The sequence below is a fragment of the Numida meleagris genome, chromosome 2 (assembly GCF_002078875.1).
Source record: "Numida meleagris isolate 19003 breed g44 Domestic line chromosome 2, NumMel1.0, whole genome shotgun sequence".
NCBI classification, from domain to species: domain Eukaryota; kingdom Metazoa; phylum Chordata; class Aves; order Galliformes; family Numididae; genus Numida; species Numida meleagris.
In genome coordinates this window covers 136579857-136714262 of record NC_034410.1, presented here as the reverse complement: position 1 = coordinate 136714262, position 134406 = coordinate 136579857, and the positions used below count along the sequence as shown (strand labels likewise).

At 41.3% G+C, this 134406-nt stretch overlaps 1 protein-coding gene and 1 non-coding gene across 3 annotated transcripts; one reads left to right on the top strand and one right to left on the bottom strand.

Annotated features, from left to right (window-relative positions):
• TRNAS-GCU lies at nt 34199-34280 on the top strand. Its single transcript has one exon. It is a non-coding gene; the product is annotated as a tRNA-Ser (tRNA).
• FER1L6 (fer-1 like family member 6) lies at nt 60378-133860 on the bottom strand. Of its 2 annotated transcripts, none has more exons than XM_021388353.1 (41): nt 133634-133860; nt 125525-125607; nt 122130-122256; nt 121111-121165; nt 120904-121035; nt 120524-120586; nt 116627-116705; nt 115371-115527; nt 114077-114263; nt 110689-110881; nt 109334-109683; nt 106319-106427; nt 103333-103513; nt 99860-99980; nt 99208-99308; nt 98433-98523; nt 97581-97697; nt 96703-96855; nt 95314-95500; nt 94402-94526; nt 92442-92576; nt 91719-91868; nt 88200-88310; nt 86173-86334; nt 84633-84816; nt 84244-84437; nt 82584-82706; nt 82439-82478; nt 79414-79529; nt 78384-78515; nt 77249-77374; nt 76148-76275; nt 74170-74340; nt 73212-73372; nt 71321-71463; nt 70664-70752; nt 68546-68644; nt 65518-65759; nt 65008-65171; nt 63547-63647; nt 60378-60916 (listed from the first exon to the last, which is right to left on the bottom strand). In XM_021388353.1, the coding sequence occupies exons 1-41, from the start codon at nt 133744-133746 to the stop codon at nt 60730-60732; spliced, it is 5682 nt and encodes a 1893-aa protein (XP_021244028.1). In that variant the 5' UTR covers nt 133747-133860; the 3' UTR covers nt 60378-60729. The 2 variants fall into 2 exon arrangements, with proteins under 2 accessions (XP_021244028.1, XP_021244029.1); XM_021388354.1 differs by having other exon boundaries at nt 84244-84425; nt 133634-133859.

Sequence of the window (134406 nt, the reverse complement as noted above, 5' to 3'; positions counted from 1 at the left end):
CCGTTCCAGCACCTCACCTCTCTCTCAGTAAAAAAACCTCCCCCTGACATCTAATCTAAATCTTCCTTCCTTTAGTTTAAAACCATTTCCCCTTGTCCTATCACTATCTATCTGTCTAAAAAAATTGTTTTCCTTTCTGTTTATGAACTTACTTTAAATATTGGAAGGCCATAATGTGGTTTCCCTACATCCTTCGTTTTTCCAGGCTGAACAAGCCCAGTTCCTTCAGCCTGTCTTCATAGGAGAGGTGCTCCAGTCCTTGGATCATCCCTGTGGCCCTCCTCTGGACCCTCTCCAAAGCTCCACATCTTTCCTATGCTGACGGCCCCAGACTTGGATGCAGTACTCCAACTGGAGCCTCACAAGGGCAGAGTAGAGGGGACAATCACCTCCTTCACCCTTCCGGCCATCTCTCTTCTCTTGGATCCCAGGATACCATTGGCCTTCCAGGCTGCAAGCACACACTGCTGGCTCATGCTAAGGTTTTCATCAACCAGGACCCCTAAGTCCTTCTCAGCAAGGCTACTCTCAAGGAGTTCTTCTCCCACTTAGTATACATGTCTGGGATCGCCTTGGCCAAAGTGCAAGACCTTGCACTTTGCTTTGTTGAACCTCATTAGGTTCATAAGGGCACACCTTTCGGGCTTATCAAGGTCCCTCTGGATGGCATCCCTTCCTTCTGCTGTATCAACGGCATGGCTCAGCTTGGTGTCATCAGCAAACTTGCTGAGGGTGCACTCAATCCCATCATTGATTACACTGATAAAGATGTTGAGGAATACTGGATCCAAGACAGACCCCTGTGGGACACCGCTAGTTACCAGCCTCCACCTGGACATAGAGCCATTGACTTAAAAGAGACTCATGGTGCTTGATGGTTCAGTGGGAATACTCATTAAGAACACTTAGGGCTTTTTTAGGACTGAGAGAATATCTTGAGTAATTCATCTTCACAGCTCATCTGAGAAGGTGAGCGATTATTTGCCAATCTGAAAGAAGGAGAAAACAGAGCTGTGCTCATTTAGCTCATAGGTTCAGGTCTCAAGTACAACCGCAGTTTCCCATGCTTTACCCTTAAGGCCATTATTCAGTTACAAGTGGAGTACATTCATTTTGCTAGCCTTCTGAACTATTTTGTTATTTTTTGGCAAATATCTGTCCAGAAACATTTTCCTGGAACAAATGTAAAACTGTGTGGCACCTGGAGCCAAACTCTCTGAACTCCATTTGCAGTACTGGCCTCAGGAATCTGGCAGGGAGTTCAGTGGGAGGAGAATAAAGCCGATATTTCAGTTACCGTAAGTTTGCAATAAATAACTAAAGCATAAAAAAAAAGTGGTTTAAATGCAAATGAAGCTCTGCCTTAATGGAATTATGCAGCTTAAGAAGCCAAACAGCTTTTCTGCTGTAGCCATGAAATAACAATAAATCATCTGCAGAGTTATGTACTTTCCTTGGAGTCCAGAAATACATTTGAAACTCAACCAAGATCTGAAAAGAAACACATATTCCTTCAGAATGCATCCTGAGCCAGAATGAACGTTAGCATCCTGACTACATAAATAGCAATCATTTTATTCAAAAAAAAAATAATAATAATTAAAAAAAAATCAGATCGACATTTTATTAAGCAGTAGTTTTCCTCAAAGCTCCTGACCAAAACCAAGAGTCATCATGCTGCTCAGGTTTTATATACATATACATGAGGTATATTCACTTATCAAGGTAACCATCTCACTTCCCCAAAATCCTTGAGTAGATAGAAATTAGTCAATGTAATAAACATGAATTGGATAGGAATGTAAGTATTGGGTGCTGTTGTTCTGTTTTTGTTTTTTTTTACAGAAATGCATATAGTTCCTTTTTTAAATTCTTTTTTTTTTTTTTGAACAAACTGCTATTGGTTAAAATATACAACATAAGATAGGCTGCTCAGGGAGGTGCTGGAGTCACCATCGTCCCTGGAGGTGTTCAAGAAACGTGGAGAAGTGACAGTTAGTGACATGGTTTAGTGGGCAATATTGGTGGTAGGTGGATGGTTGGACTAGATGATCTTAGAGGTTTTTTCCAACTGTAATGATTTTATGACATTATATAGAAAAACGCCTGTGGTGTTTGTGTATGTTAAATATATCCAAGCACACACTGCAAGTAGAAGGAAACAGACGTTGTTATGAAATGCCCCTTAACTAGGTTCTTTAGGTGCTCTGTTCCTACATATGAATGATCTGTGAGTGATTCTTAGGTGAAGGTCATTACTGATTTAGAGAAAACATGCACAGTTAGACTTTTTATCTATTGAATAAATACATTGTTAAAATAATCAGATCTATTGAAACTGAAGTTGTTCCAAGGAGTACATTGGCCTTGCTAGGTGTTTCAATTTTAAAAGACATAGCAATATTTTGAACATAAAAAGACTATATTTATGGTTCAAAATGGTATTTAATTATTTAAGTTAATATTTTTTACAAATGCAATGTAACATTTTGCCAAAACATTTTCCACTGACATCAGGCTTTTTTACTTCTAGTTTCCTGATCTAGAAACTAGTAAAGCCTCAGAAAGGAAATTACTTTTTTATCCCCAAGATATGAAAGCAATTGGATAATACTTTTATTGATCACAGAAGCAGTGGTTTGGGGAGTTCATCTTCCTGACAGCCCACAAGGCTAAAACATTCTGGGGGCAGTTACATCTGTTATGAACCTTGTCAGCTGTCTGGCATTGGCTGTGGTGTTTGTTCAAAAGTCCCTTGACAACTTGTGTGATCTCAGGTTGTTCAGTATTTTATTATCCTTCCACCTTGTTACTGAAATCCTTTCGATATCATTTAGCCAGGCTACACCGCAAAGTAGGTGTTTCCTAATATCACTTAATGTGCAAAACAAAGCAGCTGAATATTACACAAAGCTGTGTAATGAGCTGGTAAATATTTTCATCAGGTTTTCTCTTAATAGGCAGTGGAAGGCAATTACCTCCAAGGGGAGTATCAACCAATTGTTTCTTGGCAAGACAATTCAGCTCATGAATTGGGGTTGAGACCACCACATGCTATTCATGACCTTATGTAGGCTAATTCCGTCAGCCAGGAGCATCCAGATGATAACCTGTCACAAGTACAAACAGGATTGATTTAAAATTATAATTAGCTTTAAAATGCGCAATAATAGGAACTGGCTGGAGCATCAGGTGAAGCAGGTTAGAGCAAGGTAGAACCAGATTTTGTTTATATTAAAGATTCATGAAAGGATATTGCAGCAACCACAGATTTTTTGGGGGGTGATTCCAAGATGGTGCTGACCAATCTTCACAGCCTTTGTGTCACCCAGACCTTTGTGCTGTTACAGAGCTATCCCACAGATCTGGAGGTAGGAAGTCAGACAAATTCTCCAGAGTGCCCACTTTCATCTGGCCAGGGTGTGATGTTTTGACTGAAGTAGTTGGAAGCTGTTGGAGCCTCAAGCATGAATGAGGCAGCACTGCTGGTTGCCAGTCCTTGGGTCTGAGGAGAAGTGCTTGAGGGCAAGCTTGCAGCAATAGCAGGGGACCCAACTTCAGCTACAAACAACCCTTATTGACACAAGCTGATCTCTTCTTCTTACAATGGGATTGAAGGAACACCTCAGACCTGGGGCAGTCTTGGGAGCTAATGAGGCTGGTGGGGGGTGAAATGAAAGCTTTCCACTCTGAAGGGTGGAGGGAGGGCATCCCATATCGTTATGGAACTGGCTGGTTGATAACTACTTGGTTTCTGATATTTGGCTATTGCTGTTTTTGGCTTTTAATTTACGTGCGTCCTTCCACAGAGTAGAAAGAGAGACTGAATTGTGATTCCCTGTAATAGTTGTGCCTAAACAGGCCACCTTCCTCCCAGAACTTCCTCTTGGTCAAAATATCCTTCATCCATGCCTGGGGCTCTGAAGGAAAGCACTAAGCATCTCTTGTGATTACTTTCCACACTTGGCCTAATTGCACATGCTATGTAGAGATGCATAGGCACTCAGTGTTAATCCTCTGCACCTTAACAGGCCAGTGCAAGCAGAGGCGTGTGGACAGTCCTGCCCTGTTTGGTTGAAGCTCCATGTTCAGCAACATGCTCCTGGTTAGAGACGATCATAACTGTCTTAGTTTAAGCTGGGATGGAATTGCTTTCTTCAGAGTGTCTGGTATAGTTCTAAGTTTTGGTTCTAGGAGAAAAACAATGTTGATAACACACCAATGTTTACAGTTGCTGATAAGCAGTGTTGTACAGAGCAATGCCATTTGCAGTGAAGGGCCCAAGTTGCTGGGAAGGAACAGAATTAGGACAGCTGACTTAAAGTGGCCAGAGGCATATTCCATGCCATATAACATCATGTGGAAGGAGTTTTGAAGGGAATGGGAGTTCTTTTTGCTCTCTTCTGCTGCTTGGGGTTCTAGCTGGGCGTTGGTCAGGGGGTGATGAGCAATTGCTTGTGCATCACTTGCTATATATATTCATATATGTATGTATAAATAGTCATAACTATTATCCTTTTCTTCTTCTCTATCTTAGTAAATAGTTTTATCTCAACCCACGAGTTTTACTTTGTTGTTTTTTTCCCTGATTCTCTCCCCCATCCCACTGGGAGGGAGGTGGGAGTGAATGAATGTCTGTGTGGTGCTCAGCCACCTGCTGGGTTAGACCAAAACAATAACCTTGAGGTCATTCTCCCATATGATACCACTACATTGACAGGTATGCATGTATGTTTGTGGTAAGACAAAATGTATTCCCTGTTGTCTAGAGGGCCGTCTGTTTTTGCTATTAAGGTACTGCATACAGGTTCAGCCATAGCATAGAAATAACTTCAGCTGCCTTTGACCTTCTATAACTTTAGAGCTAGCCAAGGGAGGCAGATAAGCACATCTGGAGGGACCATCATCCCATCTGGCTTATGCACTGCTTTTAGGACAGCATGAATTATCTCCTGACACCTATATTTTCAGGAAAAATGGATCTCATATGCTGACTGAGAAGCCCAAACTTTAGGATGAAATTTTGCCTGTCTTTATTTCCATGATTTCTTGGAAATCTGGCTTCTATTAGAAAGTCTTTATGCAGATATTTGTCTTTATCACTCCTTTCCGTTATACTGGCAGTGGTATCGATACAGTCAATAGTTCAAGAACACTGACCTCAGTGATGCTAATGTAGATGGACTCACACCAGCTGTGCTGCTAGCCCCATATTTTATTGAATATCTGCCATGTTTAAATCTGTGAATATGACTTCCACAGATGGATTTTCCTGTTTTCTTTACATTTGTGCATAACAACTCCAGGATCAAACTTGTTACCTAAACTGCTATATTACAGGAGTCTACAATTGGTGTACCTGAGGTGCCAGCTGTCAAAGTTGCAGGATACAGCAGTATCTCTTTCCAGGAAGACAGGGCAGAACTGGCTGGAAGGAAGTGATAAAAGACATCGGAGAGCCAAGATCTTGTTGATACTCAATTGAATAAAATGACAAATTACCTTCTAAGGCAGGGTCAGGGTTCACTGAATCCATTAATTTTCATGTGTTTCTCACCGCCTTCAAAAAGTCACCTTCTTTCCCCATTCAGATGGCAGATGACTGTGCATTGGCAGGAACAAAAGGAAGTCTGGTGAAATAACTCACTAATTTTAAGAGCACGACCTGGCAGGATCAACAAAGTGAAAACAGAAGACAGCAGCCAAAATGTCTTCCCACATCAATACCTTGTAATCATTTTTGTTGCATAAAACCCTCAGGTTTTTCTGGGAATGTAATCCATCCGAACACATTTCAAATGAATAAATCAGATTTCCCTGATGGCAAGCTAAGTGCAGAGCGGTACTGAAGCATTCAAGGTAGCTATGGTGACAGTATCTTCCCGCTAACTAAAAAAATATGTTGGAATTATAAAAGGACTTGCAACCAACCAATAATTGTGCATCCAGACAAGAGCAGTTTGTATAAGAGAGGGTTGTAAAGTTGCACGTTTTTATAAAACACTATTTGGATGTTGTTGTTATACTTGGAAAGCAGCCCAAAAGATTACATGCCAATTTTTCTGGAGGAGTATAACTTGGCTAAGATGAAAAGTATTTTTGTCATTTTTAAAGGCTGTTATTTATTTGTCTCTGCTCATACAACTTTCAGCTTTTTTGGAAGTATTCTGCTGAACTTTTCACCCAGCTGGTGTCTACTCACAGCCTGGCTGTTTGTGTTCATCCGACAGCTTTGGGGACCTGTCTTACACAGATCTCCAGAGATCTTGGAGAGAATGGACAGTCAAGAGAAGGTAATTATAGCATTGTGGTGGGCAAGCACAGGACTTCTTAGATGAGATCATTGTCTAGTCTATGTATCTCCTCAAAGCAAAGTTCAAATATGAGCTCCATTGCACATCAGGAAATTCATAATTTGCATTGTGTGTTCCCTCACATCACCCAGCCCATCCACACCCATCCCATTAGGAGGTCCAGAAGTTTGCCCACAGACTCGTTGATCTGTGTTGCTATTCAACACAAATATTCAGATACAGTAATGTTTATACTCATATGAACTTACCTGCTTTTTGGTGAGTTATATCAACATTTTGATGTTAACCTCTGTGAATTTAGCAGATACACAACTGTTTGCCTTACCTGGTAGATCAGAGTATCTCAATAAACTATTCTTGCTACACCCACTGACAGCTTCCATAATAAAGTGAGGAAATATATAACCAGAGACATTTGTAGAAAAGCATGAAACTTCAGAGTCTGAAAGTAAGCCAGCGCTAACAAATAATCAAAATTATTCTCAACGTTTCTACGTCTAGGTGGAGACCAGTGGTGAGTAGTGTTCCCCAGAGGTCCATCTTGGGACCAGTGTCCTTCAACATCTTTATCAATTACATGGTGGGATCTAGTGCATGTTCAGCAAGTTTGTGGATGATACCAAGCTGACCAGTGCAGTTGATACAACAGAAAAAGGATGCCAGTACCTTCCTGCAATGTGCAGTTGAACAATGGGACTCTTGCTGCAGGGTATTAAGAATGCTAAGACTTTATATGGGGAAGATTGGGAAAGATTACCTGGGATTTTACATGTACATTTCACATGGTACAAGTGAATTTGTGAAGATAGCCAGCACATCCCACTAGACTTTCTGGAGCAGAAACACCAATCATTTTTTTCTTTATCAGGAGTCTAGTGGGATAAACTGGGAACACTGCTGCAGCAACACAACTTCTCCATCCTGGATACATGGGGAAGCTCTCTGACAATATCATCCATTTTCTCCAGCATCTCAGGAGATCCCTCACCTTGACAGTCTTACTGCAGACCCATCACAGAGTCATAGAATCACAGAGTGGCTTGTGTTGGAAGGGACCTTAAAGACAATCCAGTTCAAACTCCCTTGCTATAGACAGGGTTGCCAATCTCTACATCAGGCATTAGATAAGTTTGCCCAGTGCCCCATCCAACCTGACCTTGGAACATCTCCAGGGATGGGGCATCCATAACCTCCCTGGGCAGCCTGTGCCAGTGCCTCACTGACACCCACTCAGGGAAAAAATTTCCCCTGACACCTAATCTAAATCTCCTCTCTTTTAGTTTAAAACTTTTTCGCCTTGTCCCAGGACGATGGGCTGCCTGTAAAATAGGGGATCAAATACAAAGCACCCCACAGGAAAATGGATGCTGGCAGCTATCTATTGGGAGCGTTTCTCCAATTTATCCTAGGTGAGCACTTTGTTTTGACTGCCTGCTGCTGTCAATATCGAATAGAGTGCTGACCCCTGAATTTGGCTGGGTAGGCTCATTTTTTTTCTAGTCTTCTGGTCCTTATTTTATTGTATTTAGCACTTTCACTCCTTGCCTCGCTAGAAACATTAGATTGTGTGGTTATTATTAGCATGCATTCAGGCTCTTAGCAGTGGTAGGACACAAGCAGCTGCACATGTAAGGACATCTGGTAATGTGACCTTTTGTTTGTGCCAGAGTATGGGCATGAGTGCACAGATACAGAAAGTACTTCAGACCTTTCTTCCCTCTCTTGTTCTATTTACAACCTGAATGTATTTAGGGTATGAGGATAGGAATCAAAGCTGACTTACACTTTAATTAGCACTGTTGTTGCAGCTCTTATTTTGACCTCATCAAGTATTTCCTTGGTAGCTAGGTCTCCTTTGGGTCATTGTTTGATCATTTGACACTAGAAGTATGCAGTCATATTACTGATTTGTTGACTTTTTTTTGCCTCTGCATTTAATTTTTCAAATCAGCAGATAAACACTCTGTATTTCAGGGTGGCTCTTGCAGAGATGTGTGCACCTGGTGTTTCCATGAAATTCTGGGAGTGAATCAGTGAATCTGTAACGTGTGAGCTCAGCTTGCTCATTAAGCATACCATACTTTTAATGTTTTTCTTCCTTAAGTAGGAAATGATGATGTAAAAAATGATCATTCAGGAATGGAAAAGTAAGCAAATCAGTTGTAATAGTTAGTAATTTTATATCATCTTTCACCTCAGGATTTAAATGTGCTTTATCAACTACTAATTAAGACTAAAAATCAGCAGGGTGTTACTTAATGAGTACTGAGACATTCTACTTCATGCTGAGCTGAAAATAATCTTGAGCATACTAACAAATTTCTATTATATACCTCCCTATGGTCAGTATTAACAGGGGCTGAAGTATTATGAACTGGATGCACAGCCAAATATTAATGTCAAAGTAAAAATTGGAATTTAAAAAGGTAACAGCAGTAGCTTATTTTCAAAATGCCTCTGAGAAAAAAAAGATTTTTGCACTATTTCTACTAATACAAATATTTACTTACCTAGCTGGGGAAAGGATTCCCTATTTAAAATTTCAAATGTAAATCAAGTTCCAAATCCCATCATGTTAATGTTGTCAGTGTTCTCTTATACAACCGTGTGGGAGAAGCTATTCTTTAAAGTATAATTTTTCACATTGCCAAGTGATTTCAGAATCTCTTAATACCAAATATTAAGATATATATTATAAAATGGAGAAAGATAGAAAAAAATAGAGTAAAATTATTTATTGAACGCTAAAGCAAGTCTCAGAGTCATAGAATCATAAAGGTTGGAAAAGACCACTAAGATCATCCAGTCCAACCATCAACCATCTTGATCATCTAGTTCAATATTTTCTTCATGGATCAATAAGGATATGCATTGCCATAAAACAACTTGAGTAGAGGGGTAAAAAAGGTGATACTAAATCCTTACCTGTATGGAAGAGCTGATTTCTGCGAGGAATGGGACACAAGTTATGCTGTAAAGAACGAAGGTGTCATAGATATGTTTTAAAGAAAGTTTGTGTTTCTTCTCTTACTGTAAGCAAGTTTTTGGTGTTTCTCAAGTTGCCATAAATATCCTGTCCCTGAGCATTAAACTTCACCACCAACAACCGAAAACATGTATAAGGTCACAAATGATGCTTTTGTAACTATTTGCTGGTAAACAAGGAAGAAGCATGAAACTCATTCAGAAAAAAAAATATTTTAAAAGCCTATAGTAGCCACATGCTGGCAATCTTTAGGAGTTTGCCCAGATTCAAGTAACTGTAACTCACTACTCACTAGTTTCATCAAAAGTTAAACTAGTGATAGCCCACCCAATGTACAATTTCTGTATAAATTATAAATAGATACTAATGATTTCTGTTGATGAGCTTGTTATATAATTATTAGATACTGTCCCCAAAATACAAGGGCTGCTCTGAAAGTAATGCCTCCTGTTTTATTACGTTGGCCCAAAACTTCAGGTGCAGATGTTGGTGGTATGACAACAGAGGCTGAACCTTCCCACCGATATTCCATTACATTTTGTTGCTGTGTGACAGGTGGCATCAGAGGGGCAGTCTGGCAAAATGGCATCTGACATAAAAGTGCATATGAAAGGATGGTGTGTAACAGTTCCTCATTGCGGAAAAAATTTTATGCATTTACATCCATTGACACTTGCTGAACATTTATGGAGACCAAACAGTGGATGTGAACACAGTGAGGTTGTGGGTGGTGCATTTCAACAGTGGCGGCAGTGACATGAATGACAAACCACATCCAGGACAGCCATGCAGATCTTTATGAACACAGCATGCAGGTTCTTGTTCGTTGCTGGCAAAAATGAATATCTAATGGTGGTGACTATGTTGAAAGATAGTGTTTCATAGTTGAGGATTTGTTTTATCAAATAGTGTTAATGTGATCTTTGTATTTGTTGTAGTTTCCAAATAAATAAATGGGAGGCATTACTTTTGGAGCAATCTACTTCCATGATAAATTTTTTATCCACCCACTCAGGCAAGTATACTTTGATTTGGAATTTGATGTATGCAAACTTTGGGCCTTCTACTCAGAAAAGCACTGGAGGTTTCTTCTAGTGAAGGGTGTTTGATTAGCCAGGGTTTATATATTGTTCTGGCTTGGTCTAATCATATTATACTTTTGCCTTCTTGTTTACACTGTGAATAGGTTAAGCTCAAGGAGGGAAGGTTTAGATTGTTTGTCAGAGGGAAGTTCTTTACAGAGAGAGCGGTGAGGTGCTGGAACAGGCTGCCCAGAGAGATTGTGGATGCTCTCTCCCTGGAGGTGTTCAGTGCCAGGTTGGATGGGGCCCTGGGCAGCCTGGTCTAGTATTAGATATGGAGGCTCATGGCCCTGCCTGTGGCAGTGGGGTTGGAACCTGATGATTGTTGAGGTCCCTTCCTACCCAAACCATTCTATGATTCTATGAATGAGTTTTAAAATGTGGAAAAATTTCTGTCTCCTGATGCAACAGCAGAAATAGACAGCTTGAAAAAAAACATACTGATGCCTGCTATTATATTTTCGGCTTTCTGTTCAGCTGGGAACATTTCTCTTCTTTTGTTACTTGGCAATACAAATATGCTCCTCTCAGTACTCAGCATTTGCCTGTTTTGTGTGTGTATAGACAGCTACCTTGGAGTGAACACTTCAGTGTCAGTTTTTTTGGGAAGATGTGACTTGTCCTTGCAAATACTGAGAGCCATTCTCATGAAAACAATTTGTGCTTTCTTTACACTCACTGTCATTTCTGCATATTTTCCTTATGTGGATCCTAACACATTGCTGGGAGAAGACTTGTGCACAAAATCATTGCAAATGTCACATTTAGCCCAGGGCAGCCAGGCATGCAGCACTGACCATAGGGCTCAATGATGAAACGAACAGTTTAAACCTACAGTAAAACATTCTTAGTAATTATTTGTATGTACGCAAGGTGAGATGGGTGATGGACACCTAAGGCACTGCATTCTGCATATCCAGAAATGTATCATTGATGAGAAGGGTTTTGGACCCCTCACTACAAAAAAGATGCTGAGGCCTTCGAGCATGTCCAGAGAAGAGCAATGAAGCTGTGAAGAATCTGGAACACAAGTCTTAGGGGGAGCATCTGAGGGAACTGGGATTGTTCAGTCATAGAAGAGGAGGCTCAGGGGAGACTTTATCACTTTCTACAACTCCCTGAAAGGAGGCTGTGGTGAGGTGGGGGTCAGCCTCTTCTCCCAAGTAACAGTGATAGGACGAGAGGGAATGGTCTCAAGTTGCGCCAAGGGAGGCTCAGATTGGACATTAGGAAAATTTCTTCTCCAAAAGAGTCGTCAGGTGCTGGAACAGGCTGCCCAGGGTGGTGGTGGAGTCACCATCCCTGGAGGTGTTCAAGAACCGTGTAGATGTGGCACTGAGGGACATGGTTCAGTGGGCATCGTGGTGATGAGCTGATGACTGGACTAGATAATCTTAGTGCTCTTTTCCAGCCTTTATGATTTTATGAGTCTATGATCTCGTCTGGAAAGGACAACAGTTATTTCCATGTAAGTATTCTCTCTGAGATTTAGAGGTGATGCAGCCTGGCATACCTAAAGCTAAGGCTCTTCCCTACATATTTGGCTCAGTTTTTCTTTAAATTTACTGCTTCCCAGGAAGGAAAATGAGTTTCCTGCTGGTTCCTTTCATACACAGTAAATACCTTAGACTGCATGAGTCTGAGCCAGCAACTTTAACCTCAGCCGTTTACTGATGTGGTAGTGCTAATCCACTGTAACTATTTTTGCAATGAGTTTTCTTTGGTTAATAAAATTTATTCAGCAACAATATAGGAATCATGGGAGTACTCACATATATCTGTGTGCGTAATAGACATGTTTGTGTTTGTGTTCATGTTTGTGCATATGTATACTAGTAAAGCCTATATTCATGCATGATTTAAATTAAATGTAATATTAAAATAAACATTAAAATAAAGGGTTGTTTTATTTTTCTCATATTCTGATTTATCTTGCTCGGGACATCTATATATGTAATATTCACCTTTATTCTGTCCAGGCATGTTCTCCACTTGCAGCGGCCGGCTCCTTACCTAGGGCTCACCTCACTGCTTGGAGGAGCAAGAATCTGCTCTGAGCATAATAGAGTGCAGGGAGGATCTGAGCAGCTCCTGGTGGGTGAGTTGCAGCTTCAGCAATTGTTGCAGGCTGGATGCTGTTTAATCACTTTTCAGTCAATACTGGCATACATCTAGACATACATCTCAGAAGAGATATACGGAGCCATTATTTTGAAGCCAGTTGGTCACTTTCCCTTGCACAGCCAAAAAAAAAAATTCTTAGCCTCTTTTGGAGATAGGTTTTTGAGGAGTATAACTCAAATGCAGTGGAAACGTAAGGCAATTGGCTGGAAAACAGAGCACCTCTCTCCTGTCTTCAAAATCCCTGCACTTTTAACTCTTCTATTAACTTCTCTGCATCTCCAGCAGATATTGATTCTGTCAATTCTCATTTCAACCAACCTGCGCATGGGAGAAAAGTAAGGTCTGAGCAGATGTCTGACATGAAATGAACCACAAATTATTGCACAACTGTAGGAAATTCGATGCATTCTGCAATGTCATAAGTCAACATTTGTTACAGATGCCAAAGCAACCAGGCTCAAGGTTGAATATGTAGCAAGAGACATAAAATGTACAGCCTGAGGACTGGAATCCTTATTCTTATAAATAAAAATACTTCATCAAGATTTCTTTAGATTGGACTTCTTGATCCCCTTGTGAGAAAGAAATATTGTCAGCATATGTTGAGGGACTATGCAGAAATCTATACTGTACCTGTTCCTACGGCGAAGCTTTTGAACTGTTTTATAGGGACAGCTGAACAGGAGCTAGGACAAGATTAAGCACCTGTCTCAATAACAGGAATATCTGCAGAGTAAACAGAGTAAAAACATTTGTATATTCATGGAAGAGATTATTGCTTGCTTATAGTTTTGGGTCACCAGCTAATTAATACCTGAAAGAGGCTGATGGAAGCCATCTTTACGGGCGATCACTGCATGAGCATCCTGGACAGTTCTTCAACCTCCTGGCTCTTCCAAAGATAGCCTCTCTCAGTGGTGGAAGGCTATGTGAGGTGGGACTGGCCTGGTAGTCTCATGCTTGCCCTACCTAAATGACAGGTCCAATGGAGAACACTCTGGAGGTGTTCAAGGCCAGGTTGGATAGGGCCCCGATCCCTGATCTAGTACTTGATCTAGTGATTGGCAACCCTGCCTGCAGATGGAGTTGGAACTTGATGATTGTTGAGGTTTCAACCCAAGACATTCTATGATTCTATGAAAAAAAAAATCATTAGAAACTGACTTCTCATCAAGAGAAGGTATTGTGGTTGACATCTGCTTCAAGTGGCTACATCCCATCTGTGCAACACCCCTCTGCACTTCTGGGGAGGAAGAGAGAGAAAGACAGAGACAGAGACAACATCTTTTCCTGTGTTATAACTCTATACAACACAGCGCCTGTTTTTGGTGGGGCCTGTAGTCTTGTCTAAGCCAAAATTTGCCTAATGGTTGCTGAGTTTGCAACATACATTGAAAGTAAAAAGGATGGAAAGTACTGAATGGGGACCAACACATAGTTTTAATTAGGAAGTTGCTGGGTGATCTGGCAGTGCAAAGCCTGAATGACAGATTTTCTGGCTCAAAATCTAAAAATCTATCGCTCCTCAGGTCACAGGAAAGGATAATTCAATATTGCAGCCATGGGTATTTTACTAAGGTGGATTAATGGGCTATCCTGAGTCTTTACCTCTTCCCCTCCTAACAATGTGTCAAATAGCACCATTAACCTATAATTGTTAGTACTCTTGGCCTATATTCCTGCTTACTTGTATATCTATATTCTTTAAAACTACATCTTCATTTTTAGTCTGATGAAAGATGCTTCCTGATGCTTTTCATTTGCAGGCAGAGCTGGATCACAGCCTGAGTCATCACACTTTAAACAGAGAATGAAAGCTCCTGAGATGAACACAGAGATTGCCGCCTGATTCCTCCAAACTTTTCTACCCTGGTAGGCACCAAAGCATCCCACAGGTCCACAAAGTAGTCACAGAACTACTAGTAAATTCCCACTTTCATAGCACCCTATAACAGCCCATGCTCTGTAGAAAAAAAAAAGATGGCCAAAATGTACGTATGCCATTTAGAAACAGAGGAAAGGGAAGGTCACCATACTGAGTGCTGATCTTCATGATAATTTACTTTTTCAGACATTGCAGCTTCAAAAAGTGGGGAAAATGGGACAAAATTCTCTGGCTTTTTGACTCTGACCTTATTCTCCTGCTGGAGAGCCTGCAGGGAAGAGTAGGCCTTCAGTAGTGGTTGGGGAGAAGCTGAAGGGAGGGATTTGAGGTACACTAGAGGTTTCAGCAGGAGAAGAATTAGTTTCTTTGTTGGGTTGTTCACTTTGGAAGGGATTTACATTAGCTGTTCTTGTGCTTTAAAGGATTGAACAATTAAATGCATTCTGTGTGATGTTGCAAGGCAATCAGGCTTAATTTTATAAGGAAGGGGATGCATTCCAGCACTCTTACTCCTATGATCACAGGCGTTGTTCAAGTATGCTGCAAACAGGTTGAAGTACTTCATTCAAGACTGTTCTGGGACGCTTCAGAACTGATAACATGAACTCCACTGATAATCACTCAAATGGCTGTAAATAGGAAGATGATTTACTATGAGGCTACAAATAAGAGCTTTGATATAGGTCTTCTACAAATACTGCCATTATCAAAGTCCATGGCTGGAGGTTACAGTTTAGAGCAGCTAAATTTTGACTGTTTGGAAGGAGAATGGGTGAGAACATAGTAAGTGCCAGTAAGTTTCAGAGAGTGGAGAGAAGCCAAGTCAGCCCATATCACCACTGCAGTAAAGATGCCAATGCTAGCTCCTTGGTGACCTGCTGGGTTTGAGCCAGCTTCCAGTGAGAGGGCAGGCACTGGGCAGCATGCATGTACTGTCTGGGACATCATCACTTCTCACGGTCCTGGTTTCCTTGTAGAATTGAGGAATCTAAAAAATGACACTTATGTCTTGCATTCTGGAAGGGAATCGCTGGGTTCAGAGAAGCAAGAGAAACAAGAATTTCCTTGTGCATTTAAGAGGTCATAAAAGTGAGAAGTGATGCGTCAGGTTAATTCCTAGTTATCTGCAACACAGACTGTTCCCAAGCTTTTATTAGCATCATTCTGCTCACAGACTGACTCATAACTTGAACAGCAGCACAATGGAGCTGGACACATGGCCATACTGTGACAGCGCTGCTTGCCTTTGGGCTCAGCATCCCGATTCTTGGAGACCCTGGACAGGTCTTAGCACCTCCTCTGCTCCCTACTCACCTTCTCAGGAGCTTATTATTATTGTTGTTGTTCTGCTTATTGAAAGGCCTCTCTCCACCACAGGGTACTGTGAACCCCAGAAGCTCAGAACCAACAAAAGGCACACCCAGAAGACCATGCAGTGTTACTTAAGTGTCTCCAGACTGGTGCTTGTGTATCTGTTTTGTCCATCTCTGGCGCTGAGCTGTTTGCAGTGTTTCCAGGTCTGCAGGACATATCCATGCAGAGGATTTTGTGTCCTACAGCCACAGTGGTCACCATGTCCTTCAGCTGAGTTTTGTTATGGCAGCCAAGGTGAGGGTTCCAGGAGTTACCTCCTGATGTGGCCTGTTTCAGTGAAGGAGCTCTGTGTCCACTTCTCCCTATGGTCTTCCTCCAGCCCCAGAAGTTTTTCTCCAGTGAATAAGGGGAGGCACAGGACCATCCTCTCTCATTTCCCAGGTCTGGATCAGCAGGGCAGCCTTTTTCTCCCTGTTATTCTCAGCCATACAGGTTCAGAGCCGGAGCTCAGAAGTGGGAGCTGCTCATGCTTTTTCCATACAACAGGGAAATAGCAGCAAACAAAACTCTTCTGTGCCGTTGGGCTTTCTCCCATCTGCTGCAGTTGAGCTCAGCTGCTCTCCCAATTCTTCTGCCTCAGTGTCACCTGGCAGAGTTGCTAAGGGAAAGCACTATTAAAGCAGTGGTGTTGGGCATTGACATAGCATTGTACCCACGAAAGTGGTTGCTATGGGAGGATCCAGGTGTGTTATGCAGATTAAGTATTCTGATTTCACTTGTACATCTTTCCAAAGGTGATTTTAGCAAAGCTGTATTCTCTCCCTGCTCTGATTTTCCAGTATTATCTATCACCCTGCAATTAGGACCCACCATAATTACTCCTGGCTCTATTCCTCTTGCCCAAGGCAGAGATGGAAATAATAACACCAGAGCAGGGAAGCTGAAGTCGGCTGAGGTGCTTACAGGAAAAGAAATTTCCCCTTACCTTCTGCCCTCAGACTGAGGCTGGGTCCTCCCATTGCTCCTTCGGCCCAGTTGGGAGCACGAGGCCAGCATTGCTCCCCACTCCGAGCCTAGCAGGAAACCTGTAGTGAGTCCAGCAGCTCACAGCTGACTTGGGGAGCTGAGAGGAGCTTGGAAAGCAGAGATTAATCCTTGGCAAAAGCTTATTTGATGTTCCAGTGCTATTAAAGCTGCTGGATATAAAAAGCACTGGCCTGTCTGATTATTTTGTGGGTGAGCCCCGCTAGCTGGGTTTCCTCGTTGTGGGAACTGGAATGCTGTTTTCTGATACCATGACACATTGCTTTATAACTGTTTATTTGTCATTCCTTGGCTGATATTCTCACTGCATATTCTTGGGTCTGAGCTGAGTGACGTGAGCTAGAGTTCACACCACATCTGGGTTCCGTCACCAAAAATGAGGATATTTTTAACCTGAGCTGAACTGCTGCTATTCTTAGCTGCTCAGCTGGAGCCTCCTCTGTACTCTCCTATCTTCCCCCCTTCTAGCTCCTGAGGCTTCTTACTTTCTCTCTCTTAAAGCTTGTTAATGAGGATATTGGGAATATATCCCTGCTAGGAGGGGAGGAGATGTCTTGGCATTGCACTGAATGTTAAAAGGCATTAAGAATAAATTATTTTTTTCACACAATGCCTTAGATCACAGATTTTGAATATTCTCAAGACTTTGTGTAGGAAACTATCCACACTAGATTAATGTGGGGGAGGGTGTTTACTTTAAAAATAAATTTGTCCCCAATTTTTTTTGTGGTCTTAATTTGCTTAGCTTAAGAAAAAATCCTTATAGATTCCGGTCTCTTACATTTGATGTTATGCAGAAATTCTTTACTCAGAGGGCAGTGAGGCCCTGGCACACATTGCCCAGAGCAGCTGTGGGTGCCCCATCCCCAGAGGGACTCAGGACTGGGTTAGATGGGGCCCCAGGCAGCCTGAGCTGGTGGGGGGCAGTGAGCCCACAGCAGGTGCTGGGGCTGCGTGGGCTTTGAGGCTCCTTCCAACCCAAGCCATTCTGTGATTCTGTGAATGGTGGAAGATGAAACAAAGGAGACATGAAAGGATGAGCATTCCCTGAAAGCATCAGCAGCACCACCAAACCTAGCTCATTGCAGCTGGGGGGAGGCTGCCTCAGCACCGTGGGTACAGCTGTTCCTGCTGAGAGAAATTCTCTCATTTTCCCCACCTTCTGTACAGAGTCCTGAGAGAGCTGCTGGTTTGAGAGATTGTGCTGCAGGAGGGAAAACTAAGTGAGCTGATAATACCACCTTTTTTTTTTTTCCTTTTTTTTCCCAAGGAAAGATAGTAAATTAATGCCACAAGTTAGCATTTGAAACCTTAATTAATTGTAAGAGGTTGATTTCCCTCATTTAAATAACTTAATGTTCCAGATTTAGGGCAATATACAGGAGAGCTCCTCTTACCACTCTGAATATTATCCATGCCACAAACCTGGGAGAGGAGACAGCTCACTTCACTCTGTGATTATGATGATATGTAACAGCAATGATGGCAATAAGGCACACAGCTCAGGCATTAATAGAACAGGATTTCCTCTGAGACTGAGGTTTCTCTTGAGGTATTGCCACACCATGAAGCTGCCAGCTGCTGGCTGCCCCTGGGGCTTCATGGCAGCCAGGCACCAGCAAGAAAGTTGTGCTGAGGTAATTTTCAATGCAAAGCAAATTATTCCTTTTAGCTGTGCAGCTCAATGACTGTTTCTGACTGTGCTTACTCTGGCTGGAAGGCAAAGAGGAGAGAGCTTAGCAAACTCAAGCTACCTACCCTCCCTCTGCCCACAAGGAACATGGAGATGGGTGCATATTTATGTGTGACCCTGTAAGAAAGGGATGGAGCAGCATGGAAAGAGATGGTGCCAGGAGTCACCAACACTTTTCCCACTTACCTCTTCACCAAGAGCTCTGAGCATCTTCCATTGTCCCTGACAGCACAAGAGGCAGTGGGCACAAAATGGAATGCTAGATTTGTTGCTGCTGGGCCACCTGACATCATCCACCGCCATATCACACTGGTGTATCACCACTTCTCTTACTGGCTTGCAAACTAGGCTTAGCTCTATCCTCCATAGGATAGCTATATAAAAATAGATCATTTCATTTGCATTTTAATGTGCCTAAAATTTTCAGGAGCTGAGCTGCAGAAGGGAGGCTCCAGTTCCCTTTCCTTGTATTGGAGGTGATGAGATTTCTGTGGCTCTGTAGGTTTGCTTCCCACTACAACCCTTCCCATTCTGTGACTCCCTGCATCAGTGATATTATTTTTATGTTTTAAGCTTCATGGAAATGTTTGATTTCCAGCTGAGTTGGTTATCCAGCCACTTAAACTAGAAAGAGGCAGGAGAGATGAAAGAAATGCAAGGACTTTGGGGACTGAACTGTGACATGACAGATTTTGGTCACTTGCGCACATCCTGACGTTAGTCTTGGTTGGATGTGGAATGGGGAGAAGGCTTCTCCTGGGGCTGCAGCAGCAAGATAACAGAGATGGTTTCTGTGTTGTTATTGCTGAGCCAGTGTCCTGGCATACAGTTGGAGAAAGCCGGCCTAATGAGTTCTTTCAAAGACTCTGTTTTGAAAAAAACAATTAACAGAAAAATTACAGCCTGCTATAAAGAGAAAATGCATATTAATACTACTACCACCTAATCCTACTTTGGTCCTGTATAGCTTATTATGAAAGCAGCTGGCATCTGTAACTCCTGACAGCCACCTCAAGAGGCCCCATTTTGAGCTCTGCTGTGATTTGACAACCAAATTAAAAACAAGTGGGGACATACCACACCCTGTTCTTGCTCTGGTCACACAGCAAGCACTGGGTAATTATCTCCTAGAGCAGATTCATCTTTAATTACTGTAACGGAGTCATAGGATCACAGAATGGCTTAGTTTGGAGAGGGCCTCAAAGCCCACCCAGCTCCAACCCCCTGCCAAGGGCAGGGCTTCCCCCTACCAGATCCAACTGCCTAGGGCCCCATCCAGCCTGGCCTTGAGGTCCTCCAGGGATGTGGAGCTTCACAGCTGCTCTGGGCAGCTCCATCCACAGCTGCTCTGGGCAGCCTGTGCCAGAGCCTCACTGCCCTCTGAGTAAAGAATTTCTTCATAACATCTAACTTAAATTTCCCCTCTTTTAGTTTAAAGCCATCCCCCTTTATCTCATCAGTGTCAGACAATGTAAGAAGTTGGTCCCCCTCCTGCTTACAAGCTCCCTTCAACTACTGGAAAGCTGCAATGAGGTCTCTTCTGAGCCTTTTCTTTTCCAGTCCAAACAAGTCCAACTCCCTCAGCCTTTCTTCATAGGAAGGGTGCTGTCATTTATTGTTTTCTCTTTCTGACCTTACCAGCCATACCCAGTGCTTCATACACAGGCCATGCAGCACTGACAAGAACAGCAAATGCAGGTGAGAATTTGAAAAGGAAGAGTTTTGCTTCCAGGAATTTTGGAAGTCTGCAGAACCTGGGAAATATTCAGCAAGAAGTACATAGTTCCTCAGGAAGTTCTGATGAATGATTATTATTCTTAGCTGTGAAATGCCATTTCAGATTTAGAGCTGCAATGGCTGTTACTGTAATCTAAATGTGACATATTAAAAGGTTCATGTAGATATTTCTTCATAGTCAACCTCATTCAGTAACTTCTGAAGCAGCTTCAGGGTGCTGTTGATAATGCTTGAAAACCGTTGCCTCCATTGCAAAGCGAGAAGGGTGAATTACTTGTGGCAGAGCACAAGAAAACACAGATTAGACATTAGAAAAATTTCTTCTCAGAAAGAGTGGTGAGGCATTGGAACAGGCTGCCCAGGGAGGTGGTGGAGTCACCATCCCTGGAAGTGTTCAAGAAACGTGGAGATGCGGCACTGGGGGATGTGGTTCAGTGGGCATGGTGGGGATGGGCTGATGGTTGGACTAGATGATCTTAGTGGTCTTTTCCAACCTTAATGATTCTATGAAAATATGATTCTAAATCTATTTTGGCTATTTCATATGGCTAAATTGTAAGCTTCTATTCTGTAAGAAATTAGGAATTGAAAACGTGCTCAGGAATCTATTCTTTCTGTGCATCTCTTGGATGTAATGACAAAGTCCCTCTTTGCTTTAAAGGCATAAGATCTGCACTTTGTGAAAATATACCAGTTTGGAAAGGATCATTTCCCCTGTCTGGTCACTTGTATAATATTCTTGCTGCTGCTGCATGTTGGTGTCAATCATGTTGGTGAGGTTGGAGGGCAGGTTTAAGGCTTGTCTCTTCTTCCAACAGAAAATTCAGCATTTCAGAGCCAAAAGAGACCTGCCCTAATTAGAAGTTATTTTATGTAACATGGAGAGAGCTCATTCTCCCTTCTTTTTTTTCTAACAGATAAACAAACCTACTTGTAACTTTGTCATACAGTTGTCACTCAAATTGAGATAATTCCTCAGAGGCTGCAAATTCAACACTTTGCCTTCCAGCTCTTTTGTGGTTTTCCCTAGTTCATTTAACCTAACATCAGATGACTCTGGCAGTCCTTTTGTGCCTCTACCTCTTTTTCATTTCAAATTTTGAGTCCTTTTTTTCCACTATTCTCTTGAAATCCAATTTCAAAGTGCCATGGTGCTGCCAGAGCTATCAGTGCAGCAAATAAATACTGAGTGAGGTTTTCTCCAAAAGGACTGACTGGGTACTCATGCATATCTGCAATACATCAATATGTGTAATAGTGTACGTGGCTCAGGTCACCTAATCTCCAGAAAGATACAGTACAACTTGAAACAGAACTGAGGAGGGCAATAAGGATAAGATTTGCTAGCTCTAGTTTGAGTTTAAAAGTGTCCTTGGTCTTGAATGAAAACAGCAGAGAAGGAATGTGACAGAGGTATGAACATCAAGGAGAAGGTGAAAAGAGTGCTCATTGCGATTAACTTAGAAGGTAATGGGTTTAAAACAAAGAGAAGGATGTACAGGCTAATAGCAAATTCAGCTTCGCAGTTGGGATTCTTGCAGGATGTCAAACATAAAAAAAAAAAGGCTCCAAAAAAGGAACAGATATATTCAGGTAGTAATGGGCTATCTGTAGCTATTATCACAGTTATCTGGGTGAAGTTTATGTCCAAAAGATCATCACAGCACTGATTAAAACACATTACAGTTATTTCAGGTGGTTATTAGTACTAACTCACCAGAAGGCTGAACACCCATCAGCATCAGGAACACTTGAGATGCTCTTGGAGCACAACTCACATTTTGTTTCAGCTGGAAGAAGCTCAGATTCTATCCAGCAGCTCACTTGGGGCACAGACTGAAGCACAATAAGTCAAGAGGACTGAGAGATTTATTTCTAAATTGCACTCCTCATCTGAGCTGCAGTGCATTTGAAGGTGTAAGGCCAGGTTGGATGGGGCCCTGTGCATCCTGATCTAGTGCCTGATTTAGTGGTTGGCAACCCTGCCCAGAGGAGGGGGTTGGAACTGGATGATCTTCAAGGTCCCTTGTAACCCAAGCCATTTTGTGATCATATGATTCCATGGTCCACTGTTATCCTGTTAGGAGCAAAAGTGAACCTGACTTCATTAGACTCATTTTCTTTGGAAGGGGGAGGATGGGAGTTAGATTATCCTCTTCTCACTGGTATGCAGATGGGATAGAGGCAGGAAATACATTTGCTGCATCTAACTGTAGGAAATGGCTAAAATACATAGTGAGGCCATGAAGCATCTGTAGAGGTGTGTTAAAGATGACTGTGTGGGAAACGGGCTTTGGGTGGAAAGTAGGCTTGGCTCTCGAGGGCAAAAAATGGATTTACCTCTTATGGCTACAACAATGGTTTGAAATTTTGTTCCTGCAAGGGCTTTTTTTTCACAATATATGCCCTTTCCTCCTGAAGAAATCTTAAGAGTTGTGCATAAGTATTCACTGATTCACATTTACAGAGGATTAGATACGTGTTTTGAATTTCCTTCAAAGCAATGCAGCACACAAAACTCATGCTTTGATATATGAGAGAAGGAGAAAGAAAACAGTGGAATTTGGAAAGATTTCATTCTTTTTGATGCAAAGATATACTGCTGTATTTCACAACTATCTTACTTCTCCTGTTTGAGAAGCGTATAAAAAATAGTTTGAGTTTTTGAATTCAGAATATATGTGTTTTCCTCCACTAACCAGCTCCAAATGCCACAGTGATGTGTAGAACAAAAACTGAATGTTTTTCATATTTTGAGTTCAGCTTTTCAGCTGTGTGCTGCAGAGGTGTGTTAGTGGATGGATGTTTATCTCTTTTCAGCTACCATCCTCTTGTCTGGAAAGGATAAACCTCCTGGTTTGAGATGCAGAGAATCTGCCAAATATCATGGTGTAATGCAGGTCCCAGGTGGTGTTATTTTGGAAATTTATTTCCAGAGACTTTTATATGAACTATGTTTTCACCCTTCTCTCTGTTTTTAACAGTCTCTTTTCCACGATTGCATGACAAATTGAAAACACAACCAAAACAAAATGCTCAAGCAGCAGAAAGCAGAGAAAAAGAAGCTAAAATACTTATTAGAAGCCTTAAAATGATTACATCAGTGGCTGATTATTTTGGACCAAACAAAGACATTTAAAATGCAGCTGTTCACTTCCAGCTCACCTGGGAATGCTTTGTGGCACCATGCATTTCTGCAAAATACAAATTCTCACTGGCAGCTTATTGAATTAGCTGTTAATTAACTGCTCTCTTGACATGAAAATCATACACTAATAGCATGCTAGTATTATTCAGTTGACTACTAGACGTAATTTTTCATTATGCTGATGATTTTCTGAGGTACAACTTAGGAGATAAATACAATGTACAAACAAAAGATCGAAAAATCCAATCTGTTAAGCTTCAGAATTACAATTAAAGAACCTACTTTAGGGTCCTAGAAAGGTAAGGAAAAGCAAATGAGAAACAAACCACAGGGCAGACCTGCAAGATTCGTATCTGCTTCTCAGGTATGTTCTGAGATTCTTATGAATTTGTTTTTACAAGCCTTTACCCAGGAAAGTACTAATATTAATGCCATTTTGCTGGTGGTTCTCTAAGGCATTGGCAGATAGAAGTACTTAACCACACAGGTGGCTACTGTTTTAGCAGACCCATCATTTTTTTCACATACTTGGAGCCTGTGGTAAATGTGATGTAGTTTGATTTTTTTAGATCCTAATTCAGATGCTAACCTGATTTGAACTACTTCACTGGCCTAAGTATCTTGCAAAGATACTTCATTACGCATAATGAAACCGAGGCTTCAGTATCCAGAAGTTCATTTGCTTCTCTAAGGCAGCCATATAGCTCCTTCTATACTCAAGGAAGAAGAAAGGCAACCCAAAGGCTTGTCATACCAAGTCCTCTGTCAAAGCCAAGCAGAGGAATTCTACCTTTGGTGAGATGGATGGATGGATCTCAGTTGACCCATCTGGCCTCTGTGCTGCCCCTCAGCTGCTCATCCATCTTCCCTTGTCATCACACAATCATGCTCCGTGGTTCAGATGAAAAAAATGGTCAGGAAAAGCAGGAGATGATGTTTCAAGGGCTCATTGAATGTCTGATAGAGTGCCTTCATCTCAAGAGTCTGTTCAGAGAAGTGGGTTGTTTTCTGAGTCATAATGTCTGCTGAGGCATACAAAGAGCTTCAAACTATTAACTACTAAAGAATCAACCAATTTAATAACTGAAGCCTTAACGAGACAGACTGAAAGAAAATAATAGGAGGAGCAAAATGCCCTCAGATGGCTCATGTGTTTGAAAGGAAGATGTGAATGGTTTTTATATTAAGAATACTCAGATATTGCAGTCACTTGATTTCATGTCAGATCAGCAGGATCTCTCCAGCTTTGGCAATTTTGTTCTCTTGTCAGTTGTGCAAATACATTCAGTCCTACGAATATACATAGCTTTGCCAAACTAGAGGAAACATGAAGCATGACTGTGTCCTTCTATCATTTTGGCTTCATGTAATTTTCAGCCTCTTGGCATGCTATTGTAATTCACTGTCTGAATAAATATATCCTCTGCTTCATATTCAGTGCTTCTAAGATGGAGCCAAGGAAACTCATTTTTGCGAAGGTTAAAGGATTCTGAGATGCTACTGAGCATCCATTCCTATGGTTACTGCAAAGGTGTTCTAACTTGCCAGGCAGACTGTAAAGAAAGATTTAATGGTTGACTCGCTCAAACAAAATTTTTTGAAGGTCCACAGTAAAATTTAATGGAATTAACATATTTTTTTATATGCAAAAAAGTGACTGTGAAAGACAGCAAAAATGATGCAAATCCAGCAGTCTTCAAAATCTGAATGGAGTTCAACTCATCCACGTAAAACACATGTTAAATATCAGAGATCAATGACCTCGCACTTCTAATCTGAAGCACAGATGTGTTTTTGAGTTCTGATAAGCTTTTTTATGTGTCTAGTTCTGAAATGTAATTTCTAGAAACACTGCAGGGATTGAATCTGGAGGTTCCTGGGATACTTTTGTCTCTCTCAGTAGATTCGTGGGCATCTTAATACCTGTAAATCTCTCACTCATGCTAGAACAGGACAGCCTGAAACTCAGTGTTCCTGCCATAGGGCGTGGAGTTTCATAAATTACTCCTGAACTGAACCAAATAGATTTTTTTTTAAATGAAGAGAGAACGCCATTAAAAACATGACTCCGTATGCCATTTCATAGCAGTTATAAAACACAGTGCCAAAGTTTAAAGATCTGAAAATCTGGGACTTGTTAGACTTCCACATTTCTTCAGTAATGTAAATCATCACCTCCTAGGATGATAAAATTCGAATTCTTGCCCTTGGTAGGTTGTATACTATAAAATCTTTCATTTTGGCAGTCAACAACTGGTTCTTACCAAGATTTAGGCAATATAACTAAAATGCAAAAGAAGGAAAACTAATATTAACATATTTATATGTATTTACCATTTGTTTTCACACATTTTTATATCTAATGAATAGTACCTGATAGCCAAAACCAACATTCTTTCTATATTGTGCTGAGCCTGGAAGAAGTAAATCTCTGCAGGAATTTAAGACATAACAAGTGAAACAGATAAGAGGAGTACTGTTACTCTGGCAGAAGCACAAGGAATATGTGGTAATTGATTGTTAAAGGTATTGAAGTTGTCTTTACATAACTGCAAATGATTGTGATAGCATGAATTTTGAATCACAGCATTACTAATCCCAAATCTCCTTCCAAAGAGGTTTAATCCAATCTGGTTTAAGATTACATTAGGTGATGAGAGTGCATATGGTCAGGTACTGTCACAGCTAAGAGCTGTCACTCACTGGGCAAAACAGCAATATTCATGGCCATTCAACTCAGAGAATCTGTTCCCAAAGAACTGTCTGGCCTCACCCAGAAAGTCTGTAAGCAGAGTTAAGTATGACAGCCTGACCACCTATGCCGCTGCTCAGAGAGGAATGCTTTCCCTTTCATCTCATTCAACAAAGAGGTTAAATATATTAGAAGGCAAAGGAGGACTGTATCTACAATGCTTCAAAATAGTCCATTTGGTTTCAGTTCTTATTTAGAAAGATGTCTGAAAAGATTGACTCTTCCTAACTCTCATTTTCTCCTGGCTCCTTCCACATATTGCTAGTTCCTGAGTTGGGTCATCCTATTTGATGTAGTCTAAGCTCCTAGCACCTACTCCTTGCAGAAAAGCTTGAGGAATAAATTTCATTACTCAAAGAGCAGACAGAAAACAAATAAGAAGGACTTCTTTTTGCATGTCGCTTTTTTCTGTTTCTTGAACTTCTAGGATTAACAGTTTAGAAAGATGCTTCAGAAGAGTTTAGTATGGAAACAGTTCACCTGAGAACCCCTTAACCCTTACCAATTATGAGAAAATGTCATTTCATGGAGCATTCCTCATGCTACCTAGAAAATCACAGCTCTGTAGACCACAGTTGCACAGCTCTGCTAGTAAAGACAAATCCTGTCCTCATGAGAGAAGTTTCATTCTTTCATTTCTAGTTTTGTGGCATCTCTGGGCTGCTCCTGCAGACAGCTCGGTAGGACTATTATTGAAGCTGCAATACACTGTGCAGTCCTGTCCCTGATCCTGTGTTCTGCTGCATCCTGCTGGAGGAGGACTCATAAACAGGGAAATGACAGCAATGCATCAGGGTCTGGGAAGACACTTGTTCTACTTTTTGTAACTCAAGTTTTGGCAGGGGAAGAGCTTTGTGTCAGTTTACAGCCTGGCATGTTTCCCCAGGGAAATCTAAACCCCTTCAAAGCAAAGAAACAAGCTGTTTACGCAAAGGGTGTATGAGATATTTTTGTATAAAGGGTAACTTAGTGAAGTAAGGCATGCACATCAGGAACAGCAGGGTTTGCTTGCAAAGCACCACCTGAGTGATGACAGCAAGGAAGGGATTTGCTCCTGGCACTGGCCCAGCACACGCTCATATGAGCTCAGCTCCTGGGGCAGCACATGGAGGAGCAAAGGTTTGGGGGCAGCTCTCCTTGGGCAGCTTGGAGCAGCACAGCCAATGGAGACATGAGCTTCAGTGGACCATAGAATCATGGAATTGTTTGGGTTGGAAGGGACGTCTATAGATCATCTAGTCCCAAATCTCAGGTCCCAGGCAGGAACTTTTCCCACTAAACTGAGTTACACAAAGTCCCATCCAAAGGGACTTTGGACCAGACAAAATTATCTGTAAGAATTACCCCTCTGCCATCTGCAAACAATAGAGAGGAAAAGCCCTTGGCAACGAATGCTCTGATATACCAAAATGAATGAAAACTATGTTCCACACTAAAGAAACTCTTTAAATAAAAAAAAAATTGAGTTTCTTTCATTGCTAGATATGACCTACTTCAGCATTAGGGGTTTTCACAAAAATACATTATAAAGCCATGAGAGATGATGGCTGCAGGAGACTTAAATGACTGCAAGTTACTTCTAGATTGCTTCTGACTCATTAAGCAGATATTTGCACCTCTTGTTTTGTGCAAGGTTTTCAGTTTTGCTCCTAACTTTTTCATACACATGCCTTCACTGACTTGGATTGCACAACTGGAAGACCAACTATATCCTAAATTAGTGTTATGTACTAACAGGTCAGTGTATCTGCATATTTTCCAACTTACTCATCTTCATTGTTTCCTCTAGTAGGCTGAACACAGGACATCTTGAGCTACTGCATGGTTGACTCTTCTGCATTACCACAGGATCTCCTCCTGCATTACTGATGGATCTTGGACATGGAGCAATGTGCTACATGGTAGACAGATCCTATGTAAAGGGAATGAAAAGCCATTACTGTGCAGGTACTGTGTTGTAAATACTGCCTAATTTACTCTCATTGGGTCAGTGTTGTGCAGTGCAATCATATCTTTGCAAAGAACTCACTTCAGCCAGTACCACATTTAGTTGTTACCTGGTATTTAGTGGTCTGGCGTAGACCACACAAAGTGCATTGTGCCAAATGGTCGCTGATGATTGATTTTTGGCTTACTAATGCCACAAAATGACTCAGTAACTATCTTCTGCTGGTCTATAGTGTGGAAGAATAGGCTGAAGGCATATTCCCATTGGGAAATAAATTCTCATCTCATTATTCTAGTAGATTTTCAAGCTCTCAGTATTCCACAACTTGCAAGGTCATGAATTGCATGTTTTTTCAAATGTGCATATTTGTCTCTGGCCAAGCCACCCCTTAGGGCTCCATGTGATAGCGCAATCAAACAAAGCCTATGCTAGAAGTGGAATTTTAAATGAATCTTTTATGCTAAGTTGTAAATTAATAATAGACTTGCAGTGCTGAAGGAGAAAAATGAGTGTTAGCCTGTTTGGAAATCTATCTTCATTGCAGACTGCCAGATTTTCTGAATGTAGACTAAATAATTTCTGTCTAGATATTTAGAAAAAAGTAACCATATGATCACATGGCAGCTGTGGAAAAAGGCTGGACTTGTCAGAAGCAACTTCAGCTCGGGCAATATCCAAGCAGCTGAGATATCACAAGTCACCTCCGGTCAGCTGAACTGTACTGCCTGCCCGAGTCACCACACTAAGAGGTAATGCCCCAGAGAGGAGATAGATAGTAAGTTAAATTTCAGTGCAAGGAAGTTCAGGCCAACTTTAATAACGAGATATAAAAGCTTAAGTCATGCAACTTTCCAAGAAGGAAGAGCTAATAGCTTGTCCATAGACAGTTATTAATAGCCAATTGTTAAGAATGACTGTTAAAATCATTTAACTTTGCATACCCACAAAACATCCTTGCATCTCAGTCTCTCTTGGTTGACAATGAAGACAAGAGCTTGCAGGGAATGAATCATCCTATCTATTTTAAACACCATCATACAAGAGATGAATGGCATATTAAATCTTTCCAGACCCCTCTGCTGACACCAGTGGTTGCCCATATGAGCAGTTCAGGTGGGGGGATGGGTAATGTAGGTGTCAGTATTTACTCAGAGGAATCCTGGCCATGCTACCTTGGTAAGGCTCCTTAACTACGTAAATATCCAAATCCTCAGTTGCTTTGGAATTTCTGCTTCACATCAGATCAGCTCATCTGCAAAAATAACATTTTGTGTATTTTGCAAAGACCTATCCACAAACTGGAGAGCTGAACATAGGTATGTACCATAACTCACACACCCTCCAAAATGCAAGAGTTAAAATCCATAAAACTAGTAGTACAAGTTCATGCTGATTTACAGCAGTACTGTTTATTAAGTCAAAAGGTATCTAGAGGATAAAAATAATATAGTAGTAATCATGCTCTGAAACAGAATTCAGTTATTCAAGGACTTTAAGAGCTTTTCTTTGAGTTGGATTTTTTTTCCAGATTATGCACATTAGTTTTACTTTCAAAAACTATCACACAGACAAAGCATGCACAATTTTAACCCTGATTCAATTGTACAGCCAAGGCACAGGCATAGGATGTATGTCTCCCTGCAAGTGAGACCTGAACTTCCAACAACTGAGTGAGCATAAAAGCACCTTTGGAGGAGGAGGATCACATTCACAAGTATCTATGAATGTGGCTTGTGTCATAGAATCTTAGAATCTCTATGGTTGAAAAAGGCCACTAAGATCATTAGCCCAACCATCAATCCATTACGCTATGCCCACTGAACCACGTCCCTCAGTGCCACATCCACATGTTTCTCGAACACCTCCACGGTGTTCAAGGACTGTGACTCCACCACTACCCTGGGCAGCCTGTGCCAGTGCCTCAGCACTCTTTCTGAGAACAATTTTTTCCTAATATCCAACCTGAACCTCCTCTGCTGCAACTTGAAGCCATTACCTCTTGTCCTACCTTGTCATTTTTGCACATCTTCCTGTCACTGTCGCCAGGATCCTAGGACTTGCAGGATACAGCTACACCATTGCCTTTCGTAGTAGGAGTTTAAACCAATTTGCGTCAAGTCTCACCCATGATTCATACGTTCTTGGGTCTATCTATCCTTTTGTGTATTGCTAACTGTAAGATATCTGACATCAACCACAACCAAGAATGATAAATAGTCTGCTGTCTCACTCTCCAACTCCTGAATCAGCAGCTGATCTCTCTCTATTTCAACCCAAGATCATCATCTTCTCTTCAGTTAGTTTGAATCTCCAGATCTTTCTGAAGTGTGAAAGATACTATGTAAAAAAAAAAGCCTTTTTCAACAGATTGATCAAATATCATCTTTGCCCTCTCTCTTGCTCTAGCTTGCTGTGTCTTCTGCTTGCTGTATGAATTAGAGCTTTCTCACCTGTATTATTTTAAATGTCTGGTTCATGTGACCCCAGCATTTATTAGAGGAAGTAAAGTGGCAATCAAACAGACTAAATGCTGGCTTTTAGGTTTTGAAGTTATGTTGCGGTAATTCATGTAGTCTGGGAGCACCATAGTGAAAAATCATTACCTTCCACTCACAATCTCTTTACAGAATAGCTAGCAACTTAAAAGGTCTGAGGAAGTGGGTATCATCAAATCATTTGATAGAGAGGATTCCCCCATCCTCCCTTTCCCCAGGATGCCATGTGTGGGATGGAGACCATGACAGCTGGTGAATACAAGTCACATAGTCGCCTGGGCAGCATATCAAAAGGGCTCTAGGTGTTTGCAGACTTGAGGAAGTTTCACCTGTCATGGGAGAAAAGGATCTGAGCACCCCATGATGGACTGCCATAGACCTCATCCCTCCTGGTGCTCCTGTACGGATCTGGCCCATCCATTCTTCTCCATGCTGTGTAAGAAAGCAGTATATGTCTGGGTGTCCTTGAACTATCTTCCAATGCATTGCACAACCATGGTGTTACTGCGAGCCAGGAGGTACATGACCTCTGCACATCTCAGGAAAACATTTCATACTGCCCACACCTCATTGGAATGGATAGCAGCCAAAGAAGACTTCTAGCTCCTCACATGGGAGTAAAGCAGCGAGACGAAGAGCGAAGGAAGGCATGCTGCTTTTCAAGCCTTCTACACCCTCCTTGATTCTGTCTTGAGGGAACTGGATACTAGGGAAAATTTCTTCTCAGAAGAGTGGTCAGGCATTGGAACAGGCTACCCAGGGAGGTGGTGGAGTCACCATCTCTGGAGGTGTTCAAGAAACATTTAGATGTTGTACTAAGGGACAAGGTTTAGTGGTTATGGTGGGGAAGGGCTGATGGTTGGACTAGATGATCTTAGAGATCTCTTCCAACCTTAATGATTCGATGAATCTGTGAACTGTTTAGTATGTAGCGGCCTTCAGGGAAGACCCTGAAGATGAGCTGAGCTAGTCACAGAGGTTGGGCAACCTCCCTCACAGCCTGTGGGCTTCTCACAAGCCAAAGAAAGTCTAAGTTAAAGGTTTATAGAGTAAATACTTGTCTGCTATGGGCTGCCCCAGCTGGAGCACTACTGAGTTCCTGAGGCTGGGCTTGATCTTCCTTGGAGACAAGGATGCCCAATGCCTTTGTGAAGCCAAGATCTCTGTATGCAAACTGGCTGTATTATATCTTTTTTTTTCCAAAATGTACTCTTTGTTTTATAATATGAAAAACATATGCCACATCACAAATGATGGGATAGATTAAACAGGTGGTAAGGAAGTCCCCTCTCAAGAGCTTTTTAAAGAACAGTACTTAAATGGCATAAAAGCCATTGAGTAAAGGCCAACAAAAGACTTTTTGAGATTAAGAGGCTTTATAATCCCCTTTTCACCTACTGCAGGAATTGAGCAGTAGTGAGGAACTGAAAAGTATTTGAATGCTGTAGCGAACATTTATTTCTGTCTTCTGTTGTTTATTACAGATGTTAGGTAGACATATAATCAGATGTAACGATAAGGAAATGTCAGAGTTTGGGGAAATGAAGGATTAGGGCTTGATTTGTCCTGAACTCATGTGAAAAACTCCTTTCAGCACTTATTACTTGTCTTGCAACACCAAGATTAGACTACATTAAGCACTGGAAAAAAGAATTACTACCCCTGCCTGTATGAGGTTCTCATCTGGAGATAACTAAGACAGAGCACAGGTCACATGCAGGCACTCTCACATCTGTTTCCAGAGCTGAGGTTTTGGTCCTGATCTATCTACACTCAGGTGCTGGTATGGATTTTGAGAAACAATTCTCTTGCTCCATTTTATGGCCTCATTCTGAGAACTGGGCCACAGATGTGCACTTGTGGAGGGAGCATTAGAAAGGAAATACAACAAAATCAGGCTTTAAATGTCTTGTAAATACAAAAGAGGTAGTGTTTCATGAGAGATGCATGCACTCATAATAGGTCATTATACACAGTGCCCCCAAACCTCATTAAGCTCCTGGAGCAGTTTTGAGTGCTGTATGATGGAGAACGTGGCAGGGAGGATCCACATCCACACCATCAGAGATCCCATGTCCTGGCTGCTTGTTCATATGCTTATGGATAGTAATTAGAGGGAAGGAAAATGCTTAAAAAATGTTAAGATGAGAAACAAATCAGCTGTTGACATCTGCTAGAAATACTTGTGTGCACTCCTCATTAACGTAGCACCATGAGATGCTGGGTTATGTGTGTGGCATATAGGACTGAGGGTCATGTAAATAAATGAGTGATAGCAATCAAAAAACCTTTTCCCAGTATATTAGGGAAGCATTACTTAAAGAATAAATAACTTCAAAAGCTATCAAAATTTGCAAGCTGATGCATTGAACAGCTATGCTTTTTCCTTAAGTAAGGAATGTAACTTTCTGTAAGTAAGTCAAGGTCAATTACAAACACTTTGGATTGAACTTTCCACAGTAATCAAATATGAAGATCATCTTTAAAGTAAGAACTGAGGTAAGGATTGAGGGAAGAAAAATAGCAAGCAGCAAAATGCAGTGTGCTCTGTAGCCTAGTGACATGCAGGAAGGACCAGGACATATTTCTCCTTTCACTGCCTCATGCCAGCCACTTCCACGCAGCATACATCCCAAGAAAGCAGAGGAACATCCCACCAGAAGTCATAAAATAGCAATAAGGCCGCATCATAGGAGGAAATGTAATCCAGAGTGGGATGGAACCGGAGGGGTGAGAGTAGCAGTGGTAACTCCTCACAGAGGAATTCAGCTGATTTAAAAATAGAAGTTGTCAGATGAGGCAGAAAGTCCTGGAGACAAGCAGGTGGCTGCAGCGGATTCTTGTTTGAAATGTGGAGGCAAATTACCATATTCTTCCATTTTTCTGTTTCCTCAGATTCAGAAGAAGCATGAAAAGCGTATGGAAATCTCTTGTCTTCCCACTGGGTATCCTCTTTCATGGAAAAATGAAGCTGATGTGCAACATGAACTATTGTCTCATCTGTGAGTAGGGTATTGAGCTCTCTTTGCTCCCACAATTCAGGAGGTTCCTCAGAGGCCAGATACTCTTAGAAATGTAATTTGATGCCTATATCAAAGCAGGATGTTCCTTTTAGTTTCTCCAGGGCTCTGAAACATTCCTTCTGCTTCCCCACTAATGCTTGCGGCCAGTTGCATCTGGTAAGGAAGGAAGGGATCAATTCTTAAAGTAACCAGATTATGTCAGAGATGGGAATAGGCAGAAGTAGACAAACAACAGCCAGAATGATCCATCAGTCATTCCCAAGGGGCTCTTCACAAATAGCCTTGATGTACTCTCAGTGCTGAAATTTATGAGCAGTGTTAACAAACAAAGCTCAAGGCATTGCTAGAGGAACAAAGTGATTTCAGTGATTATTTGCCACAGGCAAACCAATAAGCAAGCCATCAAAGTACCTGCTTTTGCACATAATTAGTTTTAAACAAACTGAATGTAGACTTTTGAGTCAAAAGTACTTCTGCTGTCATTTGATAGGGAAAGATTAATCATACCAAAGTTTGGATGGCTGCAGTGCACGTCTCCACCTGAGCGTCTCATCCTAAGCTCCCGGCAGTGTCAATGAAAGAAAAAATGCACAATTTAAAATATGATTTATGTACTGTGCTTTAGATGTAGACTTTAGAGTGAGATAATAACAGACGAGGTGGCCGAGTGGTTAAGGCGATGGACTGCTAATCCATTGTGCTCTGCACGCGTGGGTTCGAATCCCATCCTCGTCGGCAGGCAAATCTTTATGAGACTGAATGCGTACAAGTCTATGGGGCCTGACAACATGCACCCAGCGTCATGAAGGAACTGGCTTGTATGTTGTATGTGGTTGCCAAGACATGCTACATCATGTTTGAAAAGTCATGGCTGTCAGGTGAAATCCCCAATGACTGGAAAAAGGGAAAAGTTACTCCCATTTTTAAGAAGGATAGAAAGGAAGACCTGGGGAAATACAGGCTGATGAACCTCACCTCTGCGTGACAGCATCAGTGGACAAAGGAACAGCAACTGATGTCATCTAGCTGGACTTCTGCAAGGCCTTTGACGTGGTCCCATATAACATTCTTATCTCAAAATTGGAGAGAGATGGATTTGGAGGCTGGACTATTCCATGGAAAAGGAATGGGTTGGATGGTTGCGGCCAGAGAGTTGTGGTCAACAGGTGGGGGCTGGTGACAAGTGGTGCCCCCCAGGGGTCCATTGTGGGAGTAATGCTCTTTAACATCTTTACGAACAACCAAGGCAGTGGGATTGAGGACACCCTCAGCAAGTTTGTGGATGACAACAAGCTGAGTGGTGCAGCTAATACAACAGAAGGAAGAAATGTCATCCAAAGAGACCTGTCATCCAAGTGCAAGGTTTTGCACTTGGGAGGGGACAATCTCAGATATGAGTACAGTCTGGGAGAAGAACACATAGAGAGCAGCCCTGCAGAGAAGGACCTGGGGGGTCCTAGTGGTCAAAAAGTTGGACATGAGACAGTAGCATGCTCTTGCAGCCTGGAAGGCCAACAGTATCCTGGACTGCATCAGAAGGGTCGCAGCAAGGCGAGATCATCCCCCTCTGCCCTGCCCTTGTGAGACCCCACCAGCAATACTGCAGGCCTGGGGCACCCAGGACAAGAAAGGTGTGGAGCTGTTGGAGTGGGTCCAGAGGAGGGACACAAAGATGATCAGGAGAGCTGGAGCTCCTCTCCTATGAAGAAATATTGGTTCAGTTGGGCTTGCTCAGTCTGGAGAAGAGAAGGCTCTGTGGAGATCTCTTATCTGTTTATCTAAAAGGAGCTTAAGAAGATGGAGAACAAAATTTTAATATGGTCTGATAGTGATAGGACAAGAGGAATTGGTTTTAAATTAAAAGAAGAGAAATTTAGATTAGATGTTAGGAAGAAATTCTTTACTCAGAGGGTGATGAGGCACTGGCACAGGCTGTCCACAAAAGCTGTGGATGCCCCATCCCTGGAGGAGCTCAAGGCTGGATTGGATGGGGCCCTGGGCAGCCTGAGCTGGTGGGTGGCAGCCCTGCCCATGGCAGGGGGTGGAACTGGATGGTCTTTAAGGTGCCTTCCAACCGAAGCCATTATATGATTCTGTGATTCTATGATTCTATGATTCTATGATTCTATGATTCTTCTATGATTCCATGACAGTGGACACCCGGGTATGCCTAGTTGTCACTACTATTGAGCTAAGCCAGATGAGTGTCTCTGACATACTCTTCTCTATCTTTGATTACATGAATCCCGACAAAGTAGTAGTTCATCCTAAGAGAACTTGGCCTGTGTGGACTTAGTACTCCTCAGTGACTGTAACCCTCTGCCCCATGTGGGGATGCTGGTTTATTTCAACCTGCAGTGTTTGACAGTCATCTTTAACTATCTCACTGATGTGTCAAACCTGGTAGTGTCTGACCTTTGTCTTGGCAGTCCCAGGCAGAGCAAGGTCTGATTGGAGTTTTATGTCTATTGACAGATCATTTCAGGCAGCACCATTTGAAGCAGGTTTCTGTTTTGGACTTCTGTTCTATATCTTTGTATCTACAGAGATATCTGACATTAATCCTTTCTCTTCCTAGCAGTAATATTTCCTCACTCTGCTGAAACAGATGTTGACAGTAGAGTATCAGCCAATAAAGATCTGAGGCATAGGCAAGGTCCCCCCAAGTCTTTTCATCTTTGGTAATGTGCTTTGGTATACACTGGTATGTAGGTGACTGATTTCCATTTCGCCTCTGTTATAGATGTTTCCCACTCTCCTTGTCTTTCTCCTTAAGCCCCTTCCCGTTTCTTTGTTTTTCTGTTTTCAATTAATTCACTTTGCAAACTTGTAGCTGCTCAAGGGGGCCTGAGAGTTATCCAGTAGCCCTGAAATCAAGGTCTGAGAGGATGCACCCAACTACTTCCATCCTATGACCTCCTCAGGCAGTTTCTATTACTGAGAAAAGCTAACATTTTTGACTTTTCATTGCAAACTGGAAAGAAAAATTATAAATCTGAAATTTTCTGCCAGTGAATTAAGAAGGAAAGTTTGAATTCCAGAAAACATATTTTCAAAGGGAAGTTCCTAGTCTGAATATTTTCAGCCACAACTTAATTAAGTCTATCTCCTTATTCAGTTCTGACTTTCTTCACTGAACTTACTTGAGGGGGTACTGGGATAAGAAGGGCTTATTTTGCCAGCATGTTCTGTAACACTTGCTCATTTTGCTCAAGTAGCTTTCCCCCAGATCGCCCATGGGTAACTGGTATAAACAGTAGGATACATATTGCGACTATCAATTTGGAAGCGAGTGCAAGATTTTTTGCTGTTACGATGTCTGTTTGGCAAATGGTTTCTGGTCATAAACTACGCAGTAAAAGATGGAATCGCCTTCTGTGTTTGTGCAATTAAAAACTAATTATAATTCTTAAAAAGTCATGTTGTAATGCCAGTAATGACCTTCTGTGCATATTCAGGCAATGAGTATTTTCCCTGTATTCCTTTTTATTCTAACAAAATGATTTTGTTCTTCTTAATGTCTTCTCTGTGGCAAAGGTAGGGAATGCTAGATGCATCTCTGGTGTAAACAAATGTATGAAAATAAGGAACAAATTCCTTCCAGTGAATTTGAAGAGCTTTCATCCAGCTAATAGAAAATATGGAGATGAAGCATTAGAAAGAGCACAAGCCGGAAAGGGCTTTTGTTCTATGCATATGTTAAAGAAAGAAATATGAGTGCATATTTCTGCATGCTCAGGAGCAAGAGGGAGGGGATTTTATGTTGTGGGCAATTGAGCTTGAACTTCTTAACTGTTTTCTGTGTCTAAGCTAAAACTAGCTGAGTGCTGCCCTGGGGCTCTGAGTGTGCCAGCCCCATGGAGATAGTACAATCATCACCTTGCTTCACCTTTGTCCTGGCCTTCTAATGTTTCTGAGTGAGCAACAGCTGCATGTCAGAGTAAACTCTGCTCATGCCAAAGCTCGACAGGCATCCTCTTCCCACAGCACCCTATAGAGGGACCTCACTGCCAAAGCACTCCAACCTCCTTTTCTCTTCCCTTCCTTTCTTTCCTAATCTACTGTCTATACCTGCAGTCCTCAGGGTAGACAATTATTGTGACATCCGTAGGCAAAATAAATAGTTATAAGACCTTATAACTTGTATCCTTAATGTTTCTCAAAACATTTCAGCAATGTCTGTAAGTTGGCACCTCATTTTTCTAAAGCAAATGTCTCTGAGGCAGAAAGGGAAAATAAGGACTGTAGGGCAGTATTTGTTCCAGGCTTTAGACGTCTCACTGGGTCTTAACCAGGCTTTAGACATTTAGTCTTAACTGGCTGCATGTGCTTCCCCTGTAGCTATGGGCCACCTCAGAAAGCAACTCTTATTGAAGACTGAAAAAGGAATCATTGCACCCAACTTCATACATCTCCGTTTGGGCTGGTTTCCTTTTGAGTCAGGTTTCCAGGTTTCCTTCTGAGGCAGTAGAGAAAAGTAACATATTATTCATTATGGGATGAGATAGACGGCACCTCTTCCTCTCCTTTGATCATAAAGATTATTCAGTGACAACTGGCTTGGCAGTTGATGACTGTATTTTAAAGCTGATGTTCACTGAGTTGATTTTCATCCAATGTGATAAATGCCACTGTTCTCTAAGATTAGTTTCAATACATCATAGAGCCTGTTTGCTGCCTTGTGATGTACATCATGTTCTGAATCAGCTCCAAGGTACAAAAGAGACTGGTATTTCTTGGTCTGGGATGTAACTTGCAGTTCTTATGGATTCAGCTAACGTTGTAACTTAAAAGCTCTACAAGGTTGTTGACTGTGAAGGCCTTTTGTCATCCAGAACTTGTGTAAGAGGATGAGGAAGCAAGAGGAAAGGACCGTTTTTGTGGTCCTGGCATTCCTCAGCACTATAGTGAGTTTTAGAGCCAATTAGCCTTGATTAAGGAGTGCGAATAATAGGAAAAATTAGCAACTCTACAAGAAATTTCTTTGTAGGCTGTTGTGACACATCTTCCGCCCATCATATTATGGTGTAATCTCTGAAGAGAAACAGGCTTTTCCAACCTTGTGCCATCATCAATCTCAAGTGAAAAGTGAAGCTTCCTCACTATTAGCCACATTACTAGAACCTACCTTCAGTCCTGCTGCCTGTTTTGGAAAACAGCTTTTGTAGGATAGGAGCTCTAGATGGTATGAAAATGACATATTCCTTTTTAATTTATTTTCTATTGTATAACTTTGTATGATAAAATTAAGTGCTTTTCACTTATTACCTTTTCCAGTAAATGAGACCCAACCCACATCTTCTGATTAAGCAGTACAAAGGGTGGCTCATAACTGTGAGACACCTCATCTCAGCACAGCCAGCTATCTGGGGCCAGGATGAATTGTGGGCATCCCAGCCTTGCCCATGTAGCCACTGGGATGCACATCTTCTCAGGACAGTTAATCTCAGATCCCATTTGAGTCCCTCCTGGTAGTACCACTAAAACTATTTAGTCTTGCCTCAAATGGCCATTTTGCTTTAACTAGAGGAAACAAGGAGATAAAATAAGATAACTCCTTCCTGATTAAAAAAAAGACCTCTCTGAAATAATTTTAATGGAATGGAAGGATGAGTATGTTTGAAGAATAATATCCATTTGGTTGAATTAATTATTGAGATAAAAAGTTCTGATATAATCAACAAAGAAAGATGAAATCATATCAAAAAGCAAATGCTGTACTCAGAAATCAAGACATTAAATTATATGCAAGCTGTGAGAGAAAGACAAAGGGCAGACAGCTTCTTGATCCCCATTTCCGTTTTTGACTATGTCTTTCAAAAGGTAAGGACTCAATTTCTTCTGGGCTGTCTTATATAAATGTCAGGTTTACTAATCAGCGCAGCAAAATTAAAAGTAAATTGAAATATAAAGTAGGAATATGTATTTTTACAGCATTCTTATTACTGTTTTATATAATTATTTTCAAAATCCTTGCCTTTTGGCTCTCATTTAGGAACTATTCATTCTTCACTGGCTACTCCTTTTGGAAAACTGGGTGAGCTACTGGTTCCAACAGAATCATAGAATCATAGAATATCCCAGGTTGGAGGGGACTCTGTAAGGATCATCAAGTCCAGCTCCATATGTTTCACAGTGATTTCATTACATTACATAATTTGGTTCCTTTTACAAAAGAAGAACATAAACTTCTCACCTTTTTGAATAAGCCAAAATCCAAAGCCTATTCAGTCTGTGAAAAGATACTCACTGGTTTTGAATTTGGATGAAGCCTTAAACTTAAACTGTATGCAAAACTACTCTGCTACTTTTCCATAGTTAGGAAACTGCCCCTGGGGCTGTTCTCCATCACATGGCTGTTTTCTGCCCTAAATCCCATACAACACTACAGCTAGACTTCTAATATGGTGTCACTCTGGAGGATTCCATAGATCCCTGTGCTTCCTGCCAGCAGAAGTAATGTTCCAGATTTCAACTGTACCACTCTCTTCTATGATATGAGCACATCACAGGTATTAGAACCAATCTGGTTGTTTTATTTACTACAGAAGGAGAAAACCATCCACAGAAAAAGAAGAGAATCCAATACAGAACCATTACAAGTAGGCTTGGAAGAGAGCTCAAGAGGTTACCTGATCCATCCCCTTGCCTCTTCCTGTGTGGGGGCAGCATTAACTTTATCTGAGCTCTCTGTATCAGCTATTTTCAGAAACAGATTTGTGAAAAAATGGACATGTCTTACAGCCCCTGGTATTTAGTCCAATCTCATGGAGTAGTCCTTGGAGAGACACACGTTGACTTCTGTAGCAGATGACTTGTGCTACATTTCCTCAAATAATTCTGATGGAGGATTCTAACTGATTGCTGATGAATTTTATATGTCTGCATTGTAAATGCCAAATTTGTGCACACAGACCACTACCAATGTAAAATACACATGGGCACAGTCCTCCAATGCACTGAAAAATTCACTAGTGTGATCTATAATGGAAAATTTTGTTTTCATCAGTCATTACTCTGTTTGACAGTGCCTCTGAAATACTCTTTGAACCTCATTAGCTATGAAGCGTTGTGCCTTATCTCCTTTCAAAATATCTAGACAGAGCCAGCGCTGAGAATAAAAAGAGGCAGGACAAGATTACTTTATGATGCTCATTTACTTACATAGGTGACTTTACTACTTCATTCAGGTCTGTAATCATTTAAAAATGAACACGATGAGAATATGAAGAAAAGCAGGGCTCTTCTATGCTGGTACATTCAGTCCCTGTGGTCAGCCACCTGGACAAAGCAATAATATGTGTGAGTTCAGTGGTCGGTTCAGCACAGGAGCAGGTGCCCACAGAGATGGAAGAATCTCCATCCTTGGACTTTTCCACAACTCTGCTGCACGAGGCCCTGAACAACTTGATCTAATTTTGATCTTTTTGAACTTTTCTCTAGGCCGGAGGCTGTACTGAAGGACCTCCAGAGGTCACTTCCAACCTGAAAGTACCCAGATCAGAAAACTAGGTGAAGCTGCTGAGATTTTAGAAGCTGCAGGAAGAATAGAAAAAAAACTTGCTACTTGGTGGTCTGAGAAAAAAAGCAGAGAGAAGAAAGGAGAAAGCACCCAACGCTTACAAACCTACAGTTTTCTTGCAAATTTAATTGCCATGGTATCTTATGTCCCTTAACATTAACAGAAAAAAAAAAAACAGTCATCTTTTCTTCTTATACTCTGTCCTACCACTATGATGGAAAACACTGAAAAAAGTTGCTCCTGTTACCACACTCTCCAGTCACTGATTTTCATGGATTTGAATCCTTAGTGCAACACTTCCATAGGGTGACAATTCCTTGCCACCCAAATTCTCAAGGTTATTTGGCATCTACAACCCTGCAGGCAATGCAGGCTGCCATTTAGGTGTTGTCAGCTCTCCCACAGTTTATCTGGTCACCCAGACCTCTCAGACCTTACATTTTTTTTACCACTGAGCATTTCCAAACTCACAGTAACCTGCAGGCTATTGAACCATTGTATAAGGAAAGAGGCAACAAAGCTCTCTTTCCCCAAAGAGCAAAGTATTTGGTTATATGAATGTAGTGAGATGGAGGAATGTGAGGAGAAAGGATGGGAGAAGTGGAGTACTGGATGCAGAAGGGATGCCTAAGTAGGTGGCCTGGAGTGAAGCAGAAGATAAAGTCCTGCCTGGGAACTGTCTGTGGCCCATTTGCCAGATTCATTCACCAACTGCCCTCACTCTAAGGAAAGATTTGAGTTCGAGGCTGAAACTTCCTAGTAGACAATCAGGGTGGCAAAGCTGAGCATAATCCCATTTACATACGTTCAAAGATTTATCATCCTGCCATTTATACACCTTCCAGCTGAACTGTTTCTGACCCAGTGATGGAGAGAACAAGCTCACAGCACGGCATGTCTGTCCATAAAGGCAGCACTGTGCAGCCCTTAGGGACTGCTCGGGACGGAAAGGTGTTGTGAGCGTTATGAGGAGGTGCCAGCAGATGGCACTCGGGAATATCCAGGAATACGTGAGAGCAGGAATTATATTGGATTTTCAAGTGCACAAAGATTTTTATTTCCATTACTTTCATTTTCCATGGAGGAAAGTTAGGAGCAAGGAAGAACAAGTCACAGAGCTCCAAGTGGAATCAGCTTTTGCTGGTGTAAAGGGAGGCAGCTGACTGACATCACCAAAAGACCAATGACACGGCTGGGACTGGGCACTGGTTATGTTCATCTATTGCTAGATCAGTAAAAGCAGAATGACAGAACAAAGTAAAATTTTTTATGCAGGTACTGTCCCTTCTTGCTCAGGTCGTCACTGGCTGAGCCTCCAGCCACAAGACAAGGGTCATTTCTGTCCATGCTTGATGTTCCTCCAGTCTTCAGATCCCAGCCTCTCTTTTTACCATGTTTTCCTTGAAATTTAAAATAATGTTAACATCCAGTTGGTTATATTTAAATGTCTTTATATAGACGAATCCTAAACAAAATTATTTCCCTCTAACTTTTAGGCTCTTTACTGAGAAATTTTGCATCTGTAACATTTTGCCTCTTCTTAGTTGCAGTAACACATTTTTTATTTTGCCTTGTCTCACTTACCTGCTGACTGTATCCCAGCAACAGCAATCAGGGGTCTGACTGAATTTCCATGGTCTTCTATTGGTACGGGGAGAGCAAGGAACAGTGAGACAATGTATTTCCTTGTCATTTAAGCATAATGTAATCTACATATGCAAAATGGCACATTTAAGCAATATGTAAGCCCACAGAAACAGGTTTTTCTTATGAGCCAAATGAAAGATTGCTTTGTAAACTGAGAAACTGAGTAAAAGCAGAAATTTACATTTGACTTTTGACTATGGAAAAGAAAGAAATAGAATTTATATCCATCAGCCTTCCCCAGCTGAAGTGCTGTCACTGTGGCGTTGTTCCATTTAGTGAGTGATGGGACACAAAGTCTTTCACTGTTTTCAGAAGATGACAATAAACTCTAGTCATAACTGAAGTATTAATTCTGGGAAATGATTTATAGATAAAGGTGAATTTAACTTGTCCCTCCTCCCTGTCACATATCCTGGAGTGGCTTAGGGTCTGCACCACTCTTATTTACCACTCTGGCATTTGTGCAATATGATTCATATATCAGACAGAGAATTTAGGTGTTGGGCTCAATACCAGGAATTTGGTGATGGGATAGGTATCTTGACTCATGGTGCTAGGATGCAGCATTCTGATGGTCCCCTTCATGGACCCTGCCCAGCTGCCTTTAAGATGCTGCCATGCTGGGTCATTCCCGGGGCCTGCTTGATACAATATCTCTTATTTCCTTAAAAGTAATAGAATCATAGAATAGTTAGGTTGAAGGGGACCTTACAGATTACCTAGTGTCAACCACCTGCCGTGGGCTGCTTGCCACCCACCAGCTCAGGCTGCCCAGGACCCCATCCAACTTGGCCTTGAACACCTCCAGAGATGGAGCACCCACAGCTCCTCTTGGGCAGCCTGTGCCAGTGCCTCACCACTTGAGTCCTCTATATCTTTCTCTTTTCTACGCTGGTCTATTCCTTTTAATATCTACTTTAAATTTCCTTCTAGAAAACAGAAGATCCATTTTACAGCCAGCACATTCATTCCTTCCAGCCAGCAGAAACCGGCTGCGGTTGCACAATTCATCTCTTCTGGTCTCTGGAATGTTTTCATGATGCGCTGACACAAATAAAGAAACTGCAGTAAACTGTACAAAACTCTTATTAACAAAGGACTAATCTTATTAAACAAAAGAATACATTAGAATAGAAAAAGACTATTTAAAATGCTTCACTAGCTGTGATTAGTCAAAGTGGAATGCCAGTATGGTTCTATTGGCTTTATAGCTGATTTACCTTGGATGGAGCTACATTACAAAAATAAAAAGAAAGGAATGGAATTTTAAATGGATTCAGCAATTTTCTATCCAACAATTTTTGAGTTAGAGTTACTCTTAACTAAGTCCTTCATTTCTTTTCATTTACTGCTCTTTGGATAGCTGAATCATTGCCTTTCATTGCACCAGAAGAGAGATCATAAAATAACAGGAATAATCAATCTGCAGACTATTCTGTCGTGAGTAATCCACTACTGACAGAAGTGGGAGGCTAAGCTTTCTTTGGGGACAGCCTTTGGGGCTTATAGTTACATGGCACATCTTTTGTCTGATTATTGTGATCTGATCTGAGCTCAGTAAAAGACACAGAATATAGATGTCACACAGATGAGCCACATTTTTGCCTTTCGCTTAGTTTTTGAAATGTCCGCGTTCTCTCCAAATCTACACAGAAGCTTTTCTCTGGGTATAATGGGTACTGTGTATAGGGTATAATGGAGTACTGTGTTCATCTGTGAGGCCTAAGGCATAAGAAAGATGTGGACCTGTTAAAGTGTGGCCAGAGGAAGGCCACAAGGATGACCAGAGGGCTGGAGCACATCTTCTGTGAAGGAGGAGGTGGGAGAGAGCTAGGCTTGCTGAGTCTAGAACAGTGAAGACTCTGTGGAGACCTTACTTAGTTACTGAACTTCCAGTACCTAAGGGGGGCCTATGATGAAGATGAGGAAGGACTTTTTACATGGACTGTAGTGATAGGACAAATGGTAATTTGTTTTAAATTAAAAGAGGGGAGATTTAAAATAAATGTAAGGAGGAAATTCTTATTCAGTGGATGGTGAGAAACTGGCATAGGCTGCCCAGAGAAGCTGTGGATGCCCCATCACTGAAGATATTCAAGGTCAGGCTGGATGGGGCCCTGGACAGCTTGATCTAGGCAAGGGGGATTGGAAATAGATGGGCTTTGAGATCTCTTTCAACCCAAGACATTCTATGACTCTATGATTCTATAATGATTCAGTAGAGTTTAAAAAAAGATTTAGATTCAATGTGTTGTGCACAACTCTCTTGTGCCTTCATATTCCCTAGTCACCTTTCAGTTGAAAAGTTTTAAGAGCTTTATAAATGCGCTGAGCTTAATGATAGGGTAAAGAAACAGTTTTCTTTGAACATTTCCATCTTTCTCCAAGGCTGGCTGCAGTATGTGCCTCAGAAAAACAGAAAACAGCAAGCGACTGGATTTGCCTGACTTCCTCACCTCCCAAGTGTTACAGCTTAACCAGTCACACCAGAGAAGTTATTAAAGTGACTTTTGCTATTAACCCACAAGGCCCTGTTCAGTGTGTATGAGATCTCAACTGGGGCACTTGAGTGTGTTCAGAGGCAGTGATGCAGAAAATGGAAAAGGTCTTCAAATACAAGTCAGGTTCCTGCAAGAGAGAATAATCCTCAGGTTGGATATTAGGAAAAATTTCTTCTCAGAATGAGTGGTGAGGTATTGGCACAGGCTGCCCAGGGAGGTGGTGGAGTCACCGTTCCTGGAGGTGTTCAACAAATGTGCAGATGTGGCACTGAGGGACATGGTTTAGTGGGCATGGTGGAGATGGATTAATGGTTGGACTAGATGATCTTAGAGGTCTTTTCCAGACTTAGTGATTCTATGATTCTATGGTTCATTTCCATCCCATAATGGACACGATAAGAAACAATCAAAAATACATAGAAAAATGTGCAGATTGGAGAGCAGGATGCATTTTCAATGAGATCAGCAAATGAAGAATGACCCACTTGCCTGCTTTGAAGGCAGGATTCCTTCCATCCCTAATACATACATTTCCTGTCATCATTTTGCTCAGTTTTTACCATTTGAGCTGAAATTTCCCAGCCTGGGAATTCTCCCTGGACCTGCAGTACAGAAAAACTTCCAGCCCAACCAACAACAAAGTTTCAGTTTCCACCATTTCTCTTTGCTCCATGGCTGATTTGAACTGGAAGGACTGAGTTTGGGAAATCTTCAGTCTCTGCTGTTCTTGATCCCCTGATCTAAATTGAAGGAACTACTTTAAATCAAACAAACAGATTTAAAAAACACTTCTGTACAAGCACAATAGAGAGATTTGTGTTTTGTAGTTGACAAACAGACTGCGTTCAGAGAATCACCCTCAACCCTAATGGCCTTTGAAATAAATGATGTATGCTCAGCCATTGGAGAAGTTCATTTATTGCAACTTTTTGTCAGATGTGAAAGTCTCTCAAAACACCATTAATGTCTTGCACGCAGCTTTCCCCTGGCACCTGAAAAAAGTGAGAAGGTGATGAAAGTGTCATTCATTTCCTCTCCAAGAACTGATACAGAAACCGATCTCTGTCCCTTATCTCTGCTAACTTTAAAGACTCTCATTGAATTTGGAGTCTGGGATGAAGCACAAGCCTTTGATATCTATTCAATCTCAGTGTGCCAATGTCACTATATCAACTGCTTCTGCTGCCATAGCGCAGTACAAAACTCCTACACCTTCTGTATCTTGCTGATATTCAGACACTATTAGATTTTCCAAAAGGGATCTGCTCGCTGCTGCAGTTCTCCTCGACCAGTTTCATTATGAAATGGGCTTTATTTCAGTTAAACACCTATTTGCAGCATGAACTAACTCCTCAGCCAATTAGCTTTAGTAATACTAATTAGCAGATTGGGAGAGGATGCTTGTTTTCTGAAGTTTCTGCAATGATTTTCCTGCTGACTATTTCAAGAACAGCAATGCTCTGAACATCAGGCAGGAATACAAGAAGCTTCTGTATTGGAAGAGTTATCCAAATGCAGCCCCGTCCAGCCTAAATTTAAATTAACATATCCAGGGATGTGGCATCCACCACCTCTGAACAACCTGTTGCAGTTCATCACCACCCTGATTGTAAAAAACTTTCTTCTTATATATAGGGACTCCAAACTTGTTCTTGGTGACAAGTTCCAGTGGTGCTGCCTACATACATCACTAATTTGCTTTGTTACTGATTAAGAGGCTCCTCGCATTCCCTAAGACTTGTAATGTAACAGCAGGCAAAGCAGAGATGGCAACAGGACAGGCTTATTTCAACCAAGCCAAAGGACAGGTATCTGCACTTCAAGCACAGGAAAAGATTGCAGAAGAGTAAAACAGGATAAAGAAAGCCAACCTCAGGCCCTTCCCATCCAGAATTGCTCCTGACATTCACCAAGGAGCATTAAGGAACTTGCAGCAACTGGAGAGCAGAAAGAAAAGTTCAAGCATCACCTCCCTGCATACTGTTAGTCTGTGTCTGACCCTACAGCTCGCCCGAGGTCGCAGCCTTGGCCAGACTTGTTCCCCGTGTTTCCCAGGGCAGCTATGGTCAAGCTCTCTCCTTATCTCTCATCTATATTTGAATTTCACTTGCTGGTTCTTCCCTGTAATAAGAAGGCAGCTTCAGTGAATCAGACTGTTGTTAAATAGGGCCATCTACTCTAACATCTTCCACCGTATGCCTTTTGGAAATAGGTTTGGAGGCATAACATGCAAATGTAAAGGAGCTCCCTTGTCCTCCCAGTTCGTCCTGCAGTTCTAGTGCCTTTTTTGGCTGGGCATTTCTTTTGCTTTACTAAATCACACATTGTAAGATGCATTTATTGTACATACGCTGTAGGCAACCCACTGTCCTACTGAGCTTTATCTCTCCACAGAGACAAAGAGCTACAGCACTCCTGCTGATGATGGAGTGGACCAAACTTTGTTCACTCCCACGACAACCCACACTTGTGTCGCAGAGGGCTCACTGGTGATTTTTATTTATTGACCAGTGGCATGTAGAAAAGCAGCTGAAGGGTTTTCATAACTCTGGTCACAACCTGGGAGCAGGACACTGAGCAGAAAAGCCCTTGGAAAAGGGAAAATCTGCATTATTTTTCTTAATAGAGCATGTGAATTAAGTTTCATATGCTGATTAACTAGTGCCTATGTGGTGGAGTTTACTGTGGAAATTTGGAAAAGCCCATAGTAGTTAAGGACAAAAAAAACAACTCTCAGACTGAGTGGTAGAGGCAGCCATGCTGAGCATCCATTTAGGAGAGGAACATACAGTGATCTTTTCCACTCTTTGAAAGAAAATGTTCTCATTTTTCAGAAATACAGTAGTCTTTGGAGAGATTCACAGCTGCAGTACTTTGGCTGCAGAGCTGTTATTTAAGTGTTCATTAGCAGACATGTCACAGGGAAGGACTTTCAACTAATCGTATATTTCAACTTTCAACTAATTGTATATTTTGAAAAGGGTGCAGCGGTTCCCAATGCCCACAGAATATAGTGGATATAAACACAGGCTGCTTTAAACCTCCCATTGCTTCACTGGGCTTTGGGTGGTCTCAGAACAGAAGGGGCCTTGTAACTGCTTTGGATGGATCAGATGTGGGATTTCTTAGCAAGGAAAGACTGCATGGGTTGGTGCCACTGCAGATATCTCTGACATGAATGATGTATGAAATTCAAGCAGACTGCTCAGTACAGTACAAAAAAGGTTAACTGCTCCTGAGGATGATATTCAGAGAGCATATTAGGGGCACTTAAGCAGCAGGGTAGTCTCAAAGCCACAGAGCACACCTGTCTCTAACTGGGGCAATACAATATGTGCTCATTTTTAGGAATATCATTGAGGGGTGAGCAGGCATACACTTCAGTTGATTGCCACTTCGGCACTGAAGATAAGGACATGCAATCTGGTGCCCCACTGCCTTGCATGGCCATGTCCCACTGTGCTGCCACTGTGCTCAGCTGTGAGTCATATCTGAGTGCCCAACTTCATAGCATTCAGTCTCTCATCACGATGCTGCAAGGCTACACAGATGTTTTCTTCCAGAAACAGAAAGGTAAATCCTGTTTAGCAGCACAATTCTTGCAACTCAAGAAGAAAACAGAGAGAGAAAGAAAAAGGTAAAGAAAAAAAAATGGAAAAGAAAAAGGAAAAAGGAAAAAGCAAAAGCAAACAAAAAAGAAAAAGAAAAGGAAAAATGAAAAAGAAAAAGAAGAAGAAAAGGAAAAAAGAAAAGGAAAAAGAAAAAAGAAAAAGAAAAAGAAAGGGGGAAAAGGAAAAGGAAAGAAAAGGGAAAAGGAAAAAGAAAAGGGAAAAAGAAAAGGAAAAGAAAAGGAAAACAAAAAAGAAAAAGGGAAAAAGAAAGACAAAAAATAAAAAGAAACTTGTCTTCTGACAGAGGCTTTGTCTTTGCTGTTCTTTAGGAAGACAAGTTTGCTCTAAGTGGGACTCAATGCATCTTCACTGCCCCCGAGGATTCAGATGTGTCTGCCCGTGATTCCCATCTTCTACTGTCTGTGCTCAGTGGCTCTCGCACCTCCTCCGGCTGCTCTTTGCCATCTCAGGCTACTTTAAGTACTGTATAACTAGATCTATCTCAGGTTTTCTTTCACTAGAGACCTAGAGGAGAGGCAGGAAGCAGCCTCTGAGTCAGTCCATTTCCATACATATTGGTTGGAGAGGTTTTTATTTATGGGAGGCAGCCTGTCTTAATGGCAGCCTGCAAGAGTTTGAATTAATTCTCCTTTAAAGCTTTCAATTTGTCTATGTTTAATAGAGAATGCATGTCATGTTGAATGAAGACCTGTTCTAAAAACCAATTTCCACCCCATCTAACATTGATTACAGTGAATAAGCAGAACAAATTGGGAAAGCTGAGAGGAGGGATAGAGAGAGAATATAATCGTAGAATCATGGAATCACCAAGGTTGGAAAACTCCTCCAAGATAGTCCAATCCAACCATCCACCTATCACCAATATTTCCCACTAAACCATGTCCCTCAGTACAACATCTAAATGTTTCTTGAGCACCTCCAGGGATGGTGACTCCACCACCTCCCTGGGCAGCCTGTTCCAATGCCTCACCACTCTTTCTGAGAAGAATTTTTTTCTAATAATCGATCTGAATGTCCCCTGGCACAACTTGAGGCCATTCCTTCTAGTCCTATTGCTAGTTACATGAGAGAAGAGGCCCTTCTGAGCCATTAGAAAGGTCTGTCTCATAGCTCAGGTGGAGGTTTCAGATGCCAGACTCTGCTCCCTCCTGCGTTCTTGAGGCTTTCTGGCAGTTGACATTTGATTTTATTTTCTACACTGTAAGAAATGAAAGGGTCAGTGTTAGCACATGGGAAAACTACATCCCTTCAGCAGTACTAGCAGTGGTTGAGCATCTTCCAGGTTTCTGAGTCTCTCTCAACCAGTAAATGTCTCATTTTCCCCTCTTGTAGGCACTAAGAGTAAATTGAAATGACTTTTCCCTGCTGTTTCTTGTTCTCAGTGCTACTTTCTGCTGAACTGTGTTTGTGGTTGTCTTTGTGCACATGCTCAGAAAACACAGGACATCCAACTCCCCCCCGATGCAGCCATTCTTCCTGTGCCCAGGAACAACCCATTTGTATGCAGAGGTTAGAGAATGTCTGTCCTTCAAAAATCTATGTCCCAACATGAAATTTCTCAAATTTCCCAAACGTTAGCTTGCAAAAAGTTAATTTCCACACATCAAATATGCTCCCTGAAATTCCATCTCCATCTCTTATGATCATCTCAGGCAGCAGCTCGCTGGGAGTAGCCTTTCCTACCTGGACAAACTGTTGGCCCTTAAACTATCCTGCAGGTGCTAGTGCGACTGTACAGAACTAATGTGTTATTAAATGTGGTTCCACCAAGGATAGAGCACAGAGACACTGGGCACAAGACACCATCCTGGCTGCATCCTCTTCAGATCTTCAAAGTAGATATAAGTGTTCCCTGAAGAGAACACGATGGGTTATGGAAGCTGTTTTTTGAATATATGTGCTTGATATTCAAGAAGTAGGAAAGTATGCTGCATTCACCCTCCATTTCTACTATGTAAAGGCTTTTTAAAACCCTCCAGAAATCCAAACTCTCCCTGTTTGTTTGTTCAAAAACGGAATTAAGGAAACTTACAAGACTTCTGCCAAATATGAGCCTGGAAATGAAAATCTGTAACTTTATTCTACACAAAACCAATGGCTCTGTAGCAGTATTACTTTTATGGCATACAATTTTCCTTCCTGATAGCCTCTCCATGTTCCCCTTTTTCTACACCATATTGCCTCAGAAAATAACTGCCTCAGCACCTTCCTCTCCATTCCATTAATATCTTTCCACTTGATAGGTACCAATCTCCTTTCCTTCAGAGATGGTCTGATACACAGCTAATCAAACTGACAGGTTTTCTCTACCATTAGCTGCCTTGGAAGCTTCCTGCTTCTGTTGCAGACCTGATGAAGCTCATGTGTACCTATAAACTTTCTGAAATTTTCCTTTTGAGCTGATTGGTCTAAAAACTAGAAGACATCTTTACTTGCATACCTTGTCTTGAATTCTTAAATTCTATAGTATTTATTTTTTTGAGAAATGTTTGCATAGGCATTTGCTTTAGGATGCCAGAATGACAGAGCTCAGTGCTGCAATGTGCCCACAGTGGATGCAGTGACACATTTGCATTATCAACGTCCTTATTAGGCTGGGTTAATTTAGAGGACCCTGCAGGCTGGTAACTGCACTGGAATAACAACTTATATTCTAAAGGACTTGCTCAAAAAAAAGATAACTGCATATAACTATGAATTACTTATTTTACAAACAGGAAATTAAGAAAAAGGAAGAGATGGTAACACTCTGGGTAAATGACACAAATTTTGCTGTTTAATGGAAGCAGCCACTTCATGCTTTACCTGTCGGGTCTTGGCAAGCCAGTATATAAACATTCAGAGTGATGATGAGATAGACTTCTGGCATGAGGCTGCACCACTGCAGTCAACAGCAAGAGATGATCAGTGAAAGTACAGCACAGATTATTGCTAAAGGTCAGATCATAGAATCACAGAATGGCTTGGGTTGGAAGCAACCTTAAAGCCCATCCAGTTCCAACCCCATGCTGTGGGCAAGGTTTCCAGCCACTAAATGAGGCAATAGAACAGGTACTAGATCAGGTAGGTGTGGTGAAAAGCATCAAATGATGTCTAGAATCTTCTCCACCTTGTTCATTTGGTCACATTCTCAATTTATGGGTGATGGGTTGATGAGTGGACTAGATGATCTTAGTGGTCTTTTCCAACCTTTAGGATTCTACGATTCCGTGATTAGCAGTGCTTCAGGAACTCTGCTCTGACAGCACATCTCAACAGAAGAGCTCTGCAAGGCATGAGCAGGATATGCACTGGCTGCTCGCAGGTTGGCAGATGCGTGGCAGCTGCACACAGGGTGTTCAGAGCCATGCTCCGTGTGCCTGCCTTTCAGAGGGGTGTGCAGCAGCAAGCAGAACCAGCTCACAAGGACTCCCAAGACCCTGAGATGAAAAGCATTTTGATGGATTAAGATGGAGATCAGAGTCGTGCATATTCATAAGAGCCCAGTTAAAGCTCTGAGTTAATAAAATTATAAGCAATGCAGTCAAAGAGCACTCATGTACAAAGCACTCACAGACTGCCCCAAGTTAAAATAGCATTTTTCACTGACAAATTTGCCTTGCCTCCTCAAAAGCACTCACAAAACAATACTGTCTGGTTGGTGTTTTTTTTTTTTTTCTGAGATAGAGGTCATGATTTATCTAACTCACTTCCAGGGGAAGCTGGATCTCTCTTGGGAGAAGACGTTACTTTGTGAGTGACCTATGTAGTTCTTTGCAGACCTGATGGGACATGCTACTGTACACTACTGGAGCAGTATTCCTGCACTGACAAGTTAAGCACAGCCCTTTCAAAAAGTTCCAGTATGGAGAAGCTCTGTGCTGTGATGAGCAGTTACATCTGGAAGGGTGGGATGCTGGAATTAGTTCATTAATTAGCTGTCAGTATAATTGCAGAATGCTTAGCCAGGGCTGGCTGAACAGCAGCAGAGAGAGGAGCAGCCAGAGATCTTTCCAGGTTGCTCTTAATGAAGGTGGCCTCTGTTGTCTCTGAGCCACAGCAGAGAGGCATCCAGGAAGCGCATGCACAGTCTCCACTAATTAATGTAGCTCTACTAAGTCTCCATGTCTGCTTGCAGCAATCCTCAAAAAAGACACAAACTGGAAGATTATTATAGATCATCTTTTCTCTAGCAGAAAGATGTGGAAGGTTGCTATCTATTTGCTTTTGAGATGAGAACTTAATTAGAAAATGGAAGGGAGCTGGGTTTGTCCTGAACCAAATGCCTGTGAGTCTGGAGCTTGGTCTTGGGTTGAACTTTTCCCCAGTCAAAAATAACTGATAGAAAATGTATCAATTTGCCTGGAAGGAGACAGCACCCTGCACTTTGTAGCTGAAGACAAACCAGGCTATTCAGTGAAGCTCTTAAACATCCCTTTTGGAGCTCACAGCAGTACACGGCACAATGAAGAGCTTCTGGCAATTTCTGTGACTAACGTGGAGGGAAAAAAAATATTGTATCATGAAGGGATTTGTTTCTTTCAAATGTAAAAGTCATTTTAATGTAGTCATTAGTCAGCACAGAAGCTAATCTGCCTAGTACAGTGCCCTTTCCTGGCTGGGAGCAAAGCAGAGTATTGTGCGGTGTGCAGAGCAGGACAAACCTTCTGCAAGCTCCCACTGATCCCATTGATTTCATGACTCAAATAAGTGACCTTTTTAGTAACAAACTCTCACCGGCGCTTCAGAAGCAGCAGCAACTGCAATATTGCAAAGATATTTCTGGGGTTTATGGAAAAAAATGTGATACAAACCTTGCACTGGGATCGAGATTGGATTTATAACATTCCATGCAGTCTCTTATCTTAACATAATGTTTCAAGAAACGTGGAGATGTGCCACTGAAGGGCATGGCTTAGGGGGTGTGGTGGTGATGGGCTGACATTTGGACTAGATGATCTTAGAGATCTTTTCCAAGCTTAATGATTCTATGATCCTATTATAGCCTACATGGATGGAAGAGCATGAAAGGCCTGTAAAGTACCTTTAGTTGTGGAATAAGATGTGAAAGTGTGGGTAATGCCCTCCTATTTCACATATGCCCTTAACATATCCTGGGAGATGGTGGCCATATTTCTCCTTAGAGAGAACTGGATGGAAGTGGAGGAGACCTTGCACTTGCTGCAAGGTGCCAGGGCTGGCCTGAGACAGTCTGATATAGGTAGTGTAAAATGGGGAGAGACCTCCAGGGAGCAGGTATAATGGTAGAGTGATGCCCATGTAATGAGTCTCTGGAGCTATGGTTACGTGAACATCAGTCATAGTGCCTTTAAATCTTTTCTGAGCAGAAGAGAAATTTGTCTTTCAAAAGCCTCTTAAATTTGTCCAGAATTACAACTTTCAGGAACATTCTGGCAAAAAAAAAAAATAAATAAATCCAAAAACTAAACAGAAAACCCCCACTCCTCAAAAACCCAGGAGGTCTCAAGATCTCAGGCTATTTCATATTGGACTTAACAAACATGAAGAATTACCTCTACCAAGATGCATGAGAGCTTTTGAATTTGTTGTCTCAGAAGAATGATAACTGCATGATAAAGATGTGTCTAGTCTGTTTTTGAGCTTAGCTTTTCCTCCTTGCTTTCCTTTGCAGGATGAATTGCTTTGCCAAAGCATGAATTCTATATCCATTACAACATTAATGCAGCCTGGGTATGAATGGCTGCTCTTTGTATGGTCATCCCACCAAAACCGAGTAAGCTATTTATAGTTAGGTAGTTAGGTGTCTCTACAAGTCCCAAGGTACCTGAAATTGGGCATTCAGAAATGATTAGACCTTAAAACTGAATCTGTCTTCAGCAGTACAGGCATTGGTCTCTCCATTTTTCAGGTTTGCCCACCAGGAAAAGAACATCTACTCCCACTGGAGAAGATTTGTGGAAGCAAAAAGCAGTGTTTATTGCTGCAAGACAGGTGTCTCTAAGCAAGACATGCCTTTTTAGATCGGCAGTGGTAGGCTATTATTTTCAAATATTTTTAGGATTCATTCTTCTATTCCCAGATCTTATATTTGCCAGTGGAAGCACTCAGCTATTTTATGAGCTATTTCTGGTCAGCAACCAGTTGATAAAGCTCCAATCTGTGCTACCTGGTCTCAAAATTAAGCCAGTGTATTGGCAGACCAATGCCGAGATAACTTTTCAGAACAAGGATCTCTTTCTGTATGAGACCAATAGGAGACTTTGGCAATAACAGTAATTCTCAGTATAAAACTCACTGTCTATTAACCACAAAGCCATGCCACTGTAACTCACATAAGATGCAAAACTATAACATCTGGCTTCTGTAGGAGTGGTTCAATATAGAGCAGTGCTGTGTTTTGTCTCTTTAATGCGCACTGACAGCCCAACTTTTCCAGCAACTTTGCAGTCATCTGGAAGATAACGAAAAAATATTTAATTTCTCTTTGTCGGTGAGACAACATTATCTAGCTCAGCCTATGTGTGTTGAGTGTACTGATAGGCCTGAGCCTGAGCAGTTTAAGAGCTGTGGAGGAGTTAGCTTGCTGGCTTTTTGAATGAGTGATGCCACATTTAGCCCAGACTGCAGGGCTCTGGATGGGTATTCAGCAATACAAGTGGTCAGGAACAGCCATGCTGCAGGTGATTGAAGACCCCAGGGGCAGCAGGAGTGAAGCAGATGGCTAACTGCTAGGGGATGCAAGGGAAGAAGGGAGGCAGGTTACTTACAAGGTCACTGCTCATCCAGACTCTGACCAGAATTTACAGGGAGATGTCATTTCAGGCATCTCATCATAACAGTGTTACCACTGTGCTTGCTGCTGGGCCCAGCACTGGGACCTGGTTCTGGAGTCATGCAGCAGGAGTACTGTGTTCAGGTTTTGGGCCCTTCACTACAAGAAAGACATCGAGGCCCTGGAGTGTGTCCAGAGAAGGGCAGTGAACCTGTGAACAGTCTGGGGCACAAGTCTTATGGGGAGTGGCTGAGGGAACTGGGATTGTTCAGTCATAGAAGAGGAGGCTCAGGGGAGACCTTATTGCCTTCTACAACTCCCCAAAAGGAGGTTGTGGTGAGGTGGAGGTCAGCTGCTTCTCCCAGGTGACAGCAATAGGATGAGAGATAATGGACTCAAGTTGTGCCAGGAGAGGTTCAGATTGGATATTAGGAAAAATTTATAGTCTGAAAGAGTGATGAGACATTGGAACAGGCTGCCCAGGGAGGTGGTGGAGTCACCGTCCCTGGGGGTGTTCAAGAACTGTGTAGATGTGGTACTTAGAGACATGCAGGCCTGGCAAAAAGCAGTCAGGACCCTGAGCTTCAGGAGAGCAAACTCCTGGCTGCTCAAGGAATTGCTGGATGGAATCCCCTGGGAAACTGTCTTTAAAAGCATGGATACAGAAGAGAGCTGGCAGCTCTTTAAGGACACTCTTCTGAGGGTGCAACAGCTCTCCATCCCCTAGCAGAAGAAGTCGAGCAGGGGAGGCAGGCGACCAACAAGGCTGAGCAAGGACCTGCAGCTTAAACTGAGGGAAAAGAGGAAAATGTACAGGAAGTGGAAGCAGGGTTCTGTAGCCTGGGAGGAATACAGGGCTGCTGTCCACGTGTGTAGAGATAGGATTAGTAAAGCCAAGGCACAGGTGGAGCTGAACTTGGCGAGGGATATGAAAGATAACAAGAAAGGGTTCTACAGTTACATAGTCAGGAGGAGACAGGCCAGGGAGAGTGTTCCCCCTCTGATAAAAGGTAATGGAGAGCTGGCTTCCTCAGACATAGAAAAAGCTGTGGTGCTCAATAAGTGCTTTGCCTCTGTCTTCACTGGTGGCGAGGCTTCCCATGTCTGCCAGGACCCTGAACCTCTAGGTGAGGGTGTGGGGAGTGGATTTCATCCCACTGTAACAGTGGAACAAGTCCAAGACCTCCTCATGCAATTGAATGCATATAAGTCCATGGGGCCAGATGATATCCATCCCAAGGTTGTGAGAGGGACGGCTGATGTAGTCGCCGAGCTGCTCTCCATCATATTTGAAAAGTCATGGCTGTCTGGTGAAGTTCCCGGTGACTGGAAAAAGGGAAACATTACTCCCATTTTAAGAAAGGGAGAAAGAATGACCGGGGGAACTACAGGCTGGTGAGCCTCACCTCTGTGTCTGGGAAGATCATGGAGCAGATCCTCCTAGAAGCTATCTTAAGGCACATACAAGACAAAGAGGTGATCTGAGACAGTCATCATGGCTTCACCAAGGGCAGATCTTCCCTGACCAATCTGGTGGCCTTCTATGATGGAGTGATGGCATCGGTGGATGGGAGAAGGGCGACAGATGTCATCTACCTGGACTTCTCCAAAGCCTTTGACATGGTTCCTCACCACATCCTTCTCTCTAAATTGGAGAGGTATGGATTTGAAGGATGGACTGTTTGGTGGATTAAGAACTGGTTGGCTGGATGCAGCCAAAGGGTTGTGATTAATGGCTCTATATCAGGGTGGAGGCCGGTCACAAGTGGTGGCCCTCAGGGGTTGGTCTTGGGAGTGGTGCTCTTCAACATCTTCATCAATGACGTAGATGATGGAATCGAGTGTGCCCTCAGCAAGTTTGCAGATGACACCAAGCTGAGCAGTGAAGTTGATACAGAAGGGGGAAGGGATGCCATCCAGAGGGACCTGGACAGGCTGGAGAAGTGGGCCCATGAGAACCTAATGAGGTTCAACAAGGCCAAATGCAAGGTGCTGCACTTGGGTCGGGGCAATCCCAGGTATTTATACAAACTGGGGGAAGATCTCCCTGAGAGTAGCCCTGCAGAGAAGGACTTGGGGGTCCTGGTGAACAAGAAGCTGGACACGAGCCAGCAGTGTGTGCTGGCAGCCCTGAAGCCCAACTATGTTCTGGGCTGCATCAAAAGAGGAGTGGCCAGCAGGGAGAGGGAGGTGATTGTCCCCCTCTGCTTGGCTCTTGTGAGGCCCCTGTACTGCGTCCAGGCCTGGGGCCCCCAGCACAAGAAAGATGTGGAGCTCTTGGAACAGGTCCAGAGGAGAGCCACCAAGATGATCAGAGGGCTGGAGCACCTCTCCTTTGAAGAAAGGTTGAGGGAACTGGGCTTGTTTAGCTTGGAGAAGAGACCTCATTGTGGCCTTCCAATACTTGAAGGGAGGGTATAAACAGGAGGGGGTATGACTGTTTACGAGGGTGGATAGTGATAGGACAAGGCAGAATGGTTTTAAACTAAGACAGGGGAGGTTTAGGTTAGATGTTAGGAGGAAGTTTTTCACACAGAGGGTGAGACACTGGAACAGGTTGCCCAAGGAGGTTGTGGATGCCCTATCCCTGGAGGGATTCAAGGCCAGGCTGGATGTGGTTCTGGGCAGCCTGGTCTAGTGGTTGGCAACCCTGCACACAGCAGGGCGGTTGAAAGTAGATGATCTTTGAGGTCCTTTTCAACCCATGCCATTCTATGATTCTATGATTCTATGGTTTAGTGATATGGTGGTGATGGGTTGTTGGTTGGACTAGATGACCTTAGTGATCTTTCCAACCTTAATGGTTCTGTGATTTTCTGATTCTATGACCCTCTGGCAAGGACAGAGTTTCCCAGCCACAGTCCAGTGCAGTAAGGAAAAACAAGCAGAGTAAGGACAGATGAATACAGAAGCTGCCATGCAGAATCAGGCCTGTTGTCCTGGCCTTTATGACTGCCACAACATATTCCAGCTGTTTCAATTAATCTCTCATCTTATGCTTCAAAATAATTTTATTTTCTCTTATGGGAGCTTTTAAACTATTATTCCAAAATTCATAGTATAATGAGATACGGTGGGAGAAATAAGATTTCCTTTTCTCTTTCTTACAAAATCAACTGCAAAATAGCACATAACTGAAAAATTAAAGGTTTCAGAGGAATGTGTCACTGTGGAACTGGAGGTTGTACCAGATGGGGACCCTGTGTAGATGAATGTGAGGCGAGGATGGACTCAAGGTGCTCAGCACATTTCCACATCCTTTTCTTGCATTGCTATGTTTATCTGGTGCAGATTCAACCATTTAACTGTGTTTCAATTTCTTGGTCATATTAAATACACATCTAAAGCCAAATAGCCCAATGATAAAAGCCATCCAGTGTAGTCCTTTGCTATATGTCATAGAATCATTGACCCATAGGATATGCCGAGTTGGAAGGGACCCATAAGGATCATCGAGTCCAACTCCTGGCTCCACACAGGACCACCCAAAAATCAGACCCTATGAGTGAGAGTATTGTCCCAGATGCTTTTTGAACTCCGGCAAGCTCAGTGCCATGACCAAGATCTACTTGCAACGCCGTTACTCACCTAACTAAATAATTCAGTTATATTTATGGTATACTTAGAATATGAGATTTAGAAGAAATACTAAGAGCCACAACCTGCTGGATGAGCTGGGAAGCTTTCAGCTCGCATCTCCATCTGCCTCTGTCATCAGGGGAAAGAAAGAGGAAGAGGCACTTTCACAGCAATTGAATATATCCAAGACAAGGCTCTAAAATGCTTTTAAAATGTAAAATATTTTATTTGTGGAAGTTTTGTAGACATACCTTTCTCCAAGTAACACAATTACCTGTGGTGTTGGCTAAAGGGGAGCACAAAGGCCTTTTTCACAGCCTTAAACCAGGCCAAGTGCAAACAAAGCACACAAGCTTCACATAGAATTGGCTTCTGATAACAATGTAAGCTGATGCTCACATTTTTATTCCCACTCCCTGAGTTTGGCAGAATTATCAGCATTTCTACGATTTCTTTTTCTTGCCTTTTGATACTTTAAAATTTGCTAAAGGTGAAGTCCTTCCAAAGTGCTCACACTTTGTTTGTACAAGTGGACTATGATGGAAGGCATTTTCTGAAAAGTTGTCTGTACATGTAAACACAGGTGAGGCTGGAGAAGTTTTTTATGCCTACTTCAAGTTCTCTCATGCTGAGGCCAGGTGGGATCATTAAGATATCAGGCATGATAGCTCATGCATGACAGCTGCAGTATCTTCTGTATTTTAAGTAGGATGAAGATTTTCATATTGACTACTCTGTAAGGTTTTACTCCTTGTTTTCTCTAATACTCTATGACTTGTTCCACTCTGCAGCCTTTCCCTTTTCCATTCCTCATTCACTCTATTCCAACATCAGGACTCTCCTTCCCTCTCCACTGCAAGGATCATTTGCTACTGCAGTGCCTGCAGTAGAGCCTTCATCTTCTGATCCCTCCCATCCAGCAATCTTCAGCACTTTCAGACTGCAGCTGAAAGAAGTTCTTTCCATCTCTTCTTCTGCCTCCTCCCATCACTGCCACTTACCACATTTATAACTGTGAGATGTCTTTATAGAGCACAGAGCTCCTCTTGAGAGATGCAGGATGAATTCTGCTTAGAACACCAAACGAGCCAATTGAACTTCTGAGTTTTTAATAAACCTTTTAACTCAAAATAGTCATACCTTTACAAAATCATTGAAAACCACTCCAAATAATTAATTGCAAAACTGTGCAACAACAAAACTGTACATTTGCTTGTGTACAGATTTTTCTCTCAATATTTAATATTTTTTCTATAATAAATACATGATTGACAAATCAGTTTCTGCATACCATTAAGGAATTCACTTTTAAACTAATTTTTAGGCTCAGAATGAAGTTTTCATTGCCACTGAAACTACAGTAGGATGTTAATGATATATATTAAGTCAGAGTCTGAATGAGCAGCCAAAGAAGTAAGACGTTAAAATATTCTAGTTCCAATTTCTCAGAGGAGTAGTTATGCTTTCTGTTTACAAGGAGTGAGATGTGTTTCAGGTTCATTAACTCTGCCTGATTTTTATTTTCAACTGAAGCGTTTGTATACAATTGGTTACCATGAGAGCTGTAATCCTATGTTCCTCCTACAACTAGCCTACGACTGATTGCACCTGGCAATGTGTAGATGAAGAGCACCAAGAAGACGACGAGAATAAGCAAAATTATGCCAATAATGATGTACTTCTTGTAATTTCTCCAGATCAGGTGGTACAAACACTTGAAAGGATTGACAAACCAAGAGAAGGACGTATCTGGTCGGCTGAGGAAGAAGAAAGAAAAAAAGAAAGAAAAGGTTTTGTAAAGGCAGATCCAATTATTTTCAAAGCTACCCCATAACAAAATATATATTTGACTCTAAGACAGATCTTTCACTCCTGGGAGTCCACTAAAGGGTTTAGAGAGAACTGCTGTGATTTTCACCTACTCTCGGGTCATCCATCTGTCCCCAAGTTCAAGTTCCACACTGCTAAGAATGAAATTTCACTTCACACTTTCTAACTCTTCCAATTTAGGGCAAGATAATGGGTTCAGAATTAGAGAAAAGACTGTGAGAAATCCTAAAGAAGAAATGCAAGCACCTTAAACTTGAGTATGAAAGCTTTCATTGCAAAAGGAGTAATGAGTCACTACAAAAAGTCTGATTGTGTGTTGATAATCACAGTGCCGTAACAAGCAGTCAGCTCAGGTCTAGCATACTGCCCCAAATGATATATTGTCAGAAGGAGTTTTAAAACAGGCCTCCTGAAAACAAGAAGAGGAAACACAAAATTTAGATAGACTGTACATGGGAAGACTAGCCACCTTATGGTGGGGCATATCTGCACTCTACAATTCTGTGTTCCAAATGTTGTCCCATGTCACATTCTGCTCCATAACCACTTTTTTTCACACTGTACAGCAAAACTGGCTGCATAGCCAGGGAAGCAGCATTCCCCTTATGAAAAATATTGTTGTAATCTCTCCTCTGGCACATCACATAACTTGGGAGGTCATCACGCCTCTGACTTCAACAGCCCTACCCCTGCAATGAGCTGAGCCAACATCTATCAGCAGTGTATAATGGGATGACCTGCAGAGTGCACTAGTGTTGAGCAGCACTAACAACAGCAAAATTGGGTGCAAGTTTTCTGTAATATCAAATACCACTATAATAGTGCAGATGGTACAGCAGTAAGGAGAATAAAATTAAGACTGAGGGTTACAAAAATTAATGGACATATTTTACTTCAGAAAGATGCTTGAGGAATTTAAACAATAACTTAGTCATCTGGAGAATTCAATATTCAGAATGTAAATCTGACAGAAACTCAGGAAATCTCAAAGGCCAACTGAATATGTTTTAATTGAAGACTGTTTTATAGTGAGAGTGGAAATGGCCAGGAAATAAATTAAAAAAAAATAATCCCTCTGGATTAAAAGGAATTGCAAAAAAGTGTATGCAATAAGAGTCATTATTTCACATGTTCCAACTAAAGGGCTTTTCATAACTTTAAGGGGAAAAAAACCAGACTGGCTTGTTAAATTTGTTTTCTGTGCAACATAGGCAACAGAATTCTGTAGCAGTTATAGCAGCTTGTGTTATAACAGGGAGCATTAACCCGAAAAGCATTCTCTGGCAGAGATGGAGAGATGAACAACCTTATGGTAGTTTTGCCAGTGGGAAATCACACCCACTGTTAAAAGCCATTCACCTTATTTCTCATTTGTTATAGTCTCCAGACATTTAATCTTTGTCCACTCTTTCTGCCTTTGGGTAAAGAAAGATATTGGATGAAATGATTGATTAAAAGCTTTCCAAGGCTCATTCGCAATGAGTCTCTGATACTTCTAATTTTCAAACCAAATTTATATCCTTTATATGGCTATTGGCAATTACACCTTTACGCCATTTTCTTATTTTTAATGTTTCATGATGTATATCAAACAAACAAAAAATAAACAGAATTTGTAATGATTGCCTTTACATTTTGCTATTGATTTTTAGACAATTAGGTAGCAGGATATATAACATCTACTTCCTTATTATCATAGAACAAAGTACTTGAGTCATAATAGAGTGTATTTTTTTCCTACATGCAAAACCCTCAGCTGATTAAATATTTTTTTTAATGTGGCAAATAGTGTAAGATAGATAAAATCTTTTAGATCATCTGCTTTGGTTAAACCACTTAAAATGTCCTCATTAAAAGCATTATGGTAAAAAAAAAGCATCTTCATTCTTTGACTATGAAGTACAAAAAAAAAAAATAGAGATGTACTGTTTGTTAGAGTGGAAGGATTCCAGAATGGCCTGGTTTTAATGTTGTACATGTGATAAATTTATGCAAAAAGAAACAGGTGCAGGCAGGGGTCAGCTTTTAACAGATTTTTAACAACTTCAAATTCATGCAGATTATTCATTTCCTAATAGTAAGACTCTGACTCCCAATGGTCAAATTAACAAAAAAACAGACATAAATATTTAATATAATTGTTTTAAATCACTTGAAGTATTAGTGGATTATATTTATCCTCTTAATATAATAAATATCCCTCTGACTTTAATTGGCAGCCAGGTATCAGGTATGGACAGGTAGTGGCTGACGAGGTTATCATGCATCAGGTCAGCTATGGAACGAGCCTGTGTGTGAACTCTACCTGAGGACAGACAGGCAGCAATGTGATTGATTTTGGCTTCCAGAGGAAGACAATTCAGTTCACCTGGAACGTGCTGCCAGCTCAGAGCGCCGGCAGCCAGCCTTGTCATGAGAGAGCGCAACGATGTACAAGTCAGCCAAATGGCTTGATCAAGGTTATAGTGGGAAACAGGAGAAGAGCAAGGAGAGCTGCTCTTCCCCACTCCTGCTGAATACCCCTTCACAGCTTTTTAATGAGTCTGCTCCCACTCACTTGGGTTTTTCCAAGGGTTCCGGCTCCTTTCGTGCTTTGCCTACTGGATTCTTCTCAGCTTCTTCTGCTGTCACTAAGTGAAACTCAGCTTCCACTTTGCCCTGCATCAGGGAGATCATACGTAAGCATACATTACTGGGTAATTATAATTAAATCTCAGCAGGAATTGGCTTGTGGAGAAATTATGGAACCAGATGAGGATGAAGGAAATTGATTAAAGAAAATAAGAGAAAGTCTTTGCATTTAAAGAGAAAACACAAAGGAAATCCAGGACAAAATCCCTGATTTATGCTGCAGGATCATGAGAGAGGAGAGGTAGGATGTTTTCTCTCAGACCCATAATTTTTTTTGCTTTCTAAATTATAATGTAATTCATCTGAGAAGACTTGTTGCAAAATTTGTCATGGAATCATAGAATTGTTTGAGTTGGAAGGGACCTTTAAAGGTCATCTAGACCAACTCCCCTGCACTGAACAGGGACATGCACAGCTAGATCAGCATGCTCAGAGTCCCGTCCAGCCTGACCTTGCATGTCCTCAGGGATGGAGCATCCAGCACCTCTCTGGGCAACCAGTTCCTGTGCTGCACCACACTTATTGTAAAAATACTTATATCATGTTTAAATCTTCCCTCTTTTAGTCTGAAGCCATTTGGTCTTGTCCTATCACAGCAGGCCCTGCTAAAGAGTATGTCTCCTTCTTTCTTATATCCCCACTTTAGATACTTAAAGGCCACTATCAGGTCTCCCCAGAGCCTTCTCTATTCACACTAGATGTCACATGTCCCTGTAGAGCCTAAATGGCTCTGCAGGGAGATTAGTGGCTTGGGTGGACAAGACACAGTCCAGCAATGGGGAGAAATGTCATGAGTGATTAAGCAGTGGGGTCTCATGTCACAAAAATAAGATATCTAGAAATGAGATCTGTGTGCAGAAAATGTCATGCACTCCTAGAGCTTTGCTCAGGTGATAGAAAGATTAGAAGATTCCAGCAGCTGGAATTAAAATCAGTTTTCTTTTGTGTGTGGTCAGAAGATGATACTTAGAGCTATGACAAAAGGATAGCTTTGTTAAGCACCAATTTACTGGTAATTTCCACAATTCAGAAAAGCCATAAGGAAATATAACTGGTGTTCTAATGTTTGTTTTCATTAAGATAAACCATTAAAATTTGTTGAGTAACCCACAAAATACTAGCACTAATAAAATACCATATCTGCTACACCTTGCAGTAGAAATATGAGCAACCTGATCACGCTGTAGATGTTCCTGCTCATTGCAGCGCAGTTGGATGGGATGACCTTTAAAGGTCCCTTCCAACTCAAACAATTCTATGATTCTATGATTCTGTGAAATACATAATTTGAGTTAGTTGTGTTTCTTGGAATCAGCCATAACTTACACTATGGAATTTAGAGCTTCCTTATTATGAGTTAGATCTGCATGAGCAGTGAGCTGCCTACCGTGAGCTCCCCAGCCTTGATGAAAGGCCACCAGCCTCTAACACGCTTCTGCTGAAAGATAGAGATCTTGTTTTCTCCACATGCTGCCACAACCATGCCTACGTCACAGCTCTTGGCTGTCTTTGCTGCCCGAGGGAACCCATTCAGGTTCAATTCAAGAGTGCCTGGAGGGAGAAGGGATGTGACAACAATTGGAGACCAGGAATATACAAATGCATTCAAACAGAAGTTTTCATAGAAGATACATGGAGCAATGCAGCATCTTGGCCCCAGTACCCAGAGTAGTGGGGACCATTCTGTACTACCAGTGATTCATTTATGTCGCCTCTGCATTGCCTCATTGGTTTTCCTAATCATTTTCCCTACAAGAAACAGATAAGGTGGTAATTTGGTGCCTCAGAGAAATATATCAAATAGTATGGTCTCAGGCACCTCCTTGTATGGACCTTTATTCAATACAGGTGTAGAGAGAACTCAAGTGGAGTTCAGATAGTTTCACTGCATACTTACCCAAGAAATCATCTGAAGAGAGCCTTTCAAAGTCCCACACCTGAAGCACAAGCTCGGCGGGTATTTTGCGTTCTGTCTTTTCCAAGGAAAATATGTTTTCTCTTTTACTAATGACCATTTGTTTTTCTGCTGGCAGATAGTGGAATGGGAACACAAAACGCCAGTTGAAGTTGCCCTCTCCTGTCAAGGAGTTGTAGTGTACATCTGTCTCCTGTTTGTCCTCTTCTAGGCCCTTTATCCACCTATGGAAGCACATAGTGGAATACACTGCCATCACCAGGGGAGCTTGAATTGCCATTGTTGTCATTTGGTAACAGGCAGGATTTACTAAATCTTCCCTAATCAGGAGGAAGTAATACACTGTCCAGGACTGTGACACGCAGTAACATCCCTAGCTTAGGAACCATAGCTACCTCCAAGACATTGCACAGGCTGTGTCAATAACCAAAAGTTAAGACTGAAAACATAAATTTTATTTAGATCAAACTCCAAAATGCCAGTTAGCAGTTTACTGTTGGCTTGTTTAGGACGGGCAAACACAGCATCATTCCTTTATTCATTACCGATCACCACATATTCATGCGTCATCCTAACAGATTCTGTGTCAGTGTCCCAAGACTGACTTTAGTGGGCAGCACCAGAGTCTATATTGTTTGTTGTTGCAGTATGAGGGTATGAACACAGCAGAAATGTGGCTGGAGAAGTCTCCCCAACTTTTCTTGTTTTTTTTTTTTTCTCTTAACTTCTGCTACAGCATGCATATAGAATCATAGAATTAGAAAGGTTGGAAAAGACCACTAAGATCATCTAGTCCAATCATCCACCTACCACCAGTATTGTTCACTAAATCATGTCCCTCAGTGCCACATCAATGTAGTTCTTAAGCACCTCCAGGGATAGTGACTCCGCCACCTCCCTGGGCAGCCTTTTCCAGCGCCTCACCACTCTTTCTGAGAAGAAATTTTCCTTAATATCCAACCTGAACTTTGCCTGGTGCAACTTGAGGCCACTCCCTCTCATCCTATTGCTGTCACATGGGAGAAGAGGCCGACCCTCACCTCGCCACAACCTCCTTCCAGGGATTTGTAAAGAGAGAGAAGGTCTCCCCGAGCCTCCTCTTCTATGACTGAACAATCCCAGTTCCCTCAGCCGCTCCCCATAAGTCTTGTGCTCCAGACCCTTCAGAGCTTTGCTGCGCTTCTCTGGACATGCACCAGGGCCTCAAGGTCTTTCTTGCAGTGAGTGGCCCAAAACTGAACACAGTACTTGAGGTGCAGCCTCATCAGAGCTCAGTACAGGGGAACGATCACCTCCCTGATTCTAACACTTTTGCACTGTACCCAAAGAGCAGCATTTTCCCTGCAAGCCCTATTAGTTCAAAAAAGAAATGTGGAAAACCCTAACAATCCCAAGCATCACACTGCTCCAGGGCAAATCCTTGCCTGGTGACATATTCAGTGCTAAGTGCACTCTCCGAACAAAATGAGATATGTGTCTTTGTCAATAAGTCATGGAAGCAGAAAGCTCTGGCAGTGAGAGCAACATCCTCATACTATCACACAACTCAGTACAAAGCCTGGCTGCCTGTTTATTTCCTCATTTTTTAGCTTGCACTGAATGTTATGCTCTCAGAGCCACTCTGCTACTTCTCTGAACATGTTAAGTACAGAGGTGGCTACATCTGTGCAAACACCGGAACAACAGCTTCTCTCAGGGAACTGCAATGGAAGATTTGCTCAGCCAGTATGCACAATAGCTGCACTTGCTTCTTACTGGGACCATGTGGCTATGCTGGTGGACACCTCACCTGAGCTAATGGCACCATTTCAAAGAGACTGCTACCACACAACATGGTCAGAGATAACTCAAGTTTTCCTGGTAAAAAGTGTGTAGATGTATCCTAAGAAGGAGTAAGAGCTGCTTTGTCCTTCTGCTTACTTTGCATTTTCCTGTGATTTTCAGAACCTGCAAGGGGGAAAACATCCTCCCTTCCCCAGTCCATCAGTCCCAGTGTTCCCTCCTCCAGCTTTTTGCTTCTAGTCATTGGCAACACAGGAACAGGTTTTTAGGAAAAATTATTTTATTTTTTATTTTTATTTATTTTTCTATAGCCCTAGTGCCCTACAATCCAGAATTTTCCAGGACTGCAATTGGAAGTACTCCAAAACAGGGAAGGAATTTTAAGAAGTTATCTGTTTCACTTTCAGGAAAAACTGGTTTGAGTGGTTTGGTTTATTCTCATTCAACTGAATTATTTCCCTTTTACTGATTATCCCACTAAGGGCTCTGAAGCTGCAACAGGCATTTTGTTTGCAGTAGGGAGGAGATGGAGAGCAGAAAGCGCTCATGTGAGGTTCTCCTGAATGTGGCCATGGTCATTTATCCACACACACCCCCCACATAGAATCACAGAATGGCTTGGGTTGGAAGGGACCTTAAAGATCATCTAGTCCCAGCCCCCTGCCATGGGCAGGGCTGCCACCCACCAGCTCAGGCTCCTCAGGGCCCCATTCAACCTGGCCCTGAATGCCTTCAGGGATGGGGTATCCACAGCTTCTCTGGGCAGCCTGTGCCAGTGCCTCATCACCCTCCGAGTAAAGAATTTCTTCCTAACATCTAACCTAAAATGAGGTTAGAAATATTTCACATAGAAACAGTCTGGTATATTCCAGCTGTTTTTCTCTCTGATGTCTCTAATTCCCTTTTCTCTAGTTATTTCATACCTCTCTGCTTGAATCCATCCCTTACAGTTCAAATTTTGTGTTTGGTCTCTGGTGTGGGTTTGATATTCTTATGTGATCTCTTCCCAAATGGAAAGAAAGGGCAAGTGTTATTTTTTACAGTCAATTTTAAGTGAGAAATATGGTTAAGCAGTACTCAGTATGAATGACCAGTTCGTACAGAACTTAGAGCAAAGTGTCAAGGTCACAGAAACAGTTCCTCAGATAGTCCCACAAAATAATTTTCATGACTGATCTTTGAATCAAAAATTATTTGCCCTTTTGAAGACAAGTGCTAAAGAACTTACCCTTTTACATAGATGTCACTTGATTTTTGCCCTGTAAAGATATTTTCATCTTCTAGAATTACATCTTCTGTATTCCAAATAATTACCCTCAGTTCATAGCTGAAAAAGAAAAGAAACATTTTTAAGATACATTTTTAACATTATTAAGATCATGGTCATTCTTTTCATAGGCCTTTGTATGCCCTCTGGTTGGACGCTAATGTAGGCCTCTACCAAATCATGCTTGTATGAAGTGAGAAATGCTGCATTTATGCAAAATTCCTAAAATAGCACCAGCCTCAGGTCTCTTCTATTTACAAGAGAGTCAAGTGATAGAACATGCTGAATGACAGCAGCATCACTGCCAGCTTGGGAAGGATGGAAAATTTCTTGCTTTTTTGTGCTCGCTCCTTTGCAGTTTTCTTCACAAAAATTGCTGCAGTGAAACAGGTGAAGTTGATCTAAATGACATCATCAGAGCAGCCTCCAAAACTGTAAGCAGCTTGTAATAAAAACTGGAGCTCCCTAAGAGGTGCTTTTCAGAAGAAATGGCTAAAAAGATTATATTTGGTGCAATTCTGTGCATTTAACAGGAAGAAAAGTACTGTTTAGACATATTTTCACTTAAGTCCAATCAACATCTTCAAAAGTAACAGTAAAAAGAATTAAATCTTTCCCATCCCTTCCACTCTCTATATGCAAACATTTCTGGCAGCCATCCAAAGCTCTAGAATTTTGAACTGAAATACAGATACTGCTGGTGACATAAAAAAATCACATTCAAAAATTTGAGTATGCCTGTTGTATGAGCTGTAGAATGATAAAAAAAAATATGTTTGGGAGCAACAACAAATGATTTTTTTTATTTTGACATGCTGTCTTGGAAATGAACTCAGTCTCAGATGTGAAACTATGCAGAGTCACCGTCCCTGGAGGTGTTCAAGAACTGTGTAGATGTGGCACTGAGGGACATGGCTCAGTGGGCATGGCAAGGATGGGCTGATGGTTGGACAAATGATCTTACAGGCCTTTTCCAACCTTAATAATTCTATGATTCTATGCTTCTATAATCACTAATATGGAATGTTTTCACAAAGCATTTGGGGACCTGTGGAACCTGGAGCCTCTTTTGCTGTAGCAAAGAGACAGTTCTAGGTGTAACTTGTGTTTGCATGTTAACGTTTTTCTCGTAATTAATGGTTTGACAGTGTTTTTCTATAGGTTTTACAGACTACAAAAATGACAGCAGCAGTTTGCTTTTGTATGTATTTTTTGTTTAAAATTTCTTTTTCCTTGGAAAAAAATCTGGTGTTAAGGAGAATTACATGAAGTTCTGGTCTGAAGAAACTAAGTGTTACATATATTCTTATTTTGGTCAAAACTTGGCTTTTATAAAAAGAAAGGAAAATAAGCAACTCTTTATTAAATTGCTCCTTGTTCAAACCTAAATGAGGCATGAGTAGTATCTGCTGCTGCTTCAGACAGAAAATTGCCAAGAAAGGCTTTGCTGAAGTATAGGAATAAATGTGATATAGGATGACCTGAGAACTCTGTTGGTCATTTTTTATTTTTCACATACAAGCATTAAATAAGCTTGAAGAGCTATATGTAATATTGAATATATAGCAGTAGTGTCCATCTGAAATTTGAGAAACTGCTGTACCAATTCTGTCTACTGCCACTTTATGTGTTTCTTGATCACCTCTGTGAACCAAGTACTGAAAATTCAATAGGTACAGTACTGCATCAGATTAACGATCTCACTCAGTTGCTAAGCACATTACATAGCTGGAGGAAGTACTGAAAACAGAATGGCTTCTTTCAGCTTTACAAATGGATGATAATATCAGAATTATTGCCTCTAGGCACCTGAAATTTCTATGTGAAACAGTGATGTCTTTCTAGAAGAGGTGTGGTAGCCTTGGATGTAAAAAATCACCAGCAGTTCTTTGACTTGTTTAATTGAATAGACCAAATTAGACATACTTCTTTGACTTAAGTTATATGAATCTACAAAAACTTTTCTGAGGATCACAGAAACTTGTTATGATAGTTCTTTTACTAGTTCTTTCCAGACACTTAAGACTCAGTCTTTGAAGACTTATGCCACCATGCTTGGATGAATGCATAGAGTATTACCCTTTGGGTTTTCTTGGTGAGATGTCCACAGGGGGTCCGGGCAGAGGCATATGTTTTGGAAACATGTCAACCCACATCTGCAAACGACCCTTGAGAAAAAAGAAAAACATTTCTGTAACTTTATTTATTGAGACTTTGAAAGGTTTTCAATGTAGTTCTGTCTTCCAAAACCACTGCTCCCTCCCTGGGCACCAATCAGTTCATTACTCTCTAACAATCTCGTCTATAAGCTATCTACACAATGTATTTTTTCATACTTATATTCTATCAATCTCTCAATAGTTTGGTGAAGTTGGAACTGAGTTCAAACATTGGTAACTTCAAGGCAAAATCCATACAAAAGTAGTACATAATGAAAATCAAAAAAATAACCAGATCCCAAACACAAACAGTGCTTGTGTTAGGTTAATCAACTAAAGTGAAATTTAAAATAATGGAGTTCTACAGTTATACCTTGTGTGGCTACTGCCTATTTAGGTATACTGTATACAGATGTGCAACAATTTCCAGGTTGATACTTACAAATTCACATGTATGGTACAACACCTGGATGCTGTCTCTGCAAGTTTGCAGATAAAAATTAAAGTCACGGTACCTGGAGGAAAGAAAAACTTCTCCCGGGTCTACCATCACCCTACCATCTCTGAGCTGCTCTACCTGCTCCATGCCTGGCTTATCCTTATGGTAGAGAGGTCGAGTCTCAATATGCTCTGGGACCAGTTTGTATCCAACTTCTGGGATTTCTTCCCAAGAACGTAAAACCCTTAAGGAGAGATGTTCATACGATTCAACTGGCTCCTCTATAGGAAAGGTAAAACAAAAAGAACAACCAGAGCTAAATTAGCATGCCAAACCCTTGTGTAATATGTTCCATTAAATATTAAATATGGTCATTAAAAGTCTGATCAAATTAAAAGGAAGATTTTATGTACCTCAGTTAAGGAGAGTCTTAAAGCGCACTTAATTCTTGTAAATGAGTGTACTCACTGTGTTAAATAGAATAGTAGAACTTAGGCAATAGTTTATCTATGCCTACAGTGAATAATTTCACCAGAAATTATACCTGTAGCTTTGTTTTGCCTTTTGCTTACAACAGCAAAGATTCCTCTGGAGAACCAAATCACACCTCAAGGGAAGAGCAGCAATGTGAGAGCTGAAGGCCATGGGCAAAGACTCATCTTTTGAGCAGCTCAGCTTTACCAGCCTCCTCAGCTTGGAGGAGGGCATTTCAAGGAAGGAGCAGCGTCAATGGTGCAGGTGTTGTGGTTATTGAAAAGGACAGGAAGCCTTTTGAACCCTTGAGGCTCTTTTTTCACCCTTTTTGTGTGGGTTCCACTGGAGATTTGAAGCAGGATGTCTCACTTTCCCTACAGTGCTGCTATCTCAGAGTTGTTGGTAGATTACAAAAGGTTTTATTTGGATTTAAATCCACAGTATTGAACCCTTCCTAATTGCACAGAGTGGAAGGATAACCCTCCGGTTCTGAATCTTGACTCCCTTTTTTGCAGTAGCACGTATATGAGATGTGATATATTTCATCTAATTTTATCCAGCTAAAGGCAAGGTCTTTAGAGTCTGCTAATCAGTCATGGCTCAGTTGGCAAGGGGGACAGATTATTCCATGATAACCCATTCTCTGTGTCACAGGCATCTTTCTAAAGACAGTTCTCACAACTTCTGAGAATGCTGTTTGTTTTTACTGGCTACAAGCAGTCCTAGACTACCTTGGAGTAGATATCTAACTGCCATACTCCTAGAGCAAAGTTAAATAATTCTTTCTCTTGCCATTTAAATCTGGGTGTAAGGCCTTCAAGTATAGGTTTCACCATCTGTAAAATAGAAATGTTACTGTTTCCCCTTTTCAATACTTCTCTAAAGCTCAGATCTGTGACCTTTTTTAGTTTTACAGACCCAAATGATGAACAGCAGAGGGACTCAGCAGGAAATAAGGACCCAGATGGACCTGTCAGAACAGAAGTTTGGTTAAAGAGCGTATAAAAGACTGCATGCTGTAAACTATTTCTTTACAGTATGCTGAAAAACTTGTGTGCAGAAGCTTTTCAGAAGATGGACTTCGCCATCTGGTTCTTTATTTCCTTGCTTTTAGTTTTCATCATCTTGTCTGACATTGGTTGTTCTGAATTTCATTTTACTGAACCAGAATTGTGATCTAGATCTAGGAGTCACACTTGCTCGTGTGCCAGAGAGAAAAATAAGCAGCAATACTGGAAACTCTCTCAGGCCAACAAACTGAAGATGGACCGACCAATGCTTCTCTCTCTAACTGCTGCATGAACAGCATTCCACTGGAGGAGTGACCTATATTTTTCTGATGACAAAATAAATTTGCTCTAAGATGAATGAACACAGAAAAGTGAGGAGAGTGTCCTCTACTATCTCCAAGACCTCCTCCTTTGGTTCCCCCTTGTCTCTATCTTCACTTCTCTTTTCCTTACCCTAAGGATAGTACATAGAATACATAGCACGAGAAGGCCCCAGTTGTAGGTATTACTATAATTAGTCAAAGAGTGATGAACTACTTCATTACCATTCTCATCTTCAGTGAAGACTGTCTGTCCCTTAAAGACTTTTGTTCCTACTTGTATCTCCCCCGGCCGCATGAAAGGCCCGTTTATTCTGTTGTCCTTACACAGCTTAGTGAGGATCTCGCTTGGCTTGGTTGCATCTCGCCACGCATTGTATCCTTCTCTGCAAGGAGGGAACAGAGTGGAGAGAAATGGCTGAGATTCTCCCTCAGCAAAGTGGGCAGCCAAGAGAAGAGGACTAGAGATTCTTCCGTGTTCTGCCTGAAGGATTCAAATCTACATGTTCTACCTCCAGGATGACATTTAAGGAAGATGCATTCTGTTCCTCCCTTGTGTAAAGGGAGAAGCTGAGATTGCCTGGGACCTGGAACAAGGGCATAAAGAAATACTTCACACTAGAGCTAGCAAGGGCTTGGGTTTTGGTCCATGCTACTGGAGCTCTTTTTTACTTTTTCCACCTTTTGTAGATAAAATAGTGAAATGATCGTAGGACAAGGACCCCAAATCCTCATCTCTCAGGCAAATGCCTCACCCCAGGGCAATGGGATTATTTTAGTTTGGTTTTCTCCATACTAATTAATCTTTGTGCACAACAACAACCTTGAGAGTCCAGCTGTGTAATTGGGATCAGGAGCTCAGTGCCACTGCCTTGTGAGTCATTTCCACTACAGTGGCCCTATATGCCTGTCCAAAGGCAATTTATCAAGCAGATTGGCTATACAGAAGCTGTTTATTATCTAAAACACTTGGTGAACAAACAGTGTTGTTAATTTTAAACTTCCTGCTTAGGCTGACAGATACTCAGAGCTACTGCTAAGCTCTGTTGTGAAATTTAATTAAAATGCCTCCTGTGACTTTTGTCCTGGAGAAATTTTAATTTTTGGCCACATCTGGAATTTCTGCTTCAAAACATTCATTCACCACATGCTGCTCTCTGTGGCTGTCTGAAGAGATACTTACATTTCATACTGACTTTGTAACCCACAGGTAGCTCGATGCCTGCTGTAGAAACGATTTTCCAAATCAATTTTAGTTTCTCCAATCAGGTCGTCGGTTCCCACAAAGTCATGGTCATAGATCAGAACTGTAAGCAGGGAATCCTTGGGAAATGTAGCCTGGATTTCAAATGATCTGTGGCAAAAATTGGAAGAACATGAAGTCAAATCAGTTTTGAAGCCTAGAAGAGTAGCCTAATGAATATAATGTGAATAACGTGTGAATAGTTTGCTCAACTTGCAAATTTTCTAATACACAACGGATTTTTTTTTTGCTTGTATTTTTTGTTTTAATGAAATGTCTGAATATAATGGAAACACACAGTGCAAAAAAAAATTTTTTTTTTCCTTTACTTCCCTACCACCCCCTGTGCTGTTCTAAGATTGTTCTCACCTGTGGTAGACAGAACAATGGCAAGTAGTGGAACTCTTGCAAAGATTTTTCCATAATACAACATAGGTGAATGCATAGAAATTATGAGGCTAGAGAAACTGTATATATGAGAGTTTTTACATGCTTTTCAGAATCTCCAAAAGGCTCCAAAGGAATTTATGAGTCTCTTCTGTTTTAATCCAGATATGCTGGAGTAAATATTGAATATAGGATTTTGGAGGCACCCAACAAAATGATCAGGTAAAAGCTTTACAACAATAATAATTAAAAAAAAAAAGTAAAGACCGGAAGTCCCTCTTCATTGAGTGCATATTTTAAGGGGTAAGAATAATTGTCATGAGATGTTTAGGGAAGCTGGAATTATTTTTAAGAGGGGTTTGATAAATTGTAGGAAGACAGGGCATCCTCATCAGCACATCACTGGCTGCAGATTTCTCCAAAGAAAAACTGATCACTGTCTCCTGAAGGACAAATTTTATCCTTCTTCTCAAAGTGACCGAAGTCTAATCTGTAGCAACAGCATAGCAATTTTGGGAAGAAAGTGAAGTTTAGGAAAGCTCTGGGGTTGGTGGTGCCATACTGACAAAGGGCTGTTTGGATGGTAAAAGTTGAATGCCATGACTGATACTATTGCTATGGAACATTTGCTGGGCGGTCACTCCCCTATTGCTTTTGGTAGCAGCAGCAAGTATTATCCAAGTGAATTAGCCAGTTCTTATCTAAACCAAATACAGCAGTGATTTCCCATTCTATCCATATGCATCTGTAATCTTCAGGGTTTAGCATAATGAAGGCTCAGTTGCTACCTCTACTAAAGGAGAGCTTCAGACACAGAGACTGAGATGGTGTGCTATGGAGGGATCACTCTTTTCTTGTCTTCTTTCACTTTTTTCTTCAAGTCTCTGCTGTTGCAGACAGGACCCTGACCTAATGGACTTTCAGTCCCATGGAGTACAGTTTCTCTGTCTTAATGTTCTTCCAGATCACCTCCATCCCAACTCAAAACTGTGTTCTAATTCACCTTAAAACAAGGAAACTTACTGTAATAAAATGATGGCTATTGGAATTAGCAACATTAAATAAGTATAACACCTTGATAATACCAGTTTGATGTCTTCTGAGAGTCTGAACTCCCATTTAGAAGACTGGGGCATGTTAAAACTAGTTGTATAACAATGAGATTTATTCAGCTTTCTGTTCAGCCTGAAATGGAAACAGATTTTGAAATTACACTTTTCAGTGCATTTTTATTTCCCATTAAACTTTGTATTAATTTGCTGAGACAAGATTATTTGTTGCTTCACTTCCTCTCATGCATCACTTCACAAAACCTTTCACAGACTGCATTTCATGATGTATTGACTGGTATGAAAATGAAATAATTTGTAATTATACAGGATGACATAAATTTTCAACATTTTAATCAGTAGAATTATAAAACATCTGAATAGGCAGACATCGGCATACAACAAACACTTTGTAATGGTAACAGCAAGACAAGGGACAAAAGAGTAACCTCCAATGAAAATGAAAAGAAGCCTTGACTGACCTCCCAAACACTGGGTTCAGCTGCTTGGGAATGTAGTTTTCTCTGTCTTTAATTTCTGTGTTGCCCAGTCTCAGCACAATGTAGGGATCTGACTTGCCATCTGGATCAGCTGGGCTGAGGTTAAATGCCTGTTAGGAAGAAAGACTATGTCCTCAGGAAGCTTGTCTAAATGTTGTATGGTCACAGCACAGCTCTGTGGGTTCCCTGCCTGGTTCCCACATGCTCCGGGTGTTCAGGAGCCTTACTTGAGTAATAAAAAAATTGTCATTTAGCAGTGCAAGTTGTTGGGAAAAAACAATCTGGATGAGAGGAGGATTTCTGAAGATGGAGTGGATAGAAGTATCACCCCACCACTGCTAAGATGGGAAAAGAGATGGGCAAGAGAGTCAATGCTGAGGAAGAAGCTGGCTGCAATAGTGCAGGCTGGATTTGGGAAAGGTTTCCCCAAAGGAGTGGACCAGGTCCTTGGACAATGCCATACAAGTCCTTTTTATATCAAAGAAATTATGCAATCACTTCCTATTCTTCAGTTTTGACATTGTCTTCTTGCATGGCATTCTTTCCTTCCTTGGTCACCTGCAACTCTGAAATACCAGCTCCTTCTATTTCATTTCTCACATTGCACTCCCTCATTATCTTGACCTCTATATTATTACCTCTTTCTCCTACCCTAACTTTTTCCATATCTACCACTTTGACTACACCCAATACATAGCTCCCACAAAATGTTCTCCTTTTTCCCCTCATTGAGAAGGCTATATTTACATTTGTGTTTTTGACACAACTCTACTGATTAAGACTTACCAAATTTGCATAATGTGTCTAGAAGAGATTGTCCATGATATGTTATTTTTACCTCTAGCCCTTTCAATTCTAACAAGTAAAGTGATTCTTCTGTCTTGTGATTTAGCATGAGGAATGTGAAATCTTTCCTATTCTGAACACTCTTCTACAGCATGAAACACTGTCTGAAATAATAATAAAAACTCTACCACATGGATGAGGACTTTCAGAAGCTTCAGTGCAAAACACTGGAACTAAATCAAGTTGAAAAGCAGCATCCCGGTTATTTCCAGGTTAAAAGAGCAGCTATCTACTTACTGCCACAATATACACCCTGATAAGGACATTGACGGAGTGGTTTGGTGGTATCCCTTGCAGAATGTGGGGCTGCCCTCCGTCCAGCAAGCTGCCATCCTCAGGACTTGGGTATATGCAGAAGGAGCCCTGGTAATACAGGTAATACACTGTCTTCATTTCTCCTCAAAAATAGATCAAGTACAATGCAGAAACAACCCTTCAAATGCAAGCAAGACATAATTCATGCTGCCTGTACTGCAGCACATACATGTACACGTTTTGCAGAACCACTCCAAGGGAACACAGCATACAGTGTGCTGAACATCATCTGTTAAAACACTTTTCCTCTGTAACATGGTTCTCATCTCATCTAGATGACTGCAAGAATTACATGCACTCTCTTAGATCTCCATTTTATTAAAGACAAACACCTCCAGATGCTCTAAATCAGCTTTTGTTAGTATTAATACTCCAAAAACAACATTTTGATCTTGCCTACATATTTGCAAAATGATAATTTCAGTGAGTTAGTTTCACAGCAGTGTGACTGGAATCCAGCTTGCCATGTTTTTGAAGCCATGTTACAACTCATATAAATCAATATTAACTCGTGCTGCTAAGTAGCTCATACAGCCTGAAAACAATTGGTAAGTCATTTGAACAGAAATTTCCATTGCAAACTAACAAAGGTATCAATGAATTTAATCAGTTCCTCTGAAGTACAAAGTGCTTGAAATCCTGCTATTATTATTCAGGCTTTGAACTGCGTTTTCAGATTGCCTAATGGTGCAATTATTTTCACAGGGAGCATATATAAAGGCCTCCAGTTAAACTACTCAAAATAACAAATAAGGCAATGTGACTGACAGCGTAGTAACAGAATTTGCATAAGTGGAATCTGAACAACATAATATGACTCTTCTTCCTGTTAAGTGATTTAAAACTTTTTTGTAATTCCTTGTTTCAAATGAACAGTGAACACTTGGTCCTGGATGCTACTTTCATCTATTGGAAAAGGAATAAAGCATCCAATAAAAGAGATGATTCTATTTACAACAGACTGCCAATTACTTCTTTCTTTCATTTTTGATATACCCAAAATATGCACAAAAACATACAGTCTCTAAATTATAACCCACTTAACATGAGAGCTCACCTTAAATTTTCCTATTATTCTGTCTTCAGAGTCAGCATGAACTTCGTCATTAGATTTTCCTCTTAAGAGTTGGAAAGTTTTCACCCAATCCTCAAAGTTATTAAATTCACTCTCCAAGTCTCCTTCATAAATCTTTGAAAATAGGAGAATGCTTATTTTTTTTGTGGTGCAGTGAATATATTTATAGCAACTTTTTTATTACAGGATGATTTTAAATACATTTTGACTCAAACTACAGATCGTAATAACACCAAGGTTTTGCAAAACTCCTTGAGGGAAAAGAAGTTTAATTCCCAACTTAAAACAGGAACAGCTTTGTCCTTAATCAAAGTCTTTGCTAAGGACTGAAAACAGCACATTAATGCAATGGATAGAAGTGGCTCTTGAAGAGCCATGATGAACGTTTAATAAGTACTGATGTAGGGGAAAAACAGTGTGGATGCGCTGCTTACTCTTGACACTGTGCCTTTGATGTACTGATGCTTTTTAACTGCTGTTAGGTATCACATGAGAGCAACGCAGGCAGCAGTGAAGTGTCATGGGGACAGAACGTTAGGACAGGTAACAAGACTGAATTGTTTTAAAAAGGACATTCTTTTCCTCCTGTACTCTTTGCCTGTAGTTTATGAAGCACTATTCAGTGTGAAAGAGAGGGGTTAGCTTAATGTTCTCTCCTAAAATTTGGAAACAGCATTTTCAAATTTCCCTTTATTTAGCTACAATCTAATCCAAAGTGTCCTAATCTTTTCATATCTCCTTATCTCTTCATGCCTTATAGTTTTTTCTTTGAATTCCTTCTATCCAATGCAAGCTGAGTATTACCACCCCAGCAGGGAAGATGCACTGGTAGTTGCAGAAAGGTTTTCTACACTCTTTTTTAAGTCATTCTTAATAGGCTGCAATACACTATTATTGTGTGTGTTGTATTAATTTCAAAGTATCTGAAATAAATATAAGGAGGGTTTGGATAAACTCTGTCCCTGAGGTTAAGCTTTGGATAGACTGAATAACAGTCTTATTTCTCTCTCACCTGCAGTGTTGCTAGGTTTGGAGTTCTTTCTTGCTGTTTCCTTTTGAATGTCTTATCCTTCTTTTTGTTTGGCTCCTCTTCTACGGTCAACGCAATGTGGTCAGAAGTTTGCTTACCTGCAGAGATTTCATGACATCTTGTAGGTTTTTGGTCAGTAATGCACATCAAGTTCTTTGGATAAGAATGCAAAATACATTTTGAAGATTGCCCCCTTGCTCCTTCTCCATTCATCCTTCTGCTATGAAGGTCTCCTCATTCCCCATCACTGCAGTCAGAGAGGGCAACTCATCCTGTCTGTGGCGGACTATCTTGATTAGCTTGGTGGACAAAGAATGATGATGTCCTGCGTAACTCCTTTCCTGCTGGCCACCTCCCAGAACGCTGTTGCTTTTTCTCTCACTGCTCCCAGATCTTAACATCTTTCATATAACATTTAAAGCTTATTTAAAACTGGAAGCTGCTATTTAGGCTGATTAGTACTTCAAATATCAAAAGATCCAAGCTTTTCTCTGTTGAAAGATGTCATAAAATAGAGTGTATCTCACCTTGGGAAAGCCCAGATGTAGGAAAAACGGGAAGAGGCATCTGGCTAACCATGAGCCACACTCCAAACAATGAAAGGGACTTACCAACAAAAGTTGGTAAAAGTTGGTTTGCCCTCAAAAATGGCACTGAGATCAGTTCTTTGGCTGAAGTCTGGATTTTGAGTTCACTTCTCTTTCAGTTTTAGAATAGTTCGTGTGTGCCTGATACCACTACTACTCAATATTTAAAACTATACATATATGTACATATTCTATCAGTGCTATCCTATATGTATAATGCTTATCATCATAGCTTAAAATAAGTAACAAAAACTACCAGAAGAGAATTTACAAGGTCTTAAATCATCAGACAAAGAACAACATGCCACAGCTGCCTTGACAGCAGATAGGTGCTTATCAACATATCACGTAAAAGTGTAATTGTAAGTGAAAATTATATCTTTGTAGAATGTTTTCTATTTAAATATTCCCTCCCTGTGGACAAGAGAATTCCACATGGAAAGTGATCCCTGCCTCATCTCTTAGCAGCATCGATGATCAGTAAAATACTGTCAGCTGGAATTTCAAGAGTGGTAACATCAGACATTCAGGCTGTGTCCTCAATCCACAGCAATCTCAACATCTACTTTAAAATAAAAATGACCTCAATCACTGGCGAAGTGCAGTCAGCCATACCATGCAAAGTTGCTGTAGTTTAACTTTGAATAACAGCTCTGTGCAAACTGTAAGCATTTGTTTTCTTTGTCAGTCTGCTCAAGAAGTTACCTTTGTCAAAAAATAATGACTAGAGCTGTGTTTGACTATAGGGGAACCTGTCAAGCCATGGACTGTTGTCTTTGGGTTGCATATATTTGTATACATATATACACACATATGTGTACACATGTATTCTCAGCAGTACTCTCCTGTGGATGCTGGCAGTCTGTGGCTTGGACAGGTACACTCTTTGCTGGGTAAAGAACTCACTGGAGAGCTCGACCCAGAATGGTGATGAATGGACTTAAATCAGCTGGTGACCAGTCATGAGTGGTGATCCCCAGGGGTTGGTATTGGCACCTATTCTGTTTAATATCTATTAACAAATATCCTGTCTATTAACAAATGATCTGGATGAGGGTATTGACTGCACCCTCAGTCAGTTTGCAGACAACACCAAGCTGGGAGAAAGTGTCGGTCTGCCTGGGGGTAGGAAGGCCCTACAGAGGGATTGGGACAGGCTGAATTGCTGGGCTGAGGCCAGTGGGATGAGGTTCAACAAGACCAAGTATAATCTCCTGCTCTTTGGTCACAACAACCCCATGTAACGCTACAGGCTTTGGGTAGTGTGTCTGGAAGACACATGAGCCAGCAGTGTGCTCAGGTGGCTCATAAGGCCAACAGCATCCTGGCTCGTACCAGAAATACTGCAGCCAGCACTATTTCCCCAGCAGGGAAGTGATTATCCCCTGTACACATCACCGGTGAGGCTGCACCTCGAGTACTGTGTTCAATTTTGGGCCCCTCTCTACAAGAAAGACATTGAGGCCCTGGAGCGTGTTCAGAGCAGGGGAGCGAAGCTGGTGAGGGGTCTGGAGCACAAGTCTTATGGGAAGCAGCCAAGGGAACTCGGATTGTTCAGTCTGGAGAAGAGGAGGCTCGGGGAGACATTATTGCTCTCTATAACTCCCTGGAAGGAGGTTGTGGCGAGGTGGAGGTCGGCCTCTTCTCCCAGGTAACTAGTGATAGGAATAGAGGGATTGGCCTCAAGTTGCACCAGGGGAGATTTGGGTTGGGTATTAGGAAAAAATTCTCCAAAAGAGGGTTCCAGCACTGGAATGGGCTGCCCAGGGAGATGGTGGAGTCACTGTTCCTGGAATTGTTCAAGAAATGTTTAGATGTGGTGCTAAGGAACATTGTTTAGTGGTCAACATTGGTGATAGGTGGATGGTTGGACTAGATGATCTTAGAGATCTTTTCCAACCTTAATGATTCTGTGATTCTACATACAGGGACATGTATACATACACACAGTGCCTATTTCTGGCCAATTCTTGTAGGAGTTTTGTGCATAATAATTTCCCCCAAAACATGATCAAGAACTAAAATTTAACAGCAATGAGAGTCACAAATACGATCGTGGACTCTATCAGCAGAATCTGTTCCTATGTTATTGATCCTGAATTGGATTCAAAATTGAGAGAAGCTCCTTTTCTGAACCTGTTACAAATGCAATATAAGATTAGGATAATATTCATCTTCTATCATTACAATTTTGACGTTAAAAGTCTTTGAGCATAATACTGGAACAACAGAAAACTCATGCATAACCCAACACTGTCTGTGAAGTTTTAGCCTACTCACCTTTTGATCATCTGTAGAGGAAAGAATCCCCTATACCAGCAGAATTCTGTTATCAGACATTAATGGTTAACAGTAAAGTAACAGAGAAGAAAAGCTTTAGAAATACAAACTAATAGAAAAAATGCAAATAATTTACTTACAGTCTTCAGCTTTTCCCTCACTGGGAAAAATTTCTTTCATCTTTTCAAGGAAAAAGAAAAGACAATGGAAAAACTTCTCAGTACAAGTGTAATATCAGGTTCATCTAGTTTTACAGTGTGAGTTAGGGCTTACAGGATGACTTACTTTTTGCATTTTGAGCATAGATGCATAGTATTTTGACCACCAGTCAATAACATTCTCAGCTGATTCATCTGCAATTGTCCTTTTTTTCCTCTTTGTTGAGCGTCGCAAGGATTTTTTCCTATCCTGCCAAAGAATACACAGTTGAACTCTAGAACTGATTCAAATTATCCACCTTACACATGACATCAAGAATGAACAGACATATATGGAAAAAAAATCTTAACCTCCAAGAGCTACATAAAATGCAGTATGAATTAGTGTCTCTGTCTTTTATTCCAAGACACTTCATGATGACCATCATATTAATAAAGCAATCCCCATACTACCTACTTATGATGCTAAAACTTTGAATATTTGAGACATTGCTAAAGAATCAGTCCATACAACAGGTAAATTTAAACATTCGTAAGTAATAATATTTTAAGGGATATAAACATGCAGGTACAAGTTTCATGTTCCTAATTATTCTAAGAACTCTCTATTACCTTTTGAAGGTGAAATTGCTACAATTCAGCTGTATTCTTCATTAAAACAAATAAGCAAGCAAAAAGCTAAAACCATGCAGCAAATCTTACCAGGGTCATTGTTGTTTAAGAAGCCTAGGCCCTTGTAAAATAGCTTCATCCTACACCCTCACAGAGAGTTGTCTATTTGGCTGGAGAGATAGGATCACACATAGAAAGCGGGGATGATAATTAATATGAAACAGAGTGTTAAATTACAGATTTCCCTCTAGGAATCTTTTCTTACTATATTGGTTGTAATATATTAAAACTGTTCTGTAACAAATGAAAGATTCAGAGAAGTGTGTACATCTACATATAAGAAACTCCTTCATTTTTCCTGACCTCTTAACTATGAAGGCTTATGAAAACATCTCCCCATGTATCATCATGGGTTAAAGAAACCTGCTTTGTGCAGCTGCAGAAAGAACATGTGAAATGAAACTCATTCCTGTGCCCTCTGTATTTAGTTTTGCCTATAAACCAGTGATTGTAGCAGCAGAAACTGCAGAGAAAGGAAGAACAGGTGCACATGAACAAAATATAATGTGCGCATTATATACTGTACAGTAATATGCGCATTATATACTGTACAGTAAGGGCCGCGCTGACAAGAACTGCCTTCCTTCTTTGTGCTTTTCTGTCTCTTTATATCCACACATTGACACCAGTTTTGTACTTCAACTGTAAAATATTTTGAAAACAGACTTTCCTCTCCGTTTTTATGCAGCATCTAACACAATGTGACTTTTCATGCCTACACACCATGAACATAGAGACAGTTGCTCATAGTGACAGTTTTGTAATTAAGTAGATCATTCAAGGCAAGAAGAAGCAAAAGTCCTACAACAACAGTACTGCTTGTCAGTGAGATGAGCACAAGAGGGAAGAAAGGCAGTATCTATTAATGGAATTAATTAAATTATGTAGAGTCAAAGCATCATTCCTAATTAGTCCTATTAAGGTCCAGTGAGAAGGGTGGGTGTTAACATCAGTACCCAGAACTTCTAGTAAGTTGTTATCTGGAAAATACCATTCCACTGCTACAAGGATTTGGCTAATCGTGAATTCAAATAAGAGATTACCATTTTATAAAGAAGGGCTGAAGTCTACAAGACTGCAACAGACAGTTAGCTGGCAGCCTCAGCTATGCTCACCTTCTGTTTTCTGTCTTTCTCTGGTTCAGAGGTGGAGTGCTCCAGTTCAGCAGCAGGAGGTGTTGCGGGACCTGGTTCTAACTCTATCACTGTACATTTACCCTGCTCCACCTCAGCGTAGATGTGATCAGCTAAACAAAGTTCTTGGGATGAGTCTGGAGGCTGGGATGACTCAGGTGAAGCTGAAATTAAAACTTTGAAACTTAGGTAAGATTCTGCCAGAAACACTATCATCACACATGATGCTGAATGTATTATTAAGGATTTGACTCAATGCTTAACTCAATAAAACAAACCTTCTAAGCGTGTACCTGGTGTGAAGCCTCTTAGCAGTCGCTTCACTAGACAATACTTTGTCTTTCTATTTAGGATCAGGATTGTCTATTTACCTTTCTCTGTTTCTACAGTCTCAGGTCTGTTTGGTGTAGTTTGAAGACCCAACTGGGCCTTAAATAGGAATTGCTTAAGGCAATTGATGGTGTGTGTTCCAACAAGAGTGCTCCTCCCAAACGCTCTCCAGTCGACTACACAGATGCTTAGTGGTGGATGCAAGAGTTCATTTTCAGGCAGTTCCTAGTGGAGAAGGACAGACAGCAGCATGAGATGTGCTAGAGAATATAGCTCACATATCACATATTTGTCATGCACCACAATAAGGTTGATACTTTTCCCTCCCTTCTCCTCGACATCCATTTACATGCTCAAAGACAAAATGCATACAGCACAGGCAACATAGTTCTGGCCACAATTTTCTCCAAAGTCTGATGCAGAGTTCCAGAGCCAGAGAGGTGATGAAGTCACCATCCCTAGAGGTGTTCAAGAAAAGAATAGATGCGGTACTGAGGGACGTCATTTAATGGGCATGGTGGTGATGGGTTGATGATTGGACTAGATGATCTCAGTGTTTTTTTTCCAACCTTAATGATTCTACAATTCTATGAAAGCGTTGTCCTTAAGAATACAGAGCAAACCATATGAACTGTGTTACGTAGTTAGGTTGCATGCTGTCATAAGCAAGCATATCTTGTAAGGTTAAACTAGGAGAATTGGGAATGTTCAAAGGGAATGAACATAGTACTGGAGACTGTGAATCTTAATGCCACCACTGCTTTGCCCAAGGTTATTAAACCTACTTGTCTCAGCCTGCCCAACCATGAGATGGAAACATTCAGCGGTTGCATGTTTTACAGAATGAGTTACAAAAGGGAGAACAGCTCTTTGGAACATGTGATGTACAATGGAAGGTAAAAATGCTGCAGTAATTGTACTTCAATATCCAAGTTAGTGTTTTGATATTCTTCTGACTTATAAATAACCTTTCACCTTTGTTAATGCTGCCAAATAGAGCAAATTGGACACAATGTTTTTCCTGATGTTGACCTTTGCCTAGTGAAACTACTGACTCTTATAACCCAGGAAACAGGCAATAATTAAATCACCAGTCCATAACAACAAAAGTTATAATGTGAAAAGGTCCAGAGCTCATGAGCATGAAATGACCAATCCTCTGAATAGCCTAGTAACACACTGGGGCAATTAAATGAAAGAAATTTTAAAAATAAAACAATCAATCAAACAAAAACAACCAGAGCTGTGACCTGAGAAATGGGAGATAAGGAGGAAAAAAGTACTGAAAGCAGACCTGTTACCTGGCAACAAGTTCCACCTATCAGTAAAAACCTGGTTGCAAAGTATTTCCTTGCCTACTTGAGACATAATATGAGTAATATCTCTTTCTTTTATCATACATTTGTAGCAGAAGTATTTTAAAACATCTTCAAATCAATATCTTTTTCCATGAGAACTGACGTCCCTTAGTATTTATACAAGAGACTGAGGAAATAATTTGACAAGAAAAAAGGGAAATTAGTAATTAACACCTTGCCTAAACAGAGAGTGGATAGTCAAGAAGCAGCATACTTTACGCACCACTTCAAACCAGTCTGCAAGAACATTGAAATTGGGATTTTTCTTGTAGCTCTGGATGACAGAGGATTTCACTCCTTTCCCTGCACACTCAATAAAAACCTGGGGGCGATCAACGGAGAGAAGCTGGACTTTCTTAAGTTCTCGAACTCCCCAGAACAGGACCTGTGGTGGGCAGAGAAGAACACCAGTTGCCCCAAGAGATCCCTTGATCAGTGGGAAGCCACTGCTGGGATCCCATCCCCTTGTATCCACTTGGGAATGCAGGATACTGGAAAAAAAAGAAAAAAACAACAAACAAGAAAACTCCATAGCCTAAATCTGATAACTATTACCCATCAGGATTATGGTGGAAGTTAAAGTTAAAGCAAGCAACAACTTCTGATTATTATCAAGAATTTATTACCAACAGCAACTGATAATAATCATGAATGCAGAAGTCATTTTCAGAAGGGCTATCAGTCTGAACAGAGAGTGTTGGTTTGTTTAAGGTATCTGAGCTCTTGGAGAAGAAAAAATTCCCATATGAGCAGAGGTTAACAGAGGTTAGCCCTGTGGAGAAGGACCCAGGTGTCCTGGTGGATGAAAAACCGAACATGAGCCAGCAGTGTGCTCTTGCAGCTTGGAAGGCCAATGGTATCCTGGGCTCCATCAGAAGAGGGGTGACCAGCAGGGAGAGGGAGGTGATTGTCCCTCTCTACTCTGCCCTTGTGAGTCCCCATCTGGAGTACTGCATCCAGGTCTGGGGCCCCCAGTACAGGAAGTATGTGGAGCTGTTGGACAGAGTCCAGAGGAGGGCCATGAAGATGATCAGAGGTCTGGAGCACCTCCTGTATGAAGACAGGCTGAGGGACCTGAGCTTGTTCAGCCTGCAGAAGAGAAGGCTGTGAGGAGACCTCATTGCAGCCTTCCAGTATTTAAAAGGGGATTATAAACAGGAGATAAATCAACTTTTTACTTGGGTAGACAGTGATAGAACAAGGGGGAATGGTTTTAAGCTCAGGGAGGGAGGATTTGGATTAAATGACAGGGCGAAGTTCTTCACAGAGAGAGTGGTGAGGTGCTGGAACAGGCTGCCCAGAGAGGCAATGGATGTCCCATCCCTGGAGGTGTTCAAGACCAGGTTGGATGGAACCCTGGGCAGCCTGGTCTAGTACCAGATCTGGAGGTTGGTGGCCCTGCCTGTGGCAGGGGTTTGGAATTTGATCCTTTGGGTCCCTTCCAATCCAAGCCATTCTATGATTTTCCAGCTGAGCTGGCCATTAAGTCTGCAATAGATGGCATGAGGTCTCCAAGAAGCTTTCCCTCAAAGAACTATGCTCCTGATCTGGAAGACAAAGAGGACACTGGGTCTATAAACAAGAGGTCTGAAGGAAAAGTGGGACTATACAGGACACACAGGAGGACCCTGAAGGATAGGGGTGAGCAGTGAGGGATGGTTTTATTACAGTTGGTGAGGGCAGCCATGAGTATCACGACACTGAAAAGATTATTGGGACCCAAAAGAACCATGAGGGACTCTGCAGGCAGCTTGAACAACGGCAGTACTGGGGATATGTGTAAGTCTCACCAGGCCCACAAAAGCTATCACAGTGGCAGAGGGCAAGGACCAGTGACATCCTACTCTACTGCCAGTGGTTCCCAGTTGAAACGCAATGGCTCTGTGGCCATTTCCACTACTGTAGGGTATAGATCACAAGATCTTGACAAAAATAGTTATCTTTATCTGGTGTTGTCATTTCCTTGCTAGATACCCTGCACGATTCATATTCTATTAAATGCACAGTTCAACCACAAGTCTGTTCTGATGGCAAACTATCCAGATCTGGATGTAATTTCCCCAATTTTAAGGTGCAATCATTTACAAGCAGGCAAAAGACAATGCTTGGCTGAAATATGGGACCCACATTTATGTCATTCCTATGGATTAGAATTTTAAATTCATCATCACAGGTAATTAAAACTTTATAGTTTGGTAACAAAATAAAAGAAGCTGAGATTTGGAAATGGATATATTCTAGGTGACTCACCTCTACTCTGTACTTGCTTAAAACAGGTCGGATGTTGGCTGGAACTGGGTAGATCTGGCTAACATCTGGTGGATCCACAGGGGGAAGTCTGTCTGGATCAGAGTCAGGAATCTGAAAAATTCAGCAGTCATTGATCAGGCCAATTTTTGGAAGAATAAAAACAGTATCAGAAGTATCCGTTATTAGTATGTTGAACACATCAACCTTATGCAGTTTTGCATGACACGCTGCGGAGCAGACAGGTTGTGATGAAAGAGTAATGTGACTTGGATTGCTGTCTGTCCTGCTGTGATGCTAAAACACTTGGCAAGGAGTGTGTTCAGTAGATTAGGGTTATGCACCTTGCTGGAAATAATAGTCTCTGGTGTCATAGCAGGACATAGTCTGCCCTAAAGACATGCATCTATTGAAGTATGGTAATTCTGTTTACTAAAAATGAAAAGCATGGTAATTCTGTTCAATAAAAATTTTGCCTGGAACTGCTTAGGAGACTTTCACAGGAAAAGTATAGATCTGATTCTAGCTAAAAAAGGCTGGTGAACAGACAGTACACGTGAGTTAAGCTGTACATTTACCAGCCAGATATAATGCTAGTGCTCTTCAGCCACGTTATAGTTGAGTATAATAGTACTGCACCACAACATGCTGTCAGCTTTTTAGAACTTGTAAACTACATATGGCTTCTGGGATAAACACACTCTCTGGAGAGCTTCATTACTCTCAGGCTAACTTATCGCTGCTGAAAGGTGAAACGTGACAGACAGTTCTCAAAGGACCAGTTAATTTGAAGTCTTCTGCTTCTTTTAACTGGGCCATCTGCCTGTACAGGTGTATATTGTTGTGTGGGAGTTTAATTACCCTAAAGGGGAAAGTATTTGTTCCCTAGGACCCAGTAGGTGAAGGAGGAGATGGGTGGAAAGCATGTCTTGTAGCATAGGAACAGGTTGCCCAGTGAGGTTGTGGATGCCCCCACCCTGGAAGCATTCAAGGCCAAGCTGGATGGGGCTTTGAGCAACCTGGTCTAGAGGGAGGTGTCCCTGTTTATAGCAGGGGGTAGGAACTAGATGATCTTAAAGGTCCCTTCCAATCCAAACCATTCTACGATTCTCCATATGATTCTGAACCTGCAGCATACGATAGTAATAACATAACAACAATAATTCACATGAACATGTTTATGGCTATGGCTTCTTACTCTTAACAGTAAGAATCCAAAGCAAATCACTGAGTAGATTTCATGGAGCTTAAGGCCAGAGATTTAGGCCTAGTTTTCTTACAACACATCTGGTCTATATCAGTCACCTCTGCACTGCTATTTAAAAAGCCAAACAGAAACACACAACTTTGTGAACAATACCTGCCTGGCTAGAAAGACAGCTGTTTGACATTAATTATAGTTGCTCCAGTTTCTCATTCTGAGTTAACCGATATTTAACACTCCAAAAATTGCTTGACAATAGGTTATTAATCTATATAGTACTATGAATAACAGAGTAAACAGGTAAGAGGCAAAGACCATGTGAACCAGAACATATAGCAGATACCATGTCCCCATGTATAATTCACCTCTCAGAGCACTCTCTTTCATTGTGCTATTTGACTTGTGCACTGATAACAAGGAATCAAGAAAAGTGTGCTCATCTATATGTAGTGACTTAAGAAAATGTAATTTCTAAACTGCTCAAGTTATTGTAATTTTCATTAAACTAGAAAATACTTAGCTATTTGTGTAACTACGAGACAGGACTAATTTCCAAACATGAAACTTAGGATAGGAAGATTAGAGACATCAGAGAATGGCTTAGATTGGAAGGGACCTCAAAGAACATCTAGTTCCAACCTCCTTGCTGCGGACAGGGTTGCCAACCACTAGATCAAGCACTAGATCAGAGATCTCATACTTAAGGACAAGATTTCCTCATAAAGAATTTTATTAAATTCATTAAACCATCCCATGCGTTTGAGGACTGCAAAACCTGCCTACATCACCACATTTGATGAAATAAGACCAAGATCAAACCAAGAATCCTTGGATCTTCTTTTGTTCTTTTTAAATATTGCAGTTAAATGAACAGCTCTCCACTGTCTTGCAAAGTATTGGAGTTTTCCTAGGTCTAACAACCTCTGGTGGAGTTGAGAGTGCTTCTGTATTCCAGATTTCAGGGGAATTCACTTGGTAGAACTCAGAGAAGACTTTGCTTTATGGCAAATATTTTTTTTAATGACAAGATGCTACATCACAAGAACAAAGTTAGCCATCTAGCATAACAGCATTCATTCTGAGTGTTCACTTTTCTACTCTTTCAACTGAATCATACAGCACTACAGATCAGTTCTGGAGTGCAATATGTCACGAGAAGCATTATGGGCTTGGAAGAAGAGAATGAGTTGGTGATTAGAGATATTCATTTCCATCCTCAGACAGAGCATCATCAGACACTGGAAGGATCCACTGGCACAACAGCTCTGGAAGTGCTTTGAAACCTGGCAGATGTTTATATGTACTCTTTCCTGAAAATTTCTTTAATGTTCATATTGCTGATATCTGCCATGTAAAATGGTTGAGAAAGTTGCCACTGTAAAGAATAATATGAGGACTACAGGATCTTTGCTTGCAATTCTTCTCTGCTCTCTGGAGATGGCCTAGAGGTATATTTGAATATATCCCCTGAGCAGTACTGCTTTTCATGTCTCAAAAGATTGCAAAACAAAATACAGTACTCTCTTTGTTCACAAACAAATGGATTTCAATAAAAAACTGGGAAAATTTTGGCTAAGGTAGTAGACTACCTCTAGGTACCCATCATAATGAGGATATGATCCCAGTGGCATCATATTACAGGATTTCATCAAGAACGTAATTACCCCATCATGCTTAAAAGCCTGTTTTATCCTGGGAATATCAGTAAGTGTCACAGAGCTTCACATCTTTCCCATTTTCAATTTCAGATTAAACTGTCATAGGTTCATAGCAGAAGAGAGAGTTTCATGTAAGTGGTGGCTCTGCAAATAGCCTGGGGCCTGAAATCCCAGGCATGTTACACCACATTTGTGCATGTGCTGGGCCAGCCCCAGAGGTATGCTGACTTACTGGGAAAACAGTGTAACATTTCTCCTAATATGTATGGGTATCAGAAAACTCAGTTTCCCTTATCCAATTATTGTTATTCACTGCTCTCTTTCTCTAAGTGAGAGAGCAATATTGAGAGCATTTTCAAATTGCTACAGTCAGTGCAATGCATTTCTCCAAAGAGCAGGTCATTGCAGTGGTGGTGATAGTTGAATCGTTGTTTCTCAAACTAGAGTCCAATTTAGGGCAGAGCAAGTGAGGGTCAAATAATGCACAGAGCACATGAGGGGCTGGCCATTGTGTGTGCATGGGCTGTGTCCTCTGTTTCCCAGCAAGATGGAGGGAGTGATAAAGACTGAGATGTGCAACAGCACAATGACTCTATTCCAGCTGCCATTTCCACTAATTCCCATGGTGTAAAATCTAATGGTCCAGGAAGTCCAGTTTACCTCTAAGAGCTCAAATGCAGCAAGAATGTCTCCTCCAGAAAGATTCCCACAATACACTGGGTGGTAAGAGAGCTTAGGTGGTTCATATTTGTGGTCAGCAAGTCTCACCACTGGGGCAGCCACCGTAGACCCAATATATTCTGCTTTACCCTAGAAAAAGGAAACACAGGCATCAAAGGCATGTGAAACGAAGATTATATAGACACTAATGTTTGTAAATAAAAAAAATACTCTTCTCTTGAAGTAAACAGCAATGAAAAAGTCAAGGCAGCTATGAAAATGGTGGTGTGGATTGTACTGAGTAGTCAATAGCTCTTCAGGGCATCCAAGGTTTCTCAGCTACACCTAGCCAGTGAGACTGTGCCAGAGTTTGCATGGCCAGAGAAAAATTCACATTTCCACAGACACAGTTACAATATTTGCAGGTGTATACAAAGACGGTGGGGAAGAAGATTCTTCTAATTGCTCTAAGCCAGTTTTTGGGAGCAGTCTTCACCTGAGAAAAACAAAGTCATAGCTTTGCAAGGGCATAAAGTTGAGTCTCAGGGCTGTTTTCAGATGTTAAACTGCAAACCATTGTAGTACTGAGCTCCATTCAGCAAAGTTATCCACATTACTTGACAATTTGCCTTTTAATGCCTTTACAGTGGCACAGCTTTGCCTTTACACTGACAGAAAGATGGAACAGTCTGGGTTTTTTCCTAAGAAGGAGTGCAAGTTTACCACTGCATCGTCATCATACAGTTCAATGACAATCTCTGGAGGGAACTGAGCGATTTCCTCTCCATCCCCATGAAGCACAATGCCATTGAAGAGCAGCATCTGGTTCCAAGTAGGGGACAATGTCTGAGAAATGATCTAAGGAAAGAGAATAAATATTCAGTGATTTATACATTACTTGTTTGGGAATGAATCATCAAAACTAAAACCAGTTTTCACTTCTGCAGTGTACACTTTTTTCAGTCTTGTTTTGCTTCAATGTAATAACACATAACACTTTAATCACACAGAATAATAATTTTTAATTTGTTGTAATTTGACTTACAGGGATGCATATAGTATTTCCTCACTTGCAATGTTTTAATTGGCTTGGTGAGAAATATATTTAACAAAGACAATATTTAAAGAGGAAAAAGTATGCCAACCACAAAACTATTCATAACCTGCTATCATTCTTTCAGATGGAAATAAGGCTCTTGACTTTAGTTTATTGACACTTGGCTGAAAGTCTTCTAAATACATGCAAGTTAATGTATTGGCTACAATATTTTATGCAAGCTGTGATTAAGTAACGATTCTGTGCCTATAAACTACTGCTTCCCTTGGCCAACTTCTACTTTCCTGATTCCAGTGCATATAAACACTAACCTCACTGGCTTCACTCATCAGCTTCTATTAGAAGTTAGAATCACGTTACAGGAAAAAATCAATTCATACCCTTGAGGCAAGAGGAGCACAAACAGGCGCTTAGAGCACAGAAAGCTTTTTGCTTCCCTCTCCCTTAGACATGTGCTGCAGCACTTTCTTCCTAAGAGAAGAAGGCGTCAGAGAACTTTACAAGTCAGTCATCATGGTTCATCATGAGGAAATGGGCAGTGGTTATCTTCTAAGTCAGGTTCTTCCCATCTGGCACGGGGTCAGCAAACTCAAAAAGGGTCAGCAGAGAAAACAGATGCCTTTTTATACTTGTGTTACTCTGCTGGCCTCTGGTGATGAGTTCCTTAGTGCACAGCCAGCATTTTTGCACTCAGTAGAAATATTCAAGGCATCTACTGACTACTTTTAGACAGTCTTCTGAGAGAAGACTTTGGGAGAAGAATTCAAACGAGGAGAAGTTTTTATTTAAACACTTTTATCCCAGAGATACCATATTTGCTGAGATAAATTCTGGTTGTGTCACAGATTTCAGAACTCCAGGCCCCACTTTAAGATAGCTGTAGAGGGCTTAGGACCTCTGAAAGTCAGTCCTTATGTTCTAGGACCTTGCTCATTTCCAAGGTTGTACCTCAACTCTTCTATCTGAAGCTGTGAAGAAGTTCCCACTTCTCTTTAGAGGCTTCTTCAGATGTCCACGGGCAACCATTTTCTCCCAAAAACGCCTGAGGAATAAGTAGGATCACTTCCTATGGGCACATCTTTGCAGCATTTAAGGGGTACAGAAGGTCTCACACACCTATGATTTCTGCTCATTCTAAAACCAACAATGAGCACTGAATTCCCCTGCAGAGAGCCATGCTGACACACATGGCTACAGAAGTCATACAAAGGTCTTCTTCACTCTTTGATCAATTATTGCACAAAGTCTATAAGGAAAGATAATTGTTCATACTCATATCAAGCAATGACAGAGGCCCAAAACAAAAATATATAGAAAAAGATGTCTGTGTGCTGCAAAAGCTCAGTAGCCCCAGAGAATCTGATGTCTGAAGGAGCTAAAATAAACAAGAATTACTGCACCTCATTTTTGAGCAGCGAGTACACCTATGCTTTTGCTTTGCTTAAAGTGGATGCTCAGGAATTGCCTTTTAATGGCAGACATCTAACTTTTTTTGCTAGGCATCTCTTTGCAAAACCAAGATTATTCCTTTTCATGGCTTAAATGAACAAAAAATAACCATCCAACTAAAGCTCTAACAATCCAACTAAAGAGTTTTCATTTACTGCAAGGGACTTTGCAACTTACCTTTGTGGTCTGGCAGTGTGTCGTGAAAGTAACTTTTGCAAAAGGATCAGAAAGTCCAGTGCTGTCGGCTGCAATGAGCCCCCTTGCCTGATACATGTGGGCTCTCAGCTGGAAGAGGTGCATGGCTGCATCATTGCAAAGAAAACATAAACATCAGCCTTATGGAAATGATTCAGCACATAGGAAAGAGGGGAAGATCCACCACCTGCCATGCAACTATCTCAGCCAGCACCTTCAGAAAGGCTGTCCATGTAGAAGTGGGGGGAAAGGCACATCCTTCTGAAAAGGATCCTTCTCTACAACTCCCTGAGAGGAGGTTGTAGCAAGGTGGGGGTCTGCCTTTTCTCCCAGGTAACAGTGATAGGATGAGAGGTAATGGCCTCAACTTGTCCCAGGGGAGGTTCATGTTGGATACTGGAAACATTTTTTCTCAGAAAGAGTGGTGATGCATTGGCACAGGCTGCCCAGGGAGATGGTGGAGTCATCATCCCTGGAGGTGTTCAAGAACCATGGAGATGTGGCACTGAGGGACATGGTTCAGTGGGCATGGTGGGGACGAACTAGATGATCTTAAAGGTCTTTTCCATCTTTAATGATTCTATGATTCTATGAACTAAGGGATGCTTCCTCATTACAAGGAGACAGACCGATGGCACAGGGAACAGAAAGTGTATGGAAACAGGTCCTTTCTTCCCCTGACACTTGGTTCTACCACTTCCAGTTTGCAAGGAGCTAGCAATGAAACAAGTTTTTGTTTTTTTTTTTTAACTAAAAGTTGTTGAGCCATGATTAACTCAGAGCAGTTGCTTTAAACAGAGATCTTGCAGCCCTCTGAATTAGAGCTTTTGGGGACCACCTGTTTCTTTACAGGACCTCTTCCATTACTACTATAGAGAAGAAACAGTATCTCACTTTTATACCGCAGGCAGGCAGGTGAGGACACCATGCTGTGCCCTGAGCTGGTACTGGATGGTATTTCAGTCTCATACCCTACAGGCAAATTATTCATGATGTGGTGGGTGTAGCTGGCTGGTCCAAGCCATAGGTAGATGTCCACCTTTGCCTGCACTGTCCAGCCCAACGGGCGCTTGCCAGGGAGCTTAAAAATAAGAATAAAAAAAAATAAAAATAGCATTTCTCCACAGCGAGCGGCTCTAAGACTTACTTAGCACAAGTAATTTCTGTGATTCTTAGGGAAGAAAGTAGTTGGTTGAAACTGTGTAAATGACATACTGATTACTATTCACACGTTTGTGCAGACTAGCTGATGTCCTACTTTTCCCAAACTTCAGCCCACTTCACATTTCATGGAGTTTTGCTGGCCTCCAATAGCTACTCCCATGTCCTCTTAAAAATATTATCTCAATGGGCAGATCGTAAAGCATATTCCAGTATAAAACATCACTGGTTTTGACAAACGATATGAGCATTTCCTTACCTTACCCGCCCACTACATCTAGCTCTGCTTAGCTCTGTGTTTATTATCTGTTCCTAAGGCCATTCTTGATATTGCAGGGGCTGCGGGATGAATTATAGCATTTTTTGTTTGTTTGTTTAGGCAGGCAAATAGTACTGTGTTTAACAAATTCCTATGACAAATATCAGGAGCTTAGATATTTCTATCCATCTGCTCTTCAGCTATGCTTTATAGGTGTGTTCTCAGCCGCTCCAGGTGAAAAAAACCATGAAAAAACCATTTTACAATGTTACCATTGCTTCGTGTGTTCAGGCGTTTCCTTCTGGCCATAGTAACAATTCTGCAGCTGGACGTTACTAGACACACGGCTTTCGCAGGCATATAATATCTACTAAAACTCCTCTTCAAGATGAATAATTCCAGAATAATGTTTTATATATATATATTGCACAAACGTAGGCATATTTTAAATAGCAAGCATAAACAATTGCTCTTCTACCTCAGAATACCTGGGTTCCCTTGCTACCAAGCTATGTGCTTGCTGAGCTCCTACCATTTTCTTCCTAACCTCCATGGGCTGCATTATGACGTCTTGCCAGCAAAGAGGTATCTATTTATGCATATAGCTATAAATAAACAGTGCTATAAACTTGGTCTGACAAGTAGTAAGAATGAATTACTCTTGACACCAAAAGCTTGGAAATAATGCAGTGCTTAAAGAAAGACAAGCATAAACATAAGAAGTAAATATTAACAGATGACAAACATGCACACATTTGTAGTATCTTACAAAGATAAACAAGTAAAATGCAATCCCTGGGTGAAACCTAAATACCAAAGTCTCCTCTGTCATTAGCTGTGATCACAGAATACCCCAGACTTACTTTCAGGAAATGGGTTTTAATCTTCCCACAGTCCTTGCCTCTCTGATCTTTCTCTGGGGAATAGAGTACGGATTTTGCAGGGATTCTCGCGTACGCGACTCTCTTGTTGTTGCTGAGCATCCAGATGAGGACATCAGGGAGCGTATTCTGTGGCTGTTACACAACAAGGAATAGTGAACTAAAACAGAATTCCTTCTGTGAGCCATCACCATTATTTTTTTGTGAAGTAATCCACCAAGTGCAGATCCCCCACCTTTCTTGTGTATACCTTGAATAAAACAGGCTATCGCTTCATGCTTTGCAAGCCATATTTTCACGCATAAACAGACCTAAAAGTAGAGAGCTTTTCAGGGTGTTCAATGAGTACCCACTCTGCATATCTTTCCAGAGGAAACTAAAACTGCAGGAAGCCACTTATCCATAAACTGGTTGAGCTGAAAGTACCTCCCATGAAAATGTCATCAACTTCATCTTACAAGATAAAAAAAAAAAAAAAAAAAAGTCCATACCTAATATTAGTATGTCTAAACAGTGTCTGCACAGTCAAGTATAATATAAAGACCACTGAGCCCAAATCACTATGCCATACAAGTGGAGATATGAACTCAGATCAGAAAGCAGGCTGTCTCCAAACCACCAAGAAGGGGCACAAATGGGATGGCCATTTTTTAAAACAAAACCAAATCTGTGTACCAAATAGTCTCAGTACCACCTAACTCAGTGTTTCCTACTCCAGCTTACCAACAGCTCCATTAATTGCAAAACAGGATTAAGGTCAATCATCCAAAGGAGGAGTCTTTGGTAAGACCAAGATTTGTTAATATCACTGGATTATGAAAATTAAATTGTAAATTTATCTCAGTTTCTGTATGGATTACCTCATCAACCAAGAATCGAATTTTATCTATAAAGATCTGAGTTGCACGTATCATTTCATCCAATGACATCTTTTTCTGTTGCTGAACAATTCCTTTGGCATCACTGGACATTGCTTCCTGCAATCAGGAATGACAACATGTATTTTTATGCAAAATCAAGTCTTTTGAACTGGACACAGAACACAAAAACAGTCTCAGGTGCAAGTTAAAAAGAAAAGATAGAGACACAAAGATAAAGCCCATTTTATGTATCTACTTTGCCAAAAGATGGCCATAAGTACATCCTCGTAGACAATAGACATAATCTTAAAAAACATAGGTGACTCTTGTGCTCTGCTTAGCCTAATCCAGATGCTCACTTATGCTAATGTCCCTCTAGAATCTGAGGGAGGGTAAAAGTAAAGGAAAAATTAAAATGTAGAAATGAGGAGCAGATCGAAACTAGAACACATTGAATCTAGTGTCTGTAGACATCCAGGTATAACAAATGCTGGTCTCTACTACCGTTGAAGCTCAGCCCCACCACAATAATTAAAAACCCAACAGTAATGTTGATTAGGTATTATTCTACTGAACTCAGCATCATCCCATTTTAAAGGGTAAGGAAAAATCAGTTCATTATTGTAACGTCTTATTTGTATTTAAAAACATGTTCTGAATTATTTCAGAGTGCCTTACAACAAAGCACAGTGGGAGCTAGCTTTATTAAAAAAAATGTTCTTAGATTATATATTCGTGTTAATTATAAAGCATTCCAGTGTGATTGAAATCAAATAGAAATTAATATGCATACAACCCATACACTTTCAGTTAACATCATTGCATCAGTGCCTGTAGCAGAAACACTCATACCAGCTCTTGCCTGAACAGCATGAGTCTTTTTTTGTCCAAAGTAGTGTAGTTCAACCCCTTGGGCTTCTTTTCAGCAACGGTCATGAAGGCCCTAGGACACAACAATAACAGTTTTTCTGAATGTGTGTTTGTTTGTTTTGGTTTGAGTTACTTTTGTTGTTGTTGTTGTTGTTTTTAACGTGAGTTGCTAGTGTAGATTTGGATGAAATGCTCCCTGGCTGCTGCAGTACATGACTCAAAAGACAGAGACGCTGAAATTCTGTCTAAAATAAATACCGAGCGCCTACAGGATTCAAAGAATAGAGTCTCCAGGCTCTTCACCAGACCTCACAGAATTAATAAATTAAGGTTTATATCTATTTTGAGTCAAATCGTATTGTCTGACACAGAGCCCACTGGAGGATATGTCCCAGCATGTGAAACCCTTCGTTTTTATCTTAACCTTGCACATTTTTGCAGAAAAATCTATCACGAACTGTATTAAATCCTATTTATTCCCACATGTTTTATTCTTCATGTCCAGAAGGCCAAAATAATATGGAAATGACTGGAGTAGTCTCCTATCAATACCGAATATTGACAGTAGCAATAAAATATTTTCTTCGTGTAGATAGAAACTGCAATTTGGGAAGCCCTTTGCCAAACAAATATATACATCCCAGTAAGATTGTTACACTTTTTTTGTTATTATTATCATCAGTTTCCTTGTCTAGTCTTGAATTTGTGGCCAACATATGAAGCCGATTTTCAATATTCCTTTAGTAAATGTACTTACCTGCTCTGATTGATGAAGTCACTTAGGGTCTTCCTCATTTTCTCCTCAGCTTCAATCTCTGAAACCTTGATCAAATCCTTCACTTGCAGTAATGACTCCTCCTAAGAAAAATGCATGAAAATGTTGTTTTGCAAAATAGGGTTCTTTGCCATTCTGCTGGTCTTGTGACACCATTATTCACTGTACAACTAGCAAGAATGAGGGAGGTGAGCTTGTAACATGAGAAAACAGGACCTTTGATGTATGACAAGCTTGGTGCACAGCATGGCTTGTTTTGACCTTTCCCTAGCCTCAACAACATGCTTCTACTGCTGGGACTTGATTTGTTTCCTCTCTTTGATGATGACTGGTTGGTGGACAACATTATCCTAACTAGTTAGGAGGAAAACCTATAGTTTGTTCTGTTTGCAGCCTTAACGCTTAAATTTAGCAAGCTACCAGAGTTAACTTCTCAAACCTCAGTGGGCACAGAAGGTCCACCCCAACATGTACTGCCACTGAAAATTGGAGTCAGTCCTCACTAGCTAAGATAAATGGCTGAATGACAAGAAATACAGCTGGGGTAAATGGTGGAGGCCTGTTCTGGGGGAAGTGACATCTCACTGTCATGCTCTGCTGAACACCTAAGCCTGGGAATTTGGTGGCCACTTACCAGGTGATCTGCCATATTTTCAAGAGTGTTAGAAGAGTACAAACGAAAGGTCTGGTCACCCCAGTAACTCCTGACACAGATGCAGGGCTTCCTCTCATCATACGGCAAGTACTGGTAATTCCTGTAGAAGTAAAGTACAGAGAGGACCATAAAAGTGAGAAAGGAGTTCAGGGGGAGCCAATGGAAAGAAAAGCTATTTTGTTTTCTCTCATGAGCTATGCAGTAAATACATGGGAAGAACGAACAGAAGCACCACTTGCTGATCAGATCACATGCTACCTAAGAGATCCCTGAAGAGAAAAACTTGAAGTTAATGCTCTAATTCCAGTGCTGTCCAGAGTGAGAGAAAAGTCAGGCAAAGAGGCATACAGAGGTCTGAAATACTCTGATAATGGTGGGAAGCCATAGCTTCATTGCTACATTTGTGGGTACAAGATATAGCAGAAATAAGGACAAAAATAAAATCTGATTACGTCTTTAAGAGCACTTCCAGGCAGGAAAGGCATGGCAGAGTCTCACTGCCATTTTCATTTCATGGGACAGTTTTTTCAGAATGAACGGCCAGTGGATATTGACATATCTTGGCAGATCCTTAGTAAAAGAGATACCTAGCTCATAACAACTCAGTGATAGAGCATCAGCTGCTCTCTCTTTTCCCACTTTCAATCTTTGGGCCAAGTTGCAGCATTGACTTCTTTTGTAGAGCTACGTTTGGTGTTTACTTAAAAGAGTTTCTTGTACTAAAAGATGAGCAAGTCACCAGCACAAACAGGGTCTCTGCAAACTAACGCACAGAGGCTGGTGTTTTGATTAGAGTTGTGGTAGCCACAATGCCAAAACTACGTACCTGATGAGCACATTGTCCTCACTTTATATAACATTACAGTGCTATGAAACATCACACTTAGCCCTACTGGATATTACAATAGAGGCCTCATCACTTTAGCAATTAACAATAGGACAACAGAGAGCTTTTTAAATGGAAATAAAACTCTGTAAACTGCTTTATGTTCTTTTGGGACTGGCTTCATTCCAATGCCACCAACACATGCTCTGCAGCTGAGAAAAGGCTATACCAAAGTGTTATTTTCTGGTATGTACTCATCTTGTGACTCTGCAGAATTTCTCCACCAAATCTGATTCTCCAGATAATAAAGAACAAAAGTTCCAGAGCCCCCTGCTCTTCACAGTGTTCAGCAACTGGCAGAAAAAAAATGGTTGCATTTTCCATTTCCTCTCCTTTGGGAGAGGCTGTGGTACCCAAGAAAGGAGATTGTATTTGGTGGGAAGAAAAGACTTGAATTCTTCCATCCATCTGAACACAGCCACATTTTTAGAAAATTCTGATCACCTGCACTAGAAATCCAGAGCCCCAGACTCTGAGTTGCCTAAACTTGGGCATGCACTTATGGGCCCAGAATGACCTGGGTCTCCCACATTTATGTCAGTGGATGCCTCAGATACCCTGAGCCATTTCAGATGGAAATGGGCCCATGTGTTTAAACGTTAAACCCAACCACCAAAACCAAATCACCTGACTCTCTTGATCATCCTAACCATAAACCCCAAATTCCATGTAACCCTAGCAGTTTTATGTATGAGCTTTTAGTTCAAAAACATGAAGATCACCTCTACAATTTTACTATCCTATGGGATATCAAATAGAAACAAAATTTCCAAATTACTTTCTCCTCAGTAACCTAAAGCAAGTTGAGCATTACACATCAAATTTGGTATGTAGTAGAGCTACATAGGTCTCAAGCAGTAATGAATTTGGTGGTTTCATAAGAGGTAGGAACAATTCAACTCTCTCTCAACGCCAGAACTTAACCTGAAATTCTCAGAGCTCATGAATCCTTTCATGGAATTTATTAAGAAAATTATATGTCCATGAAATCACTTACATGGAAGTTGGAGCTTTCTTGTCTATTACCCCCTCTGTGAGAAGTTGAGGGAATTGCTTTTTCAGTGTACCCATGCCATACATTTTGATACAAATGTGGAAAATTCCAGGCAATTTCATAATGCCTACAGTAGAAGCCTTATTGGTCTTTCTGCTTATTTAATTAGTGAGTAGCTTAATCTCCAAACCAGACATTTGCTATTTTTTTTTTTCTGTTCATTTATGATTCTAAAACACATAGTTTATTTAAAATATTGGATATCCCATTAAGAACTGATTAATGCTAAAAATATTCAATGATGAGACCAGTAAAATTCCAGCACAAGGTGACAGCCATGAAGTCAGAAATTAATATTCGTTTGGCTGGCCAAACTGTTTTAGATAGCACTGAAGGGAAAAAAAATGCAGCATTTTACATAAATTTGAGAAGCAGAGACCTTTAATGAGAGAAATTTGGTTAATATTGCCCAAAGCAAATAGCAGATTTGTAGAATTATTCATTCTTTTTCAAAAATTCTTTAAATTCTCATGAAGGGAAAACTAAAAGTCCTGAAGTCTCTCATAGCAGATAATAACCCAGCATGTACAAAAATCTGCAATTTCTTAATGAGGAGAGGCAGCTATCTTTCTGTCAAAAGTTGTTTCCACTTTTTAATTTATTCATTAGCTACAGAAACAAAAATTCTGCTACGATATATTCCTATATTTCCCTATTTGTTTTGTTCCACGACATCTTATTTAATCTGGCTGAATCACCAATCACAAGAAAGGATGAAAAAGCATTTCTTAACTCTAGGGAAGCCAGAAACCCAATAGATCTAGGTTCAAATTTCCCCACCTGGTCCTTCTATCTGTAAACTTGCCAGTGCCTGGCCTTCTACACATAAAGATACCACCTAGTCTTGGTATACACCAATATCAGGGATTGTTCTACCTACCAAAGTAACAAAGAAAAGACTACTTTTTATTGGCATCCATAAAATGAATTAAACATTTACAATTCTGTTCATAAACAAGAAGAATTCTTTTGAATGTATTTACCTTCTCTCTCTCTCTCTCTTTTTTTTTTTTTTTAAGAGGACTATTCCATTCTTCTTTTGCTACTACCTGCTGTTTAAGTCTACATCTATAACTATTAGCTCTCGAAAGTGTTTTGGGAAACTATTTCTGTCTTGACCACATGTCAGTATTTTTGATGTGTTATGGCAATTTGATAGATGCTTCTTGTGATCAGGGTACGGACCCTAAACCAGAGACAGCACTGAAGGAGTTGCACTCTTCCTTACAGCTTTCCAAAGTATAACTGGCATTAAAAATCACCAGAAGTTCAAGAGCCCATGAAGCCAAGATCAGAAGATAGTGAAAAATTGGATATAGACCATCCACTGCAGTGAAGCCTGGCAAATTTACTATCATGAAAGACGAAATCAAAGATGCACAAAGACCTCTTTGAAAGCCTTAATTCCACACAGTCATTTTAATGCTGTTAGGGTTTATTAATTAGTCCCACACTATGAGAAGAGAGGAATCAAACTTGTGTATGATGAGGCTTTAAAACACAGATCCTCACCTGTTCCCACCTGTGATTAGTGGCCTTTCCGGATATGTGGTGGAGGCCAGGGGTACTCCAAGCTTATGACACATTTCATCATCCCTATCATGTAGTAGGCTTTCTTCCACTTCTCCATCACGTGCCTTCTTTTTCCCTCCAGCTCCTGCTGACACTCCATCAGTAACTTTACCAAAGTTACCTAGAGACACAGGATTACAAGTGAGGAGATGACTAGCAAGGAGGTGGTAAACCTGAAGAGGTTTAAAAAAAGAAGATTCATACTAGTGAAATATCTTTGTCCCTCCACTCTTTTCATTATCTGCTCTGACCATACCGAAGCATAGAAAGGTCCTGACTGGTTATGTCCATCCCAATGTCTGTTCAGACTCCAGAACCATGCTTTCTTACCAGCTCTACCTAATAGGCATCTAGAATACCAATCTCCATCACTGAGTGATCCTCTGCCTGCTTCCCCCAGGAAGACAAGAATTTTCTTTTGAAATTCTTTTACTAATGAAATTCAGAAGCAAAATCAATACTGTTGCTAATATTTCTAGACCCAGGACCCTGAGTGTGTTTGACTTAAATAGTAACTGTATGTTTCCTTTGCAACATACGGATGATAATTACAAAGCCTGATCTCAGAAGAGTAATAGCTCATTTTCAGCCAAGCAATTTTTGCTAAGTAGGGCTGCAAAGGGACCTTTAGTAAGAACAACACCCTGAGGCCACGGCCTCATGCTTGATGCTAGACAACACTGCCCATAATACAATCATCTTCTCTGATAATATTTTTCCTTAAAGGGCAGTTATGAGCACTGGGAAAAATGTGAATCCATCAAAGGTGAAATTACAGCTTAGAGACAGGCAGAACACATTCTTTGAAGGAGAAGGATGTGCTGAGTCACCCCACACAATATCCCCATCTGGATTCTAGATTCAGCCCTTCATGTAAATAAAGACGATTTGCCAAATTTGGATTCAAATTTCAACTGCACAGATAGCTGGCAGATGTTCATGTCCTGAGTTCAGAGCCAGACTCATCTTTAGTATTAACTCCAACAAGAATACAAAAATCAGTATCACTTCTCAACCAATTATAAAAATGAGTTTCTTGTCATTCCTAGCTTTGCTTCCTGCAAAGTTTCAGCATGAATCAATACCACTCATTGATAGCTCTGTTTGTCAGAGCAATCTCTCCCTGCACAATTATCATACAATCGTAGAATTGCTCTGGTTGGAAAAGACCTTCAAGATCATCAACTCCAACCACAACCTAACCATACTACCCTAACTCTAACAACCCACCACTAAATCATGTCCCTGAGCACCACATCCAAATGGTTTTTAAACACATTCAGTGATGGTGACTCAACCACCTCCCTGGGGAGCCTGTTCCAGTGCTTAACAACCCTTTCTGTAAAGAAGTTTTTCCTGATATCCAACCTAAACCTCCCCTAGTGCAGCTTGAGGCCATCTCCCCTTGTCCTGTCACCAGTGAGAAGAGACCAGCCCCACTCTCACCTTTCAGGTATTTGAAGAGAGCAATAACGTCTCCCCTCAGCCTCTTCTTCCCCAGACTAAACAGCCCCAGTTTCTGTAGTTGCTCCTCGTAGGGCATATTCTCCAAGCCCTTCACAAGCCTTGCTGCCTTTCTTTGGACCTGCTCCAGCACCTCAATGTCCTTTCTGTATTGAGGTGCCCAAAACTGACCACAGCACTCGAGGTGGGGCCTCACCAGTGTCCAGTATGGGGGCAGGATTACCTCCCTAGCTCTGCTCACCACACCATTCCTGATCCAAGCCAGGATGCCATTGGCCTTCTTGGCCATCTGGGCACACTGCTGGCTCATATTCAGCCAACAGACCATCAGCACACCAAGGTCCCTTTCTGTCAGGCAGCTTTGCAGCCACTCCTCCCCAAGCCTTTAGGGTTGCCTGTGGTTGTTGTGACCAAAATGCAGGACCTGACACTTGGCCCTGTTGAAACTCATACAGTTTACCTTGGCCCACTGATGCAGTCTATCCAGGTCCCTCTGTAAAGCCTTTCTACACTCTGGCAGATCAACATGCCCTTCCAACTTGGTGTCGTCTGCATACTTACTGAGGGTGCACTCAATCCCCTCATCAAGATCATTGATAGAAGTGTTGAATAGGAGTGGCCCCAGTATTGAGCCCTTGGGGACATTGCTCGTGACTGGGTGGCAGCTGGATTTAACGCCACTGACCACAGCTCTTTGGGCTCGACCATCCAGCCAGTGTTTCATCCAGCAGAGCATATGCCTATCCAAACCATGGGCAGCCAGCTTCTTCATGAGGATGTTGTGGGGGACAGTGTAAAAGGCCTTACTGAAGTCCAGGTAGACCACATCGACAGCCTTACCTTCATCCACGAAGCGGGCCACCTTGTCATAGAACAAAATCAGGTTTGTCAAGCAGGATCTACTATTCATAAATCCATGCTGACTGGGCCTGCTCCCCTGGTTGACCTTTAATTGATCCATGATGGCTCCCAAGACTATCCCTCCCATAATCTTTCCTAACACCAAGGTGAGACTGATAGGTCTATAGCTACCAGGATCATCTTTCCGGCCCTTTTTGAAGATGAGAATCACATTTGCCAGTTTCCAATCCACCGGGACATTCCTGGTTAGCCAGGACTCTTGAAGGATGATGGAGAGTGGCTTGGCAACCACATCCGCCAACTCCCTCAGCACTCTAGGGTGCAATCCATCTGGCCCCGAATTCTTATCCTTATGGCTGAGCACACCAAGGTACACAAGCACAAAGATGGCAAGTATGAGGGTGGTACAGACTCTAAGTCTGGAATGAGCATGGTGCTACCCATGGAAATGATGATCAGGGTTTAATTCCAACTTGGAAGCCTTGTTCTGAAGGTGAAGCTTAAGACACAGCAGTTTGTAGCACACAGTATCCACATGCAGGTGAGACATCCTCTCTTCTTTAGAGAACAGACATTATCTAGAGTGTCTAGAGACACCTACCAACGGAAACCTCAAAGGTTATTGGCTTGTCCCCAACCTTCCTGTCAATCATTGTGGCTTCAAAAAATGTCCCAAAGAGGAGGAATTCTTCAAGTTTCTCTCCATAGATCTATTGGAGGAGAAGGAGGCAGAAAAAAAGACATTTATTTTACTTTCTATTCTTTATTTGCAGCACAGAGACTTTACAAGTATCCAGCAGCTGTGTTACTGTCATAGATCTATCAGTCTGAGATTGTCAGTGATTATATAATGAGAAGTAATACAACTCCACTCTCACTGGAAAAAGAGGAAAACATGTATGACTTTGATGTATCAACAGTGTCCAGCAATATCAGCTGTTCGCATAAAAATCATTACCTCTCCCTGCATATCCTTCTTCACTAGTAGACTCTTAATTTCATTTCCACATAGACTTAAACCACTATTCCATCTACATGCTTCTGGCAGTTCAAGGGCACTTTTTGCTGCTTGCCCAGCTCTGTTCCCCAGGAATGACTTTAACCTACTGCCCTTGTTTTGTATAACCTTGCTCAGGAACAATCAACTCCCAGTGAGACTAGTAATACTTGAAGAGTTCTTGCATCCGCACTTTATTAGATGCTAGCCATGAATGAAAGCTTACTGAAATCCAGCAGCCATTGATTTATTTATCCTGCTGTGCTCTAAGCTACAGACACAAGGGTGAGCACTCATTGGGCGGTATGCAGTTCTCTGCTGTTTGCCTTCCCTAGCATCACAGCACAGAAACCAGTAACTCTGTTGTCAGCTTTTCACAGAAAGTGAAAGCACAGGACCCAAACAATCTTGGCACAGCAGCACATCCTGAAAAGTGTCACTACCTGTGGAGTTTTGAGACTCACTTTGGTTCTGTATAAACTCATTCAAGACCCATTCAAGGAAAGACAGTTGAGACCTCCAGTGCTCTTGGAGTATTAACAAAGCAAGCAATTAACCTCAAACCAAAACTAAGCTCAGATGAACTGAATTTTATGGCTTGAGTTCTCCCAGGTTCATATACTGACTGCCACAATCTCCCCGATACAAACACTACTGATCTCCTCATATGAATATCAGTGCACTGAAGCCCATCAGGCAAGATTAGAATGAAGATCTTTCTGCAACAGAGTGAGAAAATGATTAAAAAATCATCCATGTATGAATATTAGTTTCCCTGCCTTTTGCAAAGCAGAAATAGCTTCTGACGTAGCCCATGATCTCTTCTTTTTGAAAACAACCCTCTGCTATACACAGCAAAAGGGCATATGTTTCCAACAAAAGAATTAACTGCATTTCAAATCAAACATAAGTCCACAAGCAGACTGCAGCTCCAGAGTAGCTTTAGCTCCTCTGCACCTTGATTATTTTCAGTATGAACCTAGAGCACAATGTGTCGAGTAAAGCTGAGGCTCAGAGACTATGACACACACATTTACCTCCCATTACAAAGAAAGCAAATTACAAATGTTTAATGTCTTTCTGCTGTTGTAATCAGTCAGCAAAGTTCATCTGTGGGGCCAGGTAATTTGCCTCTGTTGTCTCAGAGGCTCTAAGAGACATTTTCCACCTTATTTGTAATCTCTCCTTTTCCTGTTTTTCTTTTCAGAGAGTTGTAATTCCATTACTTTGTCTATTGTAGCATGAAATATAGCTGAAACAAAAGAATATCTAGCAGCACTGCATTATGTTGCTACTTTTTACTCACTCCATACTGGAAATTGAGGCACAGTTGCCAGAAATAAATCCTTATTACTACTAGTAATATTTATTTGTGCTACAGCATGATTTGCTCCTCTACCTGGAGTATTTAGCTAGTAGTTAAAGCCACATTGCCTGAGCCCCTTACAGTAATGGATTTCTTCTATATAGAAGAAAATCTATTTGAAAATAAATTTCTTCTCATGTCATTGCTATTACAGTCTTCTGAGAAGAAAAAAGGGACAAAGACTATTTAAAGCTAGATGGGTATATAAAGCAATACCAGGGCCCAGACTTGCACACTGGCCTGTAATTATCCATACCATTTCTCGGCCAACACACTCCTTGACTTGTTCCAGCCAGCACTCTTGCAAACAGTGATGGCGCACTGCCCAGGGAAGAGCACTTGTCAAGGCAAGTCTTCAAGACCAGAGAACCATTTATCTTGTTCTATTTACTCGTAGAGATGGAATCAGGTCTACTAAAGTACACAAAGGCCTTAGGCATGGAGGTGGGGCTCCCATGACAAAAGCCATAATTTTGATCAGTAGCATGTTGACATGGGAAGAGAATTGGTTATAAGGATATTTTTCTTCCAAATTATTGGGTAAAAATAGAACTTTAATATGTACAGTGTGCTGTTGCTCCCAGACCATGATGTGATGGAGCAAAGAATCAGGTATTGGCTCAGCACCTGAGCCCACACTTCTTGCCACAAACGCACTACCTTCTGCAAGCAACACTGCACATATCTTTCTATGATGCAAATCTGTACAACAAGAAGAGTTCCTCAGTTTACATCAGTTAACATCAGTTGAAGCTTAGACAATCCAAAGCTGCATTGACAATGCAGGGTTAGAGGAGGAAACTAAAACATGCAGCCATCTAGGCTGTATTTCTTTGCACCTGCAGAAATTTTACATTAGTGATTCCCTACTTCAGTCGACAACAGTTATGAGTGCAGGATATCAGACTTAATAATTACCAACCATTCCCTTGGCTCTCTATTATTTAGCAGGTGTTACCTAATATGTTTCTAATAGGAATACATAGATACAGACAGTGCAGAAGGACTAACAGGACAGAAGATAATTTTATGGAAACTGTATCCTAAGCAATACTTTATGTGAGTTTCAGATACATATTAATGTTCCATTTGAATTGTTTTATTATCAGAAGATAGCAAGACTATGACTATGGGGGCATCAAGATGGGAGCATACAACAGCAGTACTACATGATCTAGATCAAATACATGAATCAATGCCATCCTGAGAACCTTAGGGGTACATGCCAATTGATCTCTTAATATGATACCAACCTCTGAAGGCACATCAAATGGCTCAACTTCCACTTCAGTTGAGTTCGTCTTATCTGAAGGAGAAGCTGACTTTCCATCCTCTCCTACTTTGTCAGTTTTGTCTTTTCCTTTGGCTGCTTTGGAGTCTTTATCTTTAGATGGCAACTTGATATCCTTGATGATCCTTGAAAATTTTGACTCACGCGCTCCTCCTGAAAGTATCTCCACAGCAATCTCAATGAAGAGACGCCCTCTGAAGGAGGCCCCTTCTCCAAAACCTTCATTAAGCTCCTGGTGGTCGTCCATGAGGCTGTTATTCCTGGCTGAGCCATAGAGATTGATCCAGGCAGGCCCAAAGGTAGGCAAGAACCCTGTGGATAAAGCACATTTTATGAGACTTCCATTAGGCGTTAGCACACACTCCTGGCAGTCTGTTCAATGAAGCTTGCCTCTTGTGCTCCAAAAGCCAAGCCTGGGTCCATTTCTATGCAGGTAAGGACCAATTCATATAGATCATTGTTTTGCACAGCAAATCTTAGGCACTGAATAGCCTCTGTTAATACTCAACCAGGGTCTCTGGCACTCTGAAGTTCTTTATCAGAAGCTATTCATGCTTCACGTGCTGGGAACATAGGACCTATCAAACTTCTTGGAAAAAAATGCCTTGCTCCCAAAGGCTGAGGACTGGCACATGGTGGGAGAGAATTTCTCACCTTGTCCAGACTGTTCACAGGCCCATGTAATTTCTCACCTTATATAATTTATCTTATGTTTTTTGTTCAAGGACTCAGATACAGATTTGAATTGCTAAGTATAACTGACCATATACCACACTGTGATAACACACTATAAATTAGGCCGGAGACATATGCTCAAACATCAGTGAAAAGATTCTAGGCAGTGAGCTTCACATACAAGAGGGTTTACATATTTGCTTATGGTACCTCTTTGAGCTGTGGTAGCACCCAGCTGAGTGCTAACAAAACACATATCTCTTCCTGGATAGACCAGAAACACAAGCCTGCTCTGCCTATGGAATGCAGTTTGTGCTTTCATTGGCAAAGAGATACTAGTACAAACTGTAAACTTACATCAGTTATCCCTCACAGTCTGGAGACAATTCTTGCCACTCAAAGAAGGTACCAATTACTGCAGCAGCCTTACAATAAGAAAGGCAGTAGCACACTACCATACACCAAACACAATGCAATATAACTTTGAATTAAACAAAAGAGAAGGACTTTTAGAATCAAAAAAAACCATGGATGTTTACTTGAACACTGGGAATCTCTAAAATGGGAATAGTCAGTGCTCAGATCTCAAACAAATGGATTTTACTGTAGGGGCATATTCTGGAACAGCCTTTTCCCCTTTACCTTTGTCACCATCTTGTTCATTTGATATTTTCTTCAAGTCAATGAAGTGGGTGGCTAAGGCCACATCATTCATGCTGCCTTCGTCCCAGACCTGGATTTTGACTCTTCGGCAGAGTGGAGGGAACATTTCCTTGAAGATAATCTGTTCGTGCCATACAGGATCTGCACAGTTTTTCTGCACAGTTGTCCGACCCTGAAATGAAAGTCCAGCATATGCAATTCGGCAGGTATTAGACTCTGGAGAACAGCAATGAGTACAGCAGAAATTGCACTCAGCAACATTTCACCAGTTAATTTTTGAGCACAAATATCCTGTGCTGAAAGTATTTCTGCTTTTTCTATTAGCTCGCTTATTTTTTTCCTCAGTATCTAATAAAAGACGACATTATGGCTTAAGAATTCTCACCTGCACACAGCAGAGCTTAGAATAAAATCTGATTCAGAGAATTATAGAATCTTTTCAGTTAGAAGGGACCTTTAAAGGCCATGTAGTCCAACTCCCCTGGAATGAACAGGGACATCTACAGCTGGATCAGGTTGCTCAGAGCCTGGTCCAGACTGACCTTGAATGTCTCCAGGGATGGGGGGCATCCACCAGCTCTCCAGGCAACCTGTTCCAGTGTCTCACTACCCTTATTATAAAAAATTCTTCCTTTTGTACAGTCTAAATCTCCCCTCTTTTAGTTTGAAACCATTTCCCCTCATCTTGTCACAGCAGACACTGCTAAAGAGTCTGTCCCCTGCTTTCTTACAGCCCCCCTTTAGATACTGAAAGGCCACTATCAAGTCTCCCTGGAGCCTTCTCTTCTCCAGATTGAACAGCCCCAGCTCTCTCAGCCTGTCCTCGTAGAGAAGGCATTCCATCCCTCAGATCGTTTTTGTGGCCTTCCTCTGGACGTGCTCCAACAGGTCTGTATCTCTCCTGTACTGAGGACTCCACATTTGGACGCAGTACTCCAGGTGAGGTCTCACCAGCGCAGAGCAGAGGGGCAGGATCACCTCCCTCAATCTGCTAGCTATGCTTCTGTTGATGCAGCCCAGGATACAGTTGGCCTTCTCTGCTACAGGGGCGCATTTCTGGCTCATGTCCAGTACCAGTACCCCCAGGTCCTCTTCAGCAGAGCTGCGGTCTATCTTCTCATCTCCCAGCTTGTACTGATAGTGGGGGTTGCCACGACCCAGGTGAAAGACCTTCACTTGGATTTGCTGAACCTCATGAGGTTCTCTTGGGCGCACTGCTTGAGCCTGTCTAAGCCTCTCTGGATGGCATCTCCATCCCTTGAGTGTGTCTACTGCACCTCACAGCTTGATGTCATCGGCAAACTTGCAGAGGGTGCACTTGATCCCACTGTCAATGTCATTGCTGAAGATATTAAAGAACACTGGTCCCAGTACTAACCCCTGAGGGACACCACTCCTCACCAATCTCCATCCAGACACTGAGCCATTGACCACCACTCTCTGGGTATGATCTTGCAACTAGTTCTTCATCCATCAGTCCACACATCAAATTCCTATCTTTCCCATTTAGAGAGAATGATGTTACGGGGGACCATGTCAAAGGCCTTGCTGAAGTCCAGACAAATGACATCTGTGGCTCTTCTCTTGTCCACCAACATGGTTACATCCTCATAAAAAGCAGCAAGGTTGGCCAGGCAGGACCTGCCCTTGTTCAAGCCATGCTGATTATCCCATATCACCCACCCACACTTCCATGTGCCCTAGCATAGCTTCCAGGAGGATAAGCACCATGATCTTCCCCAGCACTGAGGTGAGGAGAGACAAACAAGTCAGTAGTTCCCTTAGGTCATCTTTTCTACCCTTCTTTGCCTTTTTTCCAGTCACCAAGGACTTCATCTGACCACCATGAGTTTTCAAATATCATCAAGAATGGCTTGGTGAATACATCAGCCAATTCCCTCAGGACTCTGGGATGCATCTCATTGAGACCCACAGAATTCTGGATGTTCAGGTTCTCAGGTGGTCACAAACCCGATTTTCGGTCACAGAAGGAGGGGCATTGCTCCCCTGGTTCCCATCTTCTATAGTTTGTAGAGCAGTCAGTCACCAGTGAAAACTGACACAAAAAAGTTGTTGAATACCTCAGTCTTCTTCCAGGTATGCCCTTCTGGACTTTCCTTTTCTTAATTCTTCCTTTCCTTAATTCTTAATTCTTTCTCTTCCCTTCCTTTTCCTAATTCTTCAGGACCCTTATGCATAAAACATATCTGTGAAACCAGACTTTGATGTTTCTGCTACAAACTGCACATCTTAAAATGGCTTTTGAAATATCTTGGTAACAGTGATGCTGTGCAGTTTGTTTCATAAATGCTTAAATTCATTACAGCTGCCAGGCTGTATGTACCAATGGAATTACCTTAATCGAGGTAATTTATCTAGTATAAAATACGATTACTGTGGCTCATGCTCTAGGCACACATCCGTGCGCTGTGGATATAGAGACTAGAGCTTCTCCTAGCCTGAAGGAGACGGCAGGACTATACCACAGCAGCCACGGGCCTTCTACTTTCGCATTTGATGAAAACAACTAAGTCTACCTGGGCTAGACCCATATTCAACATGCCAGCATCCAAACTCGCATTGAGACCCATTCCTGCGTTTTCTTCAGATCTCTATTAAGCCTGAGCTAACTACATATTTGACCAATCATTTTAATCCATACTGGTTTCACACTTTTAACACTTCACAATTTGGGTTCGCAGCAAAACATGAACTCAGCACAAAAGGCCTCATTCTCATGTCTAAAAATTGCATAGGATGAACTCTCCTCCTCCTCCTCCTCCTCCCTCTCCCCAGGGCTTCCTTGCACACAATAAGTATTGCTGCTTTCAAATAATTTTCAGTTAGGTTCTTTTGTTATTTAGGTCAATAATCAAAACAAGCTCCTTGACACGGTCCTTCATGGTCTTAACAGGGGAACTGGATCATTGAGCATCCTCTCTGCTCCTCTTTGCCATCAATTCAATCAATCCAGATTGAGCTTACCTTACTGATTTCAATCCTGTTTCATTTTTTTCACTTTAAGGACATCAGAATATAGGACTGACCTAATACCACACTCCATAATTCACTGTTTTGTAACTTGATGTTTTTGTAAAAAATCTGCAGAATTCACTTTCCCCCTACTGCTGCCTGACGCTAACCTACTGCTGTGAGGATGATATTATTTCTTCTGCTGACATCAAGTGTTTCTTTCACTTTGTTCCTGCATAATTTAAGAACTGAAAATTTTCCTTCTGTTGAAAGAAATATGTTTTTTCCCTATTTTACACAACAAAAAGTTAAAGTATGCCAGCTCTATTGCCTGCTTGCTATATAGTTAGAAAGAAAGAAGGCCTACATTTGTGATCAAGAGGATCCCAATTACCATTTGACCTGCAAACATGACCACCACATAGGGATCCACAAGGTCCTTACTGTCGCCTATGAATGCTTTCGTGACATTTGCCATGATGCTAGAGTTCATCTTTGGAAGTCCTTCTGCTTTGTAAATTCTCACATAAAATCTTGCCCATGGTCTTTCAGATGGAAATCCTTTGGGTATCAAGAGATTCCTGAAAGGAAAGAGAAGACACTTCCTTAAAATGGAAAGTGATGTTTTTTTTCCAAAATTGCTACCTCAAGTTAGCTTGCATTCTGAGAATAAACAAAAAAAAAAGGGTATAAATTTGTTTCTGTAATTAAACCACAACGTTTTCTGGTTACTATGAGAAAGTAATACGGCATTATTCAGCAAACATGTCTGTGTGATATATGTGCCTCTAAAAGCACAGAAAACATCATTTGGAGGTGACGTCTGGATGTTATCTTTTTCATCGTCCTGCTCAGAGCAGGTCCAGCTGGATCAGGTTGCTCAGGACTTGATCTGATAAATTCTGAGTATCTCCACCTTTTCTCTCTTGGTCTCTGCTTCATTTGATCACCTTCATGGTATAAAATATGTAAATTTATTTATTTCCACTCTGCAATTCCCTTGTTCTAACTTGCATCCAAAGCCTCTCATTCTACTCTGAAAAGAATCCAGCTCTGTCTTCTCCATTATACAGCTGGAGACAGCAGTAGGATCCCTCTTAACTTGGTTTTCGTAAGGCTCAAATAACCAATCTCCCCAGCTCTCCTTGTAGATCATGCAAACCAGTCTCATATCTTGGTGGCCCTCCATGAACTTGGCCCTACATGTCAGTATTGACTAGAAACATTGCTCTTGTAAAATCTAAAGTATGCTGGCAGCTCGTTACTACCTTGAATCTCTGTATTTTACATGGAGAGCGCACTTGAGCTTATTTAAGAATAAGGAAAATATAATATGCACACATTTGATAAGAAGGAATAGCTTCTCACACTTTTTCTTCTTATTTCACTGCTTTTCAAAAAAAACATTTCAACCGGTTTTAAATCAATGAACCTTCTGTCAAGGATAATCTGGCAGTTAGCCACAGATTCTGGTCAGCTCTATCAGCTACAGGGAAGTGACCATAACAGCTCTTCAGTTTAGTTGAGAGGATTATAAAAACCTCTCTTTGAGTCCATCAGAACAGCCAGGCATATGTTAACTTCTGCTATTACCCCTGTGTTAGCAATGACAGGAGTGAAAAGAGAGCGGAGGACTTTTGAGGCATTTAGCAAAGAAGGATGCAGTAAGAAAGAAACTATAGCAGTACTTTTCAATCTGCTCCTCAGTATCAGCTGTTTTCTGTGTGGCTTGTATCGCGTCGCCTTTCCCAGTCACACTGATGTCACACTTCAGGTATCCCTTGGTTCCTGTCCTAATATCAGCAGGGTCTGTGAGAAGCGCCCACTTGTCACAAAATTGATGGCCTGTAAGATGAACAAACTTAAACACTGAGACAGAGGCTGCAAAATATACAAATCTTGCTCCTTTCCATTTGCTTAAAGGGCACCGCAATCATTTGTGTTTTCAGCCGGATTATGCTGAAGAACTCTTGTTTACCAGAAACATTTGGAGGATCTAAAATGTTGTTTGACCAAAAAGAAAGACAAGAGAATTGATGTGGGTCTCACTGGGAACGAGGTTATTTTCATCAGTGTTCACTAGCACCGATGACTGAAGACCAGGGGAAGGCTGGGTAAGATTTCAGCAGCTGAGCTAAGGCTGAGGCTGAGGCTTTAAGAGTGGCCTGATTTCTGATGAGAACTGTCTGAAGATTCCAGCACTGTCCTGCAGCAAGAGGGCAGCCTGAATGGCTCTGCTGTTTTGCCTTCAGATGCTGTAGCTGAATGACATCTACAGCAAGTGGCCTAAATACATCAATTCCTAAAGAGTAAGAAGAGACCAGGTCATAGAATGACTTAGGTTGGAAAGGACCTTAAAGAAGTCCTTGAGTAACTGTGGAAGAGAATGCTTTGTGGATGGTTGTAAAAACAGGCCAAAAATGAGATAGGTAATCTTTCCTTAACTACAAATTTCAGAAAGCACTGGACATCTCTGAAGATGGCAGTGCAGTCATGGTCACCTCTTTGCCACTTCCTTCTTCTCTCCCCCTTTCTGTCTGGCTCTCCTCTTACCTTGTTCTCTCCTCACAATTTCTTCCACATGCTCTCCTCTCTCCACACCTCCACCCCTTTTATCCCAGCACAAGTGGCAATGAACAAGTAGGTTCAGATTTTGTAAACATTCAGATTCCCACTCTGCCTCCATAAGTAAATGCTGACTCTGATAAGTGCTTCCTAGCAAAGGGCAGATTGTTAAGGGGTTATCAGGGCTGTACTTTTTTCCCTCCAGAGAATCAACTTTGTCTGGTTTTCTGTCATCCACATAGGAAAACAAACCTTCCAAAAACCCAGCTAAGTTTGCCCCTTGGTGTACACCTCAAGCATCTAAGTGGAAAAGCAGCACACCTTCCCCTTCCTTACTCCCAGCTCATTTAACAGATTTTAAAGACAGGAAACCACTTACCTGGCTGAGCATACACTGTCCCCAGATCTACCTTAAAGGAGCCTATCAGCACACTCCCAATCAGTTTATGGTGCATAACCTGTTACAAAAATACAGTGTTACTACCTCTTTTTTTTTCTATCACCATAAGAAAGAGCAATTTAAAGATCACATTTGGCTCAGAGGTAGTGAACAGTGACATTCAGCAGCACATGAAGATGATCACTCATAGCTGCAGCTACAGGGAGCATTTGGAATTTCTTCCCTCATGCCTTGTGCCAATTTAGAAATCAATTCAGTTGCATTCATTTGGAATCACCCAGGTTCATCCCAGGTCCCAAGATTAAATAGATGAGGAATCAGATGGATATGTCTTCAGAGCAGATGTAGTTATATTAGTTATCCCAGTAATCTTAAATAAATCATAATAAGGATAGACACATGGGGCACAGCTGGTTCCACATTAGGCTGCAGAAATTGTATCACTTTTTGTGCAACAGCTGAATTGCCATATGAGCCGAGTACACCCATAGGAGAAAGAATTAAAGTGTTCCTTTGCAACATTTCAACATGTATTAAACGAAGAGATTCAGTCCTGATTTAACCCCCACCATATTAATGAAGTCAGAAAAGTGATGTGGATGTAAATGAGACGGCAAGCAGGCCCCAGTGAGTCTGTCTCCTTAGCCTTCCTGGCAAGTAATGAATTTCATTTAGTTCAATTCAACTCAAAACTGATTAATAACTTTCTTTTGTTGATGATTCCTACATCTCTGTACTTTTGTGTCTGGTTTTCAAATTTGACTGTGTGCTCCATCTCACAGGCAAGGCAGATGCTAGCAACATGTTCTAAGGGAAGACTGGCTCTGGAAATGCATCTCTTAAAGAATATGCCTCTCACTTGAATAGCTTAAAAGTTTGGAATTCACTCCTTGATTGTGGAATACTTTCTGAAAACAGCCTGAGTCATCTAGAAAATCTTGGCTCAACTGCAAATTAGCCTCTGGGTTTAGTTTCACAAAAATGAAATCTAGAATTTGGAGATAAATATTCACACTGCTGATAGCATTTTACAAATTTGAAAGACTTCATACTCTGCCTTTGGACCTGCACATCCCTGAAGGAACATAGGACTTCTGCACTTTTTCACTGGATTGGTCATGTGACTTCATTTTGTGCATTACCACTGTGCCACTGTGATTTTGGGATCGCATTCACCTGCCCTTGGTAAAACTTCACTTCAGCATGGAAGGTGCTGAAATGGGGCAGAAAAATCAAAGGACAAAGGAGAAATTTTATTCAACCCTATGATTAAAGCTTAAACACCAATTGAGCTTTGTATAGGGGAGGCGTCAGTGTGAAGCATGTGCTTCATGCACAGGTGCTGCTTTTCTCTATTGCTAATGCCACCAGATCCCATCACAGTGCTGGAGCCTTGCTCTGACAAGGCTGGACTAAGGTACCCATGGGGGAAGAACCCATGAAAACTGGTGGGTTTCATCTTGCCATCTGACAAAATCATAGTTCTGGGGGAACTACACGGGAACAGGAGCTTGCCCAAACCTACTGATCACACCATGGGGTGGGTAGATGGGGGAAGTAGGATGTAGGCTTCCTGTGGGCAAAGCACTGAAGTTTCTTTATGACTTTGGAAACAAGAGGAAGAGATGTACTTAAGTCTGACATGATGTTGTCTCAGTGCTCTTTGTATTTTCTCTCCAGGTTATGGCAGGGTATTGAAACAGTGTTAGATGTGTAACCCTCACTACTCTGTCTGGAGATTTGCTGTGTGAACCATGATATAATGAGGTGAATGCCCTCTATGGCACTTTCAACTGCTGAGGAGACACCTTACTGCTTCTGTTAAGTGCTCTGTGTTTCTCCTGGTACTTCTTCAAGCATATTTTTTCTATGATAGAGAAGTATGTGAGCACTAAGTTTATAGTAAACACCTCTTGCCTTCCCTGAAGGGAGCATCGCATCTGCATTGCACCTCATTAAAGGTTTGTATCTTTACAGACTTGATTAATTCTAGAGAGGATTGAACAATTTTCTTCAGATTTTCTGAATGAGAACAAGCATGAACAGTGTTAAACTGAGGAGTGTTTCAGTATTGCAGCATAAGGCGCATCTCAGTTTTACTGTAACATTACTACAAGGTTTCTGGAATGTATTGAAAGATATAAAAGGCGAAAAGTATTTCTTCACTACTATGTGCTAGGAAATGGAAAATCTCATTTTCTTCTCAAATTCAGAGTCTGAATGCAGCTGAACTGCTGAACTCAAGCAAAATAGCACGAATCTTTTCTGCTTTCCTTGAGCTTCCAGGTGCAGATGATTTTGTTTGCACAGATTACATGGATTCAGTGTATGAATGATTGCTGATAATGGCAGCTGCCAATCTTTGTTTTTCCTTAAGTTATATTCATGCTAAGCAAGTGTCTTGAAGCTTTCCATCCCCCAAGGTTTCCTTCTCTCCCAACATACATTTCCTCTCTTATTTATTTCTATCTCAACATGTTGCATTCTTTAAAACTGTGCTGTAAAGTAATGAATTTCTGATTTCAGTAGCATAGGTGAGCATTGTACTAGATTAACATTTTCTTTTTAAAATGTCATTTTTAGCTAGGAGGCCTTCTTTAATTTCACCTTCATCAGGTTTATATCAAAATGTTCCCTGAGCCTGATGAAGCTATGCAGATTGACAGCAGTTAATGCTGGCACATTCCCCCACACACCAGCACATTGAGAAAGCTGGCGTATTCCTATCTACCACTGGATATGTGGAAGTATTATCTAAAGAACAACAGATCCAGAAGACTGATTGTACCTTGGAGAAAAAATACTATACATCCCCAAGATGCAGTAGTTCACAAGAGTTGGTGTGTCAGTACTGTCTTGTCTTCAGTGTCAGAAGAACATATGGAGGCCATATACTGTGATGTAATCCTAACAGTGATACAATATCTACTCCCATGCAAAAGAGGAGACAGTGTCAGCCTGTAATTAACTCTGTCCTTGGGGATATGTGAAGGTCAGATCTGCAGATTTCCTGCATAGGTATGAATTTCATGTATTTGAGCTGTGCATGTGATAGAGTGGATCTGAGCTTAGGATTCTGACTGTCAATTTACCACCAGCATTGGGAATCCAGATGTTGAGCTGGTCACTTTTAAATAAATGTTTTTGATTTTTGTAGCTGGGAAAAGTCACTTCATCATCAGCTCTGCAAAGCAGGTATATTCCAAACATCTCTAGAAGGTTTTGCTCACGTGCTTTCCTATAGCTCCTGAGCATAGCCTGACAACTAACACAGCATTTCCTGGTGTACTTCTTGAAATGGACAAGGCACTTTAGGAAAATAAGTGATCTTCCCTAGAACAACAACTCACTGTTCATTTCTCTGGCCAAGTGGTGGGACTTCTGGCAGTAGAAATGGAAAAAAAAAAAAAAAACAACCAAAAAAAAACAGGACATGAAAGGTTCTGGATGCTTTCCTGCTCAACCTACTGTAGGTAAGCTGCTTTCAGCAGGGAGTTGGACTTGGTCTCCAGAGGTCCCTTCCAACTTCTCTGATTCTATGATTCTACAATTCTCTGATTCTATTATCTTGTGATGTTTCTAAGGGGAAGTTTATCCTTCTGTCTCACAGAGTGCCAAGCCAGCAATGTGTGTCCCTGAAAATGCACACCTCATCCTCCTTTATGTTTAGCTTTTGCATTCCTTCAAATCATTGCCAGCTGCCTTTCCTCCTTTTCCTTTCCACTCTCCTTTCTCCTTCCAACACTTCATGTTGCTTTCATAGAACCCATGATACCTAACATTATTTCTCTTTTTAATTACATTAGGAAGAAACGCTTAGAGCCAAAATGACACAGATACTATTATTTACTGAACTGGGCTTTCCTAGGTACTTACAGAGATGTTGATTATTTTGTCAAACAGAAACACTTGTGGTCCAACGAAATCAAACACGAAGTACTGTGGGAGAAGGGGACAGCAGGTCAGAATCATCCTTGAGCTGGTAGCAGCACTGTCACCATTATGGCTTAGCTTTTTGGGTTACCCCACAGAGCCTTGGTGAAAAACTGTGGGAGCTAGAGAGGTGATGGTGGGCATGGCAAAGCCCTTTCCCTGTTCCCAGGACAAAAAGGAAAGCCCAGTCCCCTTTGCTACTGAACGGACATCCCTGCTGAGATATGCAGATGCTACCAACTTGTCCATTCCAGTTCAAGCTACCAAGTGGAGACCTCTCAAAGCCACCAAAGAAAATGTCTTCCCCAAGAGAAAGCACCAACCTCATTGTAGAAGGGAGCATTTGTGCCTTCTTTCACTGTTGTTTGCTTCTTCTCATCACCAATCTCAATTATCACTATGGGGTCGATGTTCTCACCCACCAGCTGCCTGGCCTCAGTGATGGTGATGGCAATCTGTGGGGGACAAGGACACCACACATATTTCCCAGCTCATGTCAAAGGCGTGTGAGGGCTGTCACCACCGCTCACCTGGTAGTTCTGGGTTTTCATCTCCTCTTCATGAATTCTGGGCACCAGCTTTGCCCTGTATCAACCACAAAATAGCTCATTAGGCATCTCTAGGCTAGACCTACTACTTGGACATATGCTGCAAAGAGTTTTTGTCACTAAGCTGTCATTGTTTTTGGCAGGCAGCTTTGTTAGGCTTGATTTCACCAGCAGTCATTCAAGAACTATCAGAGGGAAATGTGTGGCTCCAAGGCTCTGACCTATGATCAGATGGCAGCTGCACTTTGGTCTGAACCATAGCAGCTGTCCATGGGCAAGGGCCATGCACATGGAAAACAAAATAGCCCCCTCCTCTCCTGTTGGAAGCTGGGTACAAGCACTGCTATACTTGTGTCTCTCATTAGCACAAGCAAGGTGCAACTCCAGCCTCCATGCAGAACAGTGCCCAGCTGGTCTTTTTCCTATTGCTTTTCATAGGACATGAAAATAGGATGGCATGTTTCTTATCTAGTTCAAGTGGCAGAATTCAGTACAATCACTCCTTAATTACTATAAAATTTCACACCTGGATTTATATGACATCCCACTTAGATCTCTCTGGCTTTCATGTACTCAGTAATAGGGTAATGCTTTGCATCTGCACAACCCAGAACAGCTATCTGCCATGCATGCGAATGATCGCACCCATTGATCCCATCAAACTTGATTCCTTTCCTCCCCCACATGAAAAAAACCTACATAAAACACCTGATTATAGAGATTGCTGGCCCCTTTGGCTCATTTTCATTAGCAGCAGAGTTCAGGCCCTCTAGTGTCCATTTCAATCTCTCCCTGAACTGGATAGCATCTGGTGACAATCTGTCTTGAGCTGATAATATTTTGCTGACAAGCACATCCACTCTGCCATGTGGAAAGATTGAAGGGATCACTGCTGTCAGTAAATGGATTTTCTGTCAACAGATGTATTGTCCTATGCCAATACCATTCCTGAGAAAGAGGGAAAAGATGTTTTGAGGGACATAACATATGCAGAGGAGAACCTTTTCCTCTCTGGACTTAAGGATCCCAAAGCACTGGACACTGCATTGCTGTTCATCAGGTCTTCCTCTCCCTCTTCTTGCCTTCCAAGAGTGTCATGTTGGAGATTTTCACTTTCATCATGATCACCTGGTGAATAAAAACAGTCAAGAAAATAAACCCTGTCTCTGATTTCTGCCAGCAAAAGCTAACTTGGAGCAGAGCAGTGAATTCATCAGTATGAGGTGCATATTTTATTTATTCAGGTATCACAGAGATCACATTGAGGATTTGTACTGAGTGGCACTGATGACAGCAGCAGGTTCTCTTCTATGCAGAAAATTTATACTACATATAAATTGAGAGTACAGAACTTCTCGTCACACTGTGTGCATTCACAACAGGCACATGCACCAATGGCACCTGACTGCCTCATCTCTCATCTATTAGAAAGATGGTGGGACAGATAATCACCGTTACTTGCATGTATTTGCAGCAGTGAATCTGTCATTCAGTCTAACACCCTCCATTTCCTTCCAAGTGACCAAATTGGAGCCTAGTTTTGAAATCATTTCTCACCTTTACCTGCTGCAGAGATGATGAATGGTAGATCAAGGACAGAAAAAGAGAGTTAAAGAACATGATTCATTGGATCTCTTGTAGACAGCTCTGCTCAAATGAGACAAATTGCTTCCAGAAGTGCCTATTTTTCTGCCTCACTCTCTTGAGTCCCAGTAACTAGCTCAGAGGTACACATCTACATTTGGACAGAGAGCCCTTCCCACAATGCTTTGCTTAGTCCTCCTGGCCCAACAGAAGTTCTGCCAGCATCGTTGCCCACTGCTGCATGTGTTTGTGTTCAGCATCTGCCTTGGAAAGGGACCTGTCCATTTTAGGTGAAAGTTTAGATATTGTTTGCCTGTCATTGGTTCTAATATATACATATAAGCAAGAAATGTTCAATTACTCTGGACTTGAGCTATTTCTGGTCTAGAAGCTGTCAAATGGCACCCACAAAAGTCAAACTGACTTGTTCAGCAATACTCAGAGGCTTAGATAACCTTGTGGAGACATCCTTGCATCAAATGAAAGAAAATACATCCAAGTGTACTTTCTGCAAGTGTTCTGTGGCACTGTATTCCACTTACGAAACTAGACAGAGGTTGCCCCATAGAAGCTGTGGATGACCCATCCCTGGAGGCATTCAAGGCCAGGTTGTACAGGGCCCTGGGCAGCCTGATCTGGTGGGTGGCAACCCTGCCATGGCAGGGGGTTGGAACTGGATAATCTTTAAGGTCCTTTCCAATGTAAGCAATTATATGATTCTATAAAGGATTTTGATAGTGCTTCCCCATCCCTTTGCAAAGGTGTGGTGATTAGAGAAGTACTTAGAAACTGCTGACGGTAGCAAAGGACCATTCACTGTACAGTAAAATTCACTTGGATTTTTAATTATAACATTCATCGGGTCTGAATGTGATCCTTCTGCAGCTGGATTCCACAAGCCCCTGTTCCCAGAAAACCACCAGACAGGTACAGAGACAGGACTTTTACTTGTGCTGGAAGGTGTCCAGACATGAGCCAGCTCCAGCCTGGGTGCCCTAGTGCCCTGTTAGTGCAGCTCTGTGCTTGAGCTGACATACCCAGCCTCTTGATGGAGCATTCTTATATACTTTAAATGTTCTCTGACTGCCCTCTGGCTCTTGTAGAGTCTGCCCAGAACAGGAAGAGCGAGTTATCTCTGTATCCATGTAGACATGACTTGATTTATAGCCCTTGAGTGAAAGGTGTCTGTCCACAGTTTTGCATCTGTAGTACCAAGTCCCCATGACTACTCCCCAAATCCTATTTACTCTAGAGCATACTGTTTGATTAGGGGCTTGTAGTACTCTGTATTGTTTGCTTTGTAGGCTAAAGCAGAAAAATCTTCCCCTCCACCCCACAGCTGGGAACAGGCGTGTGTCAGTGTGACGTCCCGTCTGGGCCGCTCTCTGCAAGATCCATGTTTGTGTTCAGATGTAAACAATTTGCAACACTTTTTTTGCTTTACAGTTCCATTCTCTTGGCACTTTAGTATCTGAATCAATATCCTTTTTTACTCAGTAACCATACATATGTTGCACATAACCAATCAGTAGGAATTATTCCCTTGTGTGGATCCAGCAAATGGTTCAATGAATCACCACGTTCTCTCTCTGCACACTTCTCTGCTAGATCTCCTAAGCCCAAATCCCCAGTTAACGCATGAGAGAGATGGTAATATATGCATCTTTGCTAGTTCCAACTCTTTTGTCTGACAAAACAGTAATGATGTATATGAAGAAGCAGCATAAAGACCCCAATCCATCCAAGGACTCAAAGACAGAATCATTTGAAATAAGCAGTTACATAGGTATGAATGCTTACATGGTAAACTAAAGCAAGTTACTGTGTAGTATATCTTGTAAAGCATGGCATATTTTATAGAGCATAAGATAAATAAACTCTGTCATTACTGAGAAGTTTAATGGTGTTTGGTTTCTCTTCTCCAGAAGCAGAGTTTCCTTGCTGTAAGGACCAGAAGAGAATCTTTCTGTTTAAAGTAATGCCCTTTAGCTAAGTAGTGTTTATGACACAAAATAAGTGTTCCTGTTTCTGCCCAACAGTGAGTCAAGATACACATGGCTGGTTTATGGCACCACTGTAATTCACGGGCTGCACTAAACACTGGGAAGTCCATGTTTTAAGCGTCTCATTAAATTTGAGGCATGAAAATGTAACATAACACCACAGAAAGCAAAGAGCTTGTTGTGGCCAATATGTGAGTTTTCGTGAAGGTGAATGGGAGGACTATGGGGATAGGAGGAAAATGGCAGCGGTAGGAATGCTGGAGAGCATCTCCTTAGCTTGGAAACGAACAGTGTGTTAGAGGGTAAGAAATAAAAGACTCTGCATGTCTCATGGATGCATTTACATCTGTTAAAGATAAAAAACAAAAGCAAAAACAGAGGAAGGAAGCAAACAAAAACCACTCCACCATATATTTAAGAGGAGAATCATTTTATCTATTCAGCCTATCCAGCCACCATTCTGCAGGTTTCTAGAAGAGGTAGATCTTCAGGAGGAATTGTGAAATGATGTTTCCACCTCTAGAACAGAAAAAAACTCTTAAAATCCTGCCATCTGCCTGTTTTTGTTTTACTCTATCAGATACAATAGTCTGAACTTGCAGGATCTGAAGGTGGATTTAATGAAACACTTAATGCAAAAAGCGTAATCTCTCTGTTTACCTAAGAGTGATAAAGAATTTGCTGCCCATTTTATCAACACTAAGGAAGCAACCATAACACACAATTCAAATGAGTTCACATGAAATGAGGTATAATATGATCCCCAGACTCTCTCTCGCCAGTTGCAGTATTGATTTATGAGGCCTTACCTAGCGCATCTTTGTTTGCAATAGTCAACCCTTTCCCGCCTTTTTTCTTCTTCTTCAGCTTCATGCCACCAAACAGCCCCTTTCTGAAAAATTAAAGAAAAGCAATCATTGTAACAGCTTCCAGCCCTTTTCTGTGCTTGACTCTGATTTAACTCAACAACCTGCTGAGAGGGCATTTTGATTTCCAAGTGATATCATTATATTCTGATTTTCCTTTTATTGAAAGCAAACAAGGGAATGCTCTGGTTTCATGCTTCATCTAACTTAGTTTATTTTTTAAATTTGGCAGTGTACAAGCAAGCATGCTGAGAGAGAGACAGAGCTTCTTTTCAAACCAAGACAGCAGGAAGAGACAAAGAAAGGAAGTTCAAGTTTCCAGTTCTACTGACTTGCCCACACATAATTCTCACTCCTGTAACAATACTAGAGACAAAAACTTCCTACGGATTTTAAGTTCCAGTCCAAAAGCAGTTTAGAGTGAATAAAGATAAACATAAAAGCTTTTGTTTAAACTTATTTGGTGTGGATGTGCACAGCACTGGTGGCATACTTACCACAACAACTTTTGCCTTTTATTTAGTTAGTTTAATTCCTACCAGCAGCAAAAGCTACAAGCAGAGCTGGACAAGAGTTCCCCCTCAAGCTGTGTTATGGGGACAGTTCAGCCTAGCACCAACCCCAGCTACCACCGCATGTGGCTTTTCTGCCTCCCACTCTTCCCATAAGAGTTCTTATTCTTTCCACAGTCTATTCCAAGGAATGCTTCCTTGTGTCACGGAGTTATCTCTAGATCTATCTGTGTCCGTGATAGGGGGACAGCAGGCCCACACGCCCACCAGCCCAAAAAAGGGAGGGCAGGGAGGGGGTGTTGATGGGTTATGGGCTGGTTCGGCCCGGTTCTGTGACTAATGGGGCAGGGGACCCACGGACCCACATCCCAGGAAAGGGGAAAAAGGGGAAGGATAGGGAGAGATGGGAGATGGGCCTAAAAACAGAACAGCAGCAACGATCTGAGGAGGAAAGTTAATTTACTAAATATGATATCAGAATGCAAGATAACACAATATAATACAATACAATTGGAATTGCAGCTAATAAATCACATAAAATAAGAGAGAGAGAGAGTCTGAAACCAAAGGCCTTACTCTAAAACTGAAGGTGAAACAGCTGGGGAACACACACTGCTGGGCAGTGAAAAGAGTGTATCTCGTGACTTGCGAGGAGTTTTATCTTTCCCTCTGAACGCACAGTCCTCTGGGGTAAGTAGTTGTTCTTCACTTCTGAGAACCAGGTACCCGGAAAATCGGCAGTCCATGGAACTGGGGCATTAACTCTTTAACTCCCAGTGCTTTACATGATGTTATGACGTGGAATACCGATAACAAAAATCATAAAAGCATGATACCTTGGTGGCCAGATAACATAATATCATCAAATTCCCTTTGTTTGCACTGTGGAGGGATCCAGGAGCACTGGCCCTGGAATTGGGCATTGAGGCTATTCTGTCATTTTGCAGGCAAAGAACAACGTATGACTACAAGACTAATAAATATAACAATTTCCATTTCCGATTTGACCTACTGCTCCAACTTCTGATTTTCCATACCCTAGAGCCAAGGCAGGAGTTCATATACTGCAGAGAAAAGCCAAGGGGGGAAGATCGTATAATCACAGAATGGCTTGGATTGAAAGGGACTTCAAAGATCATCTATTTCCAACCTCCAGACCATCTAGTTCCAACAGAAGACGTGACTTCTCCCCACTGTCCGTGAGGAGAGATTAGCACAGAATCTATCCTCAGCAACATGGAAGACAAACTCTACTTTTGTGCTAAAACTGTGCCCAGATTTCTCCTTTTAACCCAAAGTTTTGAGCAGTGGGTTGGACATAGTTGCTGTCCTACATTTGACTCCCAGAGAGACTGAAGTGAGGAAATTTAACACAGCTGTCCTTACACTTTGGCAAAAGACTGGCTGGTTTTTATTTATCTTCATGGTTTTCTTATCTTTTCTTTAACAAGGAGGGTGCTTTTAAGCTGCATGATTCAGTGTTTGGAAGGAGGCTGGGGAGTGGAAAACAAGCCTCCGAGCACTGGAGTGTGTTGTTTCATTTTTCTGGTTTTCTAGAGGTTTAAACCAGTGTTTAATAATGACCCTTAAAGTCTGCATGTGTCATCTCTTGATGTCAATCAAGGTTTGGCAAAACAGTTACAACAACATAGGAGCCATACACAGTAGTTCCTCCTTAATGACAAACTGAACAGTGCTTGGGATAGGAGTGGGCAATAATGGTCTCTGTACTTTGAGTGCCTGAACTAAGACTGAAAAATAAGAGTAGGGGATGAGAGGAGGGAGCAAAATAATAGAACCAAAACAGACTGGGGAAGCTATTTTCATTAGACAAAATCCCATAGATTTATTTGGAATTAATCAGACCACTCTGACATATACTCAGAAATCCGAAGTCAATGCAAATGATTCACTTTGCCTTACTTCAGGGTGAAAATGTAAGTCACATTGTTGCAGATCTCCCCTGCCCACTCTCAGCTTAGCTCTTTTCACATTCTATATACTTAGAATGAAATAAACGGTTCTGTTTGCAGGCATTGTGAAAAGTTACAAAAAGCACATATCAGCATAGCTGAAACGTTTCATCTTGAAATGCTGAAATTACATGCTTTTGTATTTTGAAAATATAGTTCTCTACATCTCATTTTTAAAGCTGAAGCATTCACTGAAACCCACACAAATTTGTGAGCAGTGGTGGATATCAACCCACCTAGAATTTCCCCTGTATTAGTGTCCTGTTCTCTATCATTTTCCCAATTATTGGTAACATTAGTTCAAGAAGAGGTCTCCGTGGGCATGATTTCATACTACAGTTTTTCCAAGGAAACAAATATGCCTCATATTTCAGAGGGAGAAACAATCTATACCGCCTGAGAATTTTCTGCTAGTAATGTCAGTGGTGAGAGTGAAAACAAAGAATTTATTACAATGGCAACATTTTATTCCCCTATCATCAAAGGATTTGTTTGCCAAAATTGCTGTAGAAATAAAAACAGGTTTTCTGGGAAAAAGTACAGTCCAGCTATCTCAAACAAACTAGCACGCATGGACTGGGCAAATCTGATAACAATCAGTGCTCAAACACCTTAAGTCACCTGCAAACTCAAGGAGCATTTAATTGTGAAGAAAAGTTACAGCAAGCCGGAATAGGAAGCTAATAATATCTAAAAGTCATATTCAGAGACAGATATCATGAAAAAGTTTCTCCAGTGCTCTGCAGAGGATTTCCTGCTGTCAGAAAGGAACAAATACCGCACTGCAAGAATCTGCTGAATTGGGAGGGATATGGGGTGCAGATAATTTGGGGGGCAGAAAAAGTCTTTCATCTGTCTTTGGCCTGTGGTGAGGCTGAAGGCAGCGCAGACAGACTGCGGTGACGGTTTAGTCCCCATATATTACACAACGCATTAAGACAGAGAAGGATTTTGTTCCTTCCTGGAGCCAACAAGATTTAAGATACAGTAGAACAAATTCATTTCCAAAGAGGAGGTAAGGAAAATAGTTCCTACAGGTTACAGATGTGCTTACCTTGGAATTCTCCTATTATAATTACCTTAAAAAGAAGCAATTAGAAATTAGCCATCTCAGCTAATTGAGAGCATTGCTTAATACAGAGAAGGTTGAGTCTCTCAGCTCTGTCTGCATGGGGATCGTGACAAATCTGGAGTAAGGACAGTCTTTTTTCTTCTGCATATGTACAGTGACAACATGAGTCCTAGTTTGACTGCAATTAATTGAAGTTTCCCTGACATAAGTAGTAGATAAGAGTGGTTCACCAACCACTCAGTAGCATTTCATTATAGTGAGAATGTGTTGGATTTGTAAGAGTTCATTTCCCTCTACCATTGCCACAGGTCCACTGTGGTTCTGACTTCATTATCACACTTCTTGAAAGACTCACAAATTGTATTCTCCCTTCATCAAGATATAGCCATTACAGCTTCCAGCTTTTGACTTTGTCAATTTTCAAAAAAATCCTTTGATGCCTTTTCTTTTTCATTTAATCTGTCCTGTTATCACAGAGGCTTCATGATCACATCGTGCACTGCATAATGCTCTCAGATATCCCATAATTGCTATTTGGAACATAATTGAAGGGAAACATGGCAGAAAAGAACACTTCAGATTTGTCAGCATAAGAGCACAAGTGACCTTACCATGCACTGAATTTCCTTTCATTTTTTCTACAGTAAGTTTAAACTTAGTTTCGTCTTCCAGTAAAACACTTCCAGAAGTCCATGTGCTTAGAACTGACGTTTGAGGAGAATCCCTTCTTCCTGCATGGTCACATATAATGCATTCAGTCTTCACTTCCAGACGTGGATAGTAGACTTCATTCCCAAAAGGTACTGGAGAGACTCATCTCACCCACGTCTGGTGTTGGCTTCTGACATTCCAAGTGTTTTCACCATCAATGGAGACAAATAGGCACTTCTAGGGTGCAGGTTACCTGACTCACTCTAGACTCACCCCATGGGATGAAGAAAATCACTTTTTTCCTCTGTTGATCAAGGCCAATTTGTGCAGCCATCAGCCTCGGGATGGCTTTCTGTGGTGCTGACACATGAACTGCGCTCCTGGTGGGCACAGAGGAACAGAGCCGAGGAGGTGGCTGTTGGGAACCCTTGGAAACACTGATGGCAGGCACGGAGACAAACCCCATTTTATCCGGAATGTCTCCAGAGACCATCCAGAAGTCCACACAGGGACAGGGTGAATGAGCTGCCAGCACGCTCCTGGCAGCAGACAGTACTAGCTGGGACAGCTGCCTTCATTTCCCGCAGGGCCCATTCCTCCCTGGAAGAAGCAGCCTCAGCAAACCTTTCAGCACCATCAAAATGATCAGTTCAGAGATGATCAAAGGTTTGTGAGCTCAGATCTGATCTTGCTCCAGTGCCTAAGCACTGCTTGATCTGGGAGTGTTAGAAACCAAAGAAAGAGGAAAAACAGCCTTCAGCTTTTTCACACATCAACATACAGCTTGTTAGATATGTCTGCATCTTTGCATTTTGTTGTTTGCATGTTGCCCATTGTTAGGTAGCTTCTATATTTTGCAGCTTCTTAAAATTCTGCCTCTTTTGACAAAACTTAGTTCTCCAAATAATTCTGCAGTAGATCAAACAATATTGCATTAGGGGAATAATCATTTCTACATAGTTGGTGCCTATTTTCCTCAAATAATTCTCTAGGCTACAAAAATATTTTTTCACTCCTTTTTAAATGCAGAAACAAAAGACAGACTCTTGGCCCATTTTATCACTTCCAGAATACGTTCAAGTCAAGGAAATTGAAAGTAAACGACGTTCTCATCTAAGCCACTTATTTCAAAGTTCAAAATATAATCACAAAATAAAGATGGGGGTTCATATTAAGAAGTCTAATCAATCTAAAACTTTAATGCAAGCATAAAAATGCAAGTTAATTAAACAACAATTTTTATTAAGCTAGTATCTCATTTCTGATAATAAGTTAAGCCTCAGGGAAGAAATGTATTGAATTGCATTTAATTGTCACAGAGAAATTAATAAAATATCACCTATTTAATCAGTCAAAACAAGAAAAACCTCAGTGAGCAGTTAATGGTGTATTCATTTCATGCTTTCTCTTCCCAGGATCATAGATGAGTTAAGCAAGGATATTGTCTTTTTACTTGTTTAATTTATATCTTTTTCCAGGGTAAGATTGCTTCACACAATATACTGTCAGATACTTTACACTGATACGGTAATGAGACTCTCCTTCTCCCCACATCCATTATTTCTGCTGCTATTCTTTCACAGCCCAGAGCCCTGGGCTCTTAACCTGTTTTCATTCCTCCTGATTTCCCATCTGACAGGTCCATGAATTTGCAATTGAAAACCTTCAAGTTCTCAAGAAGGTGAATCCACAATCCTGCATGACAAGCTTCTATTTAAAGACCAGCCTTGCATACACATTGCTATCAGCTCCTAAACTCCTTTTATTTTTTCCATCTATCTGATAGTATGGAGTTATATATCTTGTCTGAACTATTAATTTATCATGAGCAATGCAAAAACAAAATTGCAAGGTGACAATATCATGGTCCATGTTAGTTATACACTAAATCTTACATACATAGGTTCTAAATTAGCCATTACTACTCGGGAAAGAAATTCTTCTGTCTCTGTCAATAATTCCATATTAAACTTCAGTTTGGTGCACTGCAACAGTCAGAAGGTGAAATCAGCTATTAAGAACTGTAAGAAATGACATTAAAATATGATAGAGAGTATCATACGCCACTAAATTATTGTATTTTGGCTACTGCTTACTGTTTTGAATGGCTGCTCTCAAAAATGACACAAAACTCAGCAATGTTCAGAAAACACTGCAGAGTGGCAATGGCTCCTGGAGTTTATTCAGCCAGGAAAAGAGATGACAGCCTGTGCTTTAAGGTGGTGCACGGAGGTAAAAAACAAGCATGTGTGGCACTGAACACAGAACTGGCAGCCAGCTCCAAGGAGATGGTCATGGAGTCATCACTGACGGTCTCTGAATTCAGCAGCTTAGACTGCAGCACCCGTGAGGAAAGGCAGCACCGTGCTGGGTATCGTCAGGATGGACTTTAGGAACAAATGTCAATTTGCCTCTAAAGCATAAGGGAATCCACATGATATCATAAACACAGATTTGGATCAGATGGAAGTCATGCTACATTTGAATCCTGAGAAGGTTCGTTACTGCATTTCTGTCAAAATTATCAAAGCATACCATATAAGCTTTTGCCAGAATTACACCCAATCAGGTGTAAAGACTTGACAGTGATAAACTCGTGCATTCTTGGAGCACATTTGAACAGGAAAGTGAGTTTATCCCAATTAGTGCTGCCTCCTGTGGCCACTGTGGTCTTGGGCAGGTACTTGGATCTACTGTACCACTGTACCATATAATTGCAGCTGAAGGGGTGTTTCAAAAAGAGCTATAAAATAGGGAATGACGTGGAGGAGATGAATAAATGAGTTTCTCAGCTTCTCAGTCCTCAGATCACAGAGCAAGAGTGCTCAATGAGGTGATAAACTCAAAAAAAAAATGAGCATAAGTGTTCCTCAGTAAAAAGTATAAATCATATGACATGTTGCAAGGAACACTGTTGAGGCCAAAGAATCAAAGACGTTTTGCATTTATGGAAACCTAGTCACAGTGGGGTTTAATGTCCATCCAGCTCCAACCCCCTGACTTTATGAAACTGCTGAGGACAGGATCATTTGCTCATATCTGTTTGACAAACTCATTTCCCAAGTATCCTCTCTCTGTCCTTCTTGGGAAACAGAAACTGACTTAAAATTTGACCCAGTTGCTCTCATGTTCTTGGTGTGTTAATTAAAATGCATTTCCCTAGACACTGTTATACACAGAATATCTAAAAAATGGCCTGGAGGGGGGAAGTTCTAGGCATATTCAAGCATGCTCTGGACAAATACAGGTCATACTTTTGAACTGTGTATCACAACTCAGCCCCTCTGCAAATGCCAGCCATTTGCTCAGGCATATAAAGCTCTGGTTCTTGCAAATCCTTCTGCAGGAAAGAAATGACTTTCTACTGACACATTTGGCTTTCTTGTATATGAAAAGAAGCATGCATCCTGAACAAATGCAAACTAAGGATTGTACTCAGTAGCCTTTCTTATGTCAGTGCACAAGAGTTGGGTAGCAGATCTACTAAACACAACCATATACTCACAAAATAATGAATGCAGTTATTACATCCAGGGACAGGGTGTTCATTTCTCTTGTTCCTGTACTGCCTAGAGTCCATTCCCCTCTCCACAGGCAGATTGAGCCATCACCTGCATGGCCAACCAAATTTACCCTGACCTCATACATGTAGAAGAGATGAGAGAAAGCACAAGACAGTACGGAATATATAAAGAGAGTCAAGAATAATCACTTCTGGCATGAGCAGGTAAACATGAAAAAGAGGATTTGTGCATTTTCTTTTCCTTCAGGAAGAATTCTTCCAAAACAGCTGGCTAAATTAAAACCAACCCTTGGAAGAGTTCCCCCAGAGTATCAGACGTACCTGTGAGCGTGAGGTGCCCCTGCTGCGGGCTCCATCCTGCTGTTTTCCTTCCAGCCGCTGCCTCTTACGTTGTGAACAGGCTCTCCAAGCTCATATTTGCATCTAAGACTCATCTACTTGCAGCTAGCAGCCCTGGTGCCTGGTCACTCCAGCTGGTAAACACTGAACCGGAACAAAGACTTTTCCCTATGCAAACAGTAACTCTTGCTCTGGGGAGATCTGCAGAAGCCAGCAAGCCAGGCACTGCTGTCCCCCAACAGCTCCGAACTAGAACATCAACCTCTTCGCCTCACCAATAGATCTTGGAAGGGGCTGGCTTCCGGACTGAGCTATCACCCTCTGGAACATTAGTCCTGTTTGAACTTTTTGTGTATTTATACTCTGTTGTAATTAAAGAAGAACTTCATTTTCTCCATTTTCTTACTCTTTCCACCTGTGATGTGCCTGACTCTTGATTGCAACCTAACATACAGGGCTCTGGATTGTGTCTCCCTGTTCTTCTGCTCCCACCTCCCCACTTAATAATACATGCCATTAATAGTTACTAACCTTACAAAATATTCACATTTATTTCCTCCAATCTTGTATATACAACCACTTCCTTGTGGCTTCCTCTTGGCTATGCTCCAGTCCTTGCTGAGAACAGATTAAAGATGCACAAGACCTATTTTGTTCTGCACTTCTCATAAGACCATTTTTACACTGTTTTTAACCCTTTCTGACCCAAATAAGACAGAACTGACCCATAGTGCACCTTTGAAACTATGTATTTG

Coding starts and splice junctions, on each gene's coding strand:
- FER1L6 (XM_021388353.1), bottom strand. CDS start 133,746: ATGAGTCTTAGATGCAAATATGAGCTTGGAGAGCCTGTTCACAACGTA. Junction 88,311..91,718: donor CTGCATTTGAGCTCTTAGAG/GTAAACTGGACT, acceptor TGAATTTTTCAG/ATTCCTGACTCTGATCCAGA. Junction 84,817..86,172: donor TTGCAGACTGGTTTGAAGTG/GTGCGTAAAGTA, acceptor CTTCTCCACTAG/GAACTGCCTGAAAATGAACT.